Source organism: Budorcas taxicolor, chromosome 10, assembly GCF_023091745.1.
Source record: "Budorcas taxicolor isolate Tak-1 chromosome 10, Takin1.1, whole genome shotgun sequence".
Taxonomy (NCBI): domain Eukaryota; kingdom Metazoa; phylum Chordata; class Mammalia; order Artiodactyla; family Bovidae; genus Budorcas; species Budorcas taxicolor.
The window spans coordinates 41751980-41873875 of record NC_068919.1 but is presented as its reverse complement, the minus strand read 5'-3'; the positions used below and the strand labels follow the sequence as shown (position 1 = coordinate 41873875).

The window sequence follows — 121896 nt, the reverse complement described above, 5'->3', positions numbered from 1 at the left end:
CTTTTTTGTTCAAACCTTCACGGGGCTCTAGAAATAACTTTGCCAGTATACAAACTGGTAAGGTTATTTCTACCTTCAGAACAAGACTAGAACTGAAACCGCAAAACAGCCTGCGAAATATCAGCCAAATTACTTCCCTAAACTCCTGTTCCATGTTTTGTACATTGTGAAATATTTTTAAACCTCATATTTTGATAACCCTCTTTATAATCCTGTAAGATGCTTTATAAACACTCTCTTGGGTGTCAGATGCAAAACCCTGTCCTCTTCAAGCTGCAGATAGGGAGACATTGCCAAATCCGACGTCTTTCTTGTCCCGGGTCCCATACTGAGAAAGTGGTAGAACCAGAACCAGGGTGAGGTCCCTAATTCTGTCTCAGCTTCTGCAAAGCTCCTGACTCAAATAAAGGAGCAATATCCGAATTGAGACACCGCGTGTGCCCAACTGGGATACTGGCCACTGAGACTTCCTAGGAATTCAGACTTTCAGAAGTGTCTCGGGAAAACTCACAGAAGACAGGTTGCGCAGGTGTGTAGGGAAGCCTCAAACTGGTACCACTGGGAATGATTTGCAAAACAGGACGGTGCAGTAGGGTGTGCCGCGATTTAGTTAACCTGGCACTTCCCCACCTCCTTTCCTGGCGCCCCACTGCCAGCTGACTCCTGGCCCAGTGCCCTCAACGTACCTTCTCTGAACCGGGCAGGGGCCGCGTTCCCGTCTCCCTCGTGCCCACCCTTCTCCTGCTACCCGTCACTCTCCAAGTTTACCTGACAAAGCAGGGGGCGGTTTAGCCGAGGCGCGTCCGCCCACGAATGCACCGGGGGCGTCCCTAACACCCGCGGGTGGGGAGCAGAGCCTGGGCCCGGAGGGACGCGCCGGGCGAGGGGGCGCGGCGGCCCGGCCGGGAGAGTGTCGTGTCCCGAGCAGGCCTCAGGGCGGCACTCTGGCCCCGCGGCCGGCGCGCTCGGGCGGGCCTCTGGGCGCCCGACCCACGCTGGCCGGGAACGTGTCTCCCGGTGACGCAGCCCCGGGTGGGGAACGTGGTGCGGCGGCGGCGGCGACGGTACGCGCCTCAGCCGCCCGCGAGAGGACGTGCGGTGCTGCGGGAGGCGACGGCGGTGGCGGCGCGGGACCTGGAGCGGCCGGCGGGAGCCGGGAAGCAGGACGCAGGCGCGGGCGAGGAAGTAGGTCCCGGGCGCGGCGCTCAACAAAGAGCGGGGCCGCCCCCCTGAGGTATCCTGCCGACCCCGAGCGCCGGCGGGCGGGCAGACCCGGTCCGGCAGTTCGCGGGCGGCCTGGGAGGGGGAAGGGCCGCGGCCGGAACGCGGCGGCGGGGCGCCAGGGACAATTCCAGGCCGGCTGGTCCGCGGTCCCCGGACGGGCGGAAGGGAAGGGGCTGGGCCGCTCGGGATTGTAGCCTCTGCTTGTCCCTCGTGCAGGCGGAGTTGCGGGCAGAGGCTCCATGTTGGGAAGCGGCGCCGCTCGTCCTCGTTAGCGGGAATCTGGGCGCCGCGGGCAGAGCCGGCGGGGGCCGGGCCCTGAGTGAAGATGGAGGCCCCTCTGCGGCCTGGGGCCGACATCCTGAGGCGGAACCCGCAGCAGGACTACGAGCTCGTTCAGAGGGTCGGCAGCGGCACCTACGGGGACGTCTATAAGGTGAGGCCGGCCGGACTCTTTTCCTGCGGTCAGCGGGCTTCCTGGAATAGGCCACTTTCTGGGGAGTATGAGGAGGGCGCAGGATGCTTTTATCATTGCATCTTGGAGATGCCGCGGCCGTGGTTCAGTGTGCTCGGTTTCAGGGCACCTTCTATTCACTGCTTGCTCTAATCGCTCCAACAAGCAGAACTAATCACACCTTTGCAAACTACCTTTGTACTTTTTTGTGGTATAAAGGCTTTTTTCATGCTTATTTGTGGTATCCAGGGGAGTTCGAATCTGCTTACGGAGTTGCACTTGAAAATGTTCTTGTCTTAGCATGGAAAAATGCTTCCTGGAAGTCGGGAGACCAGAAAGTATATTGACATTCCGACATTTGCATAAGAAAACTTTTTGATGGATAATCGTGGTTTAAAAAGTCCTGTGAAATCCCTCCTCTCAGTTTTATCTGTAAGCAGTCTAAAAAGTGGCTTGGGCACAAACATTATCATATGTAGAACAATGCTTTTCCCGGCTGAAGTTTCGTTATTTGTATCAGGTGATTCCTTTTTCTACTTTAGCAGTTCCTCTCTTTGGAATTTATAACATCCCATGACCAAGAGTGGTTAAGAGTTGCTGTCGTTTTAATTGTACTTGTTTGCTTTATTTGGAGCGAAAGATGAGGATGTTACTCTCAATTTGAGATTTGAAAAAACATACAGAGATGCAAACCCGGTTCCCCAAGTTCACTGAGTTCTTGAAGGATCAAGATGAAAGAGATTGTTTCGGATTGTTTTATGCTTTTTGTTGTGTTTCAAAAAGGAATCTCTACTGCAACTCATGTGGATGTATTGAGGGATATTTTCCTGGATTTGGAACAGCTTTGTTTATTGGATTTAATCATGTTATGTATGCCATTATTCCAAGTAACACTCCTGCTTGTACTTGAAACTGGCCTTGTGTTATATGGTTAATTAACCAGTAGAATCCTCTGGGGTATGTTGTTTTGCATAGGTGGTAATATGGAAGAAAATCATCCTTTCTTCCTAACTTCTGTTTTTGTTAATATCCTCCTTATTAATAGTAACAATTTGAGGTTGTGTTAAGACAGCTCTAACACTGATTCTATTGAGATGAAAAGTAAAGGGTAGGATTTTTATTTAAGCAAGCATTTGCATCTTCTGTACTAGGTACTGTTCTGTATGATATGTTGAATTGGGAGGAAGGTTCCAGCTTTTGCCTTGTGAATAATTTTAATTCAAAGTGGATAATTAGAATCCAGAATCCTCTTTATATAGAATTAGAGGTATAGTTAACTCTTGTTTATTCATGAATTAGCCATTTTGTGGAATGATCTTTAAAAAGTTGAAATTCCTATTTGCTTTCTCAGTCCCGCTTTTTAGTCATCTTCTTTTTATGATTCACTATGTATTACTAGTTAATGTTAATCATACAGTTGTTCATCATCAATTCAGTTCATGTTAATAATACAGTAATCTGAATTCCAGTTCTTGTATATTTTCTCTCCTTCCTACTACAAGAACATTTGAAGTGTTCCCCACAGAAATCCCAAGACTTTTACCATTTTTCTTTATAAATATAACAGCTAACTAAAGCAGTTATCTGGAGCAGGGTTTTATCCTTGCCAGGGAAAGCAAAAGGTTATATTAAAGGGGCAGCTAAGATTACTTTTTACCCTGGTGCCTCCCTGCCCTATCTCTCTTCTACAGTTCCTAAACAGAGGATCAAAGACTGAATATTTATCATACAGCACCTTCAACTGTCACCTCACACACGATCCCTTTCTCTTACATTCATGCTCCCTCACTTTATGTGTATATTCATTCCACAGCAAGCAATTGCTGATTCCTAAACATCCTCAAAATCCTGGTTCCTTGTCTTTTGTTCTCTTTTGTTCTAATTACCTGGAATCACCTCCCTCCTAAATTTCCAACTCTTATTATCCTAACTGTCCAGGAAAGCCTTACTCCAATGCTCTTCCAGGGGGCCCTAGACAGACCTTCCGCATTATCTCTCTGGCCTCATTTATTACTCTTCCCCCTCCTTCATTGTCTTCTAGCAACACTGGCCTGCCTGCTCTTTCTTAAACAGAATGTACATCTTCCTACCTTTGGGCCTTTGTTCTGGCTATTCCTGCTGCTCACAATGGCTTTCCTCTGGACAGCCGCATGGCTTGCTCCCTTCCCTCCTTGCTTTTATACCCTCTCAATCTTTTTTCCCTACTTCTTTTCTCTTTGCACTTATTACTCTAATGTTTTACTTACTTTTTTCTTGTTGGTTATCTATCTCCATCCAAGAACATACTCCCCGAGGGCAGGAATTTTCTGTTTTACGCACTGCTCTGTCTCTAACAGTACCTAGAATTGTGCCTGGCACAGAATAAGTACTTTCTGAAACTGATGAATGAATGACCATCAGTAATTCTGTCCCCTACTTCTTTGGGTGTATGCTTTTGACATCACAACACTAAGTTAACATTTAATACTCTATATATTCTTGTAATGCCGATTATATCCTGCATACGAATTTTTATTATAAATTTCAATTATTTGAGTCCCCTAGGAAAAATATTTCTGGAAAACTATTTCATAGCATATCCATTGTCAATATTTTAAAACCTACAGAATTTTAAGTCTGTGTATTTACTCCTTAATATGCCTAAAAACAGGTAACATTCAAACTGTAGTATTGAAGTTTTTAACTCAGAGCACTTAATTTTATTATTTATCACTGTGTTTAGGATGAACTGAAAATCCTAGGAAGTTTTAGAAGAATTTCAGTCTGTGATGTAAACTAGCAAAATAATTACAGTGAAGCACTGGAAGTGCAGAGTCTTAAACCAGTGGACCTCCAGGAAAGTTCCTTATTTCTTTTTATATCTTATGGACCTGGAGCTTTGAAAGTACCACAGCTTTGAGATTTTTTGGTGAATTATTTTTGTTCTTCAGAGGCACAGATCCCCTCTGAAGCTCCCGTCTTTCTTGAGAATCCCTAGGAGGGCAGAACTCAAACTGGCCATTCTGGGTTGAAAGAAGACTATTACAAAGATTCTTTTAAATAAGTGGGTTAAATTATTGAAGGTGAAAGCAGGAAATAGTGGAGGGGAAAGAAACACAAGGAGAAAAGAAATGTGGTGGAAGATGTATGAGAGATTAAATTTCAACTAAGCAAATTTTATTTATAATTAACATTAATTTTAAAATCTTCCAACAGAAGGAGGAGAGATAGTATCTCTGCTACCTTCTGTCCATAGTGATCTAGACAATTGTTATGATACAGTTTACAACTAACAGTACAAGTCATTTGGGTAGGTTGCCTTTATCTAAATATTTGTATGAAAGTTGTTCCCAACCTAGGTTCCAGAGAAGTGTTAGTAATCTTGTTTATGGGTTATAAATTTAGAGTGGGTTGATCTCATGTATTCTTTTCTAACCTGTATTGCTTTTTCTGATTGATTATAAAAGTGTGATATATTTAGCTCCAGGAGGACAGGAATAAATGTCTTCTGCTCATTACTGTACAGTAGCAGGCAGACAGATGCTCAATAAATATTTGTTGAATGATATTAGTTGTATAAATTAACCAGAGATAAGTACTGTTAATAATTTAATATTAATAGTTTATTTCAGGCATTTTTCCTGAAAGTTTTCAAACCAATATGTTTAAACATGGCTTTATAAAGTTGGTATCATGATATATCTTTTTTTTCACTTGATTGGAATGGCCAGCATTTTCCCTGATCTTTAAATTATTGCTGTTTAACCACCAAGTCGTGTCCCACACTTTTGCAACGTCATGGACTGTAGACCACCAGGCTCCTCTGTGCATGGGATTTCCCAGGCAAGAATGCTGGAGTGGGGGTGCCATTTCCTTCTCCAGGGGAATCTTCCCTGGAGATTGAAATCACAGGGATTGAAATCACATCTCCTGCATTGACAGGTGGACTAAATGAGCCCTGATCTTTAAATAGTCTTCAAAAATACCATGTTTAAAAGATCCATTGAAAAAATCCTCATTTAGTTAATGATTCTAAGTTTCGCATTGTTGTTTTTAATTTTTACTACTTAAAATAATGTTATAATTTGTGTAGAAATCTTTGTCACATAGTCTTATTACTTCTGTGTATTCTCTGGGTGCTGGATGAACTGGGTCAGCTGTAATGAATCCCTCTTTTATATATACCCTCCCTCTCTCTTCCCCAAGCCAGAAGTCACAATTCTAGAGTGACTTTAGTTCATTTCAGTCGTTCAGTCGTGTCCGACTCTTTGCGACCCCATGAATTGCAGCACGCCAGGCCTCCCTGTCCATCACCATCTCCCAGAGTTCACTCAGACTCACAGCCATCGAGTCCGTGATGCCATCCAGCCATCTCATCCTCGGTCGTCCCCTTCTCCTCCTGCCCCCAATCCCTCCCAGCATCAGAGTCTTTTCCAATGAGTCAGCTCTTCGCATGAGGTGGCTAAAGTACTGGAGCTTCAGCTTTAGCATAGCTTAACCCAGGAACTCATTTTATAAAAACAAAGCTTGATACATCACAACCCTTCCATAGATTTTCATTTATTCAAGAAATACTTCTTTCTATTTATTCAGGAAATATTTGGTTTTTTTCTGTTGAGTGCCAACTGTATGGTATGGTATGGGGATGCACACATGAAAAAGTACACTATCAACAGGAACGCATAATTTAGTCAGGAAAGCAGACATGTAAGCTTTCATAATTTGGTAAATGCCAGAATAGAAGTGAAGTGGGAGAAATGCTCAACTTTGGTTTTTTTTCTGTGGGGACTAGGGAAAGGAGAAGAGGATAGAGAGCTATGATGCGAACCAGGGAAGATTAAAAAGAGTGGGGACGTTAACTGGATTTTAAAAGAATTCAGGGTGATTTCTAGGTGAACAAATGGGAAAGAAATTGTAGGCTGTGGAAATAGTGTATGCAAACACCTAGTGGCTTGAAAAACCATGATAAATCTTGAGGGACCTGCATCTGCTTTCCAAGTTTGGTTTGACCAAACCTGGCAGAGACTCCATAGATGGGGAGTACAAGCTATTTACTGGCAGACAGGGCTTCCCTGGTGGCTCAGATGGTAACATGTCTGCCTGCATTGTGGAAGACCTGGGTTCGATCGCTGGGTCGGGAAGATCCCTTGGAGAAGGAAATGGCAACCCACTCTAGTACTCTTGCCTGGAAAATTACATGGATGGAGAAGCCTGGTAGGCTGTAGTCCATGGGGTCGCAAAGAGTTGACTGAGCAAATTCACTCACTCACTCACTGGCAGACAAGGACCAGATAGTGGACCTTGTATGTCATAGCAAAGAATTTGGACTTCTTCCTGTAAACTGACGAAACACTTTAGGAGGGAAACTCTCATGGTATAGAGGCAAAGTTTCTGAAAGTATGCAGACCAGTTACTGAATAATCCAGATTAAAGTTTATGCAAGCTGAAAGTTAGGCACTGGTATTAGAGATGAAAGGAAATGATAGATTTGCATTGTATTTAGATGATCAAAATTACCTGGTGATCAGTGAAGGAAAAACAGGTAGCCAGTAGCATTTAGAATTTCTGCTTGGATGACTGCATTGGTATCACCAACAGAATTAAGAAATACCAGATTTGTGGGTTCTGGATCTTGTGTTTGGTTTTGGATGTATGACGGTACATAGGTGATTATGTCCAACAGATGGTAGAAAATGCAGCTCTAGCCTTAAGAGAGCTGGACCAGGGATACAGGTTTGGGAGTCATTGTCACTTTATGGGATGGTACCTGTGTAGTACAGGTGAGGTTATATAGAAGAGTACACTTGTAAGAGAGCTGAGGAAAGGCAGTAGTCTTAGAATTATGACAGAAGAAAATAATATGTTGAAGGAGTCTGAGAAGAAACAAAAAGTTATGAGGAAGTTCTTTCCATAGAAATCAAGGAGTTTCAAGAACTCATCTCTGTCATCCTGAGTCTATTCCTGTTTCCTTCAGCTCTAATTGCAATAAGGCAAATATTGTCATCTTCTAGAAAATTTAAATCTGAAGTTTTGTGTCATTTCTTTTTATTCTCCTTGCCCACAGATTAAAGTTTTAGAATAATATGGCTTTTAAGGCCTGTCTCTCCTGACACTGAATTTCCTTCCATTCTTTATATGCACTCTACTCTGTCCATCAGGTTTTTGCAGGTACTATTTCCTTTTCCTAAAACATCCTTCCTCTTGTCTTTCATCTGTCTTCTACTGTTTGCATTTCTCTTTAAACATTGCATTTCAGGGAGGCCTTTTCTGTCCCTTAGATAAAGTCATATCTGTCTGCAGTAACTTCTTAAATAATACTTACCATTTGTCACTCATCTTTGTTGCTGTCAGTGGTCCTCTTCTGCTCAAAGTGCAAGTCTAGGAATTGTGTTTACCACTGAATCAGCTAACCTGACATAGTGCCTAGCATATTCTAAGTGCTCAATAAAAACGTTTTGAAGGTGTGAGCGACATAGTGGTCATTTAAGTAAGGGATCAGAAAGGTTCATTCAGAGCAAAAGAGCTGAGATGTGAATGGTCAGTAAGGAAGGAGGGGGATGTAGACCACTTTTTGAAGCAGCTTAGCTATGAAGGGAAAAGGAAATGAGACACAGATGTTTCTTCCACTGTTTCTGTTTTTTTTTTTTCCTTCCATTGAGTCTGATTACAGTTTTTCAGTTATTATTCTTTAAACTTGTCTTATCACCCAATTGACCCAGGAGTGTTGCGAGTTTAGAGAAAGAATTTGACTAAGAAGGCAGTCAAGACAGAATTTGGTAGGAATTGAAAATTTAGAAAAATTACACATGAAAACTTAGGTTGGAATTGTTGGGAATCAAAAGGTAGGGGATAAATTTAAAACCTCCTTCTCTACCTTTCTTTTTCCTTCCTCTTTTCTTCTCTTCTCTGAAATAGAGTCTCCATTGATTTCCAGTTCCAGTTATTCCCTATGGGTATGGTAGGATGAGGCACATTGATGAATAGGGAGCTAGAATGGAGCCGGGAGATGACAGGGTGGAAAGGGGTAAAGATTCAGCCAGTGTTTATAGAGGGCCTCTTATGTGCCAGACACTGTTCTGGGGTCTTGGAATATACCAGTGAGCAGTGCAAAGATTCTTGTCCTCATGGAAGTTACATTGTAGGGGAAAGAGAGAGTGAATAAACAATAAGCATAATAAATAACTTGTATGGGATGTGAGAAGGTGACTAAAGATGTAGAAAGAAGAAAAAGCTGAAGAAGTTAAGGGGTTCAGGGTTGCCAGGGTGAGATCAGGAAGGTAGGTTGAGAAATGATATTAGGATGAGCATTGTGGGCCACATTGAGAAGGTTCAGTCAGTTCAGTTCAGTTCAGTCACTCAGTCGTGTCCGACTCTTTGCGACCCCATGAATTGAAGGCCTCCCTGTCCATCACCAACTCCTGGAGTTCACTCAAACTCACATCCATCAAGTCGGTGATGCCATCCAGCCATCTCATCCTCTGTCATCCCCTTCTCTTCCTATCCCCAATCCCTCCCAGCATCAGTGTCTTTTCCAATGAGTCAACTCTTCACATGAGGTGGCCAAAGTACTGGAGCTTCAGCTTTAGCATCATTCCTTCCAAAGAAATCCCAGGACCAATCTCCTTTAGAATGGACAGGTTGGATCTCCTTGCAGTCCAAGGGACTCTCAAGAGTCTTCTCCAACACCACAGTTCAAAAGCATCAATTCTTCAGCACTCAGCCTTCTTCACAGTCCAACTTTCACATCCTTACATGACCACTGGCCAAACCATAGCCTTGACTAGATGGACCTTAGTCGGCTAAGTAATGTCTCTGCTTTTGAATATGCTATCTAGGTTGGTCATAACTTTCCTTCCAAGAAGTAAGCATCTTAATTTCATGGCTGCAGTCACAAGGTTAGGTTTGAGTAAAAGACTTTAGGCAAATAAGGAGTTGGCCAAGCTGATATCTGGATAATCAGAGGAAGCCTTAAATATCTCTCTCTCTTACTGAATCACCTAACCCTATCTCTACAGCTAAATTGTAAGCTTAGTGTTAGGAGTTAGAACTGAGACACTGTCACTGCCATCATTGCATGTCATTGGCTGGTGCAGAAATACAAGTCATTGTGATTTTAATTAAGTTCAGCAGTTGTATGTAACTTACCCATTTCTTATCTTCCCTGGTCATTTTTTAATAGCATGAGTTTGCAAACAAAAGATGTGTGTCTGCTTCTACTATCTTTCCCCACTGGTGTTTTCTTATTTTTATTTCATAGGTTCAGTATTTTCATTTTAACCATCATTTCCGGTGTTTTTGTTGAAGACAAATGTGATAGAATATAGATCAACTTATTAGTAGATTCTTAGTGCAAAGAAACGGAGAAGGCAATGGCACCCCATACCAGTACTCTTGCCTGGAAAATCCTATGGATGGAGGAGCCTGGTTGGCTGCAGTCCATGGGGTCGCTAAGAGTCGGATATGACTGAGCGACTTCAGTTTCACTTTTCACTTTCATGCATTGGAGAAGGAAATGGCACCCCACTCCAGTACTCTTGCCTGGAGAATCCCAGGGATGAAGGAGCCTGGTGGGCTGCCATCTATGGGATCACACAGAGTTGGACACGACTGCAGTGACTTAGCAGTGCAAAGAAATAGAGGAAAACAATAGAATGGGAAAGACTAGAGATCTCGTCGAGAAAATTAGAGATACCAAGGGAATATTTCATGCAAAGGGGGGCTCAGTAAAGGACAGAAATGGTATGAACCTAACAGAAGCAGACGATGTTAAGAAGAGGTGGCAAGAATACACAGAAGAACTATACAAAAAAGATCTTAATGACCCAGTTAATCACGATGGTGTGATCACTCATCTAGAGCCAGACATCCTGGAATGCAAAGTCAAGTGGGCCTTAGGAAGCATCACTATGAACAAAGCTAGTGGAGGTGACGGAATTCCAGTTGAGCTATTTCAAATCCTAAAAGGTGATGCTGTGAAAGTGCTGCACTCAATGTGCCAGCAAATTTGGAAAACTCAGCAGTGGCCACAGGACTGGAAAAGGTCAGTTTTCATTCCAGTCCCAAAGAAAGGCAATACTAGAGAGTGCTCAAACTACTACACAATTGCACTCATCTCACACTCTAGCAAAGTAATGCTCAAAATTCTCCAAGCCAGGCCTCAACAGTACATGAACTGTGAACTTCCAGATGTTCAAGCTGGATTTAGAAAAGGCAGAGGAAGCAGAGATTAAATTGCCAGCATCTGTTGGATTATAGAAAAAGCAAGAGAATTCCAAAAAAAACATGTATTTCTGCTTTATTGACTATGCCAAAGCCTTTGACTGTGTGGATCACCACAAAGTATGGGAAATTCTGAATTAGATGGGAATACCAGATCACCTGACCTGCCTCCTGAGAAATCTATATGCAGGTCAGGAAGCAACAGTTAGAACTGGACATGGAACAACAGACTGGTTCCAAAGAAGGAAAGGAGTATGTCAAGGCTGTATATTATCACCCTACTTATTTAACTTATATTCAGAGTACACTGGGCTGGATGAAGCACAAGCTGGAATCAAGATTGCTGGGAGAAATATCAGTAACCTCAGATATGCAGATGACACCACCCTTATGGAAGAAAGCAAAGAAGAACTAAAGAGCCTCTTGATGAAAGTGAAAGAGGAGAGCGAAAAAGTTGGCATAAAGCTCAACATTCAGAAAATGAAGATCATGGCATCTGGTCCCATCACTTCATGGCAAACAGAGGGGGAAACAATGGAAACAGTGACAGACTTTATTTTTTGGGGCTCCAAAATCACTGCAGATGGTGATTGCAGCCATGAAATTAGAAGATGCTAATCCTTGACAGAAGAGTTACGACCAACCTAGACAGGAACTTAAAAGCAGAGACATTACTTTGCCAACAAAGGTCCATCTAGTCAAGGCTATGGTTTTTCCAGTAGTCATGTGTGGATGTGAGAGTTGGACTGTGAAGAAAGCTCAGCGCCAAAGAACTGATGCTTTTGAACTGTGGTGTTGGAGAAGACTCTTGAGAGTCCCTTGGACTGCAAGGAGTTCCAACCAGTCCATCCTAAAGGAAATCAGTCCTGAATATTCATTGGAAGGACTGACGTTGAAGCTGAAACTCCAATACTTTGGCCACCTGATGGGAAGGACTGACTCATTTGCAAAGACTCTGATGCTGGGAAAGATTGAAGGTGGGAGGAGAAGGGGATGACAGAGGATGAGATGGTTGGATGGTATCACCGACTCGATGGTCATGAGTTTGAGTAAACTCCTGAGTTGGTGATGGACAGAGAGGCCTAGTGTGCTGCAGTCCATGGGGTTGCAAGGAGTCAGACACGACTGAGCGACTGAACTGAACTGATTTTACTTTTGCTTTCAGAATTTATATAAGTTTCACTCTAAGCTTTAAATTGTGGTTTCAGATCAAATATGTAGGAAGAGAAACATGTGATACTTATTAACTTATTAACAAGCGATACTTTTGTTTTCAGGGCTTTGTTGTCAATTTGAGAATTTAGTTCTAGATCAGATAAATTGGAGCAGTCACTTTCACTTGGCTGCATTGGACTACTTTTGAGTATTTGACATGTTTGAATGTCATTAGGAGGCTGTTGCTTTTCAATTATGTGAAGTACTGATTATGTTTGAGAGTGTAGATAACTCTTTGAAAAAGGCAAGATGAATTTAAGTCTAATATAACTCTACTTCTGTAAATGTCATAATCTCCCACTGAGATATTGAAAATATGATATGGGAAGCCGGCTGATAGCCCAGTCTATCGTTGGAGGTGTTTGGGCCCATGACTCATACTGGCCCCCACCTTCTAACATTTTTATAAAAATAAAATTGGATTAAAATGACTAAGAGTGACTAATGTTTGTTTAGCTCTTTCAAAATCAGTATATTACTTGTTTCTCACAGTAGTCCTATGAGATCGGTGGGACAGATGTATTGTCATCTCTGATTTTCCCAAGAAGAAACTTACTGTTTCCTGTAGGTCTTACAGTTAATAGGTGGCACTATGAGGACATGAATCCGGATCTTCTGACTCCGTATTTCTGTCCTTTCTACTAAAGCAAACTGCCTCAGGACTACATCTTTAAATTCATTGCTGTATACATAGCCCTTAACACATTGCCCAGCATGTAAAAAGGTCTAAACAAATTACGGGCAGATGGTCAGATGAGACTTGGCAGCCTTATCCCTCTGCTAAGAGGTGAGAGACTTTTTGGACTGATTTGAATCTGCATATAAGTTTCAGGTCTCAACATCAACTTTCAGAAGTACTTTTTTCTGGTTACCCACCTGGTCATTACTCTTACCCTTAAATTTTCCAAATTGGAGCTCAGGCTTGGTTTGCTTTTACTGTGGAGATTAACTTAGCTCTTAGCCATCCTGCATGTTAATAAGTAAGAGAGAAACTATTCTAGTTCTTGGTTGTTAGACACCGTTCCTTATGTGCCTTCTCTTGTGTTCATTTTGTTGGAAACTTAGACTTATTGTTACCTGAATTAACTGGGTCCCATAGACTAGATTTAGTAAGCTAAGTTAAATAAAATGCTAATTATTGCATGTAGTAGAATAGCCTGGCTTTTGTAGCATTAGCTAGTTACTCCTGCTGCTGCTGCTGCTAAGTCGCTTCAGTTGTGTCCAACTCTTAGCGACCTCATGGACTGCAGCCTACCAGGCTCCTCTGTCCATGGGGTTTTCCAGGCAAGAGTACTGGAGTGGGGTGCCATTGCCTTCTCCGAGTTACTTCTAGTTGTCTGTAATTTAAGTCATATCCCGAGAAGGATATCTTGTGAACCAATGTATTACCCTCTCACATACATGCATCCTCTTTTTTAGGTACCTTGTGCCTTTTTGCCCCCTCCCTCCTTTTTTTAACCCTGCCCCTTATCAGTATCAGGAGGAATCCAATGTGGGCATGACAATATATTTTAATAGACATAACTTGCAATAAATTATTAACAACTTTTGCATTTTAAGCTTTTTGACTCCTAAATGTAATAGACAATGGAGATGCTTGGGTTCCCTGTAATTTTTTTTCCCCAGGAATAATTTCCTATTCATTCTGTAGATTCATGGGTAGGACTTGCCTTTCTGTTTGCCTCTTTCTTCCTTGCCTGAGAATTGATAGCCTTCTTTCCTACATTTTTCAAAAAATACATTTTAAGTAATAGGTGTTTATTTTAGAAAACTATGATATAGTAATAAATGAAAAATTACATGTACTTCTTTTACTGGAAGATGAAAATTTTTATAAATCTTTCAAAACTTTTAAAAAGTCATATTAAGGACACGTACATAAATCAGGGCTTCCCAGGTGGTTCAGTGGGTAAAGAATCCGCCTTCATTGCAGAGACACAGACATAACACGAATTCTATCCCCAGATTTGGTAGATTCCCTGGAGGAGGGCATGGCAACTCCTTCTCCCGCCCCCAGTGCGCTTGCCTGGAGATTGCAAGGTCAGAGGAGCCTTGCGTGCTATAGTCTACAGAGTCACAAAGAGTCGGACATAGTGACTGAGCACACACGCACGCACATAAATCTTAATATGTGTTATATGTAAACACATTATTTATAGAATATTATGTGGAATACATATTTGATAATGTACTTTTTCGTTTAACAGTGTGTCACAACTTTTCATGTGACTATACACATTTAATATTTGTATTATTTCCTTGTATCTGTACAATGTTTAATTCAATATTGCTGAACAAGTAAATCATCTCCAGTGTTTCCTTATTAGGCATACTGTGATCCATACCCTTGAACAAATTCTTTTTGCATATCCTTAATTATTTCTTTAAGTAAATGTCTAGAAATAAGTTTTCTGAGTTATGTTAAGCTTTTAGTGAATTTGACCAATTATTTCCCCCCAAAGTTGCACCCAATAACAGTGATTAAGTATTTATATATTCCCTACCTCTTTTTGATTATTAGTAATTAATGTATTTCTGCTACCTTATTTTACACTTATATTTTTATGTTTCTTTTTTGCCTACCTTTTTAAATCTTAACTCAAGCCCTTTTCTCCCTTTTCCTTTGCCACTAAGGCCTCCTTAATGACAAAGGATACTTAATTCAGTTTAAACAATCCTCTAGAAGGAATGCTCCCTTTGATAAAATCAGTTTGTATTAGGAAAGGACTTCTTTTCAGACATAAGTAAGTATCCTGACAGACTAGGCTCTAGTGTATCCTGAGATAAAAGTCATTTGGACAGATTTGGGGTCACCCTAACAGTCAGGCCTTAGACTCTGAATATGTCTGCCTGGTAGTGGGGGAAAGCCTGCAGTACAGCCCCCTTCAGCGGAGAGGGAGCACCTGTCTAGATTTGGAAGGCAGCTCGGAAAAATTACTCCACAAAAATTAAGGAATTTGGGAGCTGGCAAGAACCTCTTACACAGTATGTATGTCCTCTACCCTTTCCTTTATAAGGTATCATTTAACATTTAAATAATAAAGACATGCTATGTTTCGAAGCAGTTGGTTTCTTCTTAAGTACTATAAAAAAACTTTCCTGTGTGGATCTGAAATCTGTCCCATTGAAACTCAAACAAAGCAGGTAAATCTTTAATTTTTTGCTATTACCCCACCAAATACTACCCTCATACCTAAAGTATGCAATGCATAATGGGTGCTGAGTGAATAAATGTTAAAATACTTAATGACTTATCTTTATATTAAATTTTCATCTGGCGAATATGCTGTCTAAGTGGCTCCCTTCTTTATGATATTTTGTTCACATAAATTTGATGATCTTATTGGAAGTGGTCTCCTTGAAATTTTATGTAACTTATATAGTCTACAGTATTTATTTATGACCTCCCTTTTTCCTAAAAAGATTTATAATAGAAGTAAAATGAAGCACTTTACTTTATTCTTGCCGCAGGATGAAGTACTGCATTGTGTTTTGAGTATATCACTTCAACATTTATTTTTGAATTAAAAAAAATCATACCTTTATAGAGAGTTGAAGGACGAATCTAAGTCACCTATACCAACTTTTGTAGTGAATCTAATATTTTAACTACTATCATTTTTGTTGGGCATCAAACTTTGAGTTCATGGTCAAAGCATATAGCAATCAGAATAGTGGTAAGGGTCTGGAATCTGTATGTGGCATGTTGGGAAAATTAGCATGTTTCATCCATAGATAGAAGGGAGTTTTTCTATTTCTATCTGAGCCATGTTAAAATTAGAACTAGGCCCCTGAGTGCCATAGGAACTCAACACATACTTACTGAATAAATCAATGAATCTAGGTATGTGAAATTTTCCAGAGGAGGAATAGAATAAACCGGCGTTATCTCACAGACCAAAACTGGGACCACTGAGGAGAGAGCACCAAATCCTCACCACTAGACCACCAGGGAGGCTGAAGAGAAATTAATAGGAAAGTCGCAATTTTGCTTATCATAAAAAGCCTTTATACAACTAAATTTATGCTAAAGACGAATGTATCAAATTGACCAAATGACTTCCATAGACTTAAGTAAAAGAAAATTGCTTTTTAGGAAAAAGATTGAATTAGATGATTTCCAAAATTTCCTCCAAACTAAGATTTTCATAGAACAGTATCTCTAGAGTAGTTTTAGTTTTCTTTTTACCTCCCTACCTACTTACCTATTTGTTTTTGTTGAGGATTGACTTACAAGTCTTCCCGAGTGGCTCAGTGGTAAAGAATCTGCCCACCAAGCTGGAGACAGGTTTGATCCCTGGACCCTGGAGATCCCTGGAGAAGGAAATGGCAACCCACACCAGTATTCTTGCCTGGCTGGGAAATCCTGTGAACAGAAGAGCCTGTCAGGCGGCTATAGTCCATGGGGTCACAATGAGTCAGATACGACTTAGAGACTCAACAGCAACAGCAACAACAATTGATTTACAATATTAGTTTCAGATGTACTACAGAGTGATTCAATAATTTTACACATTACAAAATGATCACAGCAGTGAGTCTAGTTATGTTACCATGCAAATTTATTACACACTATTATTGACTGTATTTCCTATGCTGTACTTTACATCGCTGTGACTGACTTATTTTGTGACTGGAAGTTTATACCTTTTAATCTCCCTGGCTTATTTTACTCATCTCTCATTCCCCTCCCCTCTGGCAACCCACCAGTTTGATCTGCGAGTCTGTTTCTGTTTTATTTTGTGCTTTAGATTCCACATATAGGAGAAATCAAAGTGTTTGTCTGACTTACTTCACTTAGCACAGTATCTACAAGATTATTTACATTGTTGCAAATGAGAAGATTTCATTTTTTATGGCTAAGTAATATACTTGTGCGCGTGTGTGTGCACGTGTGTGTGCTTTTGTGTTGTGTGTGTGTGTATCTCCACTTGGATTACTTTCATATCTTGGCTATTGTAAATAAATCTGCAGTGAATAGTGGCATGCAGTGTGTATCTTTTTGAGTCAGTGTTCTTGTTATCTTCGCATAGATTCCCGGAAGTGATATTCCTTCGTCATGTGTCAGTTCTATTCAATATTTTTGAATTTTTGAGAAACCATCATACTGTTTTCCATAGTGGCTGCTCCAAGTTACATCCCACCAGCAGTGCACAAGGGTTCCCTTTTTCCCACACCCTTGCCAGCTCTTTTTATTTGTTATCTGTTTGATAATAGCTATTCTGACAGCTGTGACATTGTGGTTTTGATTTGCATTTCACTGATTAGTGGTGCTGAGTATTTTTTCATATGCATGTTGGCCGTCTATATGTCTTTTGAAAAGTCTCTGCCCATTTTTTTAGGTGAGTTTTTTCTTTTTTTTTGATCTTGAGTTGTATGAGCTGTTTATGTATTTTGGATGTTAACCTCTTATGGGATATTTTATTTGCAAGTATATTTTCCTAGTCAGTAGGTAGCATTTTTGTCTTGTTGGTAGTTTCCTTTGCTGTGCAAAAGCTTGTTAGTTTGATATAGTCTGCTTTTTCTTTAATTTTTTATTTTCTCTTGCTTGAGGAGAATATTTAAAAAAAATATTGCTGAGACCAATGTCGAATAGTGTACTGCCTATGTTTTCTTCAGTGTTATGTTTTTAGGTCTTACATTTATGTCTTTAATCCATTTTGAGTTTAAGATATATGTAGATGGTGTGAGAAAGTAGTCTCGTGTGATTCTTTTGCATATAGCTGTCCAGTTTTCTGAGCATTATTTCTTGAAGAGGCTGTCTTTTCCCAATTTGATATTCTTGCCTCCTTTGCAATAATTAACGATGTAAGTGTGGGTATCTGGACTCTTTTATTCCATTGACCTATGTGCCAGTACCATACTGTTGTGATTACTATAGTTTTATAATATAAATAAATCAGAAAGTGTGATACCCCCCAGCTTTCTTCTACTTTATCAAGATTGTTTTAGTTATTTGCATTGTTTCGTGCTTCCATATAAATTTCAGAATTATTTGTTTTGGTTCTGTGAAAAGTGCCATTGGTATTTTTATAAGGATTGCATTCAGTCTATAGGTGGTATGATGATTTTATTTTGCAGCTTTACTGAATTCATTTATTAGTTTTAATAGTTTTTTGGTGGCATCTTAAAATTTTTCTGTATATATAATATTATGTCATCTACAGTTATTGATAGTTTTATGTTTCCTTTCCAATTTGGATTCCTTTTATTATTTTTGTTCTCTGATTGCTGTGGCCAGGACTTCCAAAACTGTTGAATATAAGTGGTGAGAATGGGCATCCTTGTCTTGTTCTTGATTTCACAGGAAATGCTTTCAGCTTTTCACTGTTAAGTATGATGTTCACTGTAGATTGGTCAAATATGGCTTTTATTGTGCTGAGGTATGTTCCCTTTATACTCACTTTGTTGTAGAGTCTTTATCGTAAATGGATGTTAACTTTGTCAGAAACTTTTTCTGTATCTCTTAAGATGATTATATGATTTTTATTCTTTAGTTTGTTCATGTGATATATCACATTGATTGATTTGAAGCTATTGAACCATCCTGTATCCCTGGGATAATATCATTTGTTCATAGTATATAATCCTTTTAATGTATTATTAAATTCAGTGTGCTCATATTTTGTTGATGATTTTTGTATCTATGTTCATCAGTGATATTCTTTAATTTTCTTTTTTGTTATTGTTGTGTCTTTGTCTGGTTTTGGTGTGAGAATGGTGCTTGCCTCATAGAATCGGTTCCTTCTTTCATTTTTCTTTTTTTTTGAATAATTTGCAGAGGGTTGGTGTTAATTCTTCTTTAAATACTTAGTAGAATTACTTTTTAAGCTGTCTGATCCTGGAATTTTGTTGGGAAAAATTTTATTACTGATTTAATTTCATTACTGGTGATTGATCTGCTGATATTTTATGTTTCTTCCTGATTCAGTAAGAGTTTGTATGCTTCTAGGAATTTGTGCGCTTCTTCCGGGTAGTCCATTTTATTGGTGTATAATTGTTTGTAATATTCTCTTATGATCCTTGGATATATGTGGTGTCAGTTGTAACTTCTCTTTCTTTTCTGATTTTATTTGTGTCTTTTTTTTTTCTTGATGAGTCTGGCTAAAGGTGTATCCGTTTTCTTCATATTTTTAAGGAACCAGCTCTTAGTTTTATTGATCTTTCACATTTAAAATTTTTTTCTGTTTCTGCTCTCATTTTTATTATTTCTTTTCCTTTTCAAGCTTCTGGCTTGTTTGTTCTCATCTTTCTGGTCTCTGCAGGTGTGTGGTTAGGTGTCTTGAGATTTTCCCTGCTCGCTGAAGTAGGCTCGTATCTGCATAAACTCTTTCTAGAATCGCTTCTGCTGCGTCCTGCAGACTTTGGATGGCTGTGTCTCCATTTTCATTTGTCTCCAGGTACTTTCTAAATTTCCTCTTTGGTTTCTTCAGTGGTTAGTAGCGTATTGTTTCGGAGAAGGCAATGGCACCCCACTCCAGTACTCTTGCCTGGAGAATCCCAGGGATGGGGGAGCCTGGTGGGCTGCTGTCTATGGGGTCGTACAGAGTCGGACACAACTGAAGTGACTTAGCAGCAGCAGCAGCATATTGTTTAGCCTCCATGTGTTTGTACTTTTTGCAGCTTTTTTTCCCTTGTAGTTCATTTCTAATCTAATGTCATTGAAAAAGATCCTTACTGTGATTTCATTCTTCATGACTGAGCAACTGAACTGAAGTTTATTGAGATTTGTTTTGTGGGCTAGCACCTAATCTATCCTGGAGAGTTGTTTCACTATCCCATAAATGTCAGTAATATTTTAGGATTTCTTTTCTTGAATTTTTTTTCTTCTAACTCTATGTACTCTTCCTAGGTTATCTCATCTACTGGCCTGGATTCAGTATTGTTGATGATGCCCAGTCTGCCTCCAATCCATGTTAGTTCTTGAGCCTCAGGAGCTATTAAGTGGCTTACAGTGTATTCCATTTATATGCAGTTAGTTTTCTAGTGTTGCTGTTCAGTGGCTCAGTCATGTTTGACTCTGTGGCCCCATGTACTATAGCCAGGCTTCCCTGTCCTTCACTGTCTCCCAAAGTTTGCTCAAACTCATGTCCATTGAGTTGATGATGCCATCTCATCCTCTGTCTACCCCTTCTCCTCTTGCCCTTAATCTTTCCCAACATCAGGGTCTTTTCCAATGAATTTGCTCACCTTTAGGAACCTGAAATTTAAATATGTTCATATCTGAGCCCCTCATCTATCTATATTCCTTCATTGTCCTTCCCCTTTACCCATGAAATGTGTCCATCTTCTGTGTTTGTCATCTTAGTGAATAGAATCACAGTGTTTATTCACTTGTACAATCCAGAAACTAGGAGTTATCCTCAATTTGCTGTTCCTTTGCATTTCACATTAAATAATTTGCTGATTCCTCAGCCATGAAATTAAAAGACGCTTACTCCTTGGAAGAAAAGTTATGACCAACCTAGATAGTATATTCAAAAGCAGAGACATTACTTTGCCGACTAAGGTCCATCTAGTCAAGGCTATGGTTTTTCCTGTGGTCATGTATGGATGTGAGAATTGGACTGTGAAGAAAGCTGAGCGCTGAAGAATTGATGCTTTTGAATTGTGGTGGAGAAGACTCTTGAGAGTCCCTTCGACTGCAAGGAGATCCAACCAGTCCATTCTGAAGGAGATCAGCCCTGGGATTTCTTTGGAAGGAATGATGCTAAAGCTGAGACTCTAGTACTCTGGCCACCTCATGTGAAGAGTTGACTCATTGGAGAAGACTCTGATGCTGGGAGGGATTGGGGGCAGGAGGAGAAGGGGACGACAGAGGATGAGATGGCTGGATGGCATCACTGACTCGATGGACGCGAGTCTGAGTGAACTCTGGGAGTTGGTGATGGACAGGGAGGCCTGGCGTGCTGCAGTTCATGGGGTGGCAAAGAGTCAGACACGACTGAGCTACTGAACTAAACTGAACTGAATGGAGACAAGCTGGAGTGGAGTATAGCAGAGGAGGCAGACAGAAGTTAATGAATTTGCTTTATATTTTTAAAATACCAGTTTTTTCTGAGTTATTGGATGTGAAGAATGTGAAGGAAAGAAATGAAGAATGACCTTGGGTTTTGTGCTTAAGCAACTGACTGGCTGCAGTAAATATTATTTTGATTGGGAATTTGTGAAGATGAAAGTGTTTGTGGAGCAGGGATAACTGAATGTTATATATATGTTAGGCATGTTAGGGTTGGCATGTGTGTCAGGTTTCCATGGGTTTAAGAGTCTGGAGCTGGGTGAGGAGATATTAATCCTGGAGATGGTTATTAAAGCCATAGGACTACATAGTAGAATGTTAGATAAAGCAAAGATGAGACTCTGTTCATATGGAATTAAATTCAGTAAATAGAGTATCCTAATGGATAGGTAACAGAGGAGTGAGTAACAGAGGCCTAGGTAGTGTTAAAGGCTTCAAGAGAGAAGTATAACGTATTTTTTTATGAAGAGTAGAAAATCAAACCTGGTGGAGAAGTTGTAGTTTGAGGTTTGTGTAATGATTTGAAAGTAAGGCCTATTAATGTGATTTTATAATTTTTTTTCCCAATAACATTTAGCTGTTCAATATCAGTATGGAGCTAGTGATAATCAGTTTAATCAGATAAGGATTTTGCTAGACTAGCATGATAGAGGATAAGAAGAGAAGGAATTTAAGGGTGTTTGTAAGGGAGAGATTATAAATGGAGTGGAGGACCATGGGACCCTGCCAATTAAGAGGTGAGGGCTTGAAAGATGCAATTGGCAGTCATATGGGGGTGCGCTAGACTAGTGAGGGGGAAGAACCACTGGAGTGAGAAGACTTTCATCTTCCTCGCTGATGAGATAGTCTGTGCCTTAAATTATGTCTTTGTGTTCTTTGTTGATAGCTCAAAAGTTTAATTATTTTTTAGTCACATTAAAAATCTTACAGCATGTGGGAAAGTTCATGGTTTACAAAACTGATAAGTGCATAATACTGTTAAAATAGAAATGGTTTAGTTAGGAGGACAAACGTCTTCTTGGTACAAGCAGAAATTTAATGTTTCACTCTGCATTAAAAGTCCAAGACAGAAGAGTTTGACTTAAAGTACTTCTTTGGTGTTAAATTGACTTGGAAATATTAAGAGATAAGGAAAGTACCCTGGCAATGAGGATAGAAAATTAATTTAAATAGGAAGGCTCTTCTATGGATTGTATAGTGACACTGATCCCATTTATTATTATTTATATTTTTTCATCTAATAATTTTAATTCCTGATTAATAAAGAGTTAAATAAATGAAGTATAGTGAAATACTTTATTAGACTTTTGGGTGTTTAGTATACCCTTAAGTCTAAGTGTTAGTGTATAGCAATAACCTCTAAGATAAGTGGGACACAGAAATAATTTAGAACTTCTTGTAGAGGTGTTGTGGTATTTATTAGTTCCTATTAGAAATGCAGCACAGAATCTTCAAATTCTTGTGTGTTAAAGTTAAGAAACAAAAATACTTGAGAATATCTAGTTTCTTTAGGTGTATTGACACTTAATTTGTCAAAAGGAAATGTTGGGTTTCAAAAACTAGTATTACGTTTGACTCCACTGGACTAAAGTGTGAAATTGTATAGTTAAATTTCTGAAAGATCTCTTTCGTAAATTGAATCTGTAAAGTCTCTGTTTAGAAGATCTTTTTTTTTTTTTGAAAGCCTCTTTGCCTTTCATTATAAAAGAGCCTGGTACTGCTTTCTGTTTTAAAAATCCAGCTGGAAAATTACAGAGTATGAACTTTTGCCCATCAGGGTAAAGAACAGAAATACGTCTTCAAAATGGAGACTGACACTTGAGTGTTTATCCTGTCAGTGGAACCTTTAGCTTATATTCTTTACTTTTATTTCTGTAATGACAAATAATATATTTTGGCTTATACATGGGCAGCTGAATTTTAAAATACCATCTTTATTATATGTGATTCTGAGATTGTTCAAACTTTTCAATGATCTGTTCCTTTCTGAGTGCCTCAGAATCTCTTAAAAACGGTGTCCTTGGTTCCTGCATCTTCATTTTGGGTCTGTTAAATTGAAACACAACATAGTTGTATTGTTTCTAATCATAAATATTGGCACAATATGTCTGAAAATATCAATATACTTAATATAATTTTACATGTATTCTTTTAAAAATAATTAATAGGCTTAATTTGAGTACAGTTTTCTATTTATAGACTTGTTGAGCAGATACGTAGTTATATGTATCCACACCTCACCCACCCACCCACGCAGTTTCCCCTTTTATTAACATCTTGCATTAAGTGTGGTATACTTATTACAATTATTCAACCAAAGGTTCATTCTTTATGTTGTACAGTTCTGTGGATTTTGACAGATACATAATGACATGTATCCAGTACAGTTTCATACCGAGACTAGTTTCACCATTCTGAAAATGTTTTACACTTCACCTGTTCATCACTCTTCACCCAAACCCCTGGCAACCACTTTTCCTATTGTTTGCCTTTTCTAGAATATTGTATAGTTGGACTCATATAGTATATAGCTTTTTCAGACTGATGTTTTTCATTTAGTATGCATTTAAGGTTCTGCCGTATCTTTTCATGGCTTGACAACTCATTTCTTGTTACTGTTTTGGTTTGGGGTTTTTTGTTTAAAAAAATTTTTTATATTGAAGTATAGCTGATTAACAATGTTGTGATTGTTAGGGACTCAGCGAAGAGATTCATCCATGTTGATCACTGGTGATTACGAGTGAAATGACACAGAACATACAAGACACACAAGAGACAGACAGGACACCACTCTGGCCAGAGGAACAGAACTGGGCAAACTAATTGCCGTTTATTACTATAAAGCCCCCCTTAGGCAGAATTCCAGACTGTAAGAATAAGCCTTTTCAGTACAGTGCAGGTGCATACATGATATCGTACAGCAAAGGGGAGTGAAATCTCTGTCTACTGCAGAGTCTGCACAAAGCCCTCATCTCCTTCTTATCTCAAGAAGGGAATGCTCCCTCGTTTGCAAGGGACCATTAAAGGCTGTGTCCAGACTCTGGCAGAACGCCTCGTATGCAAGGACGCTCAGCCTGAGCAGAGAGACCCGTTTGTAGGCACATCTCTGCTACTCTATTAACCCTTCACATCCATACATATGCATGTGTCCATTCTATGGCTCATTCCTTTTTTAAAATTTTTAATTGGAGGATAAGTGCTTTACAATGTTGTGTTGATTTTTGTCGTACAACAACAAGAATAAGCCATGTAAGTACACATATACCCCCTCCCTCTGGAAACTCCCTCCTACTCCCACCGTTTCTTTATATCACTGAATAATATTCTACTATATGGATATAAAATGCTGAAAGATCTTAGGAACTGGGAAAAGACTTGAGATGATTCTTTTGTTAAGGACAGGGAAGAAGAGAGGGTAGGAATGGTTGTGAGGCTTCTGGCTATCTCTTCCCATTTTTCTAAATGTGTTTGCAGCTGGGGGGAAGGGTAGCCATTGATAGGAGTGAGGTCAAATGTTTTCTTTTCCTGAGACTTCTCCTTACCCTGTTTATCATGATAGATGAGGAAAATATATGAGCTTATCACAAAATATTTGAGACTGCTTCTGTAGAAAAAAATCCTTTTTTTCTTCTACCTTTCTGTTTGTGACTGCCTCTGCATTGCTGTCCCCATGCTTTTATTTTTCTCACCATCTATATGTTATTTCTAAAAATATCCCTTCTGACACTATCTTTCCTGTAATCTTTGTCATTCTTCTATTCCCTTCCCTTTTCTTTCCCTCTCTTCTTTGGTAACATGACTTACTTAATCTAGCAAAAAAAGTGTAATCATACTGTCCCGTTTTATCAAATGCTCCTTATTTTTTATGTGTGTGAAAATTCACCTTCAAATCTAATACACTGAAGTGAAAAATGTTCCAAATTATTAAATTGCATTTCCACATATGATGTGCCACTGGGTGTAATAAAATGAACACTCATATTAGCATCATCTGTTATGTTCCTTGGTGACTCAGATGGTAAAGAATCTGCCTGTAAACCCGGCAACCTGGGTTTGATCCCTGGGTAGGGAAGATCCCCTCAAGAAAGAAATAGCAACCCACTTATTGCCTGGAGAATTCTTGGACAGAGGAGCCTGGTGGGCTATAGTCCATGGGGTCACAAAGAGTCAGACATGATTGAGCGAATATACACGACAGTATGTCGGTACAATGTTTTTAGACCGTTTTGGCAGTATGTGTTGATGGCCTTAAATGTTCATATTTATGCCCTTGACCTAGTCATTTCATTAGAATCCATTAAAAAAATAATCTTAAATAATGAAAAAACTATGTATAATATCCTTAATATCTAGCAGTAAGAATGGTTTTATGAACCACTTAAAATTATATATTGCACTGAGAAAATACATGATTTCTTAAAACTAATACAAATCTCTACCTATAATAGAACTTGGCAGACATAGATTTAACATCTATGCTAGGCATGAGTATGCTGCTGCTGCTGCTGAGTCACTTCAGTGGTGTCCGACTCTGTGAGACTCCATAGATGGCAGCCCACTAAGCTCCTCTGTCCCTGGGATTCTCCAGGCAAGAATACTGGAGTGGGTTGCCATTTCCTTCTCCAAGGCATGAGTATAAATCCCAATAATTTTTTTTCAGAGCAATATGGCAATATGTCCATTTTAAATCCACATACCTTTTGATGTAACAATTATGCTTATAGGTTGCCTTACTAACAGACTTTGATATGTGCTAAAATATTTGCTGTGATAATCATTGAAGTATTATTTATACTAAGTCTGTCCATGATGTTTTGTTAAGTGGTAAATATTTTCCCTTCTAGGAATTTATTTGAGGGAAATAATCAAGGCTATGGATAGATATAAAGCTGTAAGATATATATATATATTTCTAATTCCAAAATAATATTAAAATCCTAAGTCCTATTAAATCCTAATCCTATTAAAAGTCCATTAATAGCAGATGAGTTAAATAAATTATATGTGCCATCAATGGAAAATTAGGCAGCGTTGCACACTATAAAGAAAGCTGAGCACTGAAAAATTGATGCTTTTGAACTGTGATGTTGGAGAAGACTCTTAAGAGTCCCTTGGACTACAAGGAGATCCAGCCAGTCCATCCTAAAGGAAATCAGTCCTGAATATTCATTGGAAGGACTGATGCTGAAGCTGAAACTCCAATCCTTTGGCCACCTGATGCAAGAGCTAACTTGCTGGAAAAGACCCTGATGCTGGGAAAGATTGAAGGTGGGAGGAGAAGGGGCCAACAGGATGAGATGGTTGGATGGCATCACCAACTCAATGGACATGAGTTTGAGTAAACTCCAGGAGTTGGTGATGGACAGGGAGGCCTAGGGTGCTGTAGTCCATGGGGTCGCGAAGAGTTGGACACGACTGAGCGACTGAACTGAACTAAACTGCAAACCATATTGTAGAAGACTGTGATGACACATCTTGTACAACACATGCACATTTGAGCACACACACAGGGCCAAAAAGGAACACGTAGACTAAATGTTAGCTTTTTCCTCTGGATAGTAAGATACACGATTTGATATTTTTATTTTCCTTTAATAAATATATAAAAACCATGAGTATTTTTTTTAATTGAGAAAAGTTAAGTGTAAGAAAAGACTTGGAAGGAAACCAAAATTTTAAACAGTAGTTGTCTTTCAGTGGTGGGATTAAAGGTAGTTGTGTGTGTGTGTGTGTGTGTGTGTGTGTGTGTGTATTTTTTCTATATTTTTCCTTACTGCGAAAATTATTATTCTCATTTCTTTGGAAATAAAGACTTTATTTTTCAACTTTGTTAAAAGCCTGACTCATAAGTAGCTAATTAACAAAGTACCAAGTAACTTTTATATAGTTGACAGACTTTTTAAAATTTTTATTTTCATTTTTATTTTAGGCCAGAAATATACATACGGGAGAGTTGGCTGCAGTAAAAATTATCAAATTGGAGCCTGGTATGTATTAAAACTCTCAAAATAATTTTTGAACACTTTTCCCCGTGTATCCTTCCTTGTTTCCTTTCTTCCAAGAGTCTTTTTATGTTGTCAGGGCAGTAGGGTATCTCCAGTATGGTTGTATGAAATTCCATTGGAAGTTGTTGATAAAAGACAAATTTGATGCAGTAGTTTCGTTACTAAATAAAATTTGTGATATGCACATTCAAAAATTGAAAGACACCTTGACAGTCTGAAGGTAATTTGCTTTTTAAGATTATAGTGAAATTTTTAACTTCAGTTTTAACTTTTATGATAATTTGATTAATAAAGTATTCATTGATTTGGGGGAAATATTTGGTGAAATTCAGGATAATTACATTTTATATGTCAGCCATTCCCTCGCTGGTTGATATAGGTTTAATAATTCTGGCCTTAGCATAATGCTTTTTTTTTAAACACTTCTGTCAAAAGGCTGTTTGTTTTAAAAAATACTGAAAATAAAACTACAACTACTATATAAAACTTGAAGCAATTTTTAATTTTGATATCCTAAAAGTTTCTCTTTTTTAAAAATGTTATTTATTTATTGGCTATGCTGGGTCTTTGTTGCTGTGTGCAGGCTATTTCTAATTGCAGAGAGCACGGACTCCTGTAGTTGCGGTGTTCAGGCTTCTTATCGTGGTGACTTCTCATGTTGCTGAGCACGGGCTCTAGTGTGCACGGGCTTAAGTAGTTGTGGCCAGCAGGCTCAGTTGTTGTGGTTCCTGGGCTCCAGAGCACGGGCTCAGTAGTTGTGGAGCACAGGCTTTGTTGCTCCAAGACATGTGGCATCTTCCCAGACCACAGATCAGACCTGTGTCCCTTGCATTGCAAGGCGGTTTCTTAACCCCTGGACCACCATGGAATCTCCTAAACATTTCTAATGAGAGCATTACTAACTTTCTTTTTTTCTCCAGTTTCTTTTTTTGTTTTTATATACTGTGGTAGTCCATTCTAAAGGAGATCAGCCCTGGGTGTTCTTTGGAGGGAATGTTGCTGAAGCTGAAACTCCAGTACTTTGGCCACCTCATGCGAAGAGTTGACTCATTGGAAAAAACTCTGATGCTGGGAGGGATTGGGGGCAGGAGGAAAAGGGGACGACAGAGGATGAGATGGCTGGATGGCATCACTGGCTCGATGGACATGAGTTTGAGTGAACTCCGGGAGTTGGTGATGGACAGGGAGGCCTGGCATGCTGCGATTCATGGGGTCACAAAGAGTAGGACACGACTGAGCGACTGAACTGAACTGAAGGTACACACATAACATAAACTTTGCCATTCAAACCATTTTTAAGTGTATAAAATACATTCATAATGTTGTGTTACCCAAACAATTATTGATTCCAGAATGCTTTTCATCTGCTAAAACTGAAATTCTATACTCATTAAAAAATAACTTCCCATTCCCATCTTTTTGGCAGCCCTTGGCAGCCAACGTTATACTTTTTTTTGTCTCTGTGAGTTTGATTATTCTGGGCATTCCCTGTAAATGGAATAACAGTATTTGTACTTTTGTGCCTGGCCTACTTCACTTAACCAAGTGAACCCAGGTTTCCTACATTGCAGGCAGACTCTTTACCGACGGAGCCACCAGGGAAGACCTTAACCAAGTGAAACAGTCCTCAAAGTTCATCCATGTCTCATGTCAGAGTTTTCATCTTTCTCAAGTCTGAATATTGTATTGTGTGTATATACCACATTTTACTTATTCATTCACCTTTTGATGGGACACTTGGGTTGCTTCTACCTTTCAGCTGTCGTAAGTAATGATGCTATGAATGTGAGCATATGAATATTTCTTCAAGGCGCTGCTTTCAGTGTTTGCAGTATGTACCCAGAAGTGGTATTGCTAGATCATATGGTAATTATATTTTTATTCTTTTTGAAGGACCATCATACTGTTTTCCATAGTGGCTGTACAATTTATATTCCTATCCATAATACACAAGTATTCCAGTTTCTCCACCTGCTTTCTAATGCTTGTAATTTTTCTTCATTTTTATAGCAGCCACCCTAATGGATGTGAGGGGTATTTCATTGTAGGTTTTTTTGTTTTTTGCATTTCCCTAAGGATTATTCATGTTGAGTATCTTTTCATGTGCATATTGACCATTTGTATATCTGCTTTAGAGAAATACCTACTCAAATCCTTTGCCCATTTTTTAATCAAGTTGTTTTCTGTTGTTGTTGACTTTTAGAAGTTCTCTGTACATTCTAGTTAATTCTTTATCCGAAAAATGGTTTGTAAATATTTTCTCTCATTCTGTGGGTTGCCTTTTTACTCTGTTGATGGTGTCTGTAGATGCACAAAACAGTATAAATTTTCATGAAGTCCAGTTTGTCTATTTTTTCTTTAGTTGTCTTAGCCTTTGGTGTCATACTCAAGAAATCGTTGACAAATCCAATACATTAAGCTTTTGCCCTGTGTTTTCTTTGATGAAAGAAACAGTCTTAGGTCATTATAGTCTTAGGTCTTTGATCCATTTTGAGTTTATTTCTGTATATAGTGTTAGGTAAGGGTCCAGCTTCATTCTTTTGCCTATGGATATCCACTTTTCCCTAGTATCATTTGTTGAAAACGCTGTCCTTCCTCATTGAATGGTCTTATTAGCACCCTTGTCAAAAGTCATTTGACTGTATATGCGAAAGTTTGTTTCTGGACTGTCTATTCTGTTCATTTCGTCTGTGTGTCTGTAGAGTGCCTGTATTATACTGTTTTGATTTTAGTAGCTTTGTAGTAAGTTTTGAAATCAGGACGTATGAGTCATCAGTTTTGTACTTCTTTAAATATTATTTTGGCTCTTCAAGGTCCCCTGAGATTCCATATAAATTTTGGAATGGGTTTTTCTATTTTGACAAAAAAAGGTCATTGTAATGAGGAATAATGCTTTTTGACCTGGCGTGCATTCACTTGCTGCTTCTTAAAGTTAAACATTGTAGAATAATGGTGTGACCATAATTATGCCAACCAGTTTCTTAATTTGCACAATTAAAATGGTTTTACATTTCAAATACAGCATTTTGATCATTGTGTGTATGGTTCATTATGGAGAGATTACTGAGGTAATATGCGACATCACTTTAAAAACAAGGTTTCAGATAGGGCACAGTATCCTTTTTTTCCTGGATAATAATAGTCTATAATAATATTCTTTTAGAGTCCTCTTACTAAGTTCCACCTAATAAGTGTAAAATGATCTCCAAAATGTCATTAGCACACATAGAAGAGAATATAACAGAATTATGCATGCATTTGCCTCTTCTTGGGTTATTTGAGCAAATAAATATTCAAGTTGCATTCAAGAAACAGTTACAGTCCAAATAATGAATGGGCTGAATTTGCAGAGGAAACGAAGATGTTTATCCCTTCTCTGCCTTCAACAAGTAGACTGAGCTCTTCATAATGCAGTTTCACTTGTTTGACTGAAGGGTATATCCTACTTTTGATTATAATTCAGATCATGAATTAATGAGTGTATTTTAAAAATCCTACAATTCTGACTTCTCAACAAACCTTAAAAAAGAAAGCGTACCATTATGTGATGTAGTTATTTAACACATATGGATTAGTTGCTGGGTTCATAAATTAAGGCTGTGAAAGATTGGAATTTCTCACTTCTTGGCTTTAAAGTTGCTGCCTTTGTGTTCAAGTTCACTCATATACAGAGACTGACTAATGTTTAAATTCTTACCCCGAAAAAGAATAACATAGAAAGAAGTCCAGTAAATTCTTGATTTGATGTGATTTCAATGTTTGGCCATTTTAATATTCTTTTTAATTACTTATTTACGCTTTGTTCAGTTCTATCAGGTTGTCTTTTTTATTTACAGTTTTTTATTTTTAATGCAATTTTTAAAGATTATATCACATTTACAATTATTGCAAAATATTGGCTATATTCCCCAAGTTGTACAATACACCTTTGTAGCCTAACTTATACCCAGTGGGCTTCCCTGGTGGCCCAGTGGTAAAGTACCTGCCTGCAATGCAGGAGACCCGGGTTCAATCTCTGAGTTGAGAAGATCCCCTGGAAAAGGACATGGCAACCCACTCCAGTATTCCTTGCCTGGAAAATTCCATGGACAGAGGAGCCTGGTGGGCTGTAGTCCATGGGGTCACAAAGAGTCAGACACAGCTGAGTGACTTCACTTCACTTCTATACCTCCCACTCAACCACCCTATATTGCCACCCCCCATTGGTCACCACTAGTTTGTCCTCTGTATCTGTGTGTCTGCTTCTTTTTTGTTATATTCAGTAGTTTGTTTTATATTTTAGATTCCATATATATGTGATGTACAGTATTGGGCTTCCTCTATCTGACTTATTTCACTTAGCCTAATGCCCTCCAGTCCATCAGTGTTGCTGCAAAAAGCAAGATGGAGTTTATTTGTTTATTTCAGTGTTTCATAACTGAATAGTATTCTTGTGTGTATGTGTTTATACACATACCCTATATCTTCTTTATCCATTCATCTGTTGGTGGACACTTAGGTTGCTTCCATATCTTGACTACTATGAACACTGAGGTACATATATCTCTTCAAATTAGTGTTTTAGTGTTTTGAGATACCTGTTTTCCGTAGTGGCTGCACCAGTTTACATTTCCACCAACAGTATATGGGGTTCCTTTTCTCCACATCCTCGCCAGGATTTGTTATTTGCATTCTTTTTGATAATAGCTGTTTTAAGAGGTGTGCAGTGATATCTCAAATGGTTTTGATTTGTATCTCCCTGATGATTATTGATATCGAGCATCTTTTCATGTGCTTATTGTCCATCTGCGTATCCTCTTTAGAAAAATGTTTGTTCAGTTCTTCTGCCCATCTTTTAATTGGGTTGTTTGCTTTTTTGATGTTGAGTTGTATGAGCTGTTTATATATGTTGGGTATTATCCCTTATTGGTCATATCGTTTGCATATATTTTCTCCTATTTAGTAGGTTGTCTTTTCATTTTGTCGTTGGTTTCCTTTGCTATTCAAAAGCTTTTATGTTTAGGGAAAAGAATACATGCATATAATGAAGGTTAAAAGTATTTAACAAACAGAAAGTATAAAGAACAGCCAGAGATGAAGAATACAATAACTGAATGAAAAATTCGCTAGAAGTAATAAAGAGTAGAAAAGTAGAAAGAATAAACAGTAAGGTAAATGATACAGAGGAATGGATCAGTGAGCTGGAAGACAGAGTATTGGAAATTACTACTGCTGAAAGAAAAAAGAGAAAAGAATGAAAGGAAATGAGGACCAGCTTGGTCGGTTCACTGAAGGGGCTTGGCACACACACAGGAAACCTATGGGACAGCATCAAGTGCAGTAATATTTGCACTGTAGGAATCCCAAATTATTGGAGACATTAAAGTTAAAAGCTTCCTAACCTAGGGAAGGAAATAGTCACCTAAGTCCAGGAAGCACAGAGAGTTCCATACAGAATTTACCCAGAAAGGAACATGCCAAGACACATTGTAATTAAAATGGCAGAAATTAAAGGTAAATAGAGAAGAGAATGGGCTTCCCTGGTAACTCAGCTGGTAAAGAATTCGCCTGTAATGCAGGAGACCTTGGTTCGATTCCTGGGTCAAGAAGATGCCCTGGAGAAGGGTTAAGCTACCCACTCCAGTATTCTTGGGCTTCCCTGATGGCTAGTTAGTAAGCCTGCAGTGTGGGAGACCTGGGTTCAATCCCTAGGTTGGAAAGATCCCCTGGAGAAGGGAACAGCTACCCACTCTGGTATTCTGGCCGGGAAAATTCCATGGACTGTATGGTCTGTGGGGTTGCAAAGAGTTGGACAAGACTGAGCAACTTTAACTTTCAGAGAAGAGAATATTAAAAACAGTAAGGGAAAAGCAACAAATAACATACAAGGGAACTCCCATAAGGCTATCAGCTAATTTTTCAGCAGAAACTATGCAGGCCAGAAGGTAGTAACATGATTTATTTAAGGTAATGAATAAGAAAAACGTACAACCAAGAATACTATATTTAGCAAGTCTTTCATTCACATTTGATGGAGAAGTCAAAGCTTTGCTTGTGTGCTCAGTCATGTCCAACTCTTTGTGACCCATGGACTGTAGCCTGCCAGGCTCCTCCGTCCATGGAATATTCCAGGCAAGAATACTGGAGTGGGTTGCCATTTCTTATTCCAGGGGATCTTCCTGACCCAGGATCAAACCCACATCTCCTAAATCTCCTGCATTGACAGGCAGATTGTTTACCACTGTGCCACCCAGGAAGACTTACAAGCAAGCAGAAGCTAAGAGTTCAGCACCACCAAACCAGCCTTACAACGAATGGTAAAGGAATTTATCTAGGTTAAAAAAAAAAAAAAGGACACAACTAGGAACAAAAAATTGTTGGGAAAGCTCACCAGTAAAGGCAAATGTATAGTAAAGGTGGGAAATCATCCATACACAAAACTAGTAGGAAAGTTAAAAGACAAAAGTAGTAAAATCATCCATATCCACAATAAGCAGTTAAGGGATTCATGAAACAGATGTAAAATGTGATATCAAAGACAGTAATCATGAGGGGAGGAGAGTCAAGTGCAGGGTTTTTAAATTGCATTTGAAACTAAGAGATGAGCAACTTAAAACAACCATGTATATGCATAGATTGCTATACAGAAGCCTCATGGTAACCTCAAACCAAAAATCTTTAATAGATATACACTCACAAAAAGAAAAAGGAATTGAAACACAACACTGAAATCGTCTTTAAAGCACAAGAGAAAAGAAAAAAGAAGGGGAGGTGGGAATGACCTACAAAATTAAATCTAAAACAGTTAACAAAATGGCATTAAGAACACATATATCAATAATTACCTTAAATGTAAACAGACTAAATTCTCCAACCAAAAGACATTGACTGGCTGAATGGGTATAAAACAAGACCCATATATATGCTGCCTATGAGAGACTCACTTTAGATGTAAAGATACATAAAGACTGAAAATGCGAGATGGAAAAAGTTATTCCATCCAAATCCGAAAGAAAGCCAGAGGAGCAATATTTATGTCATACAAAATAGACTTTAAAGACTGTTCCAGGAGATGAGGAAGGATACTACATAATGATCAAGGTATAAATATAAGAAGATATAATAATTGTAAATATCCATGTACCCACCATGGAAGCACTTGAATATATAAGTTAAATATTAGCAGACATAAAAGGAAAACTCAACAGTGACACAGTAATAGTAGGAGACTTTAACCTCCCCCCCGCCGCCAACTTTCATCAATGCAAAGATCATCCAGATAGAAAATCAGTAAGAAATCACAGGCCTTCAATGACACATTAGACCAAATGGTCTTAACTGACATACAGAGAGCATTTCATCTGAAAGCTACAGAATACACATTGTAGTGCACATGGAACATCCCCCAGGATAGAGCTTGTGCATGGCTGCAAAACATGCCTTGGTAAACTTCAGAAAATTAAAATAATATCAAGCATCTTTTCCAACAATATGAGACTAGAAATCAACTGTAAGGGGAAAAAAAAAACAACTGCAAAAACAGGGACACATGGAACTAAACAACATGCTACTAAACAGCCAGTGGACTATGGAAGAAACCGAAGAGGAAATTAAAAATTACCTACAGACAAAAATGAAAACAGGATGATCCAAAACCTATGGAACAGAAGCATGTCTAAGAGGATGCTGTTTATGCTTTAAAAATACTGACTTTTCAAATGTTTTAAAAGTTTTCTTCAGTTTGTCTACTATCTTTGTACTCTGTTTATGGTACTTTTCTGTGTGGAAGTATTTTTTCCTTTTAGATAAATTTGATGGTTCTCCTTTATTCCTCTCTTTCTCATATATAGGCTTTTTCTACTAGTCGGCTCTAAAGCTATTTCACACAGTTTCTTCTGGTTTTTTCCTTTCTCCTACACCCTCCAACATTTAAATGTTTGCTCCATCAGGGAGAGTTTTGTCCTAAGGTGTGAAAAAGAGCTTTAAGCACACTTAGTCACTCATTCATGTCCAACTCTCTGCGACCCCATGGACTGCAGCACTCCAGGCCTCCCTGTCCAGCACTAACTCCCAGAGCTTACTCAAACTCATGTCCATCGAGTCGGTGACGCCATCCAACCATCTCATCCTCTGTCGTCCCCTTTTCCTCCCACCTTCAGTCTTTCTCAGGATCAGGGTCTTTTCCAGTGAGTCAGTACTTTGCATCAGGTCAGCAAAGTTTTGGAGTTTCAGCTTCAACATCAGTCCTTCCAAAGAATATTCAGGACTGATTTCCTTTAGGATGCACTGGTTGGATCTCCTTGCAGTCCAGGGGACTCTCAAGAGTATTCTCCAATACCACAGTTCAAAAGCATCAGTTCTTCGACACTCAGCTTTCTTTATAGTTCCAACTCTCACTTCCATACATGACTACTGGAAAAGCCATAGCTTTGACTAGATGGACCTTTGTTGGCAAAATAATGTCTCTGCTTTTTAGTATGCTGTCTAGGTTGGTCATAGCTTTTCTTCTAAGGAGTAAGCGTCTTTTAGCTTCATGGCTACAGTCACCATCTGCAGTGATTTTGCAGCCCAGAAAAATAGTCTCTCACTGTTTCCATTGTTTCCCCATCTATTTGCCATGAAGTGATGGGACAGGATGCCATGATCTTAGTTTTCTGAATGTTGAGTTTTAAGCCAACTTTTTCAACTCTCTTCTTTCACTTTCATCAACAGGCTCTTTAGTTCTTCCTCACTTTCAGGCATAAGGGTGGTGTCATCTGCATATCTGACGTTATTGATATTTCTCCTGGCAATCTTGATTCCAGCTTATGCTTCATCTAGCCTGGCATTTCGCATGATGTACTCTGCATAGAAGTTAAATGATCAGAGTGACAATGTACAGCCTTGACGTACTCCTTTCCCAATTTGGAACCAGTCTGTGTTGTTCCATGTCCAGTTCTAACTGTTGCTTCCTGACCTGCATACAGATTTCTCAGGAGGCAGGTCAGGTGGTCTGGTATTCCCGTCTCTTTCAGATTTTTGCACAGTTTATTGTGATCCACACAGTCAAAGGCTTTGGCGTAGTCAATAAAGCAGAAGTAGATGTTTTTTTCTGGAATTCTCTTGCTTTTTCAATGATCCGATGGATGTTGGCAATTGATCTCTGGGTCCTCTGCCTTTTCTAAATCCAGCTTGAACATCTGGAAGTTGATGGTTCACGTACTGTTGAAGCCTGGTTTGGAGAATTTTGAGCATTAGCATATGAGATGAGTAGAATTGTGGAGAAGGAAATGGCAACCCATTCCAATGTTCTTGCCTGGAGAATCCCAGGGATGGGGGAGCCTAGTGGGCTGCCGTCTCTGGGGTCGCACAGAGTCGGACACGACTGAAGCGACTTAGCAGCAGCAGCAGCAGCAGCAGCAGTGCAGTAGTTTGAACATTCTTTGGCATTGCCTTTCTTTGGGATCGGAATGAAAACTGACTTTTTCCAGACCTGTGGCCACTGCTGAGTTTTCCAAATTTGCTGGCATATTGAGTGCAACACTTTCACAGCATCATCTTTTAGGATTTTAAATAGCTCAACTGGAATTCCATCACCTCCATTAGCTTTGTTTGTAGTGGTGCTTCCTAAGGCCCACTTGACTTCACATTCCAGAATGCCTGGCTTTAGGTGAGTGATCACACCATCATGGTTATCTGGGTCATGAAGATCTTTTCTGTATAGTTCTTCTGTGTATTCTTGCCACCTGTTCTTAATATCTTCTGCTTCTGTTAGGTCCCTATCATATCTGTCCTTTATCGAGCCCATCTTTGCATGAAATGTTCCCTTGGTATCTCTAATTTTCTTGACAAGATCTCTAGTCTTTTCCTATTCTTCTGTTTTCCTCTCTTCCTTTGCATTGATGGCTGAGGAAGGCTTTCTATCTCTCCTTGCTATTGTTTGGATCTCTGCATTCAGATGGGTATATCTTTCCTTTTCTCCTATGCCTTTAACTTCTTTTCTCAGCTGTTTGTAAGGCCTCCTCAGACAACCCTTTTGCCTTTTTGCATTTGTTTTTCTTGGGGATGATCTTGATCACTGCCTCCTGTACAGTGTTATAAACCTCTGTCCATAGTTCTTCAGTACTCTATCAGATCTAATCCCTTGAATCTATTTGCCACTTTCACTAGATGACCGTAAGGGGTTTGATTTAGGTCATACCTGAATGGTCTAGTGGTTTTCCTTACTTTTCTGAATTTTGCAGTAAAGAGTTCATGATCTGTACCATAGTCAGCTCCCGGTCTTGTTTTTGCTGGTTGTATAGAGCTTCTCCATCTTCCGCTGCAAAGAATATAATGGCTAGACAGTTTTCCAAAGCTGTTTACTACGAACTCTGTCTTTTATTTGCACGTTTGAAATGCCTCGCTTGTCATGAACTGAATTTCCATTTAAGCATGAGTTTATTATCTATTTCAGTGATTCCAGACCCCCCACTCCTATTTGTAGTTCAGGATTATCCTGTTTTTGATTACTCTGACTTTTCATTGTATTTTATAATCTTCATTGCTTTTGTTTTTCAGTTATTTCCCTTCTGTTTTCATAATTTTTTTTCCCCAGGAAAGGTTCAAGATCATTTTTATCAAAGTGTAAAAAAGCTTGTGAGAATAATTTAGAAGACTTAACATTTGACAATGGTAAGGACTTTTCTTATTTAGCTCTTCAGGAAAATATTATAGTTCTTGCCACAGAGGCCTTCATATTTGTGGTAATTCTTGCTATCATGAATAGCAGTTTTTTCTTCTCTTATACTTTCTATTTTGGTTACTGTTGATATTTATGTGAGTCATTATATTGGATTTATTTAGTCTGTGACAGTCTTACATAATTAATATTTTTCAATAGAATTGTCAATTTTAGTGCTTTTTGATGCTCTTTTTGCTTTGATTATAACTGTGTCAAACATTGTAATGCCAATCCTTTTTTCTTGTTTGTATTTATGTATCATATAACAACCAGATAATGCTGTTATATTTAGGCCTATCATTTTACTTTCTTTTTGGATCATTGGTTTATCTTTAAATTTTATTTTATAGCCCAATCTGAATCTTTCTCTTTCTAGGTCAGTCATTTTAAAATTTATTGAGATGATTGATCTTCTGTTACAGTGGGTTTTGTATTTAATGTTTTTTGAAGGTTTTAAGCAAAATATAGCTAGAGGTTTCTTTTACTTTTATTGCTGATAATTTGAAAGGTACACAGTTTGTAGTTTTGTCAAAGGATGGCTTCTAAGACTTTAAATAATATACTTAAATTTGAGTTTTTAATTTATCAACTTAAGAAATGAAATAGTCATTAGCTTCATAGGTTTAAAGATGTTGAACTTCATATTCCTTCTGCCTCTTCATATTCCAGTTTTCAGATGCTTATTAATTTATTTGAGGATTTTAGTCTTAGAATTTTTTGATTATACTAGGGCATGCATGTATATTAGCCTGCATATCTTTTATATCTTTTTTAAAATTATGAGATGCCAATTATTTAGGCTTAGTTTTATAATTAAATAGATTCAGTTCTCACCATCCTTTCATTCCATGTCCTTGTTGCTTTTTTTATTTGTATCAGTTGTTGCCAAGTTGAATGATATCATCACATTGATTTTCCTGTGACTATCAAGAATAACATAATTTTGATTCACAAATTAGTTGTTCTTCTCAAGCTTGCTCTTCCCTCAGTCTTCCCCATTTTGCTAAGCCACTAGCCAAGCCAAAAATATAGGCATTGTCCTTGATTTCTCTTTCTTTTGTACTTCAACGTCAGTCTGTCAGAAAGTTCCTTCAACTCAACTTTCAAAACATATACGGAATCCATCTACTTCTTATTGCCATCTTTCCCCTCTGGTCTCTCTATTTCCTCTCCCAGACCTCCCATCTATTGCCATCTAGTTTCCACAGAGCCACCAGAATGGTCCTTTTAAAATACAAATCATATCATAATGCTCTCTTCCTTAAAACCTTCTTGGAGCTTCGAAATTGCACTTAGAATAAATAATATTCAAACTTTCAACCTTGCTTATAAAAAACCCTATGTGATTGGCCCTGTCTGCTTCTCTGAGCTCATCATATATCTTTTTCCCTTCCCTATTCCCCTCTTACTTTTTTCTTTTTTATGTAATCAGTCCAAGATTAAACCGACTCTTCTGTTCTGCGTGAAGTACTAGTTTTCATGGTCTTTTTCCAGAAGCCCTCCTGGTCATTCAGATTTCAACTTAAATGTTGTAGCCTCGTAAAGACCCAGTTCTGACTACGTAAGTCAAAGTAGTCACTCAGATCCTTGTTATTTTAGTTCTCTGTCTAGGACATGTGCCTGCGTAACACTTTTCTTATTTCTTTGTATTTGTTTGTTTAATGTCTGTCTCTCCTGGAATGTTAAGAGGCATGAGACTAGTGATCTGTCTTTACTGTTTTATTTCAGCACCAGAAATAGTGTAGGCACATAGAGGACATTCAATAAATATCTTTGTACAGGGGAATATTATAAATGACTTTCTGTTGTCTATTAAATGAGAATGACCAGCCAACTAGATATAGAATTATTACATCATACATTCTTCTCCTGCCCTCAGAAAATATATAGACATTTTCTGCTTTGAATATTATCAGAATAAAGCTATAAGGCTTGCCTGATTATTTTTCCTCTTGTAGGTAACTTGCTGCTTCTTGCTGAACTTGCTGCTTAATTGTCTGTGGCACTAATACTACTTATCTTCTCTAATCTGTGATGTTCAGGTCTTATTATTTAGATTTCAATTCATTCTTAATAGTAATTGTGATTTCAGTAAATTTATTAAATTTATTAATAGTAAATAACTATAAAATTAGTCACCTGAGAAATGTTTTTCTTACAGTTAAATATATACATACTTTTCTTTTAGTGAATAGTTTCATTTATTTTCATAATCTGTGTTTTAGAATCTGAGAAATTGGTCTTCTGTTTGTGACAGTGATTTTATTCATTTGGGTTATTTCATTATTACATGTTTTATTTGTGGTTTTGTTTTCTTTTGTTTTTGCCTTTAAAAAAATAATTTCTATGTTAATCATCGATTTTTATACCTTTTTTTTTTTTTTTTTTAGCATTTTCAGAAAAGCCCTTAGATGTGTTTTTTATATTTTGCAAACAGACTTAGGGGAGTTTTATGTGAAAAATACGATGATATAGTGTTGAATTTTCCCAACATTTGTTTCCGATGCCTCAGATAATTTCTGGAGACAGCTGTATTTCAAAAATGAATTTTTGACTGTACTTCGCAACTTTAAAAAAAAAATGGCACCAAAGCCAGTATAATGCAAAAGTGCTTCCTTGTATTTATTTACAGATGAGCTGGTTTAGAATTTTATTTTGACATGAAAGATAATTATTTGCCAATATGACTTAGAAAAAAGCCTGCATCTGGTAAAAGATAAACAGTTGTTTTTTTTTTTTAAGTAAATGAAATCTCAGCTGTAACTCAATTATACTTTTCACCCCAGTTAAAAATAGATTGTTGAAATTTATAAGCATTTTAAAGTCTTGAATTTTATTATAGATTTACTGACTTGTTCCTGGTAATTTAATTATATAATATTATATTTAAAATTTCACTAAAATAAATGACTTTTGAGACTCTTCTAATACTAATCCTAAAGTGAATCTTAGGGTTAAGAGCAAAAATAGGTTAGCACACAGAACAATTTTTTTAATTGGCCACAGAAATAATTGATAAGATGAATGAGCATTTTCCCCTATATTTTTGTTGCCCTTTGTATACATATGTAAGCAAATGATTATTTTTAAGAGTGATTTAAGCATTTCTCTCTCATTTTATAGTCTATACTTTTTAAATAGAAGCACCATTTTACAAATGGTGACTTTGAAGTATTGAAAATAAATATTACCAATGATACCATTTTGAGTTTCATCATCTGTTTGGTGAGGCATCAGGACTGCTCTAGAAAAGCAGGCAGATATTACGATTGTGCATGTCACCCAATTTTCCTGTTTGTGTCTTAATTTCAGCCTACCCTCTAACTCATTTTACAGATGCTCATTTTGCTCAACAAGTCTGTAGTTAGTGCCAGCGAACAGCCAGAACAGACCAAGTTTGAGAAAGGTGATCATCAGAATCCTCATTTGCCTTCTCGAGTCTTCTCTGCTCACATTATCCTCTTATTATGGTGGAACTACATGATGGTACTTTAAAATTTTCCAAATTATCATTTGTTTAAAACTGTGAGCCTTGCATACAGGCATGGAATTTCATGAAATCATTACCCAGGGTGTTAATGCAGTATACTTTGTTTACTTGTTTTTTAAAATGCTAAATTGGAAATATTTATGAAATAATCCAATATTTGTAAATAAAATGGTGAATTAGATGTATTTTACTAGATTAGACAGTTTTCAGACATGTTGAAATCTTTCAGTTCAGTCGCTCAGTCGTGTCCAACTCTTTGTGACCCCATGAATTGCCACATGCCAGGCCTCCCTGTCCATCACCAACTCCTGGAGTTTACTCAAACTCATGTCCATCGAGTTGGTGATGCCAACCAACCATCTCATCCTCTGTCGTCCCCTCAATCTTTCCCAGCATCAGGGTCTTTTCCAGTGAGTCAGTTCTTCCCATCAGGTGGCCAAAGTATTGGAATTTCAGCTTCAACGTCAGTCCTTCCAATGAACAACCAGGACTGATCTCCTTTAGAATGGACTGGTTGGATCTCCTTGCAGTCCAAGGGACTCTCAAAAGAGTCTTCTCCAACACCACAGTTCAAAAGCATCAATTCTTCGGCGCTCAGCTTTCTTCACAGTCCAACTATCACATCCATACATGACTTCTGGAAAAACCATAGCCTTGACTAGATGGACCTTTGTTGGCAAAGTAATGTCTCTGCTTTTGAATATGCTATCTAGGTTGGCCATATCTTTCCTTCCAAGAAGTAAGTGTCTTTTAATTTCATGGCTGCAGTCACCATCTGCAGTGATTTTGGAGCCCCCCAAAAGTAAAGTCTGACACTGTTTCTACTGTTTCCCCATTTATTTCCCATGAAGTGATGGGACCAGATGCCATGATCTTCGTATTCTGAATGTTGATCTTTAAGCCAACTTTTTCACTCTCCTCTTTCACTTTCATAAGAGGCTTTTTAGTTCCTCTTCACTTTCTGCTATAAGGGTGGTGTCATCTGCATATCTGAGTTTATTGATAGTTCTCCCAACAATCTTGATTCCAGCTTGTGCTTCTTGCAGCCTAGCATTTCTCATGATGTACTCTGCATATAAGTTATATAAGCAGGGTGACAATATACAGCCTTGACGTACTCCTTTTCCTATTTGGAATCAGTCTGTTGTTCCATGTCCAGTTCTAACTGTTGCTTCCTGGCCTGCATACAAGTTTCTCAAGAGGCAGGTCAGGTGGTCTGGTATTCCTATCTCTTTCAGAATTTTCCACAGTTTATTGTGATCCACACAGTCAAAACCTTGGCATAGTCAATAAAGCAGAAATCGATGTTTTTCTGGAACTCTCTTGCTTTTTCCATGATTCAGCGGATGTTGGCAATTTGATCTCTGGTTCCTCTGCCTTTTCTAAAACCAGCTTGAACGTCTGGAAGTTCACAGTTCACGTACTGCTGAAGCCTGACTTGGAGAATTTTGAGCATGGCTTTATTAGCATGTGAGATGAGTGCAACTGTGCGTTAGTTTGAGCATTCTTTGGCATTGCCTTTCTTTGGGACTGGAATGAAAACTGACCTTTCCAGGCCTGTGGCCACTGCTGAGTTTTCGAAATTTGGTGGCATATTGAGTGTAGCACTTTCACAGCATCATCTTTCAGGATTTGAAATACCTCAACTGGAATTCCACCACCTCCACTAGCTTTGTTCGTAGTGATGCTTTCTAAGGCCCACTTGACTTCACATTCCAGGATGTCTGGCTCTAGGTGAGTGATCACACCATCATGATTATCTGGGTCATGAAGATCTTTTCTGTATAGTTCTGTGTATTCCTGCCACCTTTTCTTAATATCTTCTGCTTCTGTTAGGTTCATACCATTTCTGTCCTTTATTGTGCCCATCTTTGCATGAAATGTTCCCTTGCTATCTCTAATTTTCTTGAAGACATCTCTAGTCTTTCCCATTCTGTTGTTTTCATCTATATCTTTGCATTGATCGCTGAGGAAGGCTTTCTTATCTCTTCTTGCTATTCTTTGGAACTCTGCATTCAGATGCTTATATCTTTCCTTTTCTTCTTTGCTTTTCTCTTCTGTTCTTTTCACAGCTATTTGTAAGGCCTTCCCAGACAACCATTTCGCTTTTTTGCATTTCTTTTCCATGGGGATGGTGTTGATCCCTGTCTCCTGTACAATGTGTCAGGAACCTCCGTCCATAGTTCATCGTGCACTCTATCTAGTCTCTTAAATCTATTTCTCACTTCCACTGTATAATCATAGGGATTTTATCTAGGTCATACCTGAATGCTCTAGTAGTTTTCCCCTCTTTCTTCAATTTAAGTCTTAATTTGGCAATAAGGAGTTCATGATCTGAGCCACAGTCAGCTCCCGCTCTTGTTTTTGCTGACTGTATAGAGCTTCTCCATCTTTGGCTGCAAAGAATATAATCAGTCTGATTTTGGTGTTGACCATCTGGTAATGTCCATGTGTAGAGTCTTCTCTTGTGTTGTTGGAAGATGGTGTTTGCTATGATCAGTGCATTCTCTTGGCACTGGAGAACACACTGGAATTGGAATCTTTAAATATCTTTAAATAGATGTTTAAAACTATTTTTAGTTTTGCTTTATGATATTTCACCTTATTTCCTGGAAATATAAGTGGAAAAAGTACAGTAAATTTTTTAAAAGTCAGAAATTTTATAAAGATTTAAACAACCATTAGTTTGCCTTGTTAATGTTCTTGAAAGAAATCCCAAAGTAGGAGGGAGGTTTGGCCAAATAGGACAAATGTCAACTATTCCAGTTAAGTGATATGTTCCTGCTTTTCAGTATTTACTTCTATTTTAAAAATCTTAACATTTTTTATTGTTAAAAATAATGTGTAAATTTAAATATTGGTACCCTATCTTCACTATTTAAAAAGTTCAAATCTGAATTGGTGGAAGATGTTAATTTTGAGGTCACACCAAAATTTTTATTAGTTTCAAATAATACATGCAGAAAACTAATAAAGGCTAAGTAGACATTTTCTGCCATTTAATAGGTAAAAATCACATGGAATGCTAGAGTACTCTGTTTCACTTAGATTCCAGTTTCTGAACACAGGATAAAATTGGAATGAGGATACTTGTTCAGTTCAGTCACTCAGTCGTGTCCGACTCTTTGCAACACCCTGGACTGCAGCACGCCAGGATTCCCTGTCCATCACCAACTCCTGGAACCTACTCAAATTCATGTCCATTGCATTGGTGAGGCCATCCAACCCTCTCATACTCTGTTGTCCCTTTCTCCTCCCGCCTTCAATCTTTCCCAGCATCAGGGTCTTTTCCAGTGAGTCAGTACTTCGCATCAGGTCACCAAAGTTTTGGAGTTTCAGCTTCAGCATCAGTCCTTCCAATGAATATTCAGGACTGATTTCCTTTAGGATGCACTGGTTGGATCTTCTGGCAGTCCAAGGGACTCTCAAGAGTCTTCTCCAACACCACAGTTCAAAAGCATCAATTCTTTGGCGCTCAGCTTTCTTTATGATTCCAACTCTCACTTCCATACATGACCACTGGAAAAACCATAGCTTTGACCAGACAGACCTTTGTTGGCAAAATAATGTCTCTGCTTTTTAATATGCTGTCTAGGTTGGTCATAGCTTTTCTTCTAAGGAGTAAGCGTCTTTTAGCTTCATGGCTGCAGTCACCATCTGCAGTGATTTTGGAGCCCAGAAAAATAGTCTCTCACTGTTTCCATTGTTTCCCCATCTATTTGCCATGAAGTGATGGGACGGGATGCCATGATCTTAGTTTTCTGAATGTTGAGTTTTAAGCCAACTTTTTCAACTTTCCTCTTTCACTTTCATCAATAGGCTCTTTAGTTCTTCGCTTTCAGGCATAAGGGCGGTGTCATCTGCATATCTGACTTTATTGATATTTCTCCCGGCAATCTTGATTCCAGCTTATGCTTCATCCAGCCCAGCGTTTCGCATGATGTACTCTGCATAGAAGTTAAATGATCAGGGTGACAGTATACAGCCTTGACATACTCCTTTCCCAATTTGGAACCAGTCTGTGTTGTTCCATGTCCAGTTCTAACTGTTGCTTCCTGACCTGCATACAGATTTCTCAGGAGGCAGGTCAGGTGGTCTGGTATTCCCATCTCTTTCAGATTTTTGCACAGTTTATTGTGATCCACACAGTCAAAGGCTTTGGCGTAGTCAATAAAGCAGAAGTAGATGTTTTTCTGGCATTCTCTTGCTTTTTCGATGATCTTGATTTTCAATGGATGCGACTTTGGTGATCACTTAAAAGTATAGTGTCAACTATACTTCAATTAAAAAAAAGGAAAAGTTAATGGATAGGGAATTCCCTGGTGGTCCATTGTTAGAACTCCGTGCCTTCATTGCACAGCGCACTGATTCTGTCCCTGATCAGGAAACTAAGATCCCAGAAGCCAGATTTCACAGCCAAAACCCATCAGAAACACAGAGAGAGGTGGGATGGGGAAGGAGGTGGGAAGGAAGTTGAAGAGGAAGGGGACATACATATACCCATGGCTGATTCATGTTGATATATGGCGGAAACCAAAACAATATTGTAAAGCAATTATCCTCCAATTAAAAACAAATAATTTAAAAAGAAACACATGGAAGTGAGTAGGTAGATATCCAAAGCATATGGTAACAAAGGGTGATTATTTTTCTTTCCTTTGTAATTCAGGGCTTCTTGATAACATGAAGGATGGACTGGAATCTAGCCTACTTGTTGAAATTAGCCTGTATAAATAATAAAATTTAGTATATAATGGAAAAGTTTCAGGCAAATGGGTGAGAACTACTAATAGGAGGGCTCAGAGGGAGGAGGAAGGAGAGACAATTCTTTGTATCCATAAGTGGACAAGCAAAGCCTCCACATGGGCAGGTTTTTACTATAATCTTCAAGAATTGCTCCCTCTTGCTGCCTCTGTTGATAATGGGGAACATGAGATTATTGTCTATTTTGGATTATCTTCACTGATCAGGTTCTGTTTGCAGACTGTTATGTTTAGGGTATATGTAACCATTCATTCTCAAGAAGCGGGTCAGGTAGTCTGGTATTCCCATCTCTCTCAGAATTTTCCACAGTTTATTGTGATCCACACAGTCAAAGACTTTGGCATAGTCAATAAAGCAGAAATCGATGTTTTTCTGGAACTCTCTTGCTTTTTCGATGATCCAGCGGATGTTGGCAATTTGATCTCTGGTTCCTCTGCCTTTTCTAAAACCAGCTTGAACATCAGAAAGTTCATGGTTCACATATTGCTGAAGCCTGGCTTGGAGAATTTGGGGCATTACTTTACTAACGTGAGATGAGTGTAATTATGCGCCTCTTGAGAAATCTGTATGCAGGCCAGGAAGCAACAGTTAGAACTGGACATGGAACAACAGACTGGTTCCAAATAGGAAAAGGAGTACGTCAAGGCTGTATATTGTCACCCTGCTTATTTAACTTATATGCAGAGTACATCATGAGAAATGCTGGACTGGAAGAAACACAAGCTGGAATCAAGATTGCCAGGAGACATATCAATAACCTCAGATATGCAGATGACACCACCCTTATGGCAGAGAGTGAAGAGGAACTAAAAAGCCTCTTATGAAAGTGAAAGAGGAGAGTGAAAAAGTTGGCTTAAAGCTCTACATTCAGAAAACGAAGATCAAGGCATCTGGTCCCATCACTTCATGGGAAATAAATGGGGAAACAGTGGAAACAGTGGCTGACTTTATTTTTCTGGGCTCCAAAATCACTGCAGATGGTGATTGCAGCCATGAAATGAAAAGACGCTTACTCCTTGGAAGAAAAGTTACGAGCAACCTAGATAGTATATTCAGAAGCAGAGACATTACTTTGCTGACTAAGGTCTGTCTAGTCAAGGCTATGGTTTTTCTAGTAGTCATGTATGGATGTGAGAGTTGGACTCTGAAGAAGGCTGAGCGCCGAAGAATTGATGCTTTTGAACTGTGGTGTTGGAGAAGACTCTTGAGAGTCCCTTGGACTGCAAGGAGATCGAACCAGTCCATTCTGAAGGAGATCAACCCTGGGATTTCTTTGGAAGGAATGATGCTAAAGTTGAAACTCCAGTACTTTGGCCACCTCATGAGAAGAGTTGACTCATTGGAAAAGACTTTGATGCTGGGAGGGATTGGGGGCAGGAGGAGAAGGGGACGACAGAGGATGAGAAGGCTGGATGGCGTCACCTACTCGATGGACGTGAGTCTGAGTGAACTCCGGGAGCTGGTGATGGACAGGGAGGCCTGGCGTGCTGCGATTCATGGGGTCGCAAAGAGTCGGACACAACTGAGCAACTGAACTGAACTGAACTGAACCATTCATTCTGGAGAAGGAAATGGCAACCCACTCCAGTATTCTTGCCTGGAAAATCCCATGGACGGAGAAGCCTGGTTGGCTACAGGCTATGGGGTCACAGAGTCGGACACGACTGAGCGATTTCACTTCACTTCACTTCACTTCAACCATTCATGTAGTACATGTTTTCTCACTTTTACAAGTAAAAGCTAAATTTTCTGTAAAGATTTTTGCTCAGATTTTGATTGTTTCAAGACTGTGTCCCTTTTTATTCATCTAGTTCTTTATAATTGTTAACTGAAATATCACTTAATGTTTACATGAAGGGACTGTTGAAAAGAGTGCTTTCATGATTATGAATAAATTTGGTGTGTCATAGTTAAATGTGTGTATAAACCACATCAATAATGTTTGATTTTTTTTCAAGTATTTTATGACATGGCAAAGATACTATTTTGTTTTGGCTTTCAATTGAAACGTGCTGTATAAAGGGGAAAATATCTCTGATTTGTGTGTGAGAATTTTATTTATTTATCTAAGACCTAATTTGTAAGTTTTTCTGTCTTGGTCCTTGTATGTTATTCTAAGATGACTAAGTTAGAGCTAGGGCTTTAGTGGTGGCACAGTGGTAGACGAATACACCTACAATGCAGAAGGCTCAGGTTTAAACCTGATGTTTTGCAAAAGAACATTTCAAAACACTATCTAATAAAAATATCTTATGGTGCTGTCCTAATGAGGAACACATTTGTCTGTATCTTTCTTGTCTCCAACATATGATATTGCTATTGCATTTATTGTGTGTCAGATGTTGCACTCCAAGCTCTTCCTGACAACTTTCCCACCTGAGAGACTTGGAGTAACAGAAACTTGGGGACATAAGAATCTGTTACAAAAATGACCAGCAACTGGTATTACTAAAATGTAGGGAATGTTTAAGGAAGTGGTGGATAAGGAAGCCAAAATGGTAGATAAGAAGTGCATTTAAATAGTAGGCAATGGATTCAGGTGTGACTCAGAAGAGTTAGATTGCCCAAGGTTACATTGCCAGTGAATGACTGAGTCCAGACTTAAATCCAGATACGTTAATCCAAATCTTGAGATCTTGTATATTATATTGCATTTACATAATAGAAATGCATTGATGTATCAACTCCTAAATTCCTTTTACTGAAATAAAACACTGTTTCTATGCAAAATGAAGTTTGATAGTGACAGTGTCATTCTAAGGAGCCCATAATGACCATAAAATCCCCATATATGATAAATATTTTAATATAGCTCTTTCTAGTTAACCCAAGTAGATTTTTGGTAGACAAATTGCAAAATATAAATTAAAAAAGGAGAGAACCAAATTACTTAAAATTTTACTGCATTATGTATATTTCTTGAGAATTTTTTTCTGCATATGTACTTACATAATATCCCCTTTTCACTTAATGTGTCATGAGCATGTTTTCATAGCAAAACATGTTATAACTCTGTTGTAATATCTGTGACTGTACCATAAATTGTTTGACCATTCTTTCATCAATAAATAGTACTGTAGAGAATATTATCTGTGCATATCTCAAGAAAGTAAACATTGAAGTGAAATTATGAGTTTTAGGACTTCATGCATTTTTACAGCTTCTGACTGTAGAAACTGCAAGTGTATGTTCTCATTAAAGTATTAAGAATGTCTAATTCCTCATTTTTGATACTTGTTGTGAAGGTTTCCTTCCTTCTTCCTATACATAGTGACGCAAAATGTAACATGTTGACCAAGTTATTATCATTTTGTTTTTCAGGAGATGATTTTTCTTTGATTCAGCAAGAGATATTTATGGTTAAAGAATGTAAACACTGCAACATTGTTGCCTACTTTGGGAGCTATCTCAGGTGAAAAACACAAAGCATCTAATCTCTCTCTTTGTATTTCATACTTCTTTGCCCCACATCCCCTCCCTTTCATGTAAATACTGTTTTGTATTTAAATTTTAAAAATTGCTTGTGTAAAGTTCTAAAATTTCTCAGATCTTCTTATTGGCTCCTCTGTTACAGCTTCATTTATGCATTTTTACCCTATCTGGCAACCTATCTGAAATACTATGAACAGTTACAAGTGTTTTAGCTTGTAATACCAATCACATTCTAAACTATTTAAGGTGGGAACAGAGCTAAAATTAATATCCTTTTCTGTATCCTGAAGAAAAACTGTCAGGACAATTTCCTGTTGTAATCTATCCTAAACCTTGCTATGCTGAAGAGTGACAATCTTCAAAGTATGTCAGTGGTCGAGAATTACTAGCTAATATAATTTTCTTTCTCTTTCATGTTAGTCGGGAAAAACTGTGGATTTGTATGGAATATTGCGGTGGAGGATCACTTCAAGATATTTACCATGGTACTGTTAATTTCTCTCTACGTTTTAAAACTTTTACTTTAATGATTGTTATTTTGTGTCTCTAGTTAACAAGAGGTACTAACACGTAGATTTACTATTTTACATTCTGTTGTGCTCTGGAGTGTTGCATAAAAGAAATCTCAATTTTATATTTTGTTGGTATTCAGTTAAATTGCTGGAGCCTGATGAAGAAATCCAAGAGTACTTGAAGAATCTAGATTTTACTTTTCAGATGTAGTCTCTAGGAAATCTTAAGTAGTATATAGGGAAGTATTTTATCTACAAACAAAACTGCCTAAACTTCCTTGTAAATTAAAATTGAAATGCAAAAGGTAACTCACATAAAGCAAATTGTCTATCAATGATAATGTGTTGACTGGGAAAACAACTTAATTATTGCTATAATATTTTGTATTAAAATGTATAATTTTAAGAATTTGGAATATTTTATTTGTTGTTTAGTTGCAAGTCCTGTCTGGCTCTCTTGTGACCCTGTGGACTGTAGCCCTCAGGCTCTTCTGCCCATGAGATTTCCCAGACAAGAATACTGGAGTGGGTTGCCATTTCATTATGTTAATTTAGTCAACTTTCTGAATTGAATTGAATTTTCCTTTACATTATTATACTATAATGACTGTTCTCTTTTATTTTACCCCTGTTGTTGATTTTTAAAAAATTATTGGTAGGAAATGGCTCTGTGTCACTCAGTTTAAAATTCTTTTCTGTGATTTTATGAAGAATTATGATCTTTTATAGGAAGACTTTTTATCTAATATTTATAATTTTTATCCACATTTTCACAGAATGAGAACTCAGGATTATGGATTAATAAAACTATGCAGCAGACTTTTTTTTTTTAACTTCCCCTTTTAAGCTGAAATAATGATTTTGAGACATTAATTTTATTTCTTTGTGAAATTCCTGCTTTCCATTATTAAACCTGCTATTTTTTGAATTAAGTTGATTCTTAAAAGTATTCATCCCTGTAAATAATATATTAGATAGCATAGTAATCAAGAACAACTATACCTATAATAACTTTGAATGAATTTGTTTCCCTTCTTTTACTACTATTTCATCAAGTTACAAGAATCAAAATTTTATGTTCCTAAAAGTAGGTATAGAGAACCAGTGATTAAAATATGTTGTAAAATATTTTAAGTAAAGATTGCATAAAAGTATCTGATTTTGACCTCACTGTCAGCAAATGCCACCCCCAACTTCAAATATTTTCTCATGGTATTGGAAGGCGTTATTTCCAAAGCACCTAGTTAGGTACTTGCAGAAGGATTTTACATTCCATTAGGGAAAGATCTGGTTGTCACAAGTGACCTGATTACTTTTTGGATTCTTAGGTAAGGTATTGGATCAAGGTCCTCGTTTTGATGGATATAGTAAAGAATAATGCTAAGGGAATAACATCCTGACTTTTTAAAAAAAAAAGTATATTATGCCTTTTCAACAATCAATTTCTCTTTATGGTCCTATAACATGTATGAAAGTGTGAAATTGTTAGTTGTTCAGTCGTGTCCAACTCTTTGCAAACCCATGAACTGTAACCCACCAGGCTCCTGTATCCATGGAATTCTCTAGGCAAGAATACTAGAGCGGGTTGCCATTCCCTTCTCCTGGGGATCTTCCCACCCCAGGGATTGAACCCAGGTCTCCTGCATCGCAGGCACATTCTTTACTGTCTGAGCCACCAGGGAAGCCCTTAACATGTGTATATAACTGTAATTATATATGTTTTTCTCATTTGGGGGCTTTATTTATTTATTTATCATCAGTTGTTCAGGATTGAGATCATGTCCATTGCTTTGTATAGAACATCTTGTGATATCTGGTACTGTGCTTGGCTCATAACGGGGGCTTAATAGTTTCACTGACCAAAGTCGTAATGAAGCAAATCTTCCATTTTTTAAATTTATTTATTTATTTATTTTTAAATCTTCCATTTTTAAATTGCATTGAAAATTTTTCTACTTTACTTTTTTTTTGTTCCCTGATTCTAAGAATAATAGATGCTCATAAGTCACCCAGTGATACATATATATACACACACACACACACACACACACACACACACAGAGAGAAAGAGAAGTTTTATAATAGCTTGTCATTGTTAAAGTGTTTTTAGTCTGTTGTGTTCAAATGTATAATGATGTGATCTCTTTTTTAATTTCTAGTTACTGGACCGTTATCAGAACTGCAAATAGCCTATGTATGCAGAGAAACTTTACAGGTACTATATTTGCTTATGTAGATAGAAATGCAGTTCTAGTTTCGCAGTTGAAAACAGTAAAATGGTGATCTGCCCAAAAGAGAAAGAGTAAACCAAATTTTTCTGTTAACCTCTCATACTGTAATTCTGTAAGCCTAGTTATTTCTTTTGTGAATGAGTCCCAGAAATTCATTTCAGCGAATAGTAGTATACACAGTGGTGGTGTTTGGTGTTCTGCTTTGTAGTGCTTGTCCCTCAATTGCTGCAAAGTTAAAGAAAGTCATAGGTATGAATTGGTTTTCATGAATGAATCATCAGACCTCTCAATTATAACAAGTCCAAGCTTTCCCTTTGAGTTTTATGGCCGCAAAAAAGACATGAGGGCTTTTGCCGTTTCTCCCAAAATGAGAATAAAGTTTCATGGCAGTAACCCAGAATGTTATCTGGAAACCTTTGATCTATGTGATATTAATAGATATTATTAATATCAGAATCCCTTTTTATAAGCTCAGTAAACAGTGTATTAAGTAGAGATTTCTTTCCTTCTTTATTTCAGATCCTCTGAGTGCTTTTAGTATGTTAAAATAGGTTATGAGTCTTCAGTAGGTATACAGAGTATACAGTTTTTCTTCCAGTTTATGTTTTTAGTTCCTTGAAAGACTACTCATTGAAAAAATTAGCTGCTAATTTTGTTCACATGCTTTAAGGCATCTAAGTTAGGAAGCAGGATGAAGTAGTAGTGGTTGTGTTATTTATTTTTTCAGTTCACAACTGATACTTATTAATTGATGCTTCTATCTCTACATTTCCTAGATTGTGTAGTTTGTTTAGAAGAGAAATTGATACTCTATATGTTATTCTTCCATATTTTAGAAATTGAGAATTTAACCTAAATTAAGAGAAAGCTCTAGTCATTTCTGAAAGAGTTGGTTTCCACATGCTTTAAAATTTTATTGTTTAGATATATGAAAGTAAATTTTTATATATAAATAATTTACATATATTTCTATAACAGTTAGATTAAAAATCTTCTTTTTTGTATTCACATAAAATGCTAATCGTGCACTCATAGCAGAGAATTGTTGACAGATTAGTGTTGTTAATATTTTAATTTCCAAAGTTCCTTGCTTCTTTAAGTAATGGACAGAGTGCTAAATGGAAGTAGAAAGCAAAACAGAAATTTGCATTTCCATTCTGGCCCTGGTGTATGACCATTATCTCATCTGTGGTTTTAGTTCCCCAAATATAAAATGAGGCTGTGGAAGGGATGACCTCCAAGATACTAGTTTGAATTTTAAAATTGTGTTACGCTGACAAAATTCCTCATCTAGTGTCTGTTGACAGGTGACTGGATAAAAAGGCATGGTTTAGGTAATCCAACAATATATAAAAAGATAATACATCATAGACAAGTAGGGTTTATCATAGAAGGCAGTGTTGATTTAACATTCAAAATCATTTCAAGTAAGTGATTACATTAGCAAACAAAAAGAAGCAAAACCATGGGATCATCTAAATAGACACAGAAAAAGCATTAGCTAAATCCAATGCTCATTTCTGATAAAAATTCTTAGCATACTTCAGATAGAAAGGAACTAACTCAGCCTGATAAAGAGCACCTATGAAAAACCTGCAACTAAATCATACTTAATGGTAGGGACTAGGTGCTTTCCCACCAAGGTCAGTCAAACAAGGCAAAGATGTCTGCTCTCACCACTTCTTTTTAACAGATTCTAGACGTTTGGACAGGACAAAAAACAAAAGCGGTGAAATAAAAGGCACCTGGACTAGACAGTAAGAATTCAAGCTGTCTCTGTTCACAGACTGCATAACTACATCTTTGTAGAAAATGGAATAGAGTCCACAAAGAAGCTAGCAGAACTGCTAGTGTCCGACTCTGTGCAACCCCATAGATGGAAGCCCACCAGGCTCCTCTGTCCCTGGGATTCTCCAGACAAGAACATTGGAGTGGGTTGCCATTTCCTTCTCCAATACGTGAAAGTGAAGTCGCTCAGTCGTGTCCGACTCTTAGCTACCCCATGGACTGTAGCCTACCAGGCCCCTCCGTCCATGGGATTTCCCAGGCAAGAGTACTGGAGTGGGGTGCCATTGCCTTCTCCGCTAGTAGAACTAGTGAGTGTGATTAGAGAGGTTGCAAGATTCAAGATCAATACACAGATTCAGTTGGATTTCCATAGACTAGCAACAATACAATTTATAATAACTAAAATATGACATTCTTTGGGATATATGTAACAAAGAAGCATAAACACCTGTATACTAAAAACTATAAAATGACTTAGAGAAGTTAAAGAAGACCTACGTAAACTGAGAACTTTGCCTTCTGTAGTATTCTTGTATTCATGGGTCAGAACATTTTATGCAACTAAGATACCATTTTTTCCCAAACTGACTGTAGATTCAATGCAATGGCAATCAAAATGAAAGGAGGCTTTTTTTTTCCCCTCTAGAAATTGATGAGCTGATTCTAAAATTCCTACAGAAACACAAAGGACCTGGAATAGTCGAAACAACTGTGAAAAAACAAAAAAATTTGAGGACCAACAGTAGCAATTTCAAGACCTATAAAACTATACTAAATGAAACATAGTAGTAAGCACTGGCATAAGAGTAGATTATGCCAAAAGATTATAGAAATCTAGAAAGACTAGAAATAATTCCACACATATACGACTACTGATTTTTGACAAAGGTGAAGATGCTGCTGCTGCTAAGGCGCGTGAGTCATATCCGACTCTGTGCGACCCCATAGACGGCAGCCCACCAGGCTCCCCCGTCCCTGGGATTCTCCAGGCAAGAACACTGGAGTGGGTTGCCATTTCCTTCTCCAATGCATGAAAGTGAAAAGTGAAAGTGAAGTTGCTCAGTGTGTCTGACTCTATGCAACCCCATGGACTGCAGCCTACCAGGCTCCTCCTTCCATGGGATTTTCCAGGCAAGAGTACTGGAGTGGGGTGCCATTGCCTTCCCCAACAAAGGTGAAGAGACAATTCAAAAGAGGAGGGATAGGTTTTTCCGTAAATGGTTATGGAATAATTGAACTGTGCTTAGTCACTCAGTCACGTCTGATTCTTTGTGACCCTATGGACTGTAGCCTACCAGGCTCTTCTGTCCATGGGGATTCTGCAGGCAAGAATACTGGAGTGGTTGCCATGCCCTCCTCCAGGAGATCTTCCCAACCCAGGGATCAAACCCAAGTCAAGCACATGAACTTTGAACCACATTTTGTGACATATGTAAAAATTAACACTTATCACTTACATTTAAATATAAAACCTCAAACTAGAACTTATAGAAGAAAACATAGAAGAAAATTTTGCAATCTTGAGTTAATAAAAGCCTTTTCAAACATAAAAATCATGATCCATAAAAAAAAATTTGACAAATTTGACTTTGTTAAAATTTTAAACTTCTGCTTTTTAAGACATACTATTAAGAGAATAAAAAGACAAAAAAGGTATTTGCAAAGTATAAATCTGATAAAGGGCTTGTTTCTAGAGTATATAAAGAACTCTCAAAACTAAACAAATAATAGGAAAAGCACCAATTAAACAAATGGATAAAAGATTTGAACAGATGTTTCAGCAAAAGCTGTATAAATGGCAAATAAGGATATGAGAAATATGCTTGATATCATTAGTTATTAGAAAAATGTGAATTAAAACCACAATGAGATACCACTACATACCAGTTAGAGTGGCTAAAATTAAAAAGACTGACCCTCATAAAGTTGGTGAGTGTGAGTTAATTGGAACTCTCATATACTGCTAGTTTCAATGCAAAATTGTACAGCTGCTTTGGAAAACTGTTTGGCAGTTGCCTAGAAATTTAAACTTGTACCACCATATGACCCAGTCATATCTAAGTTATTTACCCAAGAAGGAAAAATCATACAAATACTTGACATAAATCTTTAGAGTGGGTTTCTATATAATAATCAAAAGCTGGAAACAACTCACAACCCAAATATCTGTCAACAGGTGAATAAATAAATTCTGTAATAAATGTATGGTAGAATGGTCAGTAATAAAAAAATGAAATATTGATAACACACTAACAAGGAATGTCAAATTAATATTGTGAATTAAAGAAGATAAAAGAATATTCTGTATGATTCTATTTACATAAAACTCTAGAAACTTTTAAAATTATAGCGACAGTATATCAGTGTCTATATATGGGAGGAACTTTTGGGAGTGATGAATATGTTCATAATCTTGATTGTGGTGGTGATGTTACAGTAAAGTATTTCTTGTTTTTATCAGAAAATGAATTCAAAAATCTTAAAATTTAGTAAACGTTGATTAGTAAAAAGAAACACATCTAGGTTTTTTCCCCTCAAAAAAAGGACATTCTGGTTTTTCTTATTCAATAAGAATTTAAGTAGAAATTTAGGTGTGAAGTTTGCAGTTTTGCTAATATATACTTTTTTTTTTTAACTTCAGGGTCTTGCCTATTTGCATACTAAAGGCAAAATGCATAGAGATATCAAAGTAAGTCTGTTTAACTTAATTTAAACTCAATATGTTTAATACTGACAGTCACAGGGAACAGATTTGTGGTTTCCAAGGGAAAGGTGGATGGGGGGAGGAAGGACTGGAAGTTTGGGATTCGCAGGTGTAAACTCTTATATATACAGTGGATAAACAATAGGTCCTACTATATAGTACAGTGAGTTCTTGATAAACCATAATGGAAAAGAATATTTTTAAAAATGTCTGTATGTGTGTTATTCAATCACTTTGCTGTATAGCAGAGATTGGTACAACACTGCAAATCAACTGTACATCAATAAAAAATAATAATAAACTGTTTAAATTGATAATTTTATTGAAAGGAATTTTATGATACTAAATAGCATTTGTATTTTTGCTTTAGGGTGCAAATATTTTATTGACAGATCATGGTGATGTAAAATTAGGTATGTTATTTCAAATTCCTAAGAATTATTTTCCAGAAAAACAGCACTGAAATACTAACCTAGTTGTGTTAGAATAAAAGGAATCCAGGTGGATGGTTTTTTCCCAACTTAAGTTACTTGTAATGAAAATTTTTTTAATAACTTTGTTCTTAATAAAGTATGTTTTCATTCTAATAAAATGCCAATAAGTTATTTTCTTATAATGATTGTGTTTTGAACTAAACAGGAAGGGATTTAGGTATTTATATTTATATTCAATTTATATACATTTCTCTAAGTATTGCTATCTGAATTATTAATAATGATGTCTCTGAGGATGAAATTTAGAAATGTTGATGGTTTTATTGAAAACTAAAATTTTCTGTTCTGTTTTTACCCCATCAGCTGACTTTGGTGTAGCTGCAAAAATAACAGCTACTATTGCAAAGAGAAAATCTTTCATTGGCACCCCTTATTGGTAAGATATTATTATGATTGAATTTTGTCCATTTCTTCTCTTTAAGATTAGTGAACAACATTGATGCTTAGTAATACAATTTGTACTTGACTGAAGCTTAGAGACATTCAGGTTCCTTGACACTATCATAGATCTGATGGGTTACAGAACTTTGATACTCATTTTCCATGTCCAGCGTTTCCTGTGTTAAAGTGCCAATAATTCCTGCTGTCCCTGAGATGCTGTGTTGGGAGGTCTCATAGGTGGGAGATTTTCAAAACAAAATTGTGTTATCATCTCATGTCATTTTATTACCCTTTCTTTTGATATTGCATCTGTTTTAATCTAGGATTTCATTTGCATGTTGTTAAAATTCATGCATCCTATCCTACCATTAGTGTTTACCAGCCCTCCTGCTTCTACTACATCGTTCCAATTACTGACAAAATAATCTTTCTAAAACACTGCTTTCATTATATCCTTAAACACACTTAAGTTGAGAAACGCTGTGTCATATAAGTTTCTGTAACCTAAGTGCACATAAAAGTGACTTCTACCTTGTGAATATTCAGTATAAATATAAATTAATTTAAAAATAATAAACACTCAAAAATCCTGAGTAATATCATCTATACTTTAGGTGCCATTTCATATACCACTGACTGGTGGCTCAGATGGTAAAGAATCTGCCTGCAATGCAGGAGACCTGGGTTCGATCCTTGGGTTGTGAAGATTCCCTGGAGGTGGTCATGGCAACCCACTCCAGTATTCTTGCCTGGAGAAACCCCATGGACGGAGGAGCCTGGCAGACTACTGTCCATGAGGTCACAAAGAGTTGTACACGACTGAGTGATTAAGTATGCACAGCAACTCCCAAACAGATAACTCCAAGTCAGCTGCTCAGTTGACCCTCAGTCCTGTATATTTTCAACAGTTGTTTGGTAATGGCACTACTTCAGTATCCACAGAAATTTTATACTCAGTCTCTTCAGTCAGCCCCTTGAGTCTATCCTCCCTGCCACTGCCTTTGAAACATCCTTTTTTTTTCCCCTCATATTTTTCACATAGTCTTCTAATTCATCTTCCTGATTCTGATTTCACTTCCTCTCACACCATCCTTCATGTTGCCATGAGTTTTATATCATAATTAAATTTTCCATTTTCACAGTAAAGTCTAATCTTTCTCATATAATCAGTAGACTGTTCATTATCTAGCCTCTGTCTCTGAGGTTTATTTTCCAAGTACTTTCTAGACCTTTTCAAACTGTGATGAATGACTTTTTTTTTCATATTTTGTCCACCACAGACTGATACTTTTATAAAATAAATTTAAAATAAATTGCTTTAAAAAAATGACCATTTATCTGCATAAGAATACTTACTTTCAGTTTCTGTACATACCGGAGACTGATAGCAAACTGCCTATGGCCCTGTGTCCACCTATAGATCATACGTTGAGTAGCAGTGTCCTGTCACCTCTCTCTGTGTGTTCCGTGCTGGCCTGTTTCCCTGCATTCATACTTGTTTCCTCTGACTAAAATAGTCCAGGTGCCTCAACCCCCCTCAACTCCCTGCTAATTTATTCTGTGAGTCTCACCCCCTTTGGGGAACTTTTCTCTGACCTTCACAGAGATTTAGGTGGTCTTTTTGTTTTCCCATGCTATAAAACAGTATTCACAAGATTTTGAGAACCAAAGTTTTAGAAGTGTGTGTATGTGTGTATATGTGGTCTTTATTAAGTTCTTTTCTGTTAATAGTAAAGTTTCTTCTTTTCTAGTAAATGCCTCTAAGCCTCTTTCCCTCCAAGAAGTCTAGTGAATATAACAAAAGAACAAATTTCATATAATTTTTTAAAAACAGAAATGTTACATTTATTGATTCCTTCTAGGATGGCCCCAGAAGTTGCAGCAGTAGAAAAGAATGGTGGCTACAACCAACTCTGTGATATCTGGGCAGTAGGAATAACAGCAATTGAACTTGGAGAACTTCAACCACCTATGTTTGACCTTCATCCCATGAGGTGTTCTCAGTATTTACAATTATGGAGTTAGTAGTAAGGTCTTCAGGGAGAGTGAAGTACTGACAACTTGGGTATTCTGAGCTCACTCTAAAGTATATCGAAATAATAAAAGTATTCTGAGAGATGTAGGAATAATCTTGTCTAAAACTTGATCTGTTGTTCTTTCTAACACAACACAGAGTCTGTCTGAAACTTTTCCTTAGAACAAATTTCCTTTAATAAACATACTAGGATATAGCAGTTATCATTTTTAAAGTTTTAAGTCTTTTTTTATTCTTCCATTGATTAAAAACATTTCTTTTTTTGTCCTAAGTAGAACTATAAACAAATGATAGAACGCAGATGAGTTTTTTATTTCTGTTCTCATTTGCTTTTGTTTCTTTATACTTCGTCTAGGAATGATGAAGAGGTAGTTGCTTACTATAATCATTTATATTTTAGAGTATATTATCTTAGAAAAAATATTTGAGAGACTGTGAAAGGGTTTTTAGTGTTTTGAAGGAAAAGATAAATTGGGCCAAAATTTAAATTTTTAATGTAAACAGTAAAGGTTAAAAAGAAAATCAGCAGAATAGGGGAAAGTATTCTCCCAATGTATAATATTAATTATTGATATTTATTACATAGGTAACTCATTCAAAGACTCTAAGAGCAAAAGATAAATTGTTTATGAGCAAGTATCAGATACTAGAGAAACATGGTAAACTATTGAACCTCACAAGTACCTAAAGATATATAAGTTAGTTCAGAATGGGAAACACATATGCACCCACGGCTGATTCATGTGAGTGTATGGCAAAAACCACCACATTATTGTAAAGTAATTAGCCTCCAATTAAAATAATAATAATAACACCAAAAAAAAGATATATAAGTTAAAAGATACCTGCTTTTAGCTGGAATGCTGATAAGTACAGACCTTTAGGAAAATAATTTGGATGTTATCTGTTATGAACAGTACAAATGTTGCATTGATTCTACACTTGTGAAAATTATACTTAGGAAATAATTCGGGAAAAGTCTAAGAATCTGCTTCAGGCTTGCAGGGGGAAAATCTAAATGTGCAGTCATAAGAGCAGCTAATACATATATGTAAACCAAAGCAGCATGGGAAATTGATTATCAGGGAAAAAAGCAGAATATAATGTTGCCTATTATAATAATTTAGTAATTGGTTAATATTTAGATAAGGACTGAAAAGAAAAGCAGATTTAAAATAATGTCATAGGGTGAGAGGAATATAGACTTTTTTCTCTTCAATTTTCTTTTATATATGAATCATTTAATTTTTAAAAAGAAAAGATCTTTGGTATTTAATAAAAAAGACTAAGGAGTTTGCTTGAAAACATTGGAGTTTTGTAGGAAATACTGAAATAAAACTTCCTTTTAAAATCCTTCAGTCTTCTACCCCCATAGTCCCTTAAAAAGATTGGTCAAAGGTTAATTCGTGGAGAAGGAAAGTCCTCTTGCAGGTTGATTTCTGTTTCATTGAAAAGGGGAAACACAGAAGTGGATATAATTTGCCTATTCACCCAAAATAATTGTAGAGGCTAAACATGCAACCTAATCTTAGAGTAGTATATCATCTCCGTGTGTTAACACAATGATACACAATTATATAGACTTATGCTTAAGATATAATACTAGTTATATATGTAACAGTATGGTAGTAAAAACCTTCTCAAATGTTTAGTTGCTTTGCCTTGTGAATAAGAGCTTGTTGGAAATATAAATATCTTCTCTAGGGCCAGGAGAAATTTTCCATAAGGTATCCAAAATATAAACCATTAATTTCCATATTCCATATCAGTTAAATCTTGAGTACCCACTTACATAATAATCTTGCATAAATTCATTGCAGAATTGATTCTGATTATTGAATGTAATAATAAAAGTGTTTTGTATTGCTCTTTAACGGAAATGTTTATTCCAGGGCCCTCTTCTTAATGTCAAAAAGCAATTTTCAACCTCCAAAACTAAAGGACAAAACAAAATGGTGAGTTATAGATATGTAGATTTATAGAATTTTATGGCTGAAAGAGACAGAGGTTTAATTCCCTTATTTTAAAGATGGTAAAGCTGAAGCTCAGAGCATTAAACAGTTTCCCTAACGTTACCTATCTAATTTATTTGCAGAGCTGTGGCAAGGATCTAGGTTTATTTCCTGGTCAGTATTCCGTTATAATGTACTGCTTTGGCAGCTTAAATAGGAGATGTGGTGAGGGAATGATCTAAAATGAACACATTAGGATTTTGGAGACTCATTTTGCCTATATTCCTTTACTTCCACTAATTACATGTTGACTTTCATGAGAAGTAATAGGACATGGTTTCCCAAATACAGTGACAATTAAAATCAATCATCATTGGCTTTTCTCTACCTATTTTCCCTAACATTCAAACAGTTATTACTCATTTGCATCCTAATGTTTTCTCATACAAAGTAAAACAACTTGCCTATTCTTAAAGTCCATAAGGATGTCTTCAATTAAATGATAAAAATTGAAAATTATTTTTCTGGTAATGTCTTCCCATACATTTATAAGAGAAACTTATTGTACGAATAAAAGTTTCCAAATTCTTAAATTTAGCAATTCTTTATCTTCTTGGGAGATATGTGAGCCCCTGGAATTCTTTACATGTATTCATTTTCTTCTGGAGAGACAATCCATGTATTATTTCAGATTCTAAAAGGCCTGTCCCCAAAAAAGTTTTAAACTGCTTTTTTAATGTTTCGTTGGCCTGCCTGTGCATAGTATTATTTAGGAGCCAAGCTATGCTGGGGATAGTACCAGGAATGAAAGGCAAATCACACTGTAGAAGTTAAGGAGTTTATATCCTACTGCTAGCTGTATTCCTTTGTATTGACACTGTTTTGTTTTGTTTTGTTTTCTCTTGTTCCTTGTAAACCTAAGTTCCTAAGCAACTAGAATTGGAGGACTTTATGGCAGGAATGACTGAATATTCGTTCAAGGATGAATGACTGTTAGCTAAAATAGCTACATTCATAGTGAGATTCCAGAACAGTTATTACCATTGAAGTACCTTTGCCAGTCTTAGGTACTTTCTCACTCCATGATATGAGGGCCACAAACTACTAGTGTAATGTAGTGATTTGATTTCTCTAAAGAGAACTGCTTTGCCATTACTGTCATTAGTAATGACTAAGGTTATTCTTTTTGGTTCTTGCCCAGTCTTTCTTCCTGTGGAATCTTGGCAATGGTACAATACCTCTCTTTGTCATTAATTCATAATCAAAATGCAATTCCTTTAATTAAGTAATTAATTTTTTATTAGTTCATTTTTTGTCCATGCCACACAACTTGCAGGATCTTAGTTCCCCCACCAGGGACCAAACCAAGGCCCATGGCCCTGAAAGTGCCAAGTCCTAGCCACTGTACTGTACTGGCAGGGAATTCCCAGGTTCCTATATATCTTCTTTTCCCCATTTCATCAATACAGGTGGCAGGAAAACTGTTGGTTACTAAGATCACTCCCTCTTCTTTTCCCTTGTTCCTAAGAAATTCAGTGACTTTTTAAAGGTATAAATAGTCTGTTTAATTACCCACCCTACCTTGATGCCAGCTAACAATTTGGGTGTAGCAAAACATTTATATATCATATAAATTAAGCAGTGAGAAAAGGTCATTTTGATTCCTAAGTGGTTATAACACAAGGTTATTAACCTTATAGATGACACGCCTACCCATTTCTAGCTTTTAGTGTACATTTTAGAGGTTATATATATTAGTATTCTGTTCACTAATTGTATTTTACTCAACAGATGAACCTGGTATATTTTCCAAGGAAATACTCTGTTTTGGGTTTAGTTTTTTGGTTTACATAGAGCTAAGAGGCCTAAGGAAAAAATCATATGTTTTAGTCTTTCTGACTGCTTGTAAGTTAATTTAGTAACACAAAAGAACTAATATTAGTGAAATATATTTGTACATGTCTCTTTTTATTTGAAGGTCATCAACATTCCATAATTTTGTCAAAATAGCACTAACCAAAAACCCCAAAAAAAGACCAACCGCTGAAAGACTTCTGACTGTAAGTCATTGAATTTATAGGAGTATTTTCTATAGTCATGCATTAGTTAGGCATATCACTGGAACAACAGCATTTAGGGTTTTAATATAAAAGTCTTAGTGATCTCTTACAGCAGGGGTAGGCAGGCATTGTGTAAAGAGCCAGATAGTGTGTATTATAGGCTTTGTGAGACATATAGTCTTGTTGTGTCTCCTCAGTTTTGCCATGGTAGCATAAAAGCAGCCATAGCCAGTACATGAAGGGTATGGCTTTAATACCCAATAAAATTTTATTCACAGAAGGAGGCAGTGCACCAGATTCTGCCCATGGTTTGTAGTTTGCCCACCCCTGCCTTGGAGAAAACTCTTTAAAATGTTGCTTTCATCTAAAATTAATTGATTTTCTCTGTTTTGGTTTCTTGTGTAAATTTATAGAATGCTCCTGTGTATGTATTTATAAAATACTTTTATATTAGGAAAGGTTGATTATAACAATCCAAGAAAACTTTTTTTAAATGTTATAAAATTTAATTATGTCTTTCTATATGAACATAATTTTATTTATTTTTAAATTTATATTTATTTATTTTACTTTAATTGGAGGTTAATTGAGCATAATTTTGTTGAATTAAATATATGTAAGCATAGAATATACATGCTTTTTTCTTATTGTGATATGGACTGTACCACAGTATTTATTTTCATGTGCATAAATGACATGTGTAATAAATGTCATTGTTATAGCCAAGGTTGTAATTTGAGAGCCTAATATAGATTGGTTAACTTTACATAGAGAAATTATTCGTATTATGAACTTACCTCACAATAGTTCTTTAGCTTTATAATATTTAACTATGGATTCTCTCATTAATATTTTTATAATACACTGTAATTCATTAGCACTGGTAGGCTTCCATATGCTTATCTCTGATAGTTACTAAATGGAAAAGAACAAATAACAGTTTCTATAAGCCATAGATATAAATGCATACTCATGAAGTTTTGTTTTATTTTCATTTAGCATACATTTGTAGGGCAGCCAGGTCTCTCTAGGGCCCTGGCAGTTGAACTGTTGGACAAAGTGAATAATCCAGACAACCATGCCCATTACACCGAAGGAGACGATGATGACTTTGAGGTAAAGAATGTTTGCAATCTAATAATTGAAAACAAATGTTTAATGTGGCCTTAGAGTTTGTTTTTTGATTCAGTCTTTTAAGTTAGTTAAAAATAGATTTAGTGACAGAGATTAATTATCAATGAAGACTATACTTGTTCTGCATATAATTACCAATTGATAACTTCTCTTAATCCTAGTTCTGAGAAGGAACTAAGATTATGATTCTTCCTTGCACCATATCATTTTATTTACTTAAGGTTATTAAGTGGTACCTACAACTAGAATCAGATCTGTGCCTTTATCTTCCCAGAAATCCACAAGTGTTTTCTCTTCTCTTTAGACCTCAGCTTCTATTGTGAGAGTTTGATCTTCTCTAAAGAAAAAGGATGTCTATTTCCATGGAAATACAGGTTCTAGGAGTATTGCTTTGGACTAAGAGAATGAAAATTTAGCCAGAGCACTTGTACCATGTCATTTGTCACCAAAAAGATTCCTTAGGAATCCATGTGGTCATTTTTTTAGTTTCTCTGTTTACAGATGATTGGTGGTAGTTTAGTCACTCAGTCGTTTCTGACTCTTGGAACCCCATGAACTGTAGCCCACCAGCTTCTTCTGTCTGTGAGATTTTTCAGGCAAGAATACTGGAGTGGGTTGCCATTTCCTTCCCCAATACAGATCGTTAACAGGATACAAATAATTTTTTTTAATTAAGCTGAAGTTCCCATAGAAGATGTTTTCCAATAAGTATTAAAAATTATTATTTCTTATATAATTACATACAGAGCTATTCATAACTAGCTTTCTTCTCTGAAAATATTGTAGAATTATTTGAATATATTATATTTAACAATGCAACTTCTAAATCAGGAATTAGGGACTTCCTGCCCATTGTCAGATTTATGCCTCTCTCTATATAATACAAATGTATTTATTTACCCGTATCTTTTTCTCCTTTTATATTCTGTTTTATTTCTGTCTCTTCATTCTTTCTTATGCCTTTATTTCCCTTTATACCTCTATCTTCAATTCTGGTAAGACTATAGAACTAAACTTTATGTGTTGTAACTTACTGAAGGAAATTTTCTACTTCATGAACTTAAGTTTTAAATTATTAAGTATCATGATAAATACTAACAATCATTGGGTAGTCTTTCTGCACCAAGTATTAGGCTAAATAATTTCCATGTTAATTCATCTAATACTCAGAGCAGTCCTTTGCAATAGGTACTATTATGATCCCCATTTTACATATAAGAAGAAGGAATACAAGTAATTTCATTTCCCCAAGATCATATGCCTAGCAAGTAGTGGAACCAGGATTTGGATTCAGGCAAACCAACTTTAGAACCTACTCTTAGTTAATACACCATCACTTTTATAAATGGACTCAATAGAAATAGTCATTAAAACAGTCTTTACCAACTAGTCATTTTCTAGTATATAACATAATCTTGTCATGTAGTAAGGTACCCTGTAAATATTTTATTGAATGTTAAATGAACTTTAATATTAAATAACCCAGTCATAAAGATATTTTAAAATTTAAACCATCATTTGCAGACTTGTAATAATTAATTAATTTAATCTCTTAAAAATCAAAATTGTTAAAATTGTTTTTGCTTAAATATAGCATATTACTTGATTCCCCAATTAATGTTTTACTGGTTGTGAAAACAATCAAACTCCACTTTCATTCCCCACAATATTTTGCCAGGTTTCCTAAGTCTATTCTTACTTTGGAATTGTGTATTTCTGTTTAATGATATCACCATGCTTTTTAGTCCTTGAAATGCAAAAGCTTGTTCCAGGTAATTGAAAAAACAACAGTGGATAACACTGACATAATCCCTGTCTTCAGAGAGCTTCCAGAATGGTCTCCCTGGAAATTTAGAAATCACCAGCAAACAGTTTATAAGTGTAATAACTGTTATGGAATGAGAAATGCAGGGTGCTATGCAGGCATATTTTTGAGACAGGAAAGGACCCACTGTGGAAGCAGTATGTAAGCTGAAAATCTGAAGGATTAAATACAGAGATAGTAATTAAGAGACTGATCAGAAGTGTTCTGAACAGAAGGAATAATAGCATGTTTGAAAGCCTAGTGATAAGAGAACATGGTATGCTTTAGGAACTAAAGAAAAGTTAGTCTGTTAGAGCAGAGAAAAAGGAAGAAATTTGGTGGGAGATGAGATTATAAACTAGATATTTCAAGTAAAAAAAAATTGAGAGCTTTAATCTAAGGACAGTGGAAGCCATTAAAGGGTAAGGGAGTGATATAATCAGATATGCCTTTGTTTTTTTTTTAAGATCTCTGACTTTAGACTGATGATTTCGTTCCTCAGGTCCTCTTAAGAGACTTTTGAAGTTATCCAGAATAGAGATACTGATGTTTTATAGTAGGATGATAGGGCAAGGATAGAAAAAAGTGAAGTAATTCAAGAATTATATGAGAGAGTGGTGACCAAATGTAGACTTGAGGGTGGAGCCTGATAAAAGGATTACTCCCAAATTTTTACTTGAACAGCTGAATAGACATAAAAGTGCCACTTGTTGAGATTGAAAGACTAGAGTAAGATCAAATTTGGGAAGAAAGGTGAGTTCAGTTTTATATATGGCAATTTCTATATTGTACAGATTTCCAAGTGGGAGGAAGGCCTAGGACAGCTTCCTGAAATTTCTCCCTTAAATTAAAAAATCTAGTATCCTAAGAGAAATGGCAAAGGAATAATAAAGAACATTAAGAGACAGAAGGAAAGTTTGAGAAAGAATACTGCCTAGAAGTTACATTAAAGAAATCTTTGAAATTTGGTATGTTTGACTACTTTAAAAGGATAATTTAAAAATACTAGAGGTGAAGCCAGATTGGAGTGGTTTGAAAGATAAATTTATTTATGAAATTCAGTTGTGAAAGAGGGGAGTAAGATAGAACAGTAGATGAAAGAAAATGAGTTGATGGTGGGTTTGTCTGTCTTCTCAGTTCAGTTCAGTCGCTCAGTCATGTCCGACTCTTTGCAACACCACGGACTGCAGCACGCCAGGCCTCCCTGTCCATCACCAACTCCTGGGGTTCACTCAAACTCATGTTCATTGAGTCGGTGATGCCATCCAACCATCTCATCCTCTGTCATCCCCTTCTCTTCCCACCTTTAATCTTTCCCAGCATCAGGGTCTTTTCAAACGAGTCAGTTCTTCACATCAGGTGGCCAAAGTATTGGAGTTTCAGCTTCAACCTCAGTCCTTCCAGTGAATATTCAGGGCTGATTTCCTTTAGGATGGACTGGTTGGACCTCCTTGCAGTCCAAGGGACTCTTCTCCAATACCAGGTATTGGAGGTAGGTATTCTTCTCCAATACCACAGTTCAAAAGCATCAATTCTTTGGCTCTCAGCTTTCTTTATAGGCCAACTATCACATCCATACATGACCACTGGAAAAACTGTAGCCTTGACTAGATGGACCTTTGTTGACAAGTAATGTATCTGCTTTTTACTATGCTGTCTAGGTTGGTCATAACTTTTCTTCCAAGGAGTGGGCATCTTTTCATTTCATCACTGCAGTCACCATCTGCAGTGATTTTGGAGCCCAAAAAAATAAAGTCTGACACTGTTTCCACTGTTTCCCCATCTATTTGCCATGAAGTGATGGGAGCAGATGCCATGATCTTTGTTTTCTGAATGTTGAGCTTTAAGCCAACTTTTTCACTGTCCTCTTTCACTTTCATCAAGAGGCTCTTTAGTTCTTCCTCACTTTTTGCCATAAGGGTGGTGTAATCTGCATATCTGAGGTTATTGATATTTCTCCTACCTGTCTTCTACCTCTCTGTTTTTTGGCTATTGATTGATTGTTTTTTATGTGGGGCAAAAAAAGTTTAAACCGGATGTTTACGAAAAGGATCCAATGGTTAGAGATAGAAGAATCTAGAGAGCAAGATGAATAGGCAAAGTTCCTAAAAAGGGAGAAGGTGAGATCTAGACTGTAATGAAGGACTTAATCTAGAAGAAACACTTCTTGAAAGGCTTTCTTGGGAAGTGTTGTCTAGAGAGTAGAGTAGGAAGCCCTTGAGCTTACCTCCTCCCATTCTTGAGCTCCCCTCCTCCAGTGGGTACACCAGTTGCAAGTATCTATGCGAATGACCTGAAGACGAGCAGAAAAGATTTTCTACAACTGAAGATATGAAAAACGAAGTACAGTGAGATGGGTAGGAGAGGCAGAGACATAATATAGTCAAGACCCACCTCCCTCGATAGGCAGCCCACAAACAGGAGGATAATTACGTTTGCAGAATTCTCCCGAAGGAGTGAAGCACCAAAACCTGTATTGGGCTCCCCATCTGGGGTGTCCTGCACAGGGAAGATGGGCCCCCCAAAAATCTGGCTTTGAAGGTCATCCTTCAGAGGACTTGTGTGCAGGAGAGCTAGAGGACTGTAGGAAACAGAGACTCTTCTGTTACAGGGCATGTGTAAAATCTCACATGCACAGAGTCAGTAATTTGAAAGGAACCCACCTGCAGATCTTGGAGAAACTCTTGGAGCGGCAGGAGACAACTAGTAGTCCCCCTGAAGAATCAGATGCCGGCGACAGCTGAATGTAGGAGTTTTTTCTACCGCTAGGACACTGATGCTGACAAGCATCATTGTGGAGCCCTCCCTCTACCCTACTAGTGCTGGAGGCTTACCCACCCACTGGAAGACTGGCACCAACCCCCAGCTTCCCTGTCTCCATAGCTAGCCACCCTTGAACCTGGCCCTGCCATCAGTAGAGCAGCACAAGCTCTGGGACCCTGCACCAGGAAGGTCATAGCAGCTGACTGGGCCAGGGCCCAGGCCTACCTGCCAGCACACCCAGTGGTCACCCTTGCCACAATAGAAGGGCCCAAACAGGCCGTATACAGGGCATGCTTAGAGTATATAGCTCTGCTGTCCAGAGGGGTGTGCTGCTGGGTTCCATAAGATATCTCTTACATAACGCCACTCCTCCCAAATTCAAGAAACGTAGCCAATCTACTTAACACTTAGAAATAAACACAGAGAACTAGGCAAATAGAAACAGAAGACTATGGTCCAAACAAAGGAACAAGACAACCTCAGAAGAAGAATTAAACAAAGAAAAGATACACAATCTGCCCGTTAAAGAGTTTCAGGTAATAATCATAAAGATACTCAATGAACGCAAGAGAGAAATGGAAGAACATAGTAAGAATGTTAACAAAGAATTAGAAAATATAAGGGGGGACCAAATAGAGCTGAAGAATACAATACCTAAAATTAAAACTACGCTAGGAAGAAATAATAGCAGATTTGGTTATATGGAACAGGTCAGTAAACTAGAAGAGAGAATAGTGGAAATCACCTAAGCTGAAGAGGAAAAAGAGAAGAGAGGTTTTTTTCTTAATGAGGGTGGTTTAAGAGACCTTTGAAACAATATCACGTATACTAACATTCACAGTCTAGGGATCCTAGAAGAAAAAAAAGAGAAAGGGCCAGCATATGGAAGCAACCTCAGTGTCCACTGATGGACTAATGGATAAAAAGGATATATATATATATTCAGTGGAATATTACTTTGTTGTTGCTATTTAGTCACTAAGTTGTATCCAACTCTTTTGCAGCCCCATGGACTGTATCCCATCAGGCTCTTCTGTCTAAAGGATTTCCCAGGCAAGAATACTAGATTGGGTTGCCATTTCCTTCTCCAGAGTTTCCCTGGTGGCTCAGATGGTAAGGAATCCATATGCATTATGGGAGACCTGGGTTTGATCCCTGGGTTGGGAAGATCCCCTGGAGAGGGAAATGGCTACCCACTTCAGTATTCTGGCCAGGAGAATTCCATGGACTGTATAGAATCTGTAAAGAGTTGGACACAACTGGGAAGCTTTCACTTTGCTTCTCCAGGGGATCTTGCCAACCCAGAGATCAAATCCACATCTCCTGCATTTGCAGGCGGATTCTTTACCACTGATTCACCAGGGAAGCCCTGGAATATTACTCACATGTTAAACATAAAATCTTCCCATTTTTGACACCATGGATGGCTCTAGAAGCTATTATGCTAATGAAATAAGTCAGAGAAAGGCGGATACCACATGATCTCACTTAGATGTGGATCTAAGAAGCAAAACAAAATGAAAGCGGACTCAGATACAGAGAAGAAACAAATGTTTGCCAGAAGGGAGGCTTCAGAATGTGGACAAAATAGGTGAAGGGGATTAAGATGTACAAATACCCAGTTATATAATAAATATATATATTAGGGTTATTTTACACAGCATAAAACATCCGGTCAATAACATTAATTTTGTATGGGAACAGATGGTTACTACACTTATAATGGTGATTACTTCTTAAAGTATACAAATGTCAAAAAATTCTCTAGTACATCAGAAGCTAACATAGTATTGTGCATTAATTAATATTTCAACTTAAAAAAAGAAAAGAAATACTAATTTCTCTTCTCCAGGGGATCTTCCCAACCCAGGGATCGAACCCAGGTCTCCCACATTGCAGGTGGATTCTTTACCAGCTGAGCCACCAGGGAAGCCCATTGAGGAGAATGGATGGGTTAAATGACTAGAGAAATGTTTTGGGGCAACACTGAAGCCTCAGAAAAGATGAATTGTCAATGTGCAGTTTTCCTCCAGCAGTCATTGGTACCCCAGATATAAACCAGTTAAGTCCCTTCAGGCTTGTCATTTTGGTATACCAGTGTAGAAGAGGATGGCAGGGAGTGAGAATCAAATTTAGGATATATGCAAGAGATCACTTGAAATTATGGACCACTACATCTAACGTGGATAGGAAGAAAAGTGAAGATAGAAGAAATGCATAAGGAGAATGAGAAAGTAATGGATTGATGGACTTGAGATTTGGTGTGAACATTTAAAAATTATTGGAGTAATGAGAGAGTAAGCTCAAAGGATGAGAAGTTTGGAGTATGATGTGAATTCATATATCAGACCGGATGACAGATTCCAGGATATGATCTTAATAGTATAGAGTCCATTGAAGTGTGGTAGAATGTCTTGAGAGATAAGGTCAGTAAACGCTATTCCAGCGCAATGGGCTTTTGAGTCCTTTGGTATGATAGTGGGTCTTAAAGTAGAGAAAAAGACATGACCATTGTCTGAATCATTAGTGAATGAGAGTGAGTCATCAGAAATTTAATAGATAGGGGTTGAACTGAACGCATTGTTTCAAAATATCAGGAGCTTATTCAAAAGGGTGGAATAGTAAGCTTTCTCACTTGGTTTACTACAAATCAGTCCCTCTCCATACAATCTTTCTCCTGTCCATACCCTTTTACGTACTTAATCAAGTTACTCTTAAAGCTGACTCTTGTAATAGCATTCCCTTTCTGTAAATCTCCAAAAAATTCTTTTACCAAGAAAATAAAATTGAGAGCTGTAGCCTGACATTCAGAACCTTTCATGATCTGGCTTATCCTCCCTCAAATGTCTTTCCAGCTTGTCATCTCCTCTTAATGTTCACCACATTCAAATAATAACCAGCTTCAATCCCCCTAAACACTCCACAATTTCCTTTTTTTTCTTGCATTACTTTGTTCATATTGTTTGTGCTGTCTGAAATGCTTTTCCCACCTTGCTGCACATTCAATGCCTGCTTGTCCTTCAAGGCCTCACATTAGATTACAACTCTGTCATGAAGAATTTCTTTACCCCTTCCAATGGCAGTCATCTCTCCTTCCCCTGGGCATTAATAGTGATTTTAATGAATGCCACTTATTCTTTTCTAGTGTTTTAAGTATTTGTGTATGTTGTCTTGCTAGACTATAAGCTCTTTTTTTTTTAATAAGCTCTTTTTAGATAAAATTTGCATCTGATTTTCCTTGCGTCTCTTCAGTATATATATATACATATATATATATATATATATATATATATATATATGTACCCTATAGGGTATACAGTATAAATGTGTGTGGAATAAATGAATTAACTTTTAAGTATCTCATTCATTTTTTAAAAAATTTATCCTTCAATTCACTTTATTAGTAGGTAGTCATGTCTATCAGTAAATAAGAATTTAATTAAAAAGAGAAAGTTTGACCTTCTAACTTTGTCACAGAAATTATTTTAAGTGTATATATTATGTTTATATTCACAGCCCCATGCAGTCATTCGTCATACCATTAGATCTACAAACAGGAATGCCAGAGCTGAACGGACAGCTTCAGAAATCAATTGTATGTGTTTGGTATACATTTTCAATTGGTGGTTTTGGAGGGTTGAGCTGGGTGTTCTTGTGGGATATTTTTTAATAATAAAATCTCAGGCCATCTGTGGGTATATACATACAAAAACAGGATACCTCTGAAATAAACGTTGCTTTTCTGGTTGTAATGAAATTCCCTTGGTTTACAGTTAAATCGTTTTTACTTTCTAATTATAAACGTAATACATGTTCACTGCAGAAAATTTGCAAAAAGAAGAAAGTAGAAAATTAACATTGCCAATAATCACATCACTCAGCACCAGCCCACAGATAATATTTTGCTGAATTTCCTTCAGATTTTTTCACATGTAGTTTTACATGGCTGAGTTTATACTATGCATAAAATTTTGCTTAATATAGTTAGAAGTATTTCCCATATATTAGCCTAGGCTTTGTAACTGTTATATTTAGTGGTTTTATCCTCCTGTATTGAGTTGATGTGTTGTAGTCCCTATTGTTGGATATTTGGGTTGGTTTGGTTTTTTAAGTCAGATTAGCACCAAGGTGGATATTTTCTAAAATGCATATTTAAAAGGAGAAATTGATTTTTATTCAATAAATTAATCATTGACATAAAAATGTTATATTAACAATATTCATCATTTTAGCCACGTTAATTTGGAAGAACAGATTTATAAAGAATTTTTAGGATGAGTATACTGATTTAAGTGCATAATTGTTTCAAAAAGATTTAAAAGTATTTTACATTAAAATAAGCTCTAAATAAAAAATATAAACCATAATGGAGGAAGATAATTAGAATGATTGCAGATGTGTATTTTGTTTTCTTGAAACCAAACATTTCTAGCTTTCTGTATGCAGCTTTGGAAATCTAGGTCAGTGGAGAGTTAGAATGTCCTTCCCATATCTGTTAAATTCAGTCATGCATTTTCATAGTTAAACTCATAATTCAAGATTTTCTGTCTTTGTTAGTCCCAGATTGCTGATACTTTTTTATGCTTTCTTCTTATACTATCCCCAGCAAACTCTCTGGGTTTCAAATACCAAACAGAAAAGCAGCTGTTTATTTTTATATTTTAAAATAAAGCTATTATAAAGCTATTTTCTTTATTTTATACAACTGTATAGTATTCAATTAATGTAGTGTAAATGTATCTTTCCTTGTATAGCTTTTGTTTTCGGTGTCGTTATTTAGTAACGCCTTCCTGATTTTAAGGTTGTAAAAGGATTTTCCTGTTTTGTTTTTTTTTGTTTCATTTTTTATAATATCAATACTTAAATCTTTGATATAAGGTATTATTTGCTAGAGCTGTGAAATATGAATTCAACTTCAGTTTCATTCTAAATATCTACTCATTTGCCTTGATACTGTTTATTAAAAACTTAGGTTTTCACTAATAGGTTTGATATGCCATCTTTATTATATACTAAGTTACCACCTACATTTTAGGGCTTTTTCTGGAAATTCTATTCTCTTGTAATATACTTAGTCCTGTGCCAGTCACATACTTCTGATTATTATGTCTTTATAATACCTGTTAAAATGTATTAGAAATAATCCTCCTCCTATTTTCTCTTACCCCCTCCACACACACACAGACACATTGTTGCAATTCCTTTTTATTATATCTGGCCATTATATTTTCCTCACATAAAACATAAGAATCAGTCTACTGAGTTGAAAAAAAAAAAACCCACCTCTCAGCGTTTTTACTGAGATCTCATAAGTTTGTACACTAACTTTGGGAGAATTGACATCTTTATGATATTCTGTCATCTTAATCAAAATAAGCTTCCTCAGAGAGCTCAAAGCTTAGTTCTTTTATAAGTGTCCAGAATACTAATTCCTTCATGGAATTTGCCCTGTGTGCTGCAGGTACCAAACAGAAGATGGTAGAGTTGAAGGCCATTTTATTGGTCGATCTTTAAATTATCCCAGGTCTTCTTTTGTGTCCATCAGGAGTGTTTCATAGTTTTGTTTTTGTTTAATAGGTTTTATACATACCTTGTTAGTTCTGTTCTTAGTTTTTTGTTTCAGTTTTTTAAATTAAGCTAATAACTTACATACAGTAAAATGCTCAAGTGTACTGCACAATGAATTTTTAAATTTGTATACACTCGTGAAACCACTACCCAGATCAACATTATCAGAATCTCTGAAGGGTTCCTCATGCTCCTTCACAATCAACACCCTCCCGTCTCCCTGTATCCCCCTGCCTTCCCACTGCCCTGGCTAATCACTATACCTATCTCACCACTATAGATTGGTTTTTATGTGGTCTTGATCTTCAGATATATAGGATCAACTAATATACACCTCTTTTGCGTGATGTCTTTTGCTCAGTATTACGTCTGTGAAAGTCAGTCATGTCATGTGTGCCAGTAATAGTTTATTGTTTTCACTGTAATGTAGTATTTCATTGTATGATTTTAGCATAATTTATTCATTCTTCACTTGGCTGGCATTTTATTTGTTTCTAGTTTTGGGCTATTATGATTACTGTAATTATCCTTACTGTGTGTTTTTAGTGGACGTAAATAATGGTTATCAGTTCAGTTCAGTCGCTCAACTCTTTGTGACCCCACGGACTGCAGCACGCCAGGCTTCCCTGTCATCACCAGCTCCTGGAGATTGCTCAAACTAATGTCCGTCGAGTTGGTGATCCCATCCAACCATCTCATCCCCTGTCGTCCTCTTTTCCTCCTGTCTTCAATCTTTCCCAGCCTCAGGGTCCTTTCCAGTGAGTCAGTTCTTCGCATCAGGTGGCCAAAGTATTGGAGTTTCAGCTTCAGCATCAGTCCTTCTAATGAATATTCAGGACTGATTTCTTTTAGGATGGACTGGTTTGATCTCCTTGCAGTCCAAAGGACTCTCAAGAGTCTTCTCCAATACCACAGTTCAAAAACATCAGTTCTTCAGTGCTCAGTTTTCTGACCTTGGCCTAATCTAAGACCACCAGACTATAGTCCAGTAAAGTCAGATTTATTGACTCCTTGCCGTGAGGGAGAACACACACCAGAGGAACCATGGAACATCTCATTAAATAGGAAAAGAAGAATTAGAGAGTTTGGGGGGAAAGTGGAAATTAAATAAAAATTAAGTGAAAACTTAAAGCAAAGTAGGGATGTGTGTGAAAAGATCTATACTGTAAAAATAGATTCAGAAGCCTGTTTCTTTGTAAACTTGAAATGTTGTATTCAGAAACTTCTTTAGTTGATGGTTTGTATCTACACTGGAAATTAAAGCTACTTCTCTCTATCAGTGACTTAAATCTTCCAGGTGAGAGTGGAATGGTTCATTTTAATAAATATGATTTAATAAAACAACGTTTCTGACTGATTTTAGAGACTGGTATTTCTCAATAGGAAAGTATGGGGAATTCAGAGAGGAAATCATCATGTGATGCTTTATTTATGTAGCATATCCTTGGGAGAAACATGGTTTCTTCTTGACTTTGCATTTGGATTTGTGTCTGTTTTCCTAGTCTGATGAGTGGTCAGGCAGATTACTGTCTCATTCTGATCCATATATGGGTGTATGACCTGTATTTTCTGTTTTTTTAAAAAAATTTTTTTTATCTGAAAAGCCACTTTTTGGTTGAATCCAGTTGATACTGAAAGCTCAGCCTCTGTGCACAGGTGCCAAATCAAATCTCAGAGACATTGCTGATAAGATTAGGGTGTGTGCAGGACCTCCACTCCTCTAATTTAGCCTCAAATAATCTTCTTGATTACAAACAAAGATCATGGCATTGGGTGCCATCGCTTCATGGCAAATAGATGGGGAAACAGTGGAAACAGTAGCAGACTTTATTTGGGGCGGGGGGGGCGGGGCTCCAAAATCACTGCAGATGGTGACTGCAGCCATGAAATAAAAAGATGCTTACTCCTTGGAAGAAAAGTTATGACCACCCTAGACAGCATATTAAAAAGCAGAGACATTACTTTGCCAACAAAGGTCCGTCTAGTCAAGATTATGGTTTTTCCAGTGGTCATGCATGGGTGTGAGAATTGGACTACAAAGAAAGCTGAGCACTGAAGAATTGATGCTTTTGAACTGTGGTGTTGGAGAAGACTCTTGAGAGTCCCTTGGACTGAAAGAAGGTCCAACCAGTCCATCTTAAAGGAAATCAGTCCTGAGTATTCATTAGAAGGACTGATGTTGAAGCTGATACACCAATACTTTGGCCACCTGATGCGAAGAGCTGACTCATTTGAAAAGACCCTGATTCTGGGAAAGATTGAAGGCAGGAGGAGAAGGGAACAACAGAGGATGAGATGGTTGGATGGCATCACCGACTCAATGGACATGAGTTTGTGTAAACTCCAGGAGTTGGTGATGGACAGGGAGGCCTGGCGTGCTGCAGTCCATGGGCTTGCAAAGAGTCAGACATGACTAAGTGACTGAAGTGAACAGAACTTTATCTTCTTGATGAACTAATCTGGTTCTGTTAATATACCCTTCTGTGGTGTTTCTCTGCTATGAAGAATGCTGACCTCTTAAAAGACCTTAAAGACTTTGTTATGTGTGTCCCTTGAGGTGGAACCAGGACCCTGCCCCAAGAGCTGCACTATTGTTTCCTGGCTATCCCCCTCCCCCACCTTTACATCCCTTGCCTTCCCAGGTTGAATCTGCCCTTTGGAACTCTGGGAAGGTGGGGGATGCTGAGTTAAAGGAGATGGGAGACAGAAAGGCTTCTGTGCCCAGGATCCCTGTAGGGTCCTGCTTGGTTTCACAGTTACATAGGAAACCAACTAATTACAAAAAATTGGCACCAAAGGGGATTTGAGAGGTATCAATAAAGAAAATGACTGCCCAACTATTGGTTTAAGTGTATGATTTTAGATGACTCACAAGTAAATTTTAGCCAGGTATTTGGACTCATAACAAGGGCTGAGGCTACACAGAGCAGTATTAAGAGTAAAGACTCTACAGAGGTAACAAGTAGTCTGTCCACAATCCAGAACCTCCGACTGGCAAGGAGGAAGAAGAAACTGTAGCTAAAGAGCTATATAGTATGCACATTAAAGTATGAAAATCAGAGTCTTCTGTCATCTTGTTCCACTGGACTTGGACAAATGATTCTTTTCATATTGTTATCAGCTTGATTCAACAGATTTGTGTAGAAATTGCCTTCTTGCAGTCATCTACTTCTGACGATTATCATCTGCAGTTTGAGATTTCCTACTGAGACCATCTTGTGTTGATTTAAATTGGCCCATGTCTCTGTAATTAAGACAAATTAATACAAGCATCATTGCTCTGTTTTACCATTATATTAATTATTAACATTACCTGGCAAGATTCTATTTATTGAGTTTAGAGAGAAGTTTCCCAGAAGATAGTTTCTGAGTTCTAAATCATGAAAAGATTATTTCAGAGGAAACACTGCTTGGATATGTTTGAATATAAAACTGTGTAGTGTACAAGTCTCAGCTATATTAGTCTGTGATATTGTAGAAACTGGAGTTGGGGGCAGTATTCTTCGATGTATAAGATACTCAGTTTTGGGTTTATTGAGAGAGAGTTAATGGGCCCCTGAGGAAATTGACCTCACTTTCATTCAAGCCAAACAAACAAAACCCATTTTAGGCTAAGGAGGGCTAAGAATTTCTAAAAGTTTATCCAAGTTAAGTTTGAAAATTCCATTTGTCCTTCTTATTTTACATGAAGACTAACAATGATAAAGGTGATAGAGATTTTGAGGAAGATTTGTTGTCTCACAAACCTCCTTAGTAATAGTTATAGACAATTGAGTGTTTACTAGAGAAGTAATTAGAATTTTCCCAGGTAGGAAACACAAACTCAAGCAACATTTTTTGGCCATTGTTAAGGTTGAGCCTTTTTAAACAACCTTTGAGCCATTCTAGAAATAGATATACAATAACCAAAGCAAAAAGCCTTTGTTGTCAGGAAAACTAGTTTTGAAAAATTATCTGAAGAATAGCATACCCATGTGTTCCTCAACATTGGCATTTGTTAAGCTGCAGGTTGCAACGCAGTCCATGACATCAATTCAGATTTTTTCCTAAGGCACAAAATAGAAAGTATTCAACTGCATCGGTTGGATTAATAGATACTATACTATGAAACTTTTGTGGAATTTGTTTGTTGTTTTCTTAGCAATTTGACAGTGTCAACTACACATTGAGGGTTTGAATCCCTTTGTGGTTGCCATAACTGTTGACTTTAAAAAAAAATGCACAACATGAGAGTTGAGTTTTATTTGGGGTAAAATGAGGACTGCAGCCTAGGAGACAGCACCTCAAATAACTCTTGAGAAACTGCTCCAAAAGAGTTATGGGGGAAGGACAGTATATTTATCATTTTGGTAAAGGGGGCATACATGCAGTCAAGCACATAGATTTTGCTGGTCTCATGAAGCTTCTGTTATTCATAAGAAACAGTCATCACCATGAAGGATTTTAGTGCTTTTCTAGGTATGAGGAGATAGAAGAATTGGGCTTTTGAAAATCAGCTTTTAAAAATACCTGTCTGATGACTTGTCCTCCCAGCCCGCTACCCCTACCCCGAGCACAGGGTGCTTCATTTCTGCTCTCCACGTTGAACTCCATCAGGGGGTGTGCCAGGTCAGCAGCTGCAGCAGCGCATGATTTAACCCTTGTAGAGACAGATGTGTGTGTTAGTCACTCAGTTGTGTCTGCCTCTGCAACTCCATGGACTGTATGTAGCCTACCAGAGTTTCTGTCCATGAAATTCTCCAGGCAAGAATCCTGTAGTGGGCTGCCATTTCCTTCTCCAGGGCATCTTCCTGACTCAGGAATGGCAAGTGCCAATTTGTAGTTGAAAACTGTGATGTGCCTAGATGAATTTTTGTTTTTATTTATTTGGTGTTAACTGAGTTTCTTAGATCTGTAAGTTGGTATATTTTATCAGATGTATTAAATTTGGGGCCATTATTTCTTCAGTTTTTCTGCCCTAGATTCTCTCTTCTGCTTTTGGGACTCCAATTACATGTTAGACCACTTGATGTTGCTTCACAGGTCACTGAGGCTCTGTTCTCCCTGCCCACTATAAACATACCTAAGGTGTTTTTGTTCTCTACTTCAGTTTAGTTTCTGTTGCCCAGATTTTAAGTTCATTGATCTTTTTTCTGTGGTATTCTGTCTGTTATTTAAGCCTATCAGTGAATTTTATTTCGTATATTGTGTTTTCTGGATCTAGACTTTCATTGATGTAGATAGATTGATAGAAAAATAGATAAATAGATGGATAGATAGACGGATGATACATCCATGTATACATATATATATATATATATATAGTTTTTATCTCTCTACTGAGAATTTCCATCTGTTTACTTATTGTGTCCATCTTTGCTAATTTCAGCAGCTGTGTCACCTCTGAGTCTGTATCTGTTTTTTAAACTGGTTATGATTTTTTTTTTTCTACTTATTCTGTAGTCATTTTTTATTGTATCTTGGATGTTGTAATACAACATTAAATGTCTGGATTTTGACCTCTTTTATTTTAAAGAGTGTCTGAAGCATAAATTAGCTGGTAGGTCATCTCAGTCCTTTCAAGGCCTGTCTTAGATTTTACTACAATATTCAGCAGTTTCTCCTCTGGGTGGAAATTCATTTCTTTCCTTTTACTGTGTGATCACTAAAACTTGCATTTAGCTCACAGCACTGTGTTAGCTGTTTTCTGACCTACCTTGCCAGAGTATTGCTTTGCTTGTGGGCAACTTAGTATGCAACCAAAGATTTCTCTAAGGAGACCTCTTGGTATATTTTTAGAGTTCCTTCTTTGTTCAGTTTTCTCATTTCTGGTATTCTGCCTTTCAAATTCCCACTGAGTGAGAAGCCCCAAACTACTCCTTTCCTGTGACCAGTGAAACTGTCTTTGGGTTCTGTTTTCTTAGAAAGTGAAAGTGTTAGTTGCTCAGTTGTGTCCGACTCTCTGGGACCCCACGGACTGTAGCTCACCAGGCTCCTCACTCCATGGAATTCTCCAGGCAACAATACTGGAGTGGGTAGCCATTCCCTTCTCCAGGGGATCTTCCTGACTTAGGGATTGAACCCGGGTCTCCTGAATTGCAGGAGGATTCTTTACTGTCTGAGCCACCAGGGAACCCCTCAACTATAGATATAATTTACCCTTCTGCTATAAACTACTAATTACTAACATGTAATACAAATATGTGTGTGCATACAAGGTATATGAAGCAATTATTTTGAAGCAATAGATTACCAGACATCACAGGTTTATAATCTTTGATAGATGGTAGTAAGATCCTTACTCACCCTGGCTTTATAGGGGTAAAGAATCTGCCTGCAATGTGGGAGACTAGGTTCAATCCCTGGCTTGGGAAGATCCCTTGGAGAAGGGAATGGATACCCACTCCAGTATTCTTGCCTGGGGAATCCCATGGACTGAGGAGCCTGGCAGGCTGTGATAGCTTATGGGGTTGCAAAGAGTCAGACATGAATGACTAACACTTATGCCTATAGTAACATCTTTTGGAGATAAATGAGGATATATCATAGAAGCCCTCCCCATCTTTGTATTTTATAAGCCAAACACACAGCCAAAGGTACTGCTAGGATTTTTGTTAAAGTGAAACAAAACAACTTGGAGTCTATTTTTTGAAATTAATTTATTTATTTATTTTAATCGGAGGATAATTTCTTTACAATATTGTGGTGGTTTTTTACATCAACATGAATCACCCATGGGTGCACATGTGTCTTCCCATCCTGAACCTCCCTTCCTACCTTCCTCCCCTCTGAGTTGTCCCAGAGAACTGGCTTTGAGTGCCCTGCTTCATGCATCAAAGCAGGTCATCTGTTTTACATATGGTAATATACATGTTTCAATGCTATTCACTCAAATCAGCCCACCCTCCCCTTCTCCCACATAGACCAAAGGTCTGTGTTTTACATCTGTGTCTCTTTTGCTCCCTTGCATATAGGATTGTTGTTACTGTCTTTCTAAATTCAATGTATATTTGTTTATATACTGTATTGGTGTTTCTCTTTCTGACTTACTTCACTCTGTACAATAGGCTCCCCACCTCATTAGAACTGTGGAGTCTATTCTAAGCAGAACAATGATATTGGAGATTCTAGCATTCTTTGCCATAAGTCGTGGTTGTAGTAATTTTAGACTTGTCATAAGGAATTTGATTTTTTTTTTTTAAGGAATACTTTTCACATGATAAAGTAAAACATCTTAAATGTTTATGTTATAAAAGAAATGAAATTGAAATTTTTATTTTTAATTACTGATACTGGTTTGGATGGATACAGTTGATATTTTGCTATATGTTTAATGAGAATTTATGAACTTTCTCTAGTAATGTTTTAAGTCTTGAAATTAGCTAATTATATAATTGTTATGGAAAATGATATTTTTTCTTTTCTTTCCATATTTACACATTTTATAATTCATTTCTAGACCTGAATGCCAGTATTTCTTGTGACTGAAAGAAAAATACTTTTAACTCATCTCTGTCTCAAATGAGAGAAGTGGTTCTTTGTGAATTATAGTAACGGCTCTTAAATTAAGATTTTTTTATGTTAAGTCATTATAAATAATCAACTTCTTTTTATTTTATATTTGAAAAGTAGAGAATACATTTTATGGAATATCTTTCTTTGAAAATTTTTTGACTTAATGTTTTTGTTTAGTGTCATGAATTATGTAAGTGCTCTGTGTTGCTTTATAAATCTTGTTTTTAGGGATAAAGATAACTGGATCCTTTTTGAAAGACTTTTTTTTAGTGTATTTTGTTGCGCAAGGTTGTGTTTAGGAAACTTGTATCTCTACAATGCAAGTGTGTATATTTTAATTTTTTGGTCTTTTAATCACATTGTATTTTAGAATTTTAAAATTCTGTGTACTTCATGAGTAGGCAATAAGTCATCCTTTTCTCTGATTTACAGAATATTTCATGTAAAAGAAGTTATTCTATAAGGAGTGATTCTAAAATTGGTCTGATTAGGCCAGATCAGATATTCATTTAGCAAAGTATAATATTAGATTCCTGAATGCCACAGTAATATCTAATTTGACAAATATTTGTTATTTTTAGATAATTATAAGTAATTTTGGAGGCTTCATCCTGCAGTAAATTTGTAGTTTAAATTAGTCTCAATATAGCCTGGATAGAAACATCCTTAAAGTGTTTGCTTTCTCACCTACATTTAATTAGTTTTTAAAAAAATCTTTTACACACAAAATTGCTGTTTAATTTCCTGATTCCAACCAAGAATTAAGTAGAATTGTTAGGAAAATACCAAATTGTTACTTTCTTTTGGGGTGTTCTGTTAGTAAAGAAATTAAGAGTTTTTGTCTTTTCCTCTTCTCTTCTCTCCCTTCCTCCCTCCCCAGTACACACGCTTCTCTTTGCACTTTCAAGATTGACCCTTTAAGTTAAAGTTTCTGAATATCTGTTATATTTTACAGTTGACAAATTACAGTTTGAACCTCCTTTGAGAAAAGAAACAGAAGCACGGGATGAAATGGTAAGACTTATGACTTTTAAAGTATTTTACACAGTAAAATTTGAGAAAACTTATAATTAGGTATATTTTGACCAAAGAAAAAGTAATATATACTCTTCAAAGCGTTAAGTTTTGGTAATATATTTCACCCACTCCTTGGAAGCTCAGACGGTGAAGAATCTGCCTGTAGTGCAGGAGACCCGGGTTCCATCCCTGGGTCAGGAAGATCCCCTGGAGAAGGGAATGGCAACCCATTCCAGTATTCTTGCCTAGAGAATTCCCTGGACAGATGATGGGGTCTCAAAGAACTGGACATGACTGAGCAACTAACACACATTTCACCAATTAAAGTTTGAAAAAGCTTATAGTTAGGTGTATTTTGACTAGGGTACAGTGTGTAAATACCATTTTAACCATTCATTTTGACACTTCTAAGTCTTGAAGAATTCACATAAAGTTATTAAATATGTGGTATTTGATGCCAGGCTCTAAGCTCTCAGAATCTTTTTACTTACTGATTCTGTTAGGTTTAGAGTGCAATTTTGCATTGCCTTACTGTTTTTAATATTTATTTGTTAATATAGCCCCTTTTTTAAAAAACCATTGCTCATATTTTAGATTACTATTTGGTTAACCCTTTTTCTTATCTAAAAGGAAAGAAACGATACATAAAGCATGATATTATTAGAGTTGGCCTAGGTGTTATTCTAACATCTATTTTTAACCATTAGTAAAAGTATAGTTTTTAGAGTAATTATCTTCTGTTAATGGATCTCTTCATTCTTACATTTGGAAGTGGTGCTCTTCCTACTGTATATATTGCTGGACAATAAATTATCAGTTTTCGTGGTAGTCAGAAAAAAATATGGCACAAATAAATTGAAGATAATTGACTAAAATAGTACTTAGTTCTCCATGCTAATGGAGTAGTGATGCACATAATTCAAAGTTAACATTTTTCTGTTTTGCTTTGGAATGTACTAGCATATTGGTAAAGAGGGCTTGTCACATTTTAAGCTGTGTTTCTAATCTTTCTTACATTTAAGTCGACTAATAATGAGTTATTGGCATAAATATGTCAAGTGACAGCAAGTATAGCTAGAGACTACACAGTTGAAAGCCAAGATGATTAATAATCATGACAAACAGTATTTTTTTGAATCTAATAAAGTGACTAATACCTATTATAAGGTAACATGTTTAAACTCTGTTTTACCTTCATAGGGAGTATCATCAGACCCGAATTTTCTGTTACGGTGGAATCCTTTTGTTGATGGTGCAAATACTGGCAAGTAAGTTGTTTTGCTAACATTATTTTACTTGATTGTATAAGAACAACATTTGGTGGTGAGTGACTCATTCTAATAAATTTTAATTTTTATTCTTATAAAAGTTGTACTATGTCTCTTGTCAGTAAAAAGCTTCTGACTTTTTTTAATTACCCAAAGGCAACATATGTTGATCATTAAGGTTTTAGGGTTTTATTCTGTAAATAAAAATACAGTACGTGTAATGTTGGTATACTAAAAGATGAGCTGCATGATGATGTGGGAAAAAGTACCATAGTAGACATCAGAAAGCCCCAGTTCCATCCTGCAGTATGATTTCTTCATATTCTAGACATGTCTTTCCTCAATGATTAAGTGATGGGGCTGACCTGAGTGAGTTGTTCCAAACCTGTTAGTGCATTGCAATGCCTAGAAAGCTCTTGTGGAAGTACAGATTCCAGGACCCCCACATTAGGATTTCAGGTCTGGGGTTGGTAAAGTATGGCCTGTAAGCCAAATCTGACCCTATTTTTTGTGCATCCCACAAACTAAAATGATATTTACATTTTTAATGGTTGAAAAAAATCAAAAGGCAAAGTAATTTTGTTACACATGAAAATTATATGAAATTTAAATTTCAGTGTTCATAAATGAAGGTTAGTTGGAACACAGCCATGCTTGTAAGTTTATCCATGGCTGCTTTCATGCTTACAACATTAGAGCTCAGTGGTTGTGACCACTATATGATTCGTAGACCCTAAAATATGTATTGACTAACCCTTTATAGAAAAAGTTTGCCAACCCTTGCTATGGAATATAGTCTTTGGAAGTGGAATCTAAGAATCCTCAAAGCTTCCCAATTGATTGCAATGACTGTGGATAAATGTGTGAAACCAGTGGGCTAGATCAGTGACTCTCAAATTTTGGTATGCCTGGAGGATCACCTGGAAATTTTGGTAAAATGCAGAATCTGATTAAGTAGGTCTAGGGGGTACATTTATAAAAGTTTCCTTGGGAATTCCCTGGTGGTCTAGGGATTAGGCCTCAATGCTTTTACTGTTTTCAGTGCCTGGTTGGGGAACTGAGATCCTGTAAGCTGCATGATGTGGCCAGAAAAAAAGTTTCTCTGTGTTACTAATGTTGCTGATCTCTGGACCCTACTTAGAGTAATGAAGGGTGTGATGATAGAGCTATTTGAATGTATGATTCACTGTGGATTCCAGCTCTAAAATTCTGAATCTTTTTTTAATTGAGTTTAATTTAGTTTTTATTACATATTAAATGTAGCAAAGCATAACCACAAAGTAAAAAAGACTGTGTTCACATTATAAAAGCTCTATTTTATAGTCATAATAATACAGTTTGACAGAATGAGATCTTAGGTCTTCCTGTAGGTTTTAAAGTTACTCTGTGCCGTGATCCAGTTGTCTTTTTTATTCCTTGAATAGAAGCAGATTTTAATGCAGATTTAGTGCTCTCTCTGTTTTATCTTAATGACCACTTAAAACCATCTAAATTGCATTTTTCTCTTTGTGTTAGATCAACCTCAAAACGTGCAATACCACCTCCCCTACCTCCTAAGGTAAGCAACTTAAAGATTTTCAGCAGTAAACCCTTGTTTAAATAATAAATTTAAAAAGTAACTTTATTGAATTTGTTCACAATTCTCTTAAATATATTTTAGATATAGTTTTCTTCAAGAGCATATTATGAAGATGTAAAAATATATTTTAAAATATTTCATGATAAATACAGTATCTTCATAGCTATTAGAAAAAGGCAAAGATAGATTATTAGTCATTTAAGAAAATGCTTGACCACGTTGAAAGGAGAGGAGTTCATCGTTTACAGTCCTCATTTATTACCTCAGTTGAACATTTCACTAGAGTCACACTTCATTAAGTCATTTTCCTTGCTTGTTTCTAGTTATTAAATATTTCATGGATTGTGTATATGATTTTATTGGTTATAAAAATGTCAGTTTGGGACTAGGGCTATTAAAAGTCACATGGCAAGTTCATAGTTGTTTTGAGACAGTAACTAAGCTCTTACTTACTTTACTTACTTGGCCCAGTGAATTGAACTATGTAGGAGAAAGATAAAAAGGCATATTTTCTCTCTCTAAAGTCTTTGATACATAATAACAGTGTTAATGTTTTATGTCCAGATTTATTAAAGTACTTTTATGTCTTATTATCAACTAGCCAAGGATAAACAGTTACCCTGAAGACAACCTCCCAGATGAAGAAAAGTCATCAACTGTAAAACGTTGTCCTGATTCAGAGAACAGAGCTCCCCAAGTTCTCAGAAGACAGAGTAGCCCCAGTTGTGGTCCTGTAGCCGAGACTTCCTCTATTGGTATGGCTAGCAGTATCAGCAGCCCTGGAGTGCATACAGCTAGATACTGTGATCTCGGTAAATAAATCAAAGTGAAAACTGAAAAGAAAGCCATTTTGTTCAAATTTTAAAGACTGTCTTTTTTTTTTTTTTAGTCAGTCTTATTACTGTTTAAAACTTTGTGAAAGTTCTTTAAAATTCCATATGGATGGATTATGAATAGATTCGATCCAATCCAATCCCTAATTTGATCCCTTACTAAATATTATAGGATCTAGAAAGATGAATGGATGACCCTGCCCTCCAGAAGTTCATGATGTATAGCAAAAGTTATATCCATGCGCACATAAAATCAGACAAGACATTTTAAGTGTCTCCTACAATAAGTGACTATATGTAACAGAACACCAGAGCGCTCTGAGGGAGATAGGGATAGGGTAGAGAGGAGATAGGCCCTTGGTGAGCCTTTAATAGTTGGAACCAGTGCTTTACAGATTTTCTTAGAGAACAAGAAAGAATGAACAAATGCACTGAAGCAGGAAAATCTAGCTTGTGTTGGAAGAACAGCCTCGTATATAGAAGTGTGAGCTTTTAAGGGTGTAAACTGGGAAATAGAACTTAAAAAGGTAGAGTGAAGTTAAACTCTGAAGGCCTTGAATATCTGCATTAGTAGGTCATGTTTCACTTTTCTCACAGTATGGCAAGGCATTTGCTGTTTTCATGCATTAAGACCACTGCTATAGTTGCAGTGCTAGCGCTGCAGGATCTAGAGAAAGGCACCAAAAATACTTTAACTCATCTGAAAATAGAAAATATTTCCTAATGAAGGATCACCCAAATGGAAAACAAGTACTGGGGGGGAAGGGAAATTATTTTTCAAGGAAAACTTATTTGTATAGTCATTCAACTGTTAACTGTGATTCTCTTTAGGAAATGGAGATGGTATTTCAAAATTGATTAGTGAAAACACAGAAGGATCAGCTCAAGCACCACAGTTACCACGAAAAAAGGACAAGCGGGATTTCCCTGTATGTATAACAGGCATTTGGTGATTAGTTGTAACTAATACTGTATCATATAAGGAGCATAGTCTGTTTAATTCAAGACTCGGAATAACTGGACTTCTAAATGTATAGAGTTTTTTTTTAAGGCTTTAAGAGGTCTTACAGTATTACAAATTATTTTTCCCACAGAAACCAGTAATCAATGGCCTTCCACCAACCCCAAAAGTACTGGTAAGGAATATTTTTATTTGAACCATTTGTCAATTTTCCTTTAGAAGCTGAAGATTGTTTATTTGCTGTCGAGTATCTTAAGGTGTTAAAAGGAAGGATTCATAAAGTACTGAGGCGTCAGATGCATTTGAATATACCGTGAATCCAATCATGTACCCTTATTTGAGTCAGTTAGAGTTGGGTGAATTTCCATTTTTGTAAATATGGAGAGTTGAGTTCTTCAATTAGCCTACAAAGGCCAATTTCACTTTGATATGATGATATTAATAGTACTGTATCCTCTTCATTATGTGGGTTAAATATCTTTCAATGTCTGAAGTCATTTTTACATTGAACTATAAACAGTGGAAAGGAACACTGAAGTTTCTGTTCTCTGGCCTTTCAGTAGATCCTCTCTGTAATGTAGTTCAGCCAGTCATAAGAATGGGTGCCTTTTAAATTGTCTCTTTTTATACAGTAAAAGTTAAGCTTAAATATTAGTCTTTTTGTCTCATCACTATTATGAAGGTAAACTGCAAATATAACTGTATGTTACTCAATAAAGTCATTGTTTTGCATTATTAAATCTTAGTTGTAAAGATAATTTGTGACTTAGGTACCTAGAATGTATCATTGACATATGTAGATGTTTTGGTAAATCTGATATTTTTGCTCTAAAATAGAGGATTACTCAAGGAACAAGTATGAAACTCTCTTGATAGAAGGAGTTAATATATCAAAATATGAATTTTGTTTTGTAAGGAGACCATAAGTATATGCAAATAAGAGTCAGTTTAGCATTTCATAATAATCTTCAGCTTTTTTCTAAGAATATAAAAATTATCTAATCAAAGAAGTCAACATTTCTTTCTTTTTAAATAAGATGGGAGCATGTTTTTCCAAAGTTTTTGATGGCTGCCCTTTGAAAATTAATTGTGCAACATCTTGGATACATCCTGATACAAAAGGTAACATTTCTGAAACTTTTATATACCTCTCTAACAAAGTATTTATTATTGGAAAGGATCTTTATGATCACTGAACTGAGGGCTTTTTACTTTAAAAAATACAACCTAGAGACCAGATAGTATAGGTCTTACTGTTTAGTGTAACAACCTAAATAGGTAAACAGTTTTGGTTTAAAAGCATTAGAATTTTAGAGCATACAAGAACAATTCCTGATTAAAAGAGATGAAAGAGACGTCACAACTGATTGCAACCATAATTTAGTATTTTTCTTTTATTTACAAAGACAGTACTGGGCCAATTGATGATCTCAGAGTTAAGATATTAGATAATATATTGTTTCAGTATGCTGAATATCCTGATTCCCTGATATTGATATATCCTAATTTTGATCATTTTTCTGTAGTTATGTAAGACCTTTTTTTTTTTAAGAAATGCACACAAATACTTAGGAATAAAGGGGTATCAGGCTTATAACTTAATTCAGGAAAGGGGGGGAAATGTGTGTGCAGAGAGAAAGAAGGATAAAAACAAAAATAGCAAATGTTGACATTTGTGGAATCTGCATGAAGTATATTCAAGAATTTGTTGTATTATTATAATGTTTTTGAAAGTCTAAAATGATAAAGTAAAATTTACTCTTAAAAATTTGGGCTATGTGATTTTAAAGTGAGGAAGCATAACGCATGGGGAAAATTTGGAATCAAATATATATGGGTTGAGTTCCCTAGCTGTCATTACTGTGTGACTTGGAAAATATACTTAAATTAAGTGTGATCATAATACTCACCTTGTTGCAAAGAAGAAAGGAGCCAACCTGGTTGTCTGGGAATTAGCAGAGATTAGGCAGTGGAAGTTGTTCTGGAAATGTTTGTTTCTACTTCAACACAGTCGTAAAGACAGGTTGTGTAACTATCTTGCTTTATGTGCCATCATTAGAAAGTATAACAGAAAATAATGTTAACAGGAAGCAAATTTTTTAAAAATATTTGTAACTTTTTATTTTTCTAGAAGTTTACACTTACAGAAAAGCTAGAGAAATAGTACAACAAACTCTGATATACCCAGAATCATCAAGAGTTTCTTTTTTTTTAACACCCTCACCAAAACCATACTATTTATTATTTTTATTTAAGTATAGTTGATTTACAATATTGTGTTAGTTTCAGGTGTACAGAAAAGTGAATCATTTACACACATACATATATTCATTCCTTTTTAGGTACTTTCCCATATAGATTATCACAGAATATTGAGTAGAGTTTGCTGTGCTACTCAGTGGATCCTTGTTGGTTATCCATTTTATGTATAGTAGTGTGTGTGTTCATTCTTTTGCCACATTTGTTTTACTATTTTCTATCTGTATGTGCATTTTTTTTTTCTGAATCACTTGAAGGGTGAGTTGCTCCTCCCTTATCACTTCACTTTGTATTTCCTAGAAGCAAGAATCATCTGTTATATAATCACAGTACTATTATAAAGATCAGAAACTTTGTCACTGATATAATACTGTTTTTTAATCCACAGTCCATATGTAAGTTTTTTTAATTATCCCTGGAGTGTCTTTCATTTTCCTCTCCCTCTAGTTCAAGTTAACGTGTTGGATTTGCCTGTCATGCCTTTAGTCTCCTTTAGTCTGAAAGTTGCTCAACTTTTCTGTCTCACCTGATCATGCCATATTTTGAGGCTGCTTATTTTGTAGAATGTCCCTTAACTTGGGTCTGTCCGATGAGTCCTCGTGTGTAGATCAAGTTATGTATTTGGGGAAGGAATATCACAGAAGTGTTTTTGTGCTCTTCTCAGTTCATCATATCAGGAGGCACTAGGTATCGACTTGTCCAAGTGCTAGTGACATTAACATTGACCAGTTGGTTAAGGTGGAGCTCACTAGCCTTCTCTTCTGTCAAGTTCCTATTTTTCCCTTTCTAAGTAACTGCTTAATTCCCAAATATTAATTCCCAAAGTAATTGATAGGTAGCTAGCGTGGAGATACATTGAGACTTGATAAATATCCTCTTGCTCATCAAGCTTTCACTGACTAGTTTTAGTATCCATTGACAATCCATTGACATCTGTTAACAGTTTTACTTCTTTCTCATTTATTCACTGTGTTTGAATAAGATGACATGTAATGAAAATTTCGTTTTAAAAAATTTTATAGTAAGATAAAGCAGAGTTAGTAACAATATATCTACTTTTCAAAAAATGAAGAATTGGGAAAAGAATTAAGGTAGCATGGGTTTTACAAAATAATTTTTCTTTGGATGGATGGGTGGCTAATTCTTAATACCATTAAAATATAAGGCCATTATTTTAATGAATGATTTCAGAAAATGTTAGTAAATTCTGGTGATTTATCTCAACTATTTTAGATCAGTACATTATTTTCGGAACTGAAGATGGTATTTATACATTGAATCTCAATGAACTACATGAGGCAACGATGGAACAGGTAATTTAGGAGTTTTAACTCAAAAAATTAGCTTGGACTAATTGAATAAAGGACATATCTTAATTTTAGGTCAATTTATATGGGCCCCAGTTTTAATTTTTATGATTTAAATATTTAAAGTGGTGAAATTACACTCTTTATATGTTCATGTATGAAGATTTTTTTCTGTAAGGTTGTAATAATTTACTAAAAGATAGAAATAGTTATTTTTCTACTCTTTCAGGCTGTTGAAATTTGGAGGTTGAGGGGTAAGGGAATGAAACTGGAGAGTTTTAATTATCTACTGTTTTCTTAATAGTTATTTCCACGGAAGTGTACTTGGCTCTATGTTATCAACAATACTTTAATGTCATTGTCAGGTATGTATATGATGAAAATAATATGATAAATAAACCATGGACAGCAGAGAAATGTAATTTTAATATATATTATTTTAAAATGTTGTTATTTAGGGTAATTATAATCTAGTATAGTTGACCTTGAGGCTTGTAGGTGTTTTTTGACCGGTATAGAATAGGAAGAAACCCTGTTGTCAGTTAAAGCTGTACTTCCCACACGTGCCCAAGAACTACACAGTTGGAAAACATGACAGTGATTGTTCCCTGAGGCCGTCTCTTTCACAGTCTCTGTTCCTGCCACCATCCCTGCCTTCCACTGAGAATCAGCAGTTGACGGAAAGCAGAGAATCCAGCTACTTCCTTCTGTTTCATCTTGAGCCAGTCACCGTCTCTTGTCTCTCGGCCTTAGGTTTCTTTTTTTTTTTTCCCATAAATTATATCTGTTTAAATTTTTTTAATTGAAGTGTAGTTGATTTACGATTATTGATTTATGATTATTGATTTCTGCTGTACTATAAAGTATTTCAGTTTTCCATATATATATTCTTTTTCATGCTTTTTTCCTTTATGGCTTATCACAGGATATTGAACATAGTTGCCTGTGCTATATACAGTAGGACCTTGTTGTTTATATATTCTGTATGTAATAGTTTACAGCTGCTAAGCCCAAACTCCCAGTCCATCCTTCCCCACTGCCCCTCCCTGTTGACAACCAGTAAATCTGTACTCTACTTCTGTGAGTCTGTTTCTGTTTCGTAGACAGGTTCTTTGTCTCACATTAAATTCCATATATAAGTGATTCATACGGTATTTGTCTTTCTCTTTCTGACTTACTGCAGTTAGTGTGATCATCTCTAAATACATCCATGTTGCTGCTCTCAGTTTTCTTAATTGTAATATGAGGAGGATAGTAACAATTACAACCTCACAAGATTGCTGTGAGGATTAAGTGAGATATAACGAGTACTTAGTTAACTGTGAAGACTTAAGAGATGTTCGCTGGTAGAATTCTGGACCACATATTTATTAGCCAACTTGGACCAAAACTTTATAAAGTCTTAAAAATAATCATAAGGGTTTTGGAGCAGCCTATTCCAATTTTGTTGTTTGTGCTTTTCTTTTTTTGTTTTGTTGGGGATAGACGGGTGTTGTTTTAGGATTTTTTTTTTTTCCCCCAATAGTTACCTGCCAAAAACAATTTTATTACATTTTGGATTTAAGTGGCTACCTAAAGGTTCGCTACGTGCTTTCATTCTGATAGTAGAGCATAGTTGGCTCCCTCTATCTGCATGTACAGCTTCAACCAACTGCAGACAGAAGTTTTTTTTTAAAAATTCTGGAAAATTCCAAAAAGAAACAAAACTTGAAATTTGCCAGGCACTGGGTCACTATTTATGTAACATTTACATTGTATTGGGTATTATACATAATCTAGAGATAATTTAAAGTATATGGAAGGGTGTGCGTAGGTTATATGCAAGTGCCGCATGACATCATTTTATATGAGGGACTTCAGCAACCTCAGATTCTGGTATCTGCATGGGGATCCTGGAACAGTACTTGTGATGGGACCACTGTACAAGATAGTTAATTATTTCTCTCTTTCCTTAATCCTGATGCTGTCATCTATTAAAATAGCACTCATCCCTTTCTCCGCTTTGAATAACTAAGTTATTTTAACATTCCTTAATTTTGTTTTGTTTTGTTTGATACTCTGATGATTACATCCCAGCTATTATTTACTATACTGTCAGACTTTTTGTTATGAAGTATACCTTTCAGCTACTCTTGCTTTAAAACATTAGTGCTGATACAGTTTTAACTCATTATGAATTGTGGCTAATTTAAGAAATGTCATTTTCATAATTTTAAGTATGTGTGTGTGAGTATATATAACTTAAACTCTTCTACTAACCATCACCTAGTAGAGACTCTTCAGGAATTTGTGTATTTGAGTTGATGAGTTTTTACAAAGAGCGTATTATTTGATTGTCCACAAATGTCTTTTTAAAAACTAGGGTCCTCAAATGACAGTTATTCTCTTTGATTTTGAGTCCCCAATTTTTTTTTACTTTTATCTAATAAAATATTAAAATATCATATTATATTATGAAAATAAACCTAATTCTATTTGAATTAACAATTCTGATTTGTATTCATATAGAGTCACTTTCCTCCAACCGCTTTTATATACCTGTCTGTGTGAATAAGCTTAAAAGCCACACAGAGTACATTTTATATATTTATAAAATAACTATAGAAAGGCAGGAAAAAGCTAGCCTATAAATTAGTTCTTTCCAAATTCTACTTAAAATGACCTGTGGAACTGAATGAAGATAGGTAGCATTGCTCAATAAGAGAAAACGTTCTGTTTAAGAGTCTGCATTTCTGAGCATGAGTGTACATACATGTACACGTGTTAGCTGCTTAGGTAACTAGGTATCTATAAAGGCGGACTAGAGAAAGGAAGGGTGGTATACTGTTAGGCAGAATGATGCATTTTGAAAAGATACAGAAAATTTTGTGAGGATAAAGTCACTCTTTTTCATGTTTTCTCATAGTAAAATGATAGATACTATTTGGGGCTGTTATAGTACCATGTCATATATAGTAAGGAGTCAGATATTTACCATATCTTCCCCTTTTAATGTGGATTAAATATGTGGTTTTGATTATATAGAATCATAGTCTAGTTATCCTGAATAATGATAGTACATACTTGTAGCCCTGTTATATCCTATGGCATATAGTATTAGTTTGCTTTACTTTTCGTAGTATTTCAATGTTATCTAACACTTCTTTCACAATCAGCTTTAATCCAAGGCTATGTGGTAGATTATTCCTAAATAGGAGTAGCTCAGAAAGATAATGTAGTGATTATATAGTTTTCCGTGTTGTACTGAAATAATCACATGTGCATCATTCTGACTCAGCCTATTTTGCAAAAATGTTTAACAGTTTCTTTTTCTATGTTCACTTCATTAAGGTTTACATATATTCTGTCCAGATCACTTATTAGTCAGAATATATCTAATTTATGTATTGGGAAACACAATTATCTGTTACTTTCCTAAAACTTACTTTACTTATTAGCTTTCAAAGTAGTACTAACTATGTATTTTTGTTTATGTTTTTCTATTTTGCTTGGCTTTTTGAACATGTCTGGATTCATCATTTTAGAAGGTAATTATTATTTCTTTTGCTTGAAAATTGTATTTCTCTGTTTTAAATAATTCTAATAAAAATAACATGTTTCTCTTTTTTAGGAAAAACCTTTCAACTCTACTCTCATAATCTTATTGCTTTGTTTGAACAAGCCAAAAAACCAGGACTAGCTGCCCATATTCAGACTCATAGGTTTCCAGATCGCATACTACCAAGGTACTAAATATTTTGATTCTGCTGGGAGTGAGGGGAATTAGTGTCTATTTTTAAAGCAACCAGTCTTCTTGCACACTGAAAAACTTCCTTTGTCTTAATTTTGAAAGGTAGTTTACATTAAAGTAAATGTCATATAGAGTTCAAAAGATAAGTGCTTTGTAACTTGACTGTCCATGACCATCATCCATAGAAGTTTTATGATATAAATTCCCAGGACCCATCTCAGACCTATACTATCATATAGTTTGGAGTCATAGTTTAAGATGTTTTTTTAAAAGCTCCTTGACTAATTCTGATGGAACTGATTCACAGATCACTCACTGTTTGAGAACCACTGTAGTAGAGTACATTTATATTGTCCTGTGTTTACAGAAAGTTCGCTTTAACCACAAAGATTCCTGATACAAAGGGCTGCCACAAATGTTGCATAGGTGAGTAAATACTATTTCTCAAACTGAATGGTTAGAACTTTTAACATCTTTAAAATTATCTGTAAAGTTCTTAAAGTATTAAATAAAGGAAGGGGAGCTTTATATTTGTTTTAAATAAGGAGTTAAGGGACCACTGAAGCTCAGGAATGTATAGTGGGACATGGCACAAAAGCACATGAAGATAGTAGCCCTGACCTGATGCTTTCTCAGAGCACAATGTTCCTCAGATTTTTTTAACCACAGTCCCTAAGGCTCTCTCTCTGCTAATATCCTAGCTTTCAGTTAGCACTTACCATTAACAGTTATTGAGTAGTGCTTTATGAACATTATTATTTCAGGACTCTGCCCAACTCTGAAGTTAGGGGGAGCAGCCATACAAGACCACTCTCACTTCTGTTACCAATTACAAGTTTACCAATTGTAACCTTCATGGCCAGAATTTCACTGGTATGACTCAGAATTCGCTGAAAGTGGTTATATGCTTGGCTTTGGTTTGTTACAGGGAAAGGATATAGATTAAAATCAGCTAAAGGAAGATGTGCATAGGGCAGAGTCCAGGAAAGATACAAGATGCAGAGCTTCTGTTGTCCTCCATAGAATATGGATAGTGTTACTTTTCAGGCAGTGACCTGTGATAATACACAGCATTGCTAGCTAGCTAGGTAAGCTTACTGAACAACCTCAGTGTTCAGAGGTTTTACTAGGGCTCTATCACACAGGCATGCTCGACTGCCCACGTGGCTGACCTCAGTATCCAGCCCCTCTGGAGGTCAAGTGATGCTGCATGACCCAAAGCCCCTACCCTAAATTGCATGATTGGTCTTTATGGCCTGATTATTCCCCATCCTAAGACTATCCAATGTTGCCAGACCATGGAGTTGCAAAGAATCGGTCATGACTTAGCAGTTGAGCAACAACAATGTATCAGCACTGCCTTTATAGAGAAAACTGAGTTAGCTTTTGGGTGAGTATAATTCAGTAATTGGTTTTAGCTAAACTTTATGTTTTCATATAAAAATATTCAGTGTTCTGGGTGTGTCTGTTTGTTTCTTTCCAGTCAGAAACCCTTACACGGGACATAAATACCTCTGCGGAGCTTTACAGTCTGGAATTGTTTTACTTCAGTGGTATGAGCCAATGCAGAAATTCATGTTGATAAAGGTATATATTAATTTGTTTACATTTTCTTCTTTAGAAAACACAAATGTATAATTGAACCTAAAATTGCAGAATCCCATTGCTAACAGCCAGGATCATGTTTATAGGTATTTATTTGGTTTAAGGGCTTTTGTGTTCTTAGGACTTTAAAGATTTCATCTTTATTTTATGTTAATAGATTTCCAGAAATAACACATTCATAAAGAAAAATGTGGCCAATTCTCTAAAATAGATGTTTATGGAAAACTGATCCTTATCATGATCATTTAGATGTCATTTTTTTAATTGAAGTATTATATGATATTGTGTTTCAGGTATAGAGCAAAGTGTTCAGTTGTATATTTCTTTTTTAAGATTTTTTTCATGATAGATTATTAAAGGTACTAAATATAGTTTCCTATGTTATACAATAAATCCTTATTGCTTATGTATTTTATGTATAGTAGTTTGTATATATAGATTCTGTACTTCTTATTTATCCATTCCCCACCCCCTTTGTTTTTATGTCTGTTTCTGTTTTGTATATAGATTCATTTGTATTCTTTTTTAGATTCCACATATAAGTGATATCATGTATTATTTGTCTGACTTACTTCACTAAGCATGATATTGTCTAGGTCCATCCATGTTGCTGCAGTGGCAATGTTTCGTTCTTTTTATGGCTGAATAATAGTCCGTTGAATATATACAGCACGTCTTATGCCAGTCATCTGTTGATGTGCACTTGGATTGTTCCCATGTCTTGGCTGTTATAAATAGTGCTGCTGTAAATGCTGGGGTGCGTCTGTCTTTTCAAATTAGTTTCATCTTTTCCAGGGTATTCCCGGGAGTAGGATTGCAGGATCATATGGGAGCTCTTTTCTGTTTTTTAAGGAACCTCCATACTATTCTCCATAGTGACTGCACCAAATTACATTCCTACCAGTAGTGTAGGAGTGTTCTCTTTCCTCCAAACCTTCCCCAGCATTTATTATTGCTAGACATTTTAATAGAGGCCATTACGATTGGTGTGAGGTGGTACCTCATTGTAGTTTTGATATGTATTTCTCTAATAACTAGCAATGTTGGACATCTTTTCATTTGCCTAGTAGCCATCTGTATGTCTTCTTTGGGAAAATGTCTATTTAGGTCTTCTGCCCATTTTTTGATTGGGTTTTTTCTTTTCTTGATATTCAAGTTGTATGAACGGGATATGTACTTTGGAAATTAAGCCCTTGTTGGTCACATTATTTACAAATATTTTCTCCCATTCTGTACATTTTCTTTTTTGTTTTATTTTATGGTTCCTTTCCTATGCAAAAGCTTTTAAGTTCGATTAGGTCCTATTTGTTATTTTTGGCTTTATTTATTTATTTGACTTAGGAGACTGATCTAAGAAAATATTGCTACAATTTTGTGAGACTTTAAGCTATTTTGAGTTTATTTTTGTATATGGTAAGAGGGAGTGTTCTAGCCTCATTGATTTACATGAGCCTGTCCCACATTCATAATGCTGCTTTGTCGTAGATTAGTTGACCATAGGTCTGTGGATTTATTTCTAGGCTCTTTATTCTGTTCCATTGATCTGTATGTCTGTTTTTGTGCCAGTAAGAGGGAGTCATTTCTTAGAATCAGATCAATCAAGAAAATGAAAGCCTTTCTGTTGAATTTATTCAGCAACAGAATGAATGAGGAGATTGTTTCTAAATTATGCTCCTTTTTTCTTGCAGCACTTTGATTTTCCTTTGCCAAGTCCTTTGAATGTTTTTGAAATGCTGGTAATACCAGAACAGGAATATCCTATGGTCTGTGTAGCTATTAGCAAAGGCACCGAATTAAATCAGGTAGTTCAGTTTGAGACAATCAATTTGAACTCTGCATCCTCGTGGTTTACAGAAATTGGTGCTGGTAAGTGTTTTTTACTTTATGTTAAAGTATTAATGCTTTTGTCTATCGAAGAAGCAGAACAGGTCCAACCTGCATGGGCTTTCTAGTAGAGTTTCCCAAGTAAGCACAGAGGATCATGTACATATAGTTTATGACCTCTGTTTGCCAGAGGCAATTTGATACATACAAAGTATTTTACCAAGAAAAATTTTAATGATTCCCAGCATTTAAAAGTCTTAGTTGTTGTCAGTTAATATTTGGACTTACTAAGTAAGTTTTCTAAGATAGTTTTCAGATTTTATCTTCTCAAGCAAAGAAATTCACTTTTTTTTAAATCAGTTTTTCCCCCTACACTTCCTAAAATCATTGAGTTCTAGTACTTTTCAGACTTAATAGAAGCTTCTCATGTGTGGCCTCCAAGCATTACCATTTAAAGTTACAGGGAATATTATATCTCTTGCATTTTCTGAGAATGGTTTGTTAGCCTAGAATTTTATCAAACATGTCTCAGTGAAAGCTCTGAAAAGATTGGGAAGTTTATTTTCAAACTTTAAAATTGGAACAAATCAGTCAAGAATTTGTTAAAAATTAGTAAAATGAAGGTCTTCATTTTGCCCGTTCACTGTTTTTATTGTACTTGTGTATTGTCACCCCAGCTTTATCAAGTCATTTTTACATATGAAGTCAAGCAAGCTTTAGTTATAACTATTTCATTACTGACCCCCTTTTCTTTATCACCTTGAGAAGAAGTCTGTTATAAGTTATCATAAGTTCTTATTAAATAGCTTTGGCTTTGATCATCTTTAGGCTAAATTACAAGAACTCTTTATACATCCCAGCTATTGAAGTTAATGTAGAACTGCACTAATGTCACTTTCAGAATAAGAATCAGTATGACCTATTGGTGTCCTAGTAAATGTTTAACAACAGACTCTTGGGCTGCAGAGAAGCCTCGTTTATAGCAGTTGCCTGTTTCTGTGGTATAAATGCTCTCAGCACAGCCAATTTCAAAATACCAACTTAATGTCATCTGACTTGCAAAATTTGTAAAAATTTATCAGTCCAGTACAAGCCAGTTCCAGCATGCCTTGAACTATTATCACTGTTTTTGTGCACCAGATCCTAATTTCCAGTAGAATAAAATAGGAGTATATTCTTTACCCTCCCCCTTTCCTCCACTTTTCTCCCCCTACCCTGCCCCCTGCACTCATTTTTCTTTCTAATTTGTTAATGCTTTTGGTTGAGTTAGATGCATACCCTCATGGTATAGCTAACAGGAAGGTCCAAATGGCATTGTTTTATTATCATGAAATACAAGCAAGCCAAATAGAAATGTGTTCCTATTAGATAGTTACTGCTAAAAAGAAGGGTTATAGGTCCGTTCATTTTAAAACCAAGATCATGTTTGGCAGACAGCCTCAACTTGTTTATAAGTTGTTCATATATAATAATAGTGTAGAGAAAGTTATTTCATAAGATTATCTAATGAAAGTTTGCAAACCACTTTCTTCTGTATATTGTATTAGGCGGTTACGTTGTTTAAGGCTGGGCATTCAATGAGTCCTTTTGTGAATTTGCAGGGGTGAGGTTCAGGGGTTGTTGTTTGCTTTTTAATGCCAGAGGTATACTGTTCTATCCACTTATAACACAATCTAGGCTAAAATTACGGCAGACCCAAAATTACTTCCCAAGGAGAGCCAGAACTCTGAGGGTATACATTCAAATCACCCTAAAGCTGAGATTGTCCTTATTAGGTTTCTCCATTTTCACGAATGATTGCTAATCTATCTCCCGGCTATGTTGATTGCTGAGACCATACCTTGACTTGACAGCAGTTTTAACAATTAAAATGAACTCCTACTCCAAGACTCTCTTAGTCTTATTTTGATTAGTTGTTGCAGTATCCTTTTCTCCAAGGATGGTGCTTAGTAATTATCATCAGCACACAATAACTGTATGTTAATAGAAAAGCTATTTTTTTTTTGGAATATTGCCTGAGAAACAACACTTTACCAATTCTGTACATCTGGATTCTTCACTATATATGGATTTTGGAAGGTCCACAAATACCCCAAAATAATGTGTAAGATTTTGTGTTTATGCTCAGATGTGCAGTTTTTAAGGGAGAGTATCTATGGGTTTTCCCAAAAGATGTAGTTAAGAATGACTGCTCTAAATAATCTAAAATCTTTGCATGGTTTCACCTAGACCATTCATGCAATCTGAGTGGCTAAAATAGTTTTACCAAAAATGTTTTGCAAAAATGTCATCACTTATCTTAGCAGATGTTTATCAGCCAAGTAGTAAAAGTTGCTTCCTGCAAAGATACTGTTGACAGTATTGTTCATTATGTCAACTGGTGTCCTGTTAATAAAGGAACTCCAACCTACACTCACACCCCAATAACCAGAAAAATTGCTCTCTGATCATAGCTTCATTAATACTTTTGCTTTTTCTGAATTACTGACTTTTTTTTTTTAATCTCAGAGACACTGTGACCCACCTGACCTTATTTTCATCTTTTCATTGGCTACTATAAAATGCAGAGCAAAATCTAATCACTGTATAACATGCATCTTACTTCCTTCCCCATATTTACCATTTGCTTCATTTTATTTTTGTAATATACCTTTCTGGAACCAGCCAAGGTATTAATTAAATATAATATTGAGCCTTTCTCAGTAAGCCTTGCTTAAGACTTTGTTTTTTAAATTGACTTACATACATTTTTTTTGAGAAGACAGTTACAAAATATAATTTTTGTGTTAAACTTCAAAGGCTAGTTTAAAATCACAGAAAAAAATCAGAATTTGTGTTTCTTTTCTAAGTTTTAATTTTTAAAGCACATTATATAACTGTAACCTTATTTTCCTTTTCCCCTCAAGGCAACCAACAGTTAGATTCCATTCACGTAACACAGTTGGAGAGAGATACTGTTTTAGTGTGTTTGGACAGTAAGTACTATTTTAAAGTTTATTCCAAGTATTCTACTTGATATAACATACCTTTTCATGAACTAGATTCTAATAGAATCAGTAGAGTAGATTTTGACTTTCCACCTTAAGTAGCCATGTTTTATTGATGAAAAATGTAAATTATTTACATATATAGTAATTAATTGATCTGTTTGTCAGTACTGTCCTCTGTGACCCTTTTCTTTATTTTGTTTGGCCTACTTGGAAACATTGTACAGTCGACCCTCTGTATCCATGGATTCTACATCCTTTATTCAATCAACCATGGATTGAAAATATTCAGAAAAAAATTCCAGAAAGCTCAAAAAAACAAACCTGAATTTGCTGAGGGCCTGATAACTATTTATACAGCTTTTATATTGTGTTAATGTATTATAAGTAATCTAGGAACATAGATGACTTAGCACAGGGAACTATAACTCAATAGTATGTATAACCTATATATATGTATATATATACCCCCACACACATATGTGGGCTTCCCCCATAGCTCAGTGGTAAAGAATCTGCCTGCAATGAAGGAGAGGAAGGAAATGCCAGTTCAATCCCTGGGTCAGGAAAATCCCCTGGAGGAGGGTATGGCAACCCACTCCGGTATTCTTGCCTTGAAACTCCCATGGACAGAGGCGCCTGGTGGGCTGCAGTCCATAGGGTCACAAAGAGCTGGACATGACCAAAGTGAGCATATACACGTACATATAACTGAATTGGTGTGCTGTACACCTGAAACACACACAATATTGTAAGTCAGCTATATTTCAATAAAACTATTCTAAAATGTTAAACTCTATGGAGGGATATGTATAGATTATATGCAAACACTAGGCCATTTTATATAAGGGACTTGAGCATCCATGGATTTCGATCTCCTTGAGGGATACAGGAACCAATCCCCCATGGATACCAAGGGACAATGATATTAGAACAGTTTGCCATAACCTTGGGGTAAAATTCTGTATAAACTATTCTGAGAGTTTTTTCATAAATCATTGTAATTAATGAAAAAATAGATTATACTAATATGATCACTTATATAACATAAACTTTTAGAATCCTGTCTGTAATATTCTAATTTACAAATAGATTTGAGAACTTTACCTGTAGTTGTAATTCTTTTAATGTAGGGAGAGATGTTATTGATAGATGTATGTTGTGCTATATATGCAGTGAAGAAGCAGAAAAACTTTAACAGGTTTTTTCAGTTTTTCAAACAAAGCACTCTAATTCCTAAAATCTGCTTTACTTGAATGCAATGAATCCTGCAAGTGAAATTCTCCCAGACTTGGAATTATATTTGAAAGTTGGCAGTATTCTCTGTGATTTAATTCATTCCAGTATTTGAAAATTATTAAAGCTTCTCTTTGATGCTTAGGGTTATTTTTTAAATTGTTCCACTGCTGAATTTGCCGTATTTTTGTCTTAATTTCTCTTTTCTAAAGCATTCCCTTTTGGATTTGCCTTATAGACTCATAAAGATCATCTAATATTATAGATAAGTAAACCAAATCCCACAATGTCCCTTAAGTATTTTTGCTTCTTTGAGTACTGATAAGATTGGAGTGTTTTTTGGTTACTTTTAAGTGAATTCAGTGAACTCTTTTTTACTCAAAACAAGTAGAAAGCTCATTACTGATTAATCAGATAAAAAGATGATCAGAATTTAATTGTAATAATGTTTAACCTTTAACATTAAACCCCTAAATACCTTCTGAGCTATCCAAGGATAATAAATCGTACTTAGTTTTCATTTTGTTCATTTATGTATTTTGTCAAAAAAATTTTAAACCTTTGATTAACTAAGCCTTCCATTTCCCAGCTATTCTTGGTAAATGGGAAGTTGACTTTCTTCAGTTGGTTTTTTTTCTCTTAAGGAAGCAGAAAAAATTATTTGTCAACTATAGATTATAAAGCAGTTTTACCAAGCAGCAATAGAGATAGGCCTATAATCACAAATCATGATAGACAAATGACGAAGTATTGCAGAGAGAAAATATCTTTCAAGTCAGAGCTAAAATGGTTAAATTAAAAAACAAATGGACGAAAGAGAAATAGAATTATTCACATATACTGTGTATCCCACAGTTTACTGATAAATTGACTCTAGAGTACCATCTTTTTGTCTCTTGTACTTCTGTGGAATGTTAGTCAGAGACTAAAGTTAAGAATACTGCTATATTACTTATATGTTATATAATTTGTAAGGGGAAACAAATCAACTCATATTGCTGAATATTTAGGCACCAAGTTAACCACTATTAAAGAAACACTGCACTTTAAAAAAATCAGAATGTGTTTAATAACTATGTTAAAAAAAATAGTAATGGAACTGCCATTTACAAAGGAGGCCTTACTTGTATAGAACGTATCAATGACAGTTTTTCACTGAGCATGCTTGAATCAAGGGAAATAAATAATTTAACTTTATTAAGGTAAGGTAAAGGTAAAAGCTCATGTATATCCATGTAAAATCCATATATCAAATTACATTTGTTTTAACAAATTTGTATTTCCAGTCTTGACTTGTTTTTTCTTTTTTAAGAATTTGTAAAAATTGTAAATCTACAAGGAAAACTAAAATCAAGTAAGAAACTGGCCTCTGAGCTAAGTTTTGATTTTCGCATTGAATCTGTAGGTAAGTCTCCTTTTTAAAATAATGCATTTAGAGAGCTTGGTTTTTTGTTCCTTCTGTTCTTAACAATTACCTACACCAGCACTGTCTCATAGAAATTTCTTTGATATAGAAATGTTCTCTGTGTTCGTAAATAGAATAGTCATTAATCATGCTTGTTAAGCATTTAAAACATGGATGGTGCTACATTTTAATTTTTTTAATTTTAATTAATTTAAAATTTGATGTAAATAGCCACATGTGGCTTGTTCCTATCATATTAGACAGTGCAGGTCTAGACCGTTACAATCTTTTATTGTTGTTTCTTGAATATTTAAAACATGAAAATATTGTTCCCTTTGCTGCGTCAAGTGAATTATACTTCTTCTAGTACTTTCCAAATCATGAAGGTATTTGTGTGATGTGATTAACAGTGTTAAAATTCTTTGCCATGTAAGATTCTGGTTGGTGTGTGTTGGTGGTTTTGCTTTTAGGTGTATTTAAATATAATAGCTAGTTTCCTACAGAATCTGGAAAATACTGCTATGCCATTTGAATTTACTTCCTTGTCAATGAGTGTTTAACTCTGTAATATCATTGATGTTATGATTTTAAAAATTATATTTTATTATTTTTTGCATCCTCACTGATTAATGTCAGTAACTATTTTCCTCAGCAGTAATAGGACTTATGAAAAAATACTGTAGGTGGGAACATTTTAAATAGTCTATAATATGGTTCTACCATAAGTCAAAAACAATCAAAATTGATTTTTATTTAGGCCATAAAAAATGTGCATTTTAAAATTAAATGTATATAACTTTTAAAAACATGTTTCTCACTATTTAGAAAATTTTCTGTTTGTTTTTAATATTTTAATGGTTTCTCAAATGCAGTTTTGCCCTATCTCAAAGTGTATTTTATCCCTCTGGGTAAACATCTCACATATAAATAATTTGCTTATGATGGGAAATTTTAATCTTCTTAAGCGGAAAACCTAAACTTTCTGTAGATGCTATGACAAAAGGAATTTTGGAAATAGTTTCTTCTTTCACTCCTTTGTATTCTGGGTATTTCGTACTAATTCCTAAGATTTAATATTTTCAATAGAGATTCCAACATATAGATCTTCAGATTCTCTTAATTTTAACTGAAACACACTTGTACCTCAACTTTCTCATATGTGCCAAATGTTTTGGGAAATTTTAGTTGTTATACAAAAGTTTGTTCCTCCTAGGCTACAATCTCTTCTTTCCAGTGAATCTTGGAATAATTCCAAGGATCCTCATGGGGGAAAAAAGAGTCCTTTTAAGTCACCTTTTAAAAATAAAGCCAGTACCTGTTTTTTCATTTCATGGTTAGTGAAATTTGTATAATTTGTCACTGTAAAATTATGTTTATTGAGCTAAATTATGTCTCCAGAATATTTTTACATTAACTTTTTACAGAGTCAGTATTCAGTAAGAGGTGTAATAAATTTCAGTCACTTTCTCTCATCACCTTTACTGGTACAGGCCATATGGCTAACTCTTCAACAATTAAATTGGTTCTTTCCCTCATTCTTATTCCCTCACTCACTCCAGCCTCTGTCCAGGAAAGGACCAGAGGCCCTGCTATCACCTACCCCCAAACTGGGACCCCTGCCACTCTGTTTGTAAACCACGAAGTGACCCCATGTGGGTGCCTCAGTGGGTCCAGACCTGTGCTTGGCGCCAGGCAAGACCCAGAAACGGACAAGGCACGGGGAGAACAGGTTTCCCTTCAGCCTTCAGCCACCTCAGGGAATCATGGGAGATGGATGAGGAGCAGGAGGGGACATGGCATGTCATGGGGTGGCCATACTTTGGGCCCTCCTAAAGTGGGTCATTCCTGAATCCAAAACCATCAAGAAGGTGAACAAGCTTGGCCTAGATCTGTGAACACTCTTCTGGGCAGCAGGTCTCACAAGCCCAGGGCAATGTTCCAGGGGGCTCCAGAGGCCTGATGGGGCTGGGGCAAGACTGGGGAGTATTGTAGCTGAGAGCACCTAGCCCCTCCAATAAGAACTGGTTCACAGGTCAAAAATATTCATGTGTGGTTAAATTTTGAGACAGGTTTATTTTTGAGAATTAATTTTGTATTAGGGAAAACATGAGCATAAATAAAAGATGCTTCCTTAATAGCTACTTCTAAATATATGATAGTATTTAAATAATCAGGTCTTTTATCCAAAAAAGCAATTATATGTTCTTATTATTTTATTTACCCTCATAAGACAAAATTCATGGGGTCACAAAGAGTCGGACACGACTGAGCGACTGAACTGAACTGATAAGACAAAAGATAGTATATGAAAGAAAAATTAATGTGCTGATATCCACTCATCAGAAGCCCATTTTTAAATAAATACCTGTTATAATATATCTTAAGAAAACTTCTGTGACACTGCCTCAATACATTATTTGAGCTTTGGCATGTCTTAGCCACAAAAATGTTGGGAACTAATGGTCTAGACAGTGGAATTTTGCACCAAGTAACCTTACATTATCATTGATTAAAAACAGTCGGGGAAAATGTATAATGCAGTGCTCTGTGCCTTATTTTAGTCCTGTTCTCCCTTATCCTTTTTAGTATGCCTTCAAGACAGTGTATTGGCTTTTTGGAAACATGGGATGCAGGGTAAAAGCTTCAAATCAGATGAGGTAAGATTTCTCAAATTATCTCCAGTGATTCTCACTAAAGATTTTAATTGTTGCAATATTCATTTTATGCATTTTCTCTCTGAACCGAAATTGCCATGTTTAGTGCGTTTAGTGCTGGTAGAACAAAATTGCCAGTGTTTTCCCTTTAAAAAATGTCCAGTTTTGTGTTTATTGTATTCTCAGTGGCCAAAGGAATAGTCAAACATGAGTTTACACAACTTCAGTCCTCTTATTTGTAATTTATAAATATGGTCGCTAAGCTTACTAAACTTTTCTAAAGGTAATAAGCCTTCTCCATAGTCTACACATGTGGAGCTTCTTTTTTAATATTATGTTTAAAATTCTAAGTTAATATGTGTTGAATCACAGGACTAAGGAAAATCTAAGAAAATTAGCTCACTTACTAACTATTTATTGTGTACCAAATACATTTAGGATACTGTTATTATTATAGCATTGAAGACATAATATAATTATGAATAATATCAAACCCTTGTGATGTCTATGTTCCAGGCACTTTACAAATATTAGTTTATTGAAGGCAAGTAGAATAGTAGGGTTTTTAAGTACCATTCAAAGTAAGGTTGGGCTTCCCTGGTGGCTCAGATGGTAAAGAATCCACCTGTAATGTGGGAGACCTGGGTTCCTTCCCTGGGTTGGAAAGATCCCCTGGAGGAAGGCATGGCAGAGTAAGGTTAGATACTGTTCATATTCCCTATTTTATAGGTACAGAGAGGTTAGGTAACGAGAGTTACAGCACTAGTTCAGTGGCAGACCCTAGATGTGAAGGGTTTCCAAAAATCACTTCTACTGAGATCATCAGGATACATGTCATGTAGGAGATGGGACTTAGGCTCCCACTTTAAGAGATTAATTCTAGCAAAGATATTTCCCATTTGTATGAGTACCTATGTAGTTCTTTTACACCAAGGTCTCACAAATGTATGGACTTATAACTATTTCCACCTCTAAATGAGTGCAGAATTAGAATACTTCCAAGTAAAAATGACATAATAAATCAGCTGTCTTCAGTTTATCTAGTTACTGACCTATGTCACTAAATGTCACCAGACCCCTGCATTTAATAAACCCTACAGTCCTATTTACTGCCATAAGATTAATTGTCCTTAAGTGCTATTTTCATTGCGTCAGTCCTGTGGTTAGAAATCTGTAGAATATACTTCATTATCAGTTCAGGTCAGTCGCTCAGTCATGTCCAACTCTTTGCGACCCCAGGGACTGCAGCACGCCAGGCTTCCCTGTCCATCACCACCTCCCGGAGCTTATTCAGACTCATGTCCATCAAGTCGATGATGCCATCCAACCATCTCATCCTCTGTCGTCCCCTTCTCCTCCCACCTTCAATCTTTCCCAGCATCAGGGTCTTTTCCAGTGAGTCAGTTCTTCCCATCAGGTGACTAAAATATTGCAGTTTCAGCTTCAACATCAGTCCTTTCAGTGAACATTCAGGACTGATTTCCTGTAGGATGGACTAATTGGATCTCCTTGCAGTCCAAGGGACTCTCAAGAGTCTTCTCCAACATCACAGTTCAAAAGCATCAATTCTTCGCCACTCACCTTTCTTCATAGTCCAACTCTCACATCCATACATAACTACTGGAAAAACCATAGCCTTGACTAGACGGACCTTTGTTGACAAAGTGATGTCTCAGCTTTTTAACATGCTGTCTAGGTTGGTCATAACTTTTCTTCCAAAGAGTAAGCGTCTTTTTATTTCATGGCTGCAGTCACCATCTGCAGTGATTTTGGAGCCCAAGAAAATAAAGTCTGACACTGTTTCCACTGTTTCTCCATCTGTTTGCCATGAATGGTGGGACCGGATGCCATGATCTTCGTTTTCTGAATGTTGAGCTTTAACCCAACTTTTTCACTCTCCTCTTTCACTTTCATCAAGAGGCTCTTTAGTTCTTCTTCACTTTCTGCCATAAGGGTGGTGTCATCTGCATATCTAAGGTTATTGATATTTCTCCCAGCAGTCTTGATTCCAGCTTATGCTTCATCTAGCCCAGCGTTTCTCTGCATATAAATGAAATAAGCACAGTGACAATATACAGCCTTGATGTACTCCTTTTCCTATTTGGAACCAGTCTGTTGTTCCATGTCCAGTTCTAACTGTTGCTTCCTGACCTGCATACAGAGAGATAAGAAAGCCTTCCTCAATGATCAGTGCAAAGAAATAGAGGAAAACAATAGAGTGGGAAAGACTAGAGATCTCGTCAAGAAAATTAGAGATACCGAGGGAACATTTCATGCAAAGATGGGCTCAATAAAGGACAGAAATGGTCTGGACCTAACAGAAGCAGAAGATATTAAGAAGAGGTGGCAAGAATACACAGAAGAACTATACAAAAAAGATCATGACCCAGATAATCACGATGGTGTGCTCACTCACCTAGAGCCAGACATCCTGGAATGTGAAGTCAAGTGGGCTTTAGGGAGCATCACTACGAACAAAGCTAGTAGAGGTGATGGAATTCCAGTTGAGTTATTCCAAATTCTAAAAGACGATGCTGTGAAAGTGCTGCACTCAATATGCCAGCAAACCTGGAAAACTCAGCAGTGGCCACAAGACTGGAAAAGGTCAGTGTTCATTCCAGTCCCTAAGAAAGGCAATGCCAAAGAATGCTCAAACTACTGCACAGTTGCACTCATCTCACATGCTAATAAAGTAATGCTCGAAATTCTCCAAGCCAGGCTTCAGCAATATGTGAACCGTGAACTTCAGATGTTCAAGCTGGATTTAGAAAAGGCAGAGGAACCAGAGATCAAATTGCCAACATCTGCTGGATCATCGAAAAAGCAAGAGAGTTCCAGAACAGCATCCATTTCTGCTTTATTGACTATGCCAAAGCCTTTGACTGTGTGGATCACAATAAACTGTGGAAAATTCTGAAAGAGATGGGAACACTTCACTATATCAAGTGTGAATTCTGCTTCTTCTGCTAAGTCATCTTGCTTACCTTTTTCTTTCTGGTTTTGTTCTCATCCTTCAATTTGGGCCTAGATAGAATGATCATAATGTAGATCATAATTCAGCCACTCCAGTCCACAGTGATTGGAACATTTCCGAACTTAATACTCTGAAAATCAGCTCTACTTAGTATAGCACCAGATTTATTTTCTTGATTCAAGTTCATTAGTTCCAGGACTTGCCCAGTGGCTCAGTGGTAAAGAATCCACCTGCCAGTGCTGGAGACACGGGTTCAGTCCCTGATCTGGAAGATCCTACATTCCATGGAGCAACTAAGCCCATGTGCCGCACCTACTGAGCCTGTGCTGTAAAGCCTGCAAGCTACAACTACTGAGCCCATGTGCCACAGCTACTGAAGCCCGCATGCCCCCAGAACCCATGCTCCAAAACAGAAGAAGCCACCACAGTGAACAGTCTGTGTAACTAGAGAGCAGCCCCCCGTTCACCACAACGAGGGAAAAGCCCACACAACAGCAAAGACCCAGCACAGCCCCCAAAAATGAAATAGATTTTTTTATTTTTAATGCTATTTTTAATACTTAGTTTATATTTACATTGTCATAGTTTGGGTTCCTCTAAAAGCTGACCCTGAAACAAGGATCCAAATGGCAAGTAGTTTATTAGGGAGTAGATCCCAGAAAACAAGAGATAAAGTGAGGACTGTAAGATGGAGAAAGGCAAAAAGCCAACAAAAGCATATTTAATAAATCCCATAGGGACTACTGAGGGTCAGTGTGAGACATACCTCAGATTTAGCTCACTGTAAGATGGAGACACAAGTGTGTTTATACACCAGCTGCTGGCCTCCGTTTGTGAGGAGTTGCCCCCAGAAGTATAAACTACCCGTACTTTGGAATAGTAGCTGTGCATGTCTGAGCACTTTGTTTAGTTTTGGAGAAGACAGAGCAGAGGAATACCACCAGTACACAGATGTAAGACACTGGTGCATGGGAGTCTGTCGGAGCTCTGCTGATATCAGGTGGGCCATGAGACACTACCCCAAGTATCTGCACTGTAGGGGCTGTGCAGTCTAGCAGACTTATATTCAAATCTTGGATCTCCCAAGTTACATTAGTTCTCTGAGTCTTTAATAATATGGGAATGATAATACATATCATAAAGAGTTCTAAGTAAAGTGCCTGTCCCATACCCCATACATGATGATTTGTTTCTAATAATAAGCAGTCCAGAAAAACTTACTAAAATTTTTCCCATTTGAAGAATGGAATCAAAAACTATCAAAAACTATGATTCTGATCAATAATTGCTCTAGCTAAATGATTTTTAAATTATTATTTAAATAATATGGGAAATAAGATATTACTGATGGGTATTTTCTCTCATAGGTTACCCAGGAGATTTCAGATGAAACAAGAGTTTTCCGCTTATTAGGATCAGACAGGTAATAGTTTGGTTGTTTTATTACCAAAGGAATTGTGTTTTTACTTACACTGTCACCTCTGATTGTATTTCAAACAGAACTTTTTTTTCCAATATATTTATTTATTTTCCTGAAGTAAGGTTGGTTTATAATATTTGTATAAGTTTCATATATGCAGCTGTATATTTCTAGTTCTGTACTCTTCAGTGTGCTCACCACCAGAAGTGTCGTTTCCTTCCATCACCGTACAGTTGATCCCCTTTACCCATTTCACTCTCCCTCCACCCCTACCTCTTCCCTCTGGTAGCCACTCTGTTTACATGTTTGCTTTTGTTTGGTGTTTTCATTTCTTTTTGTGTATGTTAAATGAAACTCTTAGCAGCCTCAGAATCTTAGAGAACTTTCCCCATATCTTTATTGAGAGAGAAATATTTTAATTAGTCAGTTAAGGAAGCTTTTATTAGTGTGTGAGGATCATGATTCTAGAGATAGTTATACTCAGCCAAGACAGAATGTGTTAACATAGATATTTATGTCCCTAGTTGCATGATATATTTGTGGGTCTTTTATCATTTCTTCCTGGCATGTTAACTTCTGTTAACTGTTGCTACATAAATCCAACAGGATGTGCACGTTGTGACTTTAATTTTATATATCAGGTGATATTTGACTCAGTTTCTGAGCTCGTTCTAAAGTAGAAGGAATTATGTGGTCTCTGTGATCAAAAGGAAAGATAAGTTCTAAAACTATGCCCTCTTATGAAAAAAGTTTATACTTTTCATTCTTCTTGTATACCTCTACAATGAGTAAAATACCTATTTTTCCCACCAAGAGTTGTTAACTGCAGCAAAAGATCAAGAACCTCTGGTCTTCAAGTTCAGTCTAGTCACAATCATTGCTTAAATATTATACACTTAAGGAAAGAGGGGAGAATTGGAGTTATACCTCCATAAAAATTTTAAAGAGACTTTTGTAAGGAGAAAAAGGATTTTGGGGAAATGACAGCTACCTTAGTAGTAAAGGCAAGTCCACAGATCATGGCAACCCAGTAACTAGTCCTGCAAAGAAAGAATTTGAGGACCACCTGGTAAATGACTCTAGAATGGGAGGCTCTTTGCTTCTCCAAAAGGAAGGGCTGACGAAAGAACTGTAAATCATCCAGTGATCCCAGCACTCCGAAAAAATATAGTAAGAGAAAATTCCTTTTCATAAAGGATAGGCATCAGAAGGCATTTCTTATAGTTACTTGTTTCCTTCCAACTCTTTCCCCTAGAATTTTCTCTTTCATCTATTCCTTTTTTGTCTGTATTGTTTTTCCATTTTCTGTCACTGTTTGCCGTAGAAAACTACTTTTCTCAGACCATTGCCTTGCTCTGGTTATCTTCTTACTTGGGAATCTCCTTGATTTTAAGATATGTATCTTAACCAAAGCTTTTGTTTTGTCTTAATTTTTATTCTTTTTTTTTTTTTTTCCATACATCAACATGAATCTGGGATGACCCAGAGAGATGGTATTGGGAGGGAGGTGGGAGGGAGGTTCAGGATTGGGAACTCATGTACACCCATGGCGGATTCATGTCGTCTTAATTTTTAAAGAGATTTGTTAAACTGTATTGTTTATATATAGGTATTAGTGTCTAGGAGGAAAGAAAACTAACTGTAGAATATTAATAATGGGCAGTTGAATTATGGGTAATTTTATTTTTCCCTTCTGTTTTTTATAATGCATAATTCAAGTATATATTACTTTTCTGTTGTTTTCATTTAAAAGGTAATAATATGCTAGTTGTAGGAAATACCTGCGCTAGAAAAATGCACAGTATTATGCAACTCCTCCTTCCCATTTCCCTTTCTAGACTTTTTTTTTCTCTGCATGGGCATATTATTTTTTATTTTGTTCTCAAACCTATCTTCCTGCAGTTTAGAACCTATGATATGCCATTTGATTGGTTTGGGGGTTTTCTTCCTATTGGTCCTTTCATTGAACTCTTTCCCTGCCCTTGTTCCAGGGACAAGGGAGATGGCCCCACTTCATAGTTTTTAAAACTATTCTTTTCAGATATCTTAAAGAACAGTGTGAGTAGGTATCTCTTAAAATTCTATTTTATTCTCTTAACCCTTCCTCCAGCCCCTTCTTGTTCATGTATATTCTAAAACTTTATTATACTTTTGCTTACATGTATGAGTAAGCAAATTTGTTTTGGGTTAAAATAAGATGAGACTATCCTGAAACATTTTCAATATTTTTGATAGCTCAGTTGGTAAAGAATCCCCCTGCAATGCAGGAGATTCCAGTTTGATTCCTGGGTCGGGAGGATCCACTGGAGAAAGGATAGGCTACCCACTCCAGTATTCTTGGGCTTCCCTTGTGGCTCAGCTTCGTAAAGAATCTGCCTGCAATGCAGGAGACCTGGGTTCAATCCCTGGGTTGGGAAGATCCCCTGGAGAAGGGAAAGGCTTCCCACTCCAGTATTCTGGCCGGGAGAATTCCATGGACTATAAGGGGACACAAAGAGTTGGATACAACTGAGCGACTTTCACTTTCACATTCATAAATCCATCAGTTCTTATTCAGTTTTGTTTTTAAGCTATAAAACATAAAGCTCAATTTGACTATGCATCTATGATCTCTGTAATCTTGTGTGAACATGAACAATGATATTCTTCTCTCGCAGTTTGATGTTAGTATTTGAAGATAAAATCTCTGTTCTTACTCTAATGAGATTTTTGTTATGATTTAATTGCAGGGTTGTTGTTTTGGAAAGTAGACCAACAGAAAATCCTACTGCACACAGCAATCTTTACATCTTGGCTGGACATGAAAATAGTTACTAAGCAACAGAAACTGGTCTCAAATGACAGGAAAATGAATATACTCCACTGAAAGGAAAAATATCTTGAGGAAATTCAGTACAAACTATACTATGATTTGCTTTAATTGTTATGAGTTATATCTCAAATGATCTGTACTTTAAGGTAGGAGTCAATATTTTCTGTAGCTGGAAACAGCTATTCTATCTCTTGCCACTGTGTGGTGGTTTTTTTCAAGTTTGCTTAATAAAAGCTATGAGACAAATAGTCCTCTAGTTCCAGGAAACACAGTCTTTTAAAAAAAAAAATAATGTTTGTAACAAGGGTGCCACTGATATTTTTAAATAACAACTTGTGATTATCTTCAGAGAGGTAAATTTAGTGGCAGTTTTCTCATTTTATACCATGTTCTATTCCTTCTTAATGAACATAATTTGATAAAGAAATTATCAGATAAGCCTTCACTTTTACATTGGCCATTCTGTATGTTTTTGTAAAATAGAATATTTAATCCTTATTTATTAATCTCTTGCTGGAGTGGTGTAATGTATCTAACTTTTAGTAAAGGAGGGTTGCAGAGCAGCTTAAATTTTTTTATAATGTGTAAAAATTTTGTTTACCTTTTAAGATTAGTACTTTGAGGGGTTAAAGGCTGTGTTCGGAAGTTCAGTACATACATGCAATTTTATTTAACACAAGTATTTTGTAATATAATATTATCCAGAATTGCCTTAAAAGTGAGTTTTCTGTTTTCAACTACATATAGTTGTAGGGGGTCATACAGAAGATGATGATGATGGTCGAAATATTGTTAGAAGGAGTGTGTCTGTTTAGATGTGCCTACCGTGTGTATGTATTCTTGACAAGCAGTATAATATACCTGTGATTTTTTTTTTTACATTAGGGATAATGCATAAGAAATTAATCTTCATATATATTACCATCCCTAATGTAGAGGGGAAAAGTATTTAACTGCCCATGATATGTATTCTACATATACTATGCCAGAGGAGAAAATGTAAAGCAACTACACATGTATTCTTTGGTTTTTTACCATACATAGATCTTCATTTTGAGTAGGTTTAAGAAAAAAATCTTTAAGTGAAATTTAATTCCTGATGGGATAGTATAAAATAAGTATTATAAAAACTAGTATTCTAAAGATAGGAAAGGGTAGGGCCATTCTTGAGTTTTCTTCCTTTCTGCTATTGTTAATATTCAAAATTAAAGCATCACATTGGTACCTATTATCTTAATACGTTTAACAGTTACCTTTGAGATGATGAACAAGGGGTTAATAGTAACAGTATGGATTCTTTTTGAGCAGGTCCTTGAGAGGAAGACAGTGTAACTATCTCATTCAGTCTGTAGTGATCCCACATAGTAGGTATGATCATCTCTATTTTTCAGATGAGGAAATAAGGGGTTAGCAAGGTTGAGACTTACCCAGTTCACACAGCAAGTTAGTGATTGAGCCAGACCATGAGTCTTGTGACTCTGTTCTTTTTGCTATGCAATATGCAAACAATAAAATGTTATGCAAATGAAATAATATAAAGTTTTGTCCTTTTAAAATGTATATATGATTTCAGTAAGTGTGTCACTGTTTATTTTGGGTATGTTAAATGGGGCCTCTGGACTGAAGGACACTCGATACAATAGATGCCAGGGAGTCATACTCAAAACAGGAAATAGTCTTGTTGTGTTTACAAAGACCAACATCCTCCTCCTCTCTGAATCCTGGCTGCCAGATCTTCCCATCCAACAACAGTGGAAGAGTCTTCTCTGTGCCGTCTGACCAGTGCAAATGAAAACACCTAAACAGATCCTGACATCAAAGGTGTCCTGGCTAAACTGCCCAGCTGGATAAACTCTACAGTGAAAATCATAGTTAATGTGCCCACCACCTCACGCATGCATCCAGACTTGCAGTTATTCTTTTAGTCCCATGCTATTAAAAGTGATTAAACAACCAGGAGTTATGAAACATCCAAAGAAGCCTCTTACATGAGAGAGAGCAAACAATTAGGGAAAAAGCACCTAAAGGAAATAGACTATGAAGAAAGAAAAAAATGTCAAAAGAGAAGGTATCTTTGGAAAGATGAACTATGAATCAGGATTTCACTTCAGTCACTCAGTCATGTCTGACTCTTTGCGACCCCATGAACTGCAGCACGCCAGGCCTCCCTGTCCATCACCAACTCCCAGAGTCCACCCAAACCCATGTCCGTTGAGTCGGTGATGCCATCCAACCATCTCATCCTCTGTCATCCCCTCAATCTTTCCCAGCATCAGGGTCTTTTCAAATGAGTCAGCTCTTTGCATCAGATGGCCAAAGTATTGGAGTTTCAGCTTCAACGTCAGTCCTACCAATGAACACTCAGGACTGATCTCGTTTAGGACTGGTTGGATCTCCTTGCAGTCCAAGGGACTCTCAATAGTCTTCTCCAACACCACAGTTCAAAAGCATCAATTCTTCCACTCTCAGCTTTCTTTATGGTCCAACTGTCACACTCACACATGACTACTGGAAAAACCATAACTTTGACTGCATGGATCTTTGTTGGCAAAGTAATGTCTCTGCTTTTAGGATTCAATCTGTGATGATATTATTTCTGTGCAAAAACTTACCTAAGGTTGAAGTCAAACCAAACACTGCCAGGTATTAACTCCAGGAAAGCAAAATGTTATATAGGAAAGAAAAGATAAACTGTGACCAGTGGCTGAATGCCCTAAAAATGTTAACAGTAAATAATAATCTAATCAAGTATATAACATAATTATATTCAGAGAGGATACGGTGGTATGCAGGTAAACTGGAACAGTGGAAATCAACAGAAAATTAAAAATTAAGAAGCAGCTTATTTAGTGACATGGAAATAAAATAATCTGCTAAAAAAGAAGGAAAAAGGTTTCTGAAGAGATGGGGAGGGGCATGATTTTTTTTTGAAGCAGTGACAAACTTATAGGACTATTCGGTTATTTATGTGCATGCCTACAGTTTTTTTAATGTAAAAGAAAACTTTAAGTAAAAGCATGTTTCTGTTACATGACAGAAACAATATGGATAAACATACAAATTCAGCTGCTTATACTGTTCCTTACACATGGTGTGTGTGTATCAGTCACTCAGTTGTGTCCATCCGAGTCTTTGTAACCCCATAAACGTTAGCCCCCCAGGCTCCTCTGTCCATAGGGATTCTCCAGACAAGAATGCTGGAGTGGGTTGCCATTCCCTTCTCCAGGGGATCTTCCCAGTCCCAGGGATTGAACCCGGGTCTCCCACATGGCAGGCATCTGAGCCACCAGGGCAGCTCTTACGCATAGTAGGTATTCCATAAATATGGACTATAGCTAATGGATGCATAGTGTAGAAGAAGGCCAGTAACCGGGGGACAGGGTGGGAAACCGGTTAAGTAAATCTAGAAGGTCTTGTGACAGAGAGCATTTTTATCTTTTTTTTTGGGGGGGGGCGGCCAAACCTCCTGTCCAGCCTTCTCACTCACTGCTCCATTAAGCACCTTGGAACAGTGGCACGTAGAGGTCATGATCATTCCACATTCATTGCTGGACTCCTAATGGCTCTCCCATTTGAAATTGATTTTTCACCAAAAATTTAAATTCTTTATTTCACTCAAGGCACTGGGTTTACTCCACACAAGCCCTAACTTTTATATGGCACTTCTGTTTATTTTCTGTTTTCCAGAATTTCTATAGCACATGTAGATTATACATCTCAGCATAATGCTCAGTTGTCACATACTGGCCAAACCCATTTAGCACTAACTACTTACCTTAGGCAAATTACTCAACCTCTCCAGGCTTCCATCTCCTTATCTGTTGATTGGAAATCATGGCCACTTCATATGGTTGTTAGGAGGGTTAAGTATAGAGATCTTTAAATTCTGCTCTTTCAAGTTCCTTACATGTTTTTTCATTAGAAAAATAATCAGTACCTTGTGTCAAAGATTCAGGACACTGTTCTATACCAAACATAACAGCAAGCATCATTTTAGGTTTTACTGACAATCTCAAACTGTTCTTAATGGATCTTACGTAAGAGAAGACTAAGAAACATTTGTTAAAAATCTACTGTATTGACATCAGGAATGAATCAAATATTCTCTCTCTCACCACTTGTTATTCATTGCACTGGAGGTCCCACCTAGTCAGTTCAATAAAAGAAAACTAAGAAAAAATTAAAAGATTTGGAAAGGAATAAAAATGCCATTATTTGCAAGTAAACTGTTAGAACTGTCAATATAAAAACAACTATATATGCATATACCTGTAATAAACAGAAAATGAAAATTTAAAAAGGATACCATTTACAATATAGAAACCCATCAAATGTCTAAGAAAATGAGATGGAAGATCTCTATACGTAACAGCTGTCACTGTGGACACCAGGGGCATATGTGGAGGAAAGGTCACAAGAGGACACAGCAAGAACGCAACCACCTACAAGCCAAGGAGAGAGGCCTCAAGAGAAACCAACCCTGCTAACACCTTGTTTTCAGACCTTTAGCCTCCAGAACTGTGAGACAGTGAATTTCTATCCTTTAAAAAAATAAAACTTCGTTGAAAAGAATTGGGACCTAAGTGCAAATTTTGCCATGCTGCTGAAATAGATTTGATATTATAAAAATGTTTAGATGATTGAAAGATTCTGTGTCATACAAGCAGATACTTTATGAAAGTTAACAAGTTGATTATAAATTACATGAAAGGCAAAGGGCCAGGAGGCAATCTTGAAAAAGAAATCTTTACCAGATTTCAAGAGTTACGATAAAGTTGCTATAGTGATTAAGAAGAGTGAAATTGGCATGAAAATAAAAAATGAAATACAACTGAGAGTCTAGAAAGAGACCCACATTTAGTCACCTTATGTATAATAGATACACTGCAGTGGAGGAAAAGAAAGGATAGCCTTTTCAATAAATTCTATTGAAAACAATAATGGAAAATCAAATGAATCTTGACTGCAGCTTCAGTCAACAAAAAACCAAGTAGATTTTAAATCATCTAAAATATATAAAACTATAATCCTTTAAAAGTAAAACAATATCGTCATGAATTTGGGGTAAACAAAGATTTTCTAAACAGATCATTAAGACTTTGGCTATAAAAGAAAAAGTTGATAAAATTGACTTAATTAAAATTAAGATTCTCTAAGAACTGTGGTGTTGGAGAAGACTCTTGAGAGTCCCTTGGACTGCAAGGAGATCCAACCAGTCCATCCTAAAGGAGATCAGTCTTGGGTGTTCATTGGAGGGACTGACGTTGAAGCTGAAACTCCAATACTTTGGCCACCTGATGCAGAGAGCTGACTCATTTGGAAAGACCCTGATGCTGGGAAAGATGGAGGGCCAGAGGAGAAGGGGACAACAGAGGATGAGATGCTTGGATGGCATCACCAACAAAATGGTCATGGGTTTGGGTGGACTCCGGGAGTTGGTGATGGACAGGGAGGCCTGGCATGCTGCAGTTCATGGGGTCACAAAGAGTCGGACATGACTGAGCGACTGAACTGAACTGAAGGATACCTTTACAAGAATGAAAAGACAAGCCACAAAATGGAAAAATGATTTGCATTACATATTTGCACAAAAGACCTACCCAGAAGATATAAAGAAGTAAGGCAGAAAACCCAATGGAAAAATGGGCAAAGGATTTTGAACAAGTGCTCCACAAAAGGTAACATCCACGTAGTCAATAAATATGTATTCACTTCCTTGATTATCAGGGAAATGCAAACTTAAAACACAATACTTTACACGTTCACTGAAATGGGAAAAAAGATAAAACCAAATACAATGAAATTGTGAAGAAACTGGGTTGTTGCACATTGCTAGTGGGAATGATGCACACTTTAGAAAACAGTTTGGCAGTTTCTTAAAAATGTTAAACAGATTCACCATACGACCCAACAATTCCACTCCTTGTTACCTGCCCTAGAGAAAACATGTCCATACAAAAGACTTGTATGTAAATCTCCATAGAAGCAACCCAAATATCCACCAACTGATAAATTAGTCATATGTATGCAATGGAATACTATTCGGCAATGAAAATGAACAAAGTGCTGATACATGATACAACATGGATGAACCTTAAAAACATGTTAAGAATGGAAGAAATCAGTCACAAAAGATCACATATTTTAACAATCCTATTTGTATGAACTGTCCAGAAAAGGGGATCCGTAGAGACAGAAAGGAGACTATCGTGTGCGTGAGGCAGGCGTTAAGGGTGAAGAATGACTGTGAATAGGCATGAGGTTTCTTTTTGAGATGATAAAAATAGTTTAAAATTAGATTGTGATGATAGTTGCATGACTGTAAACTTAACTAAAAACTATTTATTTACAGACCTAAAATGACTAAATTTTATGGTATATAAAATGTACCACAATAAAACCACACAGAGAGAAAGAGAACATCCAAAGGATCAATAAACCCTTCAAAAGGTATTAACTTTATTCGTTACCAGAGAAATTAAAACAGTAATACTGCTACAAAATAAAGTCACAATGCACTACCATTATACAGCCCCAGAATGACTAAAATAGCACAAAATGAAGTGTTCATGAGGGCATGGAGCAACTAGAACTCTTATACAGTGTTCATTGGAGCATAGGTTGGTGTTACCAAGTTGAAAAACTAAAGATGAACAGACACACCTTATAATCCAGCACCTAAAAGACAGATTCACCAAAAGACACATAAGACTGTTCACAGCAGCATTATTCATAGTCACCAAAACTTAGGAATAACACAAATGTCCATCGATAAGAGAAAAGTAGTTGTGGTATATTCACAGCTAAAAATGTCAATGCTATAGAACCGTCAAAAAGAATGAGCTCCTCCTGACAGCAACATGGATTTCAGTACTCCAGAATTTAAGTTCTTTGTAAGAACTCAGACATTCAGAGTATACTGTATAATTTCACTTTAGTGAAGTTCAAAAACAGGCAAAGTATAATATTAAAAATCAGGATGGTGGTTACCTCTGAAGAGAGTGAGGGGATAGTGATTGATATGGGACATAAGGGGATGCTTTTAAGGTGCTGGGAACATTCCCTTTTTCACTGCTAAGCACGCTTTACACTCAGGATTGATGCATTTTTTTTCTGTATGTACTTAAACTTCAATAAAAGCATTTATTACAGTCTGTGTCAAGACCTTTACTTGGGAGAAATATCTAATTTTCACATTAATCCTATGATGTTGTTCAGTTGCTAAGTCATGTCCAACTCTGTGACCCCATGGACTGTAGCACACCAGGCTCATCTGTCCTCCACTATCTCCTGGAGTTTGCTCAAATTCATGTTCATTGAGTTGGTGATGCTAACTATCTAGATCTAATCATCCCATCCTCTGCCACCCCCTCCTTTTGCATCAAGGTCTTTTTCCAGTGAGTCGACTCTTCTCATTAGGGTACCAAAGTTTTGGAGCTTCAGCAGCAGTCCTTCCGATGAATATTGAGGGTTGATTTCCTTTAGGATTGATTGGTTTGATCTCCTTGCAGTCCAAAGGACTCTCGAGTCTTCTCTAGCACCACAGTTCGAAAGCATCACTTTGGTGCTCAGCCTTCTTTATGGTCCAACTCTCACATCCATACATGACTACTGGAAACACCATAG

At 36.6% G+C, this 121896-nt stretch overlaps 1 protein-coding gene across 1 annotated transcript; it reads left to right on the top strand.

Moving 5' to 3' along the window:
- Positions 1 to 1086: 1086 nt before the first annotated feature.
- On the top strand, positions 1087 to 114275 carry MAP4K5 (mitogen-activated protein kinase kinase kinase kinase 5). The gene is made up of 33 exons (XM_052646328.1): positions 1087 to 1185; positions 1441 to 1657; positions 27037 to 27094; positions 49369 to 49459; positions 49900 to 49964; positions 52151 to 52206; positions 56652 to 56699; positions 57085 to 57127; positions 57512 to 57584; positions 59452 to 59583; positions 61517 to 61579; positions 63555 to 63636; positions 64636 to 64752; positions 72854 to 72932; positions 83355 to 83413; positions 84617 to 84684; positions 86200 to 86242; positions 86865 to 87075; positions 87928 to 88025; positions 88191 to 88232; positions 89095 to 89179; positions 91550 to 91629; positions 91928 to 91988; positions 95148 to 95150; positions 95234 to 95348; positions 95721 to 95779; positions 96837 to 96940; positions 98647 to 98824; positions 101689 to 101757; positions 104318 to 104410; positions 106997 to 107067; positions 111406 to 111461; positions 114188 to 114275. Exons 2-33 carry the CDS (start codon positions 1550 to 1552, stop codon positions 114273 to 114275), a joined length of 2598 nt encoding a protein of 865 aa, XP_052502288.1. The 5' UTR covers positions 1087 to 1185; positions 1441 to 1549.
- Positions 114276 to 121896: the final 7621 nt, after the last annotated feature.

Bases quoted from the DNA above. Each gene is read 5' to 3' on its own strand.
- MAP4K5 (XM_052646328.1), top strand. From the start codon at position 1,550: ATGGAGGCCCCTCTGCGGCCTGGGGCCGACATCCTGAGGCGGAACCCG. The intron at 91,630-91,927 runs GTAATTTAGGAG...TTTTCTTAATAG, and splicing joins ATGAGGCAACGATGGAACAG to TTATTTCCACGGAAGTGTAC. The intron at 98,825-101,688 runs GTAAGTGTTTTT...TTTCCCCTCAAG, and splicing joins GTTTACAGAAATTGGTGCTG to GCAACCAACAGTTAGATTCC.